At 46.9% G+C, this 143,735-nt stretch overlaps 3 protein-coding genes across 7 annotated transcripts; all 3 read left to right on the top strand.

Annotated features, from left to right (window-relative positions):
• Positions 1–71,475: 71,475 nt before the first annotated feature.
• On the top strand, positions 71,476–76,514 carry DUSP26 (dual specificity phosphatase 26). Its single transcript, XM_029603885.1, has 4 exons — positions 71,476–71,630; positions 73,307–73,544; positions 74,069–74,283; positions 75,837–76,514. The coding sequence occupies exons 2-4, from the start codon at positions 73,369–73,371 to the stop codon at positions 76,034–76,036; spliced, it is 591 nt and encodes a 196-aa protein (XP_029459745.1). The 5' UTR covers positions 71,476–71,630; positions 73,307–73,368; the 3' UTR covers positions 76,037–76,514.
• A 146-nt stretch (positions 76,515–76,660) lies between these two features.
• On the top strand, positions 76,661–103,766 carry LOC115092685 (gamma-glutamyl hydrolase-like). 2 transcript variants are annotated; one of them, XM_029603883.1, is made up of 11 exons: positions 76,661–76,825; positions 79,867–79,956; positions 80,060–80,204; positions 87,295–87,409; positions 88,812–88,862; positions 97,196–97,280; positions 100,584–100,722; positions 101,445–101,569; positions 101,848–101,941; positions 102,374–102,511; positions 103,222–103,766. In XM_029603883.1, the coding sequence occupies exons 3-11, from the start codon at positions 80,087–80,089 to the stop codon at positions 103,338–103,340; spliced, it is 984 nt and encodes a 327-aa protein (XP_029459743.1). In that variant the 5' UTR covers positions 76,661–76,825; positions 79,867–79,956; positions 80,060–80,086; the 3' UTR covers positions 103,341–103,766. The 2 variants fall into 2 exon arrangements, with proteins under 2 accessions (XP_029459743.1, XP_029459744.1); XM_029603884.1 differs by lacking the exon at positions 76,661–76,825 and having other exon boundaries at positions 78,415–79,956; positions 101,445–101,551.
• Positions 103,767–109,018: 5,252 nt separating this feature from the next.
• Positions 109,019–143,482, top strand: RNF122 (ring finger protein 122). Of its 4 annotated transcripts, XM_029603878.1 has the most exons (7): positions 109,019–109,334; positions 126,396–126,675; positions 131,671–131,827; positions 134,761–134,806; positions 136,054–136,095; positions 140,561–140,643; positions 141,343–143,482. In XM_029603878.1, the coding sequence occupies exons 2-7, from the start codon at positions 126,414–126,416 to the stop codon at positions 141,455–141,457; spliced, it is 705 nt and encodes a 234-aa protein (XP_029459738.1). In that variant the 5' UTR covers positions 109,019–109,334; positions 126,396–126,413; the 3' UTR covers positions 141,458–143,482. The 4 variants fall into 4 exon arrangements, with proteins under 4 accessions (XP_029459738.1, XP_029459741.1, XP_029459739.1 ...); XM_029603881.1 differs by lacking the exon at positions 126,396–126,675 and having other exon boundaries at positions 109,025–109,334; XM_029603879.1 differs by lacking the exon at positions 126,396–126,675 and having other exon boundaries at positions 109,025–109,527.
• Positions 143,483–143,735: the final 253 nt, after the last annotated feature.

Below are 143,735 nucleotides of genomic sequence, written 5' to 3'. Positions count from 1 at the left end.
ATGCAAGCACTTTTTATCCACAAAACCCCCTGATCCTCAAACTCACTCTGCAGATGCTTCTGTGCCTGAGGATCAAGTTGGTTTGTGCAAGCTGAAAAAGACATGCGTTCATTTCTAGTTAAGTACCATATTGAAAATGTGTTTCTGAGGACATTTTGCCCCAAACCACCACCAACAGAGCTGTAAAATGGTTAAACCTGGAAATGAGAGAGCAATAGAGAACACAAACTGCAGCTGTTATTCCAATTTTCCCAAGAAAAGCCTGACGGCAAGACCTTTGATGCCATGAGGTAAAACCAGGACTGATTTAGCTTGTCCCTGATGACTTGGAGCCAGCTGGTCTCCCACCCCCACCCCCCTCCAATTTTGCACACCAAAAATGAGCTTGACACCTGCTAGGAAAAATGAGCTGCCATTAGTGGAAATGTTCTTTGTGTTCCCTAAAGAAGAAGAAAAAAAATAAATGTTATGGATCGATGCAGACTGTTCAGAAAAGAGACTTTCACAATCACAGCAGATTTTACATGAAATAAATGCAAAGAATGATCTGTGACGTGTCTCTTTCACCTTTCTTTGTAGCTGTTCTATGAGAGATGACAGACGCACAGAAGCTGATTTGATTTATTGCCTCTGCTTTTCTGTCTCTCTTAGTTGAACTTCTGGTGGTCTGTCCTTTACAAGGTAGCTCAGCTGCCCCAACACAGTTAGACAGCTTTCTTACCTCCAAAGGAGTCATCCAGGATCACTGCGGACCTCTCAAAAAGTCAGTCAGGATCAGTGCAGGCTTCTCCTCCAATGCTCAGTGAGTCACGCAGAATCAAGGCAGACATCCCCTCACACTCCCTGAAAATCATGTAGAAGCACTGCAGACATTTCCTCCAACACCCAAGAATCATCCAGGATCACTGCAGAGTAGAGATGTGCATTCGTTTTTGCCGAATTGGAAAATTGCAACGAAATTGTCCAATTCGGCATGTTTCAGGGAGCCTGAAAAAAATCAGGATTTTCCCATTTTTTCGCAAAAATTCGTTTTTCCGATTAGTGCGCACTAACAAAAAGTAACAAAAAGTAACAAAATCTAACGGTTTTTGTTAGTGCGTGCTAACAGGAGTTAGCGCGCACTAACGGGGAGTTAGCGCGCACTAATGGGGAGTTAGCGCGCACTAACTAAAAATCGATTTTTCGCGAAAAAAAAGACCCGAACCGAAAAAAAACGACATTTTCCATGGCGGCCAAAAAACGAAGAATGACACGAACACAAAAAATGATGCACATCTCTACTGCAGAGTTCATCTCCAACACCCAACCCAGAGAGTCACTCCGGATCACTGTAGACCTTACCTCCAACACCCAGAGATTCATCCAGGATTATTGCAGGCCTCCACTCCAACACCCAGCCTGAGATAGCAGGATCCCTACAGACCTCCCCTCTAGCATCCAGTGCATCACACAAGATCACTGCATTTCTCCCTTCCAACACAAAAGCTGAATCAACCAGGATTATTACAGACCTCCATTCCAATACCCTCACCAATTCACCCAGTATTTCTCAAAGGCTTGACTTTGAGCTTGACCAAAATGATAAAGGGGATGTAACAGCTCCCCTATGAGGAAAGGCTGAAGAAGTTAGCACTGTTCAGCTTGGAGAAGAAACGGCTGAGGGGGGATATGACAGAGGCGTTTAAAATAATGAGAGGTCTAGAACAGGTAAATGTGAATCGGTTATTTACTCTTTCGGATAATAAAGTAACTAGGGGGCACTCCATGAAGTTAGCATGTGGCACATTTAAAACTAATCTGAGAACATTTTTTTCACTCAATGCACAATTAAGCTCTGGAATTTGTTGCTAGAGGATGTGGTTAGTGCAGTTAGTGTAGCTGGGTTTAAAAAAGGTTTAGATAATTTCTTGGAGGAGAAGTCCATTACCTGCTATTAACCAAGTTGACTTAGAAAATAGTCACTGCTATTATTTATTTATTTTATTTTATTTATATATTCTTCTATACCGAGGTACGTATAGTTATACATCACTTCGGTTTACAGGGAAACAATAAATTAGCAACAGGCTTTACAGATAACAGATATTATAGCATCAGTAGCATGGAATAGACTTAGGTTTTGGGTACTTGCCAGGTATTTGTAGCCTGGATTGGCCACTGTTGGAAACAGGATGCTGGGCTTGATGGACCCTTGGTCTGACCCAGTATGGCATGTTCTTATGTTCTAATCAGTAAAAGGAGCACTTAGGAATGACAAAGCCATAGCAGAGAGACTAAATGAATTCTTTGCTTCAGTATTCACTGAGGAAGATGTAAGAGATATACCCATGCCAGAAATGATATTCATAGGTGATTATTCAGAGGAACTGAAACAAATCTCAGAGAACCTGGAAGATGTACTAGGGCAAATCACCTGAACCAGATAGTATAAATATATCCCAGAGTGCTGAAACAACTGAGAAATGAAATTGCGAACCTGCTATTGGAAATTTGTAAACTATTAGCAACATAATCTATACTACCTGAAGACTGGAGAGTTGTCAATATAACGCCAGCTTTTAAAAAAGGATCAAGGGGTGATCCAGGAAATTACAGACCAGTAAGTCTTGCATCTGTGCCAGGCAAAATGGTAGAAACTATTATAAAGAAGAAAATTTCTGAACATATAGATAAGCATAATTTAATGGGACAAAGTCAACATAGATTTAGCCAAGGGAAGTCTTACCTCACAAATTTGCTACATTTTTTTGAAAGTGTAAATAAACATGTGGATAAAGGTGAGCCAGTTGATATAGTGCATTTGGATTTCCAGAAAACATTTGACAAAGTCCCTCATGAGAGACTTCTTAGGAAAATTAGAAAGTCATGGGTTAGGTGGCAGTGGCCTGTTGTGGATCTCCAACTGGTTAAAAGATAGAAAACAGAGAGTAGAGCTAAATGGTAAATTTTCCCAATGGAAAAAGGTGAATAGTGGAGTGCCCCAGGGACCTGTTCTGAGACAGATGCTTTTTATATATTTATAAATGACCTGGAAATGGGAACAAGAGAGGTGATCAAATTTGCCAATGACACAAAATTATTCAAAGTTGTCAAATCAGAAGAGGACTGTGAGAAACTGCAAGAGGACATTGCAAAACTGGGAGACTGGGCATGCAAATGGCAAATGAAATTTAATGTAGACAAGTGCAAAGTGATGCACTTAGGGAAGAGTAACCCAAATTATAGCTACAAAATGCAAGGTTCCACATTAGGAGTCACCACTCAGGAAAAGGATCTAAGTGTCATCATTGAAAATACGTTGAAATCTGCTCAGTGTGCAGCTCCAGCCAAGAAAGCAAATAGAATGCTAGGGATTATTAGGAAAGGAATAGAGAATAAAACAAAGAATATCACAATGCTTCTGTATCGCTCCATGTTGCGACCTTATCTTGAGTATTGTGTTCAGTTCTGGTCACCACATCTCAAAAAAGATATAGCAGAATTAGAAAAGGTACAGAGAAGGGCAACCAAAATGATAAAGGGGATGGAACAATTCCCCTATGGAGAAAGGCTAAAGAGGTTAGGACTCTTCAGCTTGGAGAAGAGATGGCTGAGGGGAGATATGATTAGAGGTCTATAAAATAATGAATGGAATGAACGTTAATCAGTTGTTTACTCTTTCAAAAAATACAAAGACCAGGGGACACACAATGAAGTTACTGGGTAATACATTTAAAACTAAAAAGAGAAAATATGTTTTTACTCAACATATAATTAATTAAGCTCTGGAATTCGTTGCCAGAGGATGTGATGAAAGATATTAGTAAGTATAGCTGTTTTTAAAAAAGGTTTGGACAAGTTCCTGCATGATAAGTCCATTAATAATTAAGGTAGAGATGCAGAAATCCACTGCTTATTCTTGGGATAAGCAACATGGAATCTATTTACTCCCTTGGGATCCTGCCAGGTACTTGTGACCTGGCTTGGCCACTGTTGGAAACAGGATACTGGGCTTGATGGATCCTTGGTATAACCCATTATGACAAGCCTTATGTATATATATTTGTTTAATTGTGCCACTCAGGTAGCAGGTCACAGCCTACTGACCATTACTGAGAGCCAGCTAGTGCTGTGCTAGCCATACAGAAACTGCTTTCTGCAGGGAGAAAAACCATCAGCTAAAGTAAAAGAAGTGATCAATCAGATTGCAGCTTGGAGAGTTGGTGTGTAGAACCATCTTGTAGTTTTTGCAACAAGAGCTGGCAGGAAGCACATTACAGGAATATAGGCAGACCTTCTCATAGCAGCTAAAGTGACACGGTAAACACAGTGCAATTTGTATTATATGATGGTATGCTGTAATCTAGTGCATCTGGATACTACTACAATAACATTTTTAAAAGATAAATAAAAACCAGCAAGAAAGAGAGTAACGGCTCAGTGGTCAGAAGGACGGCGCCAGTGAGGGTTCCGTGATGTCAGTAAAGATTCTGTGCTCACAGTGAAGGTTCCATGCCCACGGTGAAGGCTTTGTGATCTTGGTGAAGGCAATGTGTATGCATGAAGGCGAGGGCACATTTTAATTTCAGATCTATTTCTGTATGTTGCACTGTGTATAAAATCAGAGGCAAACAGGACTCTGTTGAGCGACATCTGAAACCCTTGATTAGGCCTCTTCATATCTGCATGGATTTGTTTACCTGCTGTCACTTCAAATTAAGAAGCAGATCTGACAGGCTGTTTCTGTTGCCAGGAGGTTGCAGGCTCTTTCCTTGCTGTTTGCTTAGGACAGAGGAGGGACTGGGGAGGGTTCCCCCAAGTTTTGCAGAGACCTTCTGCCCTTCCCTTGGTACCTGTGGAGATCCTGGACATGGGTTTGTGGCAGGTTTTTTTTAGCTGGGATTTCACACTTTTGTGCCATATAATGCTGCCCATACCTCACAGATACAGAGACTTGGGTAGACCCTTCCCAAACTCCCTAAAAGTATGAAAAATCCATGTTTAACAATTTTTTGCTTTCTATAAAATCTAGGGTCCTGTTCATGTAATTTAGGTTTCCAAACATATAAGAATAATGCAGTAAATCACTCCCAGCCCCCTCCCCCCCAATATTTCCTAGTAATCTTGCACTCGTGGGTACAGCCTTAAGCTGTATCAGCTCTCACCAGACTCTGCAATCTGCAGGAAGGGGTCGGGGAACCCAGGAAAAACAGGAATACCTGTTAGAGATTGTCAGCCAGTATCTCCCTGCTTCACCCTTCTCTTGGAGAGACTGCAAAGGGAGGGGGAAGCTTGGCAGCCCTGCTGCAGTTAGGGTTGCTAACTGGCTCCAGATTTGCAGGACAGGTTGATCCAGTCCTGCTTTTACACCATTGCATGCAGGGAGTTGTAGTCTTGTTTTTCTAAGGACCTGTAATAGGGAAGTCAGAACTACAAATCCTCGCATGTAATGAGGTAAAAGCAGGACTGGATCAACCTGTCCTGAAAATCTGGAGCCAGTTGGCAACCCTAGCTACAGTGTCAGTGGGGGAGTCAGACTCAGAAGGGACTGACAGTGGAAGGAGGGACATAAATGCCAGAGAAGACCCTATGTAAACCTGGTCTGATTAGCTCAGCAGCACTGATTCAGATTCAGATAATCTGATTGGCATGACAGTTTTACATGTGCTGCCAAAATAATATGAAAAGCTGGGGTTCTCAATCCAATTCTCAAGGCACACCCAGCCAGTCAGGTTTTCAGGCTATACATAGTGAATATGCATGAGATAGATTTGCATATAATGGAGACAGTGCGTGCAGATCTATCTCATGCATATTCATTGTGGATTTCCTGAAAACCCGACTGACTAGGCGCGTGCAGAGGAGGAGTAGGCTGAGAACTCCTGATATAAAGCGATATAAAATACAAAGGGAAAAATTTTACAAGATAGTAATAACAGTAAAAAAAAAATATATAAAATTTACAAGTGAAGAAAGGAGAATAAGAAGGACCAGGGTTTTGGTGCTGGTTTGTTCTATCATTGGTCGGATTCCATGTCTGACCTGGTGGCTGGATTGAGCATAATTTTGCTGCTGTAGCTGCCTGGCAGTCCATTAGAGGGAGGCACCCCCATGGCACTGCCTGGGGAACCAAATAAGAACCAGCCCCCGACAGTACCAAGTACAGGACAACGTGTCCCCTTAGAGACACCCGAGGACCCGAAAGACAGGCTCCACCGCAGCATGAACAGCCGGGTCTGTGGCAAGACGAGCCTCTGCCTCGCCCACTAGCACTCATTGTGCCTCCACAGGTACCCACCCACACTGCAAGCCGTCTAGGGCAGGGGCTCCTAGCACCGGGTGTAATTTGGGAGCAGCCTCAGGAACAACGTCAGGAAACACTTTTTCACAGAAAGGGGGTGGTGGTGGTGGAGATATGGAATGCCCTCCTGGAAGAGGTTAGGACAAGAACAGCAATGGAACTGAGAAAGGTGTGGGGATAAACACAGAGCATCCCTAGTGGCTAAAAGATGGAAATGAAGAAGAGGGGCTGACCCGAGTTACCGGGGTAACTTTCATGCAGAGGCAGTTACTACCCTTAGCAGAAGATCTGAGGGTAACCTAGACGGAGTGGCAGGTACTACCCTAAAAAATAAAAAAACAACTTGGCGAGTAGACTGGGTGGTGCACTTGGGTCTTTTTCTGCCATCCTTCACTATGTTACTGTGTTACAATGTACCCTGGGTTAGGGCTTTACTCTGATGGCCACGGGGGACAATGCCACTTGGCCAGGGGCAGAAGCAGGGAAAAGAAAACTAAAGGAAAGTGAAAGCCGAGAGCAGCAGAGAGAGAGAGAGAGAGAGAGAGCGGCGTTGGTCACGCTGGGCTGGGTTCTGAAAGGAGTCACCTTTTCAATGAATGAAGAAAAACGGTTCCCAGAGTGAGCATCAGGCCTGCTCCTTCCATGGCCTCTGTAAACAGCGACTTTCAGCAACAGCCAAGAAGGGTCATGAAGGGCGAGGGATGTGAAATGCCAGGCTGCATTGCGAGGGGGAGATGAGATTAGAAAAATACTATCAATTTTAAGGAATCGCTGGTTTAAAACAAAACAAAAACAATTAAAGGTTGGGATCTCATCCAAGAACCTCTCTTAAAAGAGCAATTTAGCAAAAACAAAACCATCTAATAATGTAACTGGCGGACAGATTAAGGGCCTATTCCATTAAGCTTTTGTTTCCCCATAGACAGAGAATGGGAGAAAAGGCTTAGCCCTAAATGCAAAAACTCCCTTTTTTTTTTTCCAGATATTTTGGATTCTGGTTTTTATGTTACAGTGAAGAAATGACTGAAGGGAGCAGATTTAAACTTCCTCATCCCAAGATGAGAGCTGACAACCAAGCTTTGGTCCTACGACTGGGTAGCAGCCAGCGTTTTACGAGGAGCAGCCGAGCATCTTGCACACATCTGTGCTGTGAGGCAAGCACAGCTCTGGCACGGATAGATCGGCGGCGTGGCAGGCATGGTCTTTAGATAGCCCGGGATTTGAACCCTTTCATTTCCTGGACGCATGCGTCCTCCTTGTGTGATTCTTATGAAAGCACCCTAGCTTTAGCCTAACCTCTTTCTGCGTTCCCTAATTCATACTATGATGCAAAGGGCCGAGAACAAATGATTGCTGAGTAATTTTCCACCTTGGAGGTGGGCAGCTGTATTCTCTGGCTCTCTTTGTCTGCAAAGTGCTTTTGGACCGTGTCTCCTTCTCTGGTGGCTGGGTCTGCAGGCAGGACAATGTCCTGAAAAGCTTTTCTCTCAGCAGTGGCTCCGTCCCTTTTGAAAAGAATATGCGCCTGGAGAAGGGACAGAGCGCCTGCCGCGAGAAGAGCTTTTCAGGACAGTCTCTCTGCTGGGCATGCGGTGAGTATTTGCACTGACATTTAAATCTCCTTCCATCCCCACGGCTCATATTTGCTGTGAAAAGCGAGGGATTTCATTATTGCAAATGTTATTACAAAGGAGGCCTTGCAGACACAGCATGTCACTAGAGAGAATAGGATGGATGTTACAGATTTATCCTTTTTGGAAAAAAGGGATTTCCATTACAGAGTTTCCCCTCCCAGCCTCCCAAACCCAGCCCTGCAAAAGTAAGAGCAGCCAACTAAAGAAACAGTGCTGGGTATTACCCTGCAAAGGGAAAGGCAAAGCACATAAGAACATAGCATGTACCATCAAAGGACCGTTAAGCCCAGCATCTTGTCTCGGACAGTGGCCAGTTCAGGTCACTAGAACGTCCCCAGCAGATCCATTCCTTGCTGCTCACTCCCAGAGACTTTCCTAAGTCTACCTGGCTAATAATTGTCCAAACTTCTTTTAACCCATCTATGATAATGCCTTGACCACATCCTCCAGCAACAAGTTCCACAGCTTAATGGTGCAGAGTGAAAACGTTATTTTTCTCTGATTTGTTTTAAAACTGCTACCAGTTACTTTCAAGGAGTAATATTTGAAAGGGTAAAGTAAGTTTCCCCTGCTTACCCATCCCACCTCACTCATGATTTTATAAACCTCTGTTATATCCCCTCTCAGTCGCCTCTGCTCCAAGCTGAAGAGCCCTTAATCCAGTGGGTTTTTTTGGGTTTTTTTTAAACTTTATTAAATTTCTCCTACATTTTACTATGAAAAAGAAATCAGTAAATGGATAACAATTCACAGCACAGAGTTAATAAAGAAAACATAAAAAGGAAAAATATACTGTTTGTTATTCCATCAACAAGTCCACATTAAATGGGAAGCCTTCACAAACAAGAAATATATATTTAGGAAATATTCATAACCCTGTATGAATAAACAGGGAGTTAATATTCTATTGACAGGCTATATATCCAATATGACTACCACAAATCTCTCAACCACCTTTATCAGAAAGGAATACTTCCAGATGAGAAGGTTCAAGAAAAACACGTTTCTTTTTCTGCAATGTAATAAGATACTTGCCAGGAAACTTGAGGAAGAATGTGGCCCCTAGTGCCAACACTCATCATAAGAAATTGTTTCCTTCTAAGCTGTGTATTCCTCGACACATCAGGGAAAACTTGGACTACTTTACCGCAAAAGGAAAAACTTTTATTTTTGAAATACTTTTGTAGGACAAGATTTTTATCCTGCTCCAATCCAAAAGCCACCATTAAAGTGGCTCTTGTAGAGATATCATCAGTTGAAGCCTCTAAAAAGGATGCTAAATTTGGGCTCTTATTATTTAACATATCTCTATCCCACCTTCAGGTGCTATGCATTCCCTCCTATAATTAGATATATAATACATCTTTGAAACTAATGAATCATTAGAAATGCATAATATTTCTTTTACATATTTTCTGAACAATTCCTGAGCTGATAGTAACCTTGTATATGGAAAGTTCAAAAAGCGTAAGTTTTTACTATGCAGATTATTTTCCAAATTCTCCAAGTTTTTATACATTATCAATGTATCTTTTATGAAGGTAGTCCCCGTCGCCTGTAGTGATGTTATCTGTGTGCCCAATGCTGTATTTGTGGCCTCAACTTGATCTATTCTTTTACCATAGACCTCCATTTTCCCCTTAATTTCACTAGAGAATACTGTGGATTGAGTTATGGATTGGGATATTCTCCTTTCCATCTTTGTAATAGCCTTCCAGACATCTACTAGAGAGATATTCTCAGGCACAGTCATTTCACCCTCCTCTACTCCCTTATCAGCTGCAGCCATCTCTAGAGACTTTTCTTCCTCTTGAGCTGTTAACTCCTCTCTTAAGTTAGGGATATTTAAGACACTTACCCCTTCACTTCCAGGAGTATTGTTGGATTTCTGGTCCTGGTCGGGACTAGCAATAGCCCCCGATGAAAAGGAGATATCTTGTACTACCTCTCTGTGTGTCTGGCTCACCCTTCGAACAATATGGGTGTCCGTTGGGCCTCTCAGTTCTTTAACCACGGGTATGGATGTTAAAACTTTCATTTTTCTTTTCTTCCCCATTGAAGAGCGCAGCCGACTTTGCTTTCAAATTTTTTGCCCAGGGGCGCGCCCCTTTGGCGCGCGGCTTTGGCTGCGTGCCAGCAGCTGCACACCATAGTGCAGCTCTTTAAATCAGCACAGCAATCATCTGATATTGATGACATCAATGGGGCGGGAGGCAAGCTTTTCCGCTCACCAGCTCTCTGTCCTGTCTGCCCTCGCTCCTTCCAAAGCGTCTCTCCCCAGGTAGGCTTCCGATACTTTCCCGCTGTGCAGCTCTTTAAATCAGCACAGCAATCGTCTGATATTGATGACGTCAATGGGGGTGGGAGGCAAGTTTTTCCGCTCACCAGCTCTCTGTCCCGGCTGCCCTCGCTCCTTCCGAAGCGTCTCGCTCCCCAGGTAGGCTTCCCAATCCAATGGTTTCTAACCTTTTTTTGTTTTGCAACACAGCTGGCACAGCATTCACTTCATTTGGCCCATCACCAGTTTCCCAATCATCACCTTCTTCCATCTTCCCCCACCCTGCTGGCACCTTCACTTTCTCTCTTCCTCCATCCCCTGGAATCATCATCACCTTCTCCTCCCTTTCCTCTTCTCCCATTCTCCCAGTATCATAATCACCCTCTGTTCCCTGGCATCATCATCTTCTTCCCTTCCCTCTCTCTCACATCCTGGCATCACCATCACTTTCTCTCTCCCACCACCTCTTCCCACCACACTCTGGCATTATCATTACCTTCTTCCATCTCCCTCCTCCCCCCATGACATCATCATGACTTTCTCTCTCTCCCACCACCTCTTCCCACCACACTCTGGCATTATCATCACCTTCTTCCATCTCCCTCCACTTCTACCCCTCCCCCCCCAACATCATCATGACATCATCATGTCTTTCTCTGTCTCACCACCTCTTCCCGCCACAGTTAAGCTCTGGAATTCATTGCCAGACAATGTGGTAGAAGCAGTTAGTGTAGTTGGTTTTAAAACATTTTGGACAAGTTCCTGGAGGGTAAGTCCATAAACTGTTATTAACCAAGCAGACTTGAGGAAAGCCACTTCTTATTCCTGGCCATTAGCAGCATGGAATCTGTCTACCATTTGGGATCCTGCCAGGTACTTGTGACCTGGATTGGCCACTGTTGGAAACAGGATACTGGGTTTGATGGACCCTTGGTCTGACCCAGTATAGGCAAGTCTTATGTTCTTATGAGAAAAATAGATCACAGTTGTCAGCACAGGGAGGAGATCTTAGGGGACAGCATCAAAGGGCCAGTGGGGAGAGGAGATGGAGGTGAATCAGGAATGGGCTGAGGAGTGGGTGAAAGGACTAAGCATGGGAGATGGGGAAAGTCAAGTAAGAGAGTGGGAGGAAAAGGAATCTGGGATGAAGGAAGAGGGAGGGAGGTTCCTGGGATTAAGGAACAGGAGGCGGGAAAAGGAAGGGGATTAGAAGAGGCAGGATCTGGGATCAGAATCTAAGGAGAAGAAAGGGAGTTTCCCAGGATGTGGGAGGTAAAATCTGAGATCAATGGAAGAGGAATCCATATTATGGGGTGGAAGGCGGTGTCTCTGTCCCTGCTTCAGTCCTGCTCCCCTTTGCATCCCCATCTTATTGTGCATGCACACACACGTACTGTATACACCTGGTATCAGTCACCTCTCTTTCATATACTCACACATGCCCCCGCCCCCCCCCCCCCCAGTTGATCTCCTCTTATACCCCCCAAATCCATCTGTGAGCCCCTCTTAATCTCCCCAAAATTAGCTCCCCCAGCCCCTCCTTATACCTTCCCCTCCCAGATGATCCCCTTCTTATCCCTCCCAATTTTCTCTCTCTCATCCTCTTGTCCCCCGTCCCCCTCCGGAATAATCTCTCACTTATCTAGGCCAGCAGGAGGAAAGGAAAGCAATGGTGCTGCCTCGGGCCACGATCTGCTCCTTTCTCACCTAGGGCCTAACTCCTGCTCTGAACCATGCAGCATCAGAGTGTCCCGCAGGCTTCTAGATAGTAGAGTCTGGCCCAAGCAGCAGAGGAGGAGGACATGGCCCGAGGCCCCACCACTGCTGGCTCAGATCAGCGGCAGTGAGAGGAATCACCAGGAGGAAAAGGGATTGAGGGAGGGTAGCCAGCAAGACTAAGGTCTTCTGCCCCCAGGGGCAGTGTGTGTGTGTGTGTGTGGGGGGGGGGGGGGGTGCAGGCCTCAGACTCCTATGGGACATATCTGGAGCGAGAGAGGCACTGCCAACAGTAAGAGGCACTGCTAGATAATTAACAGAGTTGGGGCACAGGCCGATAGGGGACTGCCCTAAGATTTTGTTAAGCAAATTCAATAATCATGATAAACCCCTCTTCCCCCCCATCCTGACAACAATCCTGCAAAAACACATAGCACAAGTGTAACTGGGAACCTTCTGTGCTTACAATGTACACCCACCAATCAGGCAAACACACTAGACTACACTGGAAGAGCCAGGGGACAGAGCATACTGGTTGATTCTTACAGCATCAGTGATATCTGCTACCAATTTCTTATCAAAGAGCTCTCACCAGCTTTGATCAACTTGCTCTGTCTGCTCCAGCTTTATCCCCTCCACTCCAGTTCCCTGTATGCTGCCTGGGAGGGGAGGGACCGGAGCAGAAAGCAGGAAACTGTTCTCTGGTGAGTCAGATCCAGCATAGCTAGGAGGCAACAAATCTCCAGCTCCTCTGCCTGCTCTCCCCCCTCCTCCTCTCAGATTTTTGCCACCATAGGCACAGACCTAGTATGTTTACTGCAAACCAAGGCCTCTTTCAATCAACTAAGAACCCCTCTCCCTAGGGCCCCTCCCCCTGCACAGTCAGAATAGGCAGGGAATTGGACGGCAGGAGCTGGGGCTGATCTGAATCAGCAGGCAATTAATAGTAAATGTAAAGGCAACCCTAGAAAAGAGAGAAAATGGTCACATATTTGTCTTTCTGGGATACATTGGAAGGAAGGAGCAAGGTCTTATCATGCTTTCACATTGCTATGAGAGGCTTGATAATTTCCAGAGGATGACAGAGGGAAAGCAGCTGCCAACTTTTCTGAGGCAGGGGCGGATTGGCCTATCGGGGCTTTGGGCATACCACGGTGGGCCGGTCAGGCCAGACACGTGGTTGCAGGACTAATTTGTGCAGGTTTCCTGTAGTCAGGACACCTTTCGCCTATCTATTTTTAAGGCCCAGTCATTGCTCTGAGGAAGTCTTTTCCTGCACTGGGTCCCTCCTCCCTGTGGACCGAAGAGAAGGTTGCGACATCTGCCGGGCCCGCGCAGCAGCTGAATTGCCTGGGGCTGTACAGCCGAAAAGAGAAGGCCACTGTCAGCTGGGCAGCGCGGTGGAAGAGAGGAGGTCCCTGTCAGATGAGCCGCACAGTGGAAAAAATGAGGTCCCTGTTAGCCAGGCCACGCGGCTGAAGAGAAGAGGCCGCCGTCAGCCGGGCTGCGCAGCCTTCTTTTTTCCACTTCTCTGCCCGGCTGACGGCGGCCTCTTCTCTTCAGCCGTGGGCCCAGCTGACGGCGGCCTCTTCTCTTCAGCTACACAAGCTGGCTTACAGCGGCCTCTTCTCTTCAGCTGTGTGGCTATAGCTGAGGCCCCTGTCAGCTGGGCTGTGAATTCAGAAAATAGAAGGCTGCTATTTGCGGGGGCTGCACAGCCAAAGAAAAGAGGTCCTGTCAGTTGGGCTGTGCCATGGAAAAGATGTTGCTGGGAGCTGTGCCACTTAAGAGACTCTTGCGGGTACCTATAGGGCTGAATGGCCGAAAGATGCTTTTGCACTCGCGAGCTATGTGGCAAGGAGGCTGTTGGGTTAGTGGGGCCACCGGTTGAAGAAAGAAGGCTGATGCTACTTGAACCCTGTATGTTCCTTGGAGAGAGAGAGAGTGAGTATGTGTGTGAGTAAATAGAATGTAAGACAGCATGTGTTTGTGTGTGTGAGAGACATTGCACAGGCTTCTGTTATTGGTATGTTTCAGGAGAGAAAGAGTGCAAGTGTTTGTGTGTGTGTGAGAGCATATATATGTGAGAGAGCATGTATGTATGTGTGAGAGAGCTTATGTGTGAGCAAATAGCATGTAAGAGAGCATGTGGGTAAACGTGTAGGAGCATGTGTGCATGTAAGACTGCAAGTGTGTGAGAATGAAGCTGTTCAGGCCAGAGGAAGCCTCTGTTTGTATATTCTGGGAAGAGAGTGTGTGGAATGAGCGAAAATATGTGTGTGGATGTATGTGTCTGAGAGAACATGAGAGCATATATGTATGTGAGAAAGAGAGTATATGTATGTATATGTGAGAGACCATATGAGAGAGAAAGAGAACATGTTTGTGAGGATGTGTGAGTAAGCAAGTGTGTGTGTTGGAGAATATGGATATGTGAGAGAGAGAGAGAGGTGAAAGTTGTACCACTCCCTCCCCGAACTAATCCATGACAATCTCAGGGTGACTAGGAATCAAATGTTCCCAGGTATGGAGAGCAGAGGATTTTTGTTATCCTTATTAGTTTTAATAATTTGGTGTTATTTGATGTCTTTGTTTTTAAATATTTTATTTGTTTATATTCTGCTTTTTCTTTTTTTTTAATTTTATGTTTAAACGTGTTTATTGATTTTCAACAAATCAGATACATAACACATGAAATTAGCCAGCAAGTAACAGAAACATAAATGGGGATGCACTGGTTGACTCTTCCCAATGCCCCCATAGGTGAATACATACCATGACACTCTTCACCATATAAGTTGCCCCCCCCCCCCCCACTCCACTCCCTTCAACCTTCCTGAATTTCCCAAACAATTATGCAGTCAAAGTGAATAACAAACTTAACCATCATTTAGGACAAGACTCCTTGCCTGATACGGCAACGACTGTAAATACGCATCCCATATAAGAAAGTTTGTTTCCTAGTCAAATCAGTCTTTTCAACATACTTCTCATTAATACACATAAGATGTATTTAATTTCTCCAATGTGTAAGATTCAGGGGGTCCTTACCGACCCAGTAGCACAGAATGGACTTTTTTGCAAGCAGTAATACCTTCCATATCCAGAGCCTGTTAAACCTCTGCCCCAAAGCTATTCCCCACAGATAATCAAAAAGCAGTACACTGGTATAAAAGGGCAGCAATATACCTGTAACCCGGCAGATGTATTGAATTAGCAACCTCCAGAAAGAAGCAATGTTAGAGCATCCCCAGAACTGATGTCCTAAAGTTCCAGTCATTTGATGGCATTTTGTACACTCTGCAGATGTCACGAGTTTCATGTGAAAAGCCCGCACTTGCGGATAGTAGTACCTCATAAGAAACATTACAAGTAAGTGATGCAATACGCTTAAAGCAAAGAGTGTACTGAGGTTCAGTCAGATCTATGGGAAGCTCAGTCTTCCAAGTGGATGATAATAGAGGCCCAAAATCAATGGGCGACTTTAAATCCAAGAGATATTTATAAAAATAAGAAATGGAATGTCTAGAGGGATCATCGACATCAAATATATTTGACAGTAATGTTCTCTTGTCTCCTTCCCAATCCTGCACTTGGAGAGACCTAATGTAACTTTTAACTTGCAGGTGAGCAAAGAAGTGTTTGTTGTCTAATCCAAATTCTTCCACTAAATTCGGGAATAGTTTAAAACCACCCTCCTCGTCCAGGAACTGGGCAATCAGGCATAGCCCCTTGGTCTCCCAAAGCTTAAAAGTCACATTAGAAACCCCCGGCAAAAATTGTGCATTGCCCACCAAAGGTAACAACTGGGAGACATTACTCTTTAGCTTTAAGGAAGCACAGAAATAGCGCCATGTTAAAATTAGAGGCGTAGCCAAGAGAGCATCTCTTAAATATCTTGGAATGTCCATCAAAGACGAGTGCAAAAGCTACCCCAAATTGTTACATGAGAGGAAATGTTCTTGTTCAAACTCAGGGGGGGGGGGTGAAAAACTGGTTCCCAACAACCAGACCGCCACATAGCCAAGACAACAGGCCACATTGTACAATTTCAAATCCGCGAAACCTAGTCCCCCTTGATCCCACTTGCGCCATAATTTAACCCAGGGGGTACAGAATTTCATTCTTTTTACTCCTTCTGGCATGTCCACTCTGTTGCAGTTCTTAGTTTCATCCGCAAATAGACAAACTTTACCTTCTATCCCTTCCGCAATGTGACTCACAAAGATATTGAACAGAACAAGTCCTAGCACGATCCATGTGTCACTCCGCTTAACACTGTTCTCTCTTCAGCGTAGGTTCCTGTTGCGATCCTGCCTGCGAGGAGCGTGGGCAGGCTCTTACCTCCACGCGGCCAGTCGGGCCGCTGACGCTGCTCCCCCCCGACGCAGCACAGGCGCCGCGTTTTTTTGCCCTGCATGGCAGGGCCGACAGCCGGGAGACCTCTCATGAGGCTGGGGACTGCCGCTGCCGCTCCTGCTTCTCTGCACCAGCTGGGGCTGTCCCCGCAGCTGTTCCACGATCCTGGGGTCTTCAGCCGGCAGGGAGGCCGTCCCTGCCGGTGCCTGCTTCAGCCCGGGTCCTCGCCCGGTAGGGAGGCCATCCCTGTCGGTGCCTGCAGCCTTTCACAGCTCCCTGCTCGTCCTGCAGCCAGCCCTTCTGCTTCCTGCTTCTGTCTTCGTGGCTGGAAGCCACTCCAGCAGCCTGCCCTTCGTCCAGCTTCACAGCAGGGCTGCTTCGCTGCTTGCCTTGCTTCCTGGGCCTTCCACGTGGCTGAGGACGCCACCAGCTTCCAGCTCTCTCTTCTCTCCAGCTTCCTAAGGTGCGGGCGTGTGCCTCTCACCTGTTCTTCAAGGGCCAGCCGGGTGTGGCCCCCTGCTGACCCCTCCCTGGGCGTTGTCCTCTTCAGCCCTACAAAAGGGCTCAGCGTCCATTCCAGCTTTGCCTTCGCAAGGAGTTGGTCACTCCTGGGATCCTGCTGTCCTTCGTTCCAGGAGTTGTCCCTGTTCCAGCACTTCTTCAAGGTCTTATGTTTCCTGTTCTTCGTTGGAGCTCCTCGTCTTGTCTTCTTGTCCAGTATCTACGTACCAGTCCTGATGTTCACCTGCTGTTCCTGATGTCCGTGTACCAGCCCTAAGGTCTGTCTCCTGATCCAGTATCCATGTTCCAGTCCAGATGTTTCTTCTCCATTCCTGATGTCCATGATCCAGCCCAGTTGTTGTCTCTCCTGATCCTGATGTCCGTGATCCTGTCCAGCTGCCCTAAACCCCTGGTTCCTCGTACCACACTTCCTGGTGTGCCATGTCGTGGTCCGCGACCAGCCCCAAGGGCGGGCTGTGTAGGGCGCCTCATGGTACGATGCCTGCCTCATTTCTGCAGCTCTAGCTTCCGGGAGACTTCCGCCTCAGTACTTGTCCCTGGTCTCTGGAGTCCCTAGTGCTAGCTCCGTCCGTGTGCCAAAGACACTGCCAGAACCTGTGCCGTCCCAGCGTGGGGACCAGCCACTGGAGGCTGAGTAGGGCACATCCTGGTGCAGGCCTCTACAGTTCCTGAGACATGCTTCTTTCATTGCTCCATATCTCGTCTTGAGGCTCCTCGAGTCCAGCGTGGTCTGCGACCAGTCCCACGGGTGGACTGTGTAGGGCGCGCTGCGTTGCAGCCTCACCCCAGTGCTTTACCTGAGTCTTCGGATTAACTCAAGCCTTGCCTGAATCCCTGGATTAACTCGAGCCTTGCCTGAATCTTCTGAAAGCCAAGTACCTTGTTCCTGAGTTTCGTCTGTGCATCCAAGTACCTTGTTCCTGAGTCTTGTCTGCATCCATGTTCCGGTCCTCGCTGCCCTGGCCTCCATCTGGCCTGCCACTTCTTGCCGTACCCTGCGGCAGGTCTGAAAGGGCTTAGAACGGTTGGAGGACTGTTCATAAAACCATCATTGTGTTGTTGGTTTTCCGAAGCATGCAGGTCCGGAGGAGGGTCAGTATCTCCAGTCTTCAGTCCAGCCTCGCTCCTGTCCAGCCGATGCTTGGGCATGCCTCGCCTACCGCTGCACCTCTTCGGAGTTCCTCTGGGGTCGAGCCGCGGCCCAAGGACACACTTCTCCCGGTAAGTGGACCGCTCTCCTAGCGCTCCCCAACAGTTCCATTTACCATTACATGTTGTCTTCTATCTGTCAACAGTTTGTATTCCACGCCACCATCTTGGTGCTCATTCCCAAGCTTCTCATTTTATTCACAAGCCTCCTATGTGGGACCGTATCAAAAGCTATTGGATGAATAGCTTTCCAGATGACATAAAAGGAGATCCTTTCAATGTGGTTCGGTGCAATGTGGCACTCCATCGGAACCGTGTGATGAGTTATCCTCCCCAGCAGGAGATCTCCGTGGATGGAAGATATAATTAATGGCTTTAGACACAAATGAGTAGGAATGTGCAGTTGTTCTACCACATCTTGCAGAATGAAATTTACTCCGGCTCCAGAATCGACTAAAGCCAGAGTAGAGAACTGGTGATCTCCGAGACACAGGATGACATGTAGAGATAGTGGGAGAGCTGGAGGAGTTATGCCTAGGGTTATTCCCCCAATGGAGCCTAGGCTTGGGAGTTTCCCGGACGTGTTGGGCAATGAGCAATGAGATGGCCTGATCCTCCACAGTATAGGCAGAGGCCTGCCTTACGGCATCTTTGCCGTTCCTCAGGAGAGAGAGGACCACGACCTAATTGCATCAGTTCTTCGACAGTCCCTTCTGTGGTAGATGCAGTTCGAGGGATGGAAGAAAAGGAGCGAGATGGAGTAGTAACCGCCATGTGCCTTCTTGTGCTTGATCCCTCATGAGCTCTTTCCTGTAGACGGCGGTCGATCCTGGTTACCAATCCAATAATAGAGTCCAAAGAGTGAGATAACTCACAGGCTGCCATTTCATCCTTAATTCTGGATGATAGACCCTCCAAAAATATGGACCGGAGACAGCTCTCCTCCCAGTGGAGTTCAGATGCAAGGGTTCTAAATTCAATGGTGTAATCAGCCAATGGCCGACTTCCTTGTCGAAGTTGTAGAAGCTTGGAGCCAGTGACTACTTGTTTTCCTGGATCGTCAAATACCGTTTGAAACAATTCCAAGAATTTAGGAAGGTTTTGCAGGACTGAGTCCGACCGTCGCCAGAATGGAGAAGCCCAGGCCAGGGCCTTACCCTCTAACAGAGACAGGATATATGTAGTTTTTGTGAGATCATCTGGAAAGAGGGAGGCTTGAAGATGGAAGTGCATGCTGCATTGGTCGAGGAATCCCTGGCACGAGCAAGGGTCGCCCGAGTAACTTGGAGGAATAGATAATGGAATCGTAGAATGGGTATTTCCCAGCATCACAGATGATAGTGATAATGGTGGAGAGGCTGCCTGAGCCGCAGCTATAGAATCAAGATGGGCATTGAGTCTCTACAAGGAAGACGTCATGGATTCTAATACCCATTGCTGCTCCATGACTTTCTGGGCCAGTCCAGGAATGGCCTGGCGAGCTGAATCCTCTGCCAGGTCCATGGCCTTGGTATTCTGTTACGAATCAGAAGATGGACCCTTGTTCCAAGGTAGATTTAGTGCTACCTAAGATAGAATCAATCCTCTTAGGTCCCTACCGTCGGAGGGCAAGGCCTGCTGAATCAGCCGTTGAACGAAGACTTCGCCCTGGAAGCTCGTGGTCCCCCCAGGAGGAGCCCATAGGGACCCAGGCTGCTGGGACGTAGGAGACTCACTGAAGACTGAAGATAGGTCTGGATGCAGGCGCTTCCTGCAGGTCGTGGATTCCAGACAGCTGGCGCCTCCAGCAGGTCATAGGCAGTCCAGGAGTGGAAGCCAAAGAATGGTCAAGAGCCGGTCCAAAGGTCTAATCCAGGAAAGGGGTCGTAAGCCGGTCCAGAAGCAAGTCAGGAGAGTGGTCCAAAGCCAGACCAGGAGCAAACCAGGAGAAGGGTCAGAAACCGGTCCAGGGTTGAGCCAAGAGAAGAACGGAAGCCGGTCCAAAGGTCCAACGCCAAGAATCAGTCCAATGAGGGAGGAGAGAAGAAGCAGGACGAAGAGCAAGAACAAGACCTGGAAACAGAGCCAGGAACGCTGAGCTCAGGAAACAACCAACAAGGAGCTTCAATACCAAGGCAAGGTCTGAGGAGCAGACCTTGCCTTAAATACCAAAGTCGAGGGAGGAGTCTCAGGAAGGAGCCACGACAACTTCCTGTCGTGGCCCTTTTAAATTAAATCTTCAGCCGCGAGTGCGGCTCTAACAACCTGGAGGGGGAGGAGTCAGCCCGGCCGAGCAGGAACCATGCGGCCGGGCTCAGCAGCGGCAGCGGCCGTGCAAGGAGCGTCGGAGATGGCTGCCTCCACCAGCAGGAGCCCCGGAAGTGGACCAATGTGGCATGCAGATACCTGGCCCCAGTCGTGGACCGCCGCAGCCGGCGGCCATGACAGTGGTTGTGTCGAAGGCGCTCCGCCGCCTTGGGCGAGAAGCCGGCCCCGGTCGCAGAATGCCACGACCGGTGGCCATAACAAATGATCCTTCTCCAGGGTTGTTTTTAGTGAACACCGAGCTGAAGTATTTGTTTAATATTTCCGCCATTTCTTCATCTCTCGCCACACAGTGCTCCTCATCACCTTTCAATTTCAATATATCACTTTGGTCCTCCCTTCTTTCTCTGTTTCTGAAAAATGTTTTGTCTCCTCTCGATACCTCTTTGGCAATTCTTTTTTCTGCTTGACCTTTTGCTTTCTTGATTTCTTTCTTTATCACCCTCAATTTTAACAAGTATTCTTCCTTCTGTTCCTTATTTTGGGATCCTTTATACTTCTTGAATGCTGTTCTTTTTGCCACTTGCTTTGAGTATCAGATGAGTTTCTTTTTTCTCTTACTCTTCTTTACTTTCCTAACATATAGATTTGTTGCCTTTGTAATAGCTCCTTTTAATTTGGCCCAAGGTTGTTCCACCTCACCCATTTTCTTCCAGTCTTCCATTTCTTCCTCCAAGTACATCCCCATTTTGTGAAATTCAAAACTTGAGTCTTTGTGTGATTTCTCTATATCCTATTTGCGATATCAAACCATACCAGCTGATGATCACTAGTGCTCAGATGAGCCCCTACCCGAACATCAGAGACATTACCCCCATTAGTGAGCACTAGATCGAGAATCATACTCTCCCTCATGGGTTCCATTACCATTTATTTGAACAGAGCACCTTGAAGGGCATCCACTAACTCTCTACTTTTTGTAGATTCTGCAGAAGTAATGCTCCAATCCACATATGGCAAATTAAAATCTCCAATGAGCAATATTTCTACCTTCTTTACCAACTTTTGGATGTTCTCGATTAGGTCTCTGGCCAGTTCATCCATTTGGGTTGGAGGCCTGGAGATCACACCAGTGAAAATGGAAGCACCATCTTCTCTTTTTAGGATGGTCTATAATGCTTCTTCATTACCCCAATTCCTTTGCAATTCAGTTGCTTGGATATTGTTTTGATATAAAGAGCTACTCCTCCACATGTTCTGTCCTCTCTGCCCTTCCTTAATAAGTTATAGCCTGGGATGGCCATACCCTGGGCTATTTTCAAATTAGCTGGGTTTTTTTCAGACAACATCCTCTACATTTAACTGACCCACAACCTTCTTTACAAGCACTGCTCGGTGAGGTAGAGGCATATGGTAAAGTAGCAGTGTTGAGACTGAATATAGATAATTGTGAGGCTCTACCAACAGATCATAAAATAAGACAAAATTGGAGGGGAGAGTTCCCAATGTGTTGGGTTTCAGATTCCTTCTTATATCTAGGAATCAGTAACATGGAATAGACTTAGTTTTTGGGTAATTGCCAGGTTCTTGTGGCCTGGTTTGGCCTCTGTTGGAAACAGGATGCTGGGCTTGATGGACCCTTGGTCTGACCTAGCATGGCAATTTCTTATGTTCTTATCATCCTAATAATGAGACTCAGTGAACTAGGTCTCCATAACAGCAACAATGTCCAATTCCACCTCTACCATTAGGGCCTGCAGGTCTAGGATTTTATTGCTCAAACTATGAGCATTTGTAGTCATAGGTTTCCAGCTGCTCTTCCTAGTTATATTTTCTGGGTTTTTTTGGAACTGATTGGTACTTTATTCCCACTCCTTGTATTGCTTGTGGGTGACATTCCAATTTCACTGGCCACGACTCAGACAGGATCAGATCTGAGTGTTAAAATAAAGTTTACTGATTAATAAAGTTAAATAAAGTCCATTTGTCCAAAATGATGAGTGTACATCTGACTGTAGTTACTGGATTTCTTTCTGTGTAGGTAGGTGTCCTTTTTACAGACCTCTGGGTAGAGCCCATGGTGATTTTAAATGCGCATAACTCTCCCAGTGGTTGTGTGGGAATTCTAGTGGAAGGGTCTCCACTACATTGCAAAAATCCTACTTTCTGACATCTTTCTAATGTCAGACACCCAGCCTGTCCTGGTTCCTTGTTGGGCAGAGATTTGGATGGGGGTCTCCTTTTCTTATTCTTCCTTCCTTTGGTTCAGCTGTTCCTTTATCCTTAGCTGTTATTTCAGCTGATTTCTCTTGTAGAAAAAATCTGTGGGATCAGGCTATTCCTCAGCACTGCAATCCCAGTGGGGATGGGGGATCCAAAAACCTCCCCCCTAACTCAAAGTCCAAAAATACTTCATACATCTTCCTAAATTGTTGTGCATGCTGTCACAGGTGCTTGTCACATTCAGGTTATGAATGGGCTACCTGGTCTTCAGCCCCTGTCTGTTGAGTATGGCTAGTAAGGATGACTTACTTTATCTTTATTTAAAATGTGTTTATCACCTATAAACTAGGTGATGTACAAAAGGAACCATAAGGAACCAAAAACATACATAAAATCATGTACAAATACAAATACAGAACATAAGAAATTGCCATACTGGGTCAGACCAAGGGTCCATCATGCCCAGCATCCTGTTTCCAACAGTGGCCAATCCAGGCCACAAGAACCTGGCAAGTACCCAAACACTAAGCAGATCCCATGCTACTGATGCTAGTAATAGCAGTGGCTATTTCCTAAGTCAACTTTATTAATAGCAGGTAATGGACTTCTCCTCCAAGAACTTATCCAAATCTTTTTTAAACCCAGCTACACTAACTGCACTAACCACATCCTCTGGCAACAAATTCCAGAGCTTAATTGTGCTCTGAGTGAAAAAGAATTTTCTCCAATTAGTTTTAAATGAGCTACTTGCTAACTTCATGGGGTGCCCCCAAGTCCTTCTATTATCCAAAAGAGTAAATAACCAATTCACATCTACCCATTCTAGACCTCTCATGATTTCAAAGACCTCTATCATATCCCCCCTCAGCCGTCTCTTCTCCAAGCTGAACAGCCCTAACCTCTTTAGCTTTTCCTCATAAAGGGGCTGTTCCATCCCCTTTATTATTTTGTTCGCCCTTCTCTGTACCTTCTGCAGTGCAACTATATCTTTTTTGAGATGCGGCAACCAGAATTGTACACAGTATTCAAGGTGCGGTCTCACCATGGAGCACTACAGAGGCATTATGACATTTTCCGTTTTATTCACCATTCACTTCCTAATAATTGCTACCATTCAGTTTGCTTTTTTGACTGCTGCAGCACACTGAGATGATGATTGCAATGTATTATCCACTATGATGCCTAGATCTTTTTCCTGGGTGCTGGTTCCTAATATGGAACCTAACATCGTGTAACTACAGCAAGGGTTATTTTTCCCTATATGCAACACCTTGCACTTATCCACATTAAACTTCATTAGCCATTTGGATGCCCAATCTGTTACGATTCCTTCCGTAGCTGTGCCATGGGAGGCCTCTCATCTTCTCTGGAAGCCGCTCCGAAGCCGGGGCCTCACCTGAGTATTCGTCCGGATCTTGCTCCACAGCCTGGGAGGCCTTCAGTGTCAGCAGGGCCTACCCGAGGCCTACTCCACTGCAGCTTGGATGCTCTGGTGTGGCCACTCCGCCCCCAGAAAAAGAAAAACAAAGAGGGAAAGCCAAACAAAAAAAGGGGGGAGGTATAATTTCTCAGGGGAGGGGGGCCTTGGTCCCTATCGGGACCAAGGCCCCCCTCCCCTCCTTGGTCCCGATAGGGATCCTGCCCCTCGTGGTGTTTTTTTGCGGGCCCCCTACCCTTGATGTCGTCGCCTCCCCCCCCCCCCCCCCCCCCCCTTTTACATAGGGTGAGCAGCTCCTTCGCCAACTGATGGCATTGGCGTAGGATGCCGCCCTGTGTTCCCCCCCCTCCAAGCGTGATAATGGAATGAGCAGGAGACGCCTGCTTGTTGGCCTTGCCAGTAGGTGCTCGAGTGGGCCCCGGGTGCAGGTAAGTAACAGTGCCCTGGAGTAATACGGAGGTAGGTGCGTGTGGTTTTTTTTAGGCCACAGGGTTTCCTGTGGCCTCTTTGTTGATGCTCTGGTGTGGGCCACGCCCTTCTCCTAAGGGGTGGGCCCGCGGCTCCTCTCCACTCTTGTAGAGCCAGAGAGGTGTGGCCCATCTGGACTCCGCCCAGGGAGTTGCCTGCTTCTGGGGTATAAAAGCTCTTTTCCAGCACTCATGCATTGCCTTGCATTGGATTACTTGTCTCTGGAGGTCTCCTCATCCAGCGCTCCGTCAGGCCTTCAATCTTTGTTCCAGCTTGGTGTCCGATATCTTGCACGTTCCTGATGTTTCCTGATGTTCCTTTATGTTGGTTCCTGTTGTTCCTGTCCCAGTCCTTGCTTCTGACAGCCGGTGTGCAGTACCTTTCTCCTGACTGCTGGTGTGCAGCACCTTGCTTTGGACTGCCGGTGTGCAGCATTTTGTTCCTGATTCCTTGTCTTTAGTACCTCGTTCCCTTCCTGCGCTGGTCCCGCTCCCGCGGATGTAGGACAGGGTGGTCCATGACCAGACCAGTGGCACTGGCTGTGTAGGGTGCCCTGAAGGACCGTGCTAATGTCTGAACCTTCCAAGTTCCTGAGTCTATGTCTACAGTCTATGGTTCCCGAGTCTTCGTCTTCTGTGCCTGAACCTCCGTCTGCCCACGCCCTGAGTCCGGCCTGCTGCCTTTTGCCATCCCAGCGGCAGGTCCGAAAGGGCCGGGAACGGTCGGAGGATTGTTCATTACCAACATTCCATAGTTGGTTCCAGAGGCATGCAGGTCCGGCCGGGGGTCGGGCCGTCTCTCGCCACCCACGCTGACACACGCTACACCTACCCTTGGCACGGTCCTGATCCACCTGGGATTGTGCCAGGGGCCCAAGGGCATTCTCTCTCTAAGGGGACCGCTCTTCCAGTGCTCCCCATAACAGAATGCAAGGCCTTCTGAAGGCCGTCCGAAACATAACACAATCTTCCAGTCTCGCAAGGTCCTCCTGAAATTTATCTCAGTCTGCTTGTGATTTAACTACTCTGAATAAATTTGTATCATCTGCAAATCTGATTACCTCACTCGTCGTATTCCTTTCCAGATCATTTATACATACATTAAAAAGCACCGGTCCAAGTACAGATCCCTGAGGCTCTCCACTGTTTACCTTTTTCCACTGAGAAAATTGACCATTTAATCCTACTCTCTGTTTCCTGTCTTTTAACCAGTTTGTAATACATGAAAGGACATCGCTTCCTATCCAATGACTTTTTAGTTTTCATAGAAGCCTCTCATGAGGGATTTTCTCAAACGCCTTCTGAGAATCCAAATACACTACATCTACTGGTTCACCTTTATCCACATGTTTATTAACCCCTTAAAAAAATGAAGCAGATTTGTGAGGCAAGACTTCCCTTGGGTAAATCCATGTTGACTGTGATCCATTAAACAATGTCTATCTATATGCTCTGTGATTTTAATCTTTAGAATAGTATCCACTATTTTTCTCGGCACTGAAGTCAGGCTCACTGGTCTATAGTTTCCCAGCTCACCCCTGGAGCCCTTTTTTTAGTGATAGGTTACAAATTTTAACTAAAAGATCTGAAATTTCATTTTTTAGTTCCTTCAGAACCCTGGGATGCACACTATCCGGTCCAGGTGGTTTCCTAGTCTTTAGTTTGTCCATCTGGCCTACTACATCTTCCAAGTTCACGGTGATTTGGTTCAGTTCATCTGACTCATCACCCTTGAAAACCATCTCTGGAACCGGTATCTCCGCAACATCCTCATTAGTAAACACAGAAGCAAAGAATTCATTTAGTCTTTCTGCTATGGCCTTATCTTCCCTAAGAGTCCCTTTAACCCCTCGGTCATCTAACGGTCCAACCTACTCCCTCACAGGTTTCTTGCTTCGGATATATTTTTTAAAGTTTTTATTATGAGTTTTTGCCTCTACAGCCAGATTCATTCTCTCTTAGCCTGCTTTATTAATGTTTTACACTTAACTTGACAATGCTTATGCTTTTTCCTATTTTCTTCAGATGGATCCTTCAAATTTTTGAAGGATGTTTTTTTTTGGCTAAAAAGCCTCTTTCACCTCACCTTTTAGCCATGCTGGTAAGCGTGGAATACATCTGGGCTGCACTTCTAAGACTGTATTTTTAAACAATGTCCACACCTGTTGTACACTTTTAACCTTTGCAGCTGCACCTTTATTTTTTTCTATTTTCCTCATTTTATCAAAGTTTCCCTTTTGAGAATTTAGTGTTAAAGCTATAGATTTATATATTGTCCCCCTTCCAGTCATTGGTTCAAATTTGATCATGTTATGATCACTATTGCCAAGTGGCCCCACCACAGTTACCTCTCTCACCAAATCCTGCATTTAAGAATTAAATCTAAAATAACTCCCTCTCTCATTGGTTCCTGAACTAATTGCTCCATTGTTATGTTTTGTAGGGATTGGGTGGACCCTTGGACACTGTGGCAGCTGACCGCGCCCACGGGGGACGTCCCGTGAGGGGCCACAGGTCAGGCTCAGCTCTGGCACACAAACACAGATTATATCTTTTATTAGACAGTTTGAGAAGCCACCAGAGGTGGCAGTAGTGAGTAGAAGATGGAGCCCGGCTGGGCTAGTATTCCTCAGGGCGCTGGAACAGTGGCTTCTCCAGTAGCAGTGCTGTAGGAAGAAGAACTGAGAAAATGAGTACATTGAGATATTCACAGAGTCCCCAGTATGGAGAAGCCCCGGGATAGGGAGAGCTGGCCCTCAAGGAGCGAGTACCAGATCCCTGGGCACAGAGACTCGTTGGCAAGCACTCACGCAGCAGTTCTCCATAGAAGATGGCACTGGTGCTGGAACGGAGGCAGGCCCTCGAGGAGCGAGTACCTGGTTCCAGGGAAACAGCTCTGAGGAGTAGATGGTAGTAGTACTCACAGATGGTGTCTGTAGCGAATTCTTCCAAGTAGAAGAGGAGATGGACACAGGCAGCGAGTAAGGGAACATGGGCCCTCGAGGAGCGAGTACCGGTTCCTGATAGAGACCTGAAAGAAGCAGAGAGGCCCCCGAGGTTCGCTTACCCCATTAACAGCAAAGAGTCCAAATAGAAGTTGGCGGCAGAGTAGCTGGGTACGAAGAGCGAATCCCATCCGTAGGAATTCCCTTGCTAACTCAGAGGCTAGCAATAAACAACAGGCTTAAATATCCGGGCAGCATGACGTCATCACAGGGGGACACCCCTGAGGTACACGCCATAGAGGAAATAAGAATGAGGGCAGCGAGGCACATGCACCCTAAGGTACCTGAGGAGCATGGCGGGAGGCAGCGCCCAAGCTGGTCCGGGGCTGCCGGAGAGGACAGCAGGCAGATGCCGCGGCAGCCAGAAGTCCACAGGACACAGGAGGAGTCACAGAAAAAGGTAGGCGGAGTGAAGCCGTCAGGCAGCGACGGTTGCAACAGTACCCCCCTTCAAAGGGCGGTCTCCTCTGCGGGTACCAGGTTTTGGTTTCCAAGGATACGAGAGATGGAACTGATGGAGCATCTCTTTGTCAAGGATATTTGCCAGAGGCTCACAAGAATTTTCTTCGGGGCAGAAACCTTCCCTTGAAAGAAGGTATTCCCAAGTCTTGCATCAACTTCTCCAACCTCCCTTTTGTTGCTAAAATCCTTGAAAAAACTGTCAACACCCAACTCTCAAACTACTTAGATCAACACCAAATACTCTATCCATCACAGCACGTTTTTAGAAAGCGTTTCAGTACTGAAACTCTACTTCTCTCCCTCTCCGACATAGTCATCAGAGGCTTTGACAAAGGTCACACATTCATCCTGGCCCTATTAGACATCTCAGCTGCCTTCGACACCATTAACTATTCTATTTTACTCGACAGGCTAGCTGACATTGGCATCTCTGGGACTCCACTTCGCTGGTTCAAATCATACATAAGTGACAGACACTTCAAGGTAAAAATTGAAAACCATGAATCCGAACCAATCAATATCACAAGGGGCGTACCCCAAGGCTCCTCCTTATCATCCACCCTCTTTAACATATACCTCCTCCCCCTATGCCAGCTTCTCTCAAGTCTCAGTCTCCCACACTTTGTCTACGCAGACAACGTGCAGGTTCTTATACCCATTACTGACTCCATACCCCATGCCCTAAAAAGATGGGATAGTGCCCTCTCATCCATCAACAGTCTACTCACTCAACTCCACCTGGCACTCAATCCTAATAAAACTGAACTTATGATCATCGCACCCCAAACCATCATTTCTCCTCCTACACCTTCAGCCAATTCACCTCTCTCTCTCCCTGTCCTCTCACAAACCGTAAGAGACTTGGGTGTCACACTTGACCCACAATTCAGCCTACAGAAATTTATATCTTCCACCATCAAAGACTGTTACTACAAACTACACACCCTTAAAAAACTAAAACCCATCCTGCATTTCAACGACTTTCGAACTGCCTACAAGCCCTAATATTATCCAAAATAGACTACTCTAACGCTTTACTCCTAGGTCTCCCGAAAAACAGCCTAGCCCCCCTTCAGCTGCTTCAAAATGCAGCTGCACATGTATTAACAGGCTCCCGTAGAAAAGAACACATCATACCTGTTCTTAAACAACTTTACTGGCTCCCCATCAAAGCCAGAATTCAATTTAAAACACTCACCCTTATTCATAAAGCCGTCCACAATCCGGACATGCTCTGGTTCTCAGACAGTTTACACATCCGTTTCCCCTCCCGACCTACCAGAACGCCCTACACAGCAAATATTCACACTCCATCTCCCAAACTCTTCCACCTAACAGCCACTAAACAACGTGCGCTATCCCTTGCTGGACCCTCTCTATGGAACTCGATGCCCACCCACCTACGCCTTGAGTCCTGCTCCAAAAAATTCAGACAAAATCTCAAGACCTGGCTCTTTACACGAGCCTACACATGAACCCCCTTTCTTTTCCCCTACTATTCTCCCACTTTCTCCCACACCCCTCCATTCACCCCCCCTAGCATAAGTCCGATTTCCCCCCCCTTTCTCCCTCCACCTTATATTTACTGTAAATAATACACTTGTATATAATTATTTTTATTGCATTTATACAACCATTTTATTGCATTTATCTTTGTTGTACAGCATTACCTTTTGTTTCCCCCCCCCCTCTCCCCCACCCAGTTCTATTATCAGTTCAATGTAAAGCCCCGTTGGCCATTTTTTGTTCCATGGAAACCGATGTGATGTATCTCCAAATGAATGTCGGTATACAAAAACTTTAAATAAATAAATAAATAAATAAATAAATAAATCAAGAATGGCTTCGACCTTGTATTCTAGGTCATCTTCTGCATTGATGGGAGATGGTTCCTGAGACTTGGAAGAGAACTCACTGAGAATGAGTGGTTTCAGAAGTGAAACATGAAATGCGTTGTGGATATTTAATCCAGGTGGTAGCTTCAGACTGTAAGTGATGTTGCCAAGACGTCGGAGGATTGGCCCAAGCAGACTTAGCCAGCTAAGTTATCTGACTGACTCTGAATATTGGGGTTAGCTGGCTAACTCAACTCCTCCCAGTTATGCCTCTGGAATGCCCCTAACTTAGCCAGATAAATTCTAACCAGTTATTAGCTGGCTAGAATTTAGCCAGATAAGTTCCCAAATATTCATTTAGCCAACTAACTTCTGAATTAGCTGGCTAAATGTTTTTAAATATGGGCCTCTTCATTTCCATCCTCCAGTCCAGGAGCAGCCATCTCTGCTCCTCGATGGAGGCAGTGCATGCAGATCTCATGCATATTCACTGTGGATATCCTGATAATTTGGGCCTGCTTGTGGATCTTGAGGACTGGGGTTGGCCAACCCTGCTCTAGCCATTAAGGATCCTCTGGGGTAGATTTTAAAAGGTTGCATGAGGGTGTACATGTGCGCGCGCTACCCAGCGCGCGCACATATACACCCGATTTTATAACTTGCACGCGCAGGTACGCGCAAGTTATAAAATCAGGGGTCGGCGCGGGCAAGGGGGTGCACAATTGTGCACCTTGGGGTAGATTTTCAAATAGCGCGATTTGGCGTACTTTTGTTGGCGCATCAGGCGCAAACAAAAGTACGCTGGATTTTAGTAGATACGCGCGTAGCCTCGCATATCCGCTAAAATCCGGGATCGGCGCGCGCAAGGCTATCGATTCCGTATAGCCGGCGCACGCTGAGCCGCGCAGCCTACCTCCGTTCCCTCCGAGGCCGCTCCGAAATCGGAGCGGCCTCGGAGGGAACTTTCTTTTGCCCTCCCCTCACCTTCCCCTCCCTTCCCCTACCTAACCCACCCGCCCGGCCCTGTCTAAACCCCACCCTTACCTTTGTCGGGGGATTTACGCCTCCCGGAGGGAGACGTAAATCCCCGCGCGCCAGCGGGCCGCTAGCACGCTGGGACGCAACCTGGGGGCGGGTCCGGAGGGCGCGGCCATGCCCCCGGACCGCCCCGGGCCGTAACCACGCCCCCGGGCCCGCCCCCGAAATGCTCCCGACACGCCCCGAAAACGCCACGCGGATCGGGCCCGCCCCCCGACATGCCCCCCTCTGAAAACCCCGGGACTTACACGAGTCCCGGGGCTCTGCGCGCGCCGGTAGGCCTATGTAAAATAGGCGCACCGGCGCGCAGGGCCCTGCTCACCTAAATCTGCCCGGATTTAGGCGGATTTAGGCGAGCAGGGCTCTTAAAATCCGCCCCCTTGTGTGCACCAAGCCGTGCTGCCTTCCCCCATTCCCTCCCAGGCCGCTCCAAAATCAGAGCGGCCTGGAAGGGAACTTCCCTTCCCCCTAGCCTGACCTTCCCACCCCTTCCCCTAACCTTTCCCTCCCTAGCCCTACTCTAAACCCCCCGTCCTTTGTCTTACCTTTTGTGCGCGCCGGCAGGCGATCCTCTGACAGAGCGGCAATGGCCACTGTCGGAGGCCTCTGGCCCCACCCCCGGACTGCCCAGCCCCGCCCCGCCCCGCCCCCGGACTGCCCAGCCCCGCCCCGCCCCCGGACTGCCCCTTTTGTAAAGCCCCGGGACTTACACACGTCCTGGGGCTTTACGCATGCCGAGGCCTTTTTAAAATAGGCCCGGCATGCGTAACCCTTTTAAAATCCGGCCCTCTGTGTTTATCCCACACCCTTTTGAATTCCATTACCATTCTTATCCTCACCGCCTCTTCCAGGAGGGTATTCCATGCATCCACCACCCTTTCCATGAAGAAATATTTCCTGATGTTGTTCCTGAGCCTGACCCCTTGGAGTTTCATATCACGACTTCCAGTTGCAGAGTTTTCTTTCCATCAGAAAAGGTTACATTCTTCTGCATACCTTTAAGGTATTTAAAAATGTATATCATATCGCTCATCTCCTCCAGAGTGTACAGCTTTAGGTCCGCTAGTCCCATCTCATAAGTATTTCAGTGCAGCCCCCACCCACACTTATCTGTAGAGCAGACAGGAAACTACCACTGCAGCAATCGCACAGGAGGTTGCTGTAGCAAGTGGTTTGCTCCACTCCTTACTCCCTATTTCAGGTCTTAAACCAAAGCCAACTAGTGGAGATCACAAGGGGGTCTCCACACAGACATACTCGTGTGTGTGTGTGTGTGTGTGTGTGCATATGCCTGTGTATATTTGTCTGTGAGTGTGTGCTTGTATTACTTTATCTATTTGGTATGTGTGTGTGTATGTTTATACAGGATCTATAGATAGATAGATAGATAGACCTTTGTATGCATGCCTCTGTGTGTGTGTGTGTGTACTTTTATCTCCTTGTATATTTGTGTATGTATGTGTGTACATGCGTGTGTGTCTGTGGATATCTGTGTGTGAGTGTGCAGGAATGAGATATTATCATGACAAGAGCCTGAATCAGCCTTCCCTGCAGCAATCAATACAGATAAGTGATGGTAGTAAGTTTCCTTGCCGCTGACACAGCTGAAACCTGAACACCCAGTAACTGATTGAGTTCGCTGCACAGTCTCTTCCTCTGTGCTCTTATTAGACTCTTTGTTGGATCTTCCAGGAGAGAGAATATTTAGTGGGCAAGCCATAAGCTTCTAATAAAGCATTTATGACTACCGGCAGCCCCAGGGTGACAGAGAGAAGGTACAAGTTGTGATTTATGGTGCCTGGATGGATGAGGTTGACCTTGGCACCTCTCTCTCTGTCTCTGCACCTTCATCCTTCTCAGGAGCACAAACTGTCCTGAAGTAAATCTGGGAGAGAATATAAGAGACTCTGTGTGTAGATTATTATTATTATCATCATTTACACATACCAGATGTACGCAGCACTATACTTAGACACATAGTGAACAATCTTTACACCTGGGAGCTTACAAGCTAGTCTAGTGTGTGTGTGTGTGTGTGTGCGTGTGCGTGTGCCTATAAATGCAAGTATATGTGTTTTTGCAAATATGTGTGATTCTGCGCATGTGTGCAAGACATGGGTTGGTGGATATTTTGCAGTGCTACTGCTTTCTCTCTCTAAGACTGACTCAAGAATGTTTTCTTGTGCCCGGGCATCGGCTCCTGATAGACTGAAGCCAGCACTGGCTCTCTCAGACATTTCTTTGTTGCACTGGGAGGCTGGGATGCAGCGGACGGAACACTTGACTAGACACGCCTGCACCTCACCTGCTTCGCTTCCATTTTGCCATTAAAGATGGTTGTGGAAGAAACCTGTATGAGGAACTCCCAAACCAAATCTGATCTTTCCCTTCTGTTTTGTTAGCATCTGAGGGTACGAGCTTCCTAGTCATACAGCGAAACTGGAAGAGCAGGATGCACTTCAATTAAAAAAAAAATAAAAATCTGGAATCCAAACCAGTATCAAATCAAACTTGATAACAAATGTTCTCTGGATACGTCACCATACTGAGACAAAACCTATTTATTTCTGTTCTGCTTTTCAGCACTTCAAAGTGGATTACATTCAGGTACTGTAGGCATTTCCCTGTCCCTGAGCACTCACAATCTAAGGCCTAGAACCATCAAGCCATAATTTGTTTTCTCGGGAGGGGGGTCCCACTATTGCGGGGGAGTGTTGCCACAATAGTGGGGTCCCTTCCCTGAAAAAGATTACAGCTCTATGGTGCCTTCTTTTGTCGTGTGGTCACAGGCCGCAGGACAAAAGAACATGGCAAGCGGCCCTTTAGGTGCGAGGGCGAGCCCCCATCACCTTAAAGGGCCACTACCTAAAAAAAAATCCAATGCCACAGCTAAAGAAAAGACTGAGTGGGGGTCATGGCTGACCCCTGGCTCAACCCAGGGCCGCCACTCGAGGCGGCCTCGACTCCTCCGTGAAAATAATTTGTGGCCAAATCATGCACGACAATGGCCCCTCCACCCCCACCAAAGTTTAAGTATTTGGGGGTTCAGGGGTCCCCACCCCAATAGGTCAATTTATTGGGATTATAGATTACCCCCTCCTCCTCCTCCCCAAAGGTGTAATGTGCAAAAGAAGGAGTTTAGGGAAGCCTCCCCACCTCCCGACTCCCCTCCCTGCACCCCCAAATCTTTAAATTTAGAGTTCAGTCCAGCGTTGGGGCCTGGACTCCCCCTAGCTCCCTGCCCGGTCAATGCCATTTTTTAAAATGGCGCCAACCTGACCTAGCTCCAGACACGTGACGGGGCAAAGTCAGGTCGGCGCCTTTTTTCATATTGGTGTAGGGTGCTAGGGGGAGCTCCGGCCCCCAACGCTGGACCATATTCTGAACTTTAAGATTTGGGGGGTGTGGGAAGGGGTTTGGGAGCTCTTGAACCCCTTCTCAAACCTTTGGAAGGATGCCAGGAAGGGGGGTACACTTTACTCCAACAAATTGACCTGCGCATTGGGGTGGGAACCCCTGAACCCTCAATTACTTTTTTTTAACTTTGGAGGGGGTGGGGATGAGGGGGGGGGGCTGTCGAATGTAATTTTTTGACACAATTTTTTTTTTTTCATGGAGGAGTCTAGGCTACCTCAAGTGGGGGCCCCAGGTTGAGCCGGTCAGCCCTGACCCCCACTCAACGTTATCTTTATCTGCAGTGTTGGATTTTGGGGGTTTTTTAGGTTCTGGGCAATTTAAATGTGATTCGGGAGCCTTGGGACCAGCATTAGGGTCCCAGGGCTCCTGCATCACATTTACTGCTTTTTAAAAAGCTGGGATAAAATATCAACATCAAATTGCCTATTAATGACCTTTGCATGCATTTGCATTATTCATGCATGCAAATCAGGTCATTGTAATAGGGGAGGCTACCTGGGCAGGGCCATACGTAATATCATATATTCTGCATAACCCAGTGAATCTGTACCTGAGGCAACAGAGGGTAAAGTGACTTGCCTGAGGTTACAAGGAATGGCAGTGGGATTTGAACTCTGATTTTTGTGCTTCATCACCCACTGTTTTTAACCACTAGGCTACTCCTCCACCATTGGCAGCTTGCCCTCTAGTGTGCCACATCCAGAGCATAGGAATACCCCACTTTGGGTCTCATTTACTAAGCATTTTGCCCACAGATACAGAATGGAAAAAAGGCCTTAGTAGATCAGGCCCTTTAGAATGCAAAATCCAAAACTATACCATGGGGCAAGAAAGGCTCAGATGTACCAATAGTGACTAAGTTTACAGACATTCAAGTGCATAATGTCCCGATGAAAAAGAGGAAATCTCATTAACCCAGACACCAGCCAACTTTTAACTCCACCGTTTTGTCAATATATGTGACCTCAACTTAAAAAAAAGTCTCTGGTGTGGAAAAAACTAGTCAATAATTATACAAAAAAAAAAAAAAAAGAATCACTACCTAGGCGCAGAACCCAGGCCAGAGGACTGGTGGAAGTACATTGTTCTCTGTAGAGCTGAAACAATGAAAAGAAGCTTAGGGAAGCTACAGAAGAAGGGATAGTGAGGGAGGCAGTGTGGAAGAGGAAGAGAGAGAGCAAGTCTGGAAGAAGGAGGGGGGCAGGGTAGAAGGGGAGGAAGGAAGGGAGCATTGAAGAAGCAGGAGTGTGAAAGGGAGAGTATATATGTCGAGTCTGATAGGATGTGGAAGCCGTAGAACCAGAAGAATCTTCATTGCACAAGGTCATGGAAATTCCATCTCGGCTAACACAGCGGGATGCCTTCCAGCCTAAAGGGTGAGGTGGGGAGGGGAAGAGAAACAGATGTTCAGGGCACATAATAAAAAGTCTGATTACAAATAAGAAGCAGGAGCACACAGCAGATCATGCCCCCAGCAGCAGGAAAATCCTCCCACTCCCTCACCCCCTACCTGTGTGCAGCATTTGGTGACTCCTAGCTCCCCTCCTTCAAGGATCTGAATTAGTCACACCTCTGATCTGATCCGGTCTACTCTAATAATGTTCAATGTGTCTGCACAGGTTAGTAACATACTCCCTGTTCCAAAGAGCTTACAGTTCAAGGAGGTATTATTGTCAGATAATTGCAGCTGGGCAAACAGAGGAGTGAAAGATAAAGTGTCTGTGGGAGGTCACACATACACAGTCAGGGGCAGAGGACTAAAACTGAGGCAGAGGAAGATAAAGTGGCTACCAAGAACAAACACACAAACCGACTGATGCAGAAAGGTGTGTTCTGCTGAACACACCTTTCTACCTGCACTGCTGATGCAGCAAGGAATTTTGTGCACAGAAATTGCATGTTTCCAAACAGGAGTACTGCTTAGCACCCTTGCATGGAAATCCCATGCAAATGAGCGCATTAAGCAGTACTCCCCGATGAAGAGAGATTGCATCTGGCCAGCTTGCCTTTTTTAGCACTGGATGTTAGGAATGCCAGCCGCAGCGCTCTGCGACCGGGTGTCATGGCCGCCAGTCGTTCACAAAAGTAGGTTACTCACCGGGAGCACTGGAGGCTCCCGCGGTGGAAGGCGGACCTGCTTCAGTTTCTTCGCGGCGGCTGCCACTGTCTCGCCCGCCCGCTTGGTTCTCGGCGATCCGGCTCCTCCCCCTCAGCCCCTAGGGGCCGCGTGCACGGCTGCAGTCAAGATTTAAAGGAGCCATGACCGGATATTGTCATGGCTCCTCCTGAGACTCCGCCTCCTGGCCCCTGACCAAGGCAAGGTCTGACACCCAGACCTTGCCTTGGTATTGAGGCTCTGTGCTTGGTTCCTGTTTTGGTGTTCTGGATCCTCTCCTTGCTCCGTTCCTGCTCTTCTCCTTGTTGGACTGATTCTCTGGCAACTGACCCTCGGACTGGTGGTGGCGTATTCTGGTATCGACTTGGACTGCTCTGGATCCTTCTCCTTCTCTGCTCCTGGATCGGCTTTGGACCAATCTCCCGTCTGCTCCTGGACCGGCTTTCGACCCTTCCCTGGACTTTGACCCTTGGACTGGATTGGGACTATTCTTCTACTATACTCCCGGACTTCTCAAGACCTGCTGGAGGCGCCAGCCATCTGGAACCCACGACCTGCAGGAGGCGCCTGCATCCAGACCATCTTCATTCTTCAAGGAGTCGCCTAAGTCCCAGTGGCCGTGCCCTACGGGCTCCTCCTGGGGGGATCATGAGCTTCCAGGGTGAAGTCGTCCTCTCAACATCTTCAACAGGCCTCGCCATCTGACGGTAGAGACCGACGAGGGTTTACTTCCTTCTCGGTGGTGCAAACTCTACCTCAGAACAAGGGTCCACTCTCCGTTTCATAACACTGGAAGCTTAACCCCTGAACAGAACTGGAGCTAAGGGGTAGATTTTCAAAAAACGCGAATAGGCGTACTTTTGCTGGCGCATCAGGTGTAAGCAAAAGTACGCTGGATTTTAGTGGATACGCGCGGAGCCGCGCGTATCCACTAAAATCCTGGATCGGCGAGCGCAAGGCTATGAATTCTGTATAGCCGGCGCGCGCCGAGCCGCGCTGCCTACCCCCGTTCCCTCCAAGGCCGCTCCGAAATCGGAGCGGCCTTGGAGGGAATCTTCTAACGCCCTCCCCTCATCTTCCCCTCCCTTCCTCTATCTAACGCACCCACCCGGCCCTGTCTACACCCCCCCCCCTTACCTTTCTCCGTGGATTTACGCCTCCCAGAGGGAGAAGTAAATCCCCGCGCGCCAGTGGGCCTCTTGCGCGCCGGGCCGCGACTTGGGGGCGGGTACGGAGGGCGTGGCCACGTCCCCGGACCGCCCCGGGCCGTAGCCACGCCCCCGTACCCGCCCCCAAAACGCTGCCGACACACCCCCGAAACGCCGCGACGACCGGGCCCGCCCCCCGACACGCCCCCCTCGGAGAACCCCGGGACTTACGCGAGTCCCGGGGCTCTGCGCACGCCGGTAGGCCTATTTAAAATAGGCTCACCGGCGCGCAGGGCCCTGCTCGCCTAAATCCGCCAGGTTTTGGGCGGATTTAGGCAAGCAGGGCTCTGAAAATCCGCCCCTGAGTGTCTAGCACCATGAAAAAATTAGTTTTAAAGTTTTTAAAAATTAGAAACTCTCCAGGTAAGTGCCCTCGGCTGCTTCCGGCTTCCTGCTGCCAGATAGATGGATAAATCAGAATTTATCTGGCTAGATGGTGGCAGCGGTAGCCTGTCAGGGATGCCTCCTCTCATCCTGAGTTAAAATGTTGGATAGGCTCAGGCTGAATGCAGATTTTAAAGGTTACGCACATTTTTAAACTCCCAATGCATTAATTTAGCATAGCATTAGTTTACTGCATCAGGGGATTAAAAAAAATAATAATCTGGGCATTAAAAATGTGTGCTGAAAACCAGCGCACATTTTATTAGCATTCATATTACTGCATCAACCTGAAAGTCAGAGACGAGCACGGTAGTATTAGTGAGGCACACAGGAATGAAAATCACATACAGAGACGGGGCAGAGTCAGGTTTAGAACTCAGGAGCTACTGACACCTGCTCCCAGGCTTTCACACTACATCACAGCTCCAATTTCAGGTCGGTGAGCTCTTCAGCACAGGTTTGTTAGGGAAAAATTGTGTACAAAATCAGATGTGTAGCCTGTGATCAGGTGGCAGAGAACCTGCAGAACTCGGATCACAGTGTGGGATGCAGGCAGCAGAGTCCCACGGGCCGATACAGTAAAAGTCACAGGAGAGCTCTCCCGGCGCGCGAACAGGCCACTCTCCTGTGTGCGCGATTCACTAAATTAATTTATTTAAATTAGGCCTAGTGGTAAAAATGAGCGGTAGGGACACTAGCGCATCCCTAGCGCCTCTTTTTAGACAGGAGCGGCGGCTGTCAGCGGGTTTGACAGCCGATGTTCAATTTTGCCGGCGTCGGTTCTCGAGCCCGTTGACAGCCATGGGCTCGGAAACTGGACGCCGGCAAAATTGAGCATCCGGTTTTCAACCCGTGAGCCGTAGCTGATTTCAATTTTTTTTTTAAAGTTTTTGTAACTTTCAGGACCTCCGACTTAATATCACCATGATATTAAGTCGGTGGGTGCACAGAAAAGCAGTTTTATTGCTTTTTTGTGCACTTTCCCAGTGCCCGGAGAAATTAACGCCTACCTTTGGGTAGGCGCTAATTTCTGAAAGTAAAATGTGCGGCTTGGCTGCACATTTTCCTTTCTGAATCGAGCGGGAATACCTAATAGGGCCATCAACATGCATTTGCATGTTGCGGGCGCTATGAGTTTTGGGGGGGGTTGGATGCGCATTTTGGACACGCTATTACCCCTTACTGAATAAGGGGTAAAGCTAGAACGTTGAAAACGCGCGTCCAAATGCCGGCTCGCTAGGGTAAAATGAAATAAAATATCTGTTGTTTACATTTATCAGTAAAGCTAGAACGTTGAAAACGCGCGTCCAAATGCCGATGTACTCAGCTAGGGCTGTTCCTCTGGCCCCGCTGCCTCGTTGCCGCCTTGAGCCTGCCGGCATTCTTCCATTACATTTCTTCTTTAAACATGTTGTGTGTTTACTGGAGCCTCTGCTCAGGAATCGATGGAATCCAAGTTTGCAAACAAGAAATTAAAGCTGTGCTGCGTACAACACCTGTTCCCACTGCAAAGGGATAAGATGTGCGGCCCCCTCCCCTTTTCATCCTCCTTCCCCCAGGCAACAGCTCCATCCCCCAGGCCTAGTATCGATCTCCCTCGCTAGGGTAAAATGAAATAAAATATCTGTTGTTTACATTTATCAGTCCACTTTGTCCTGATGTTTTTTTTCCCATGGAAACCAGCTTTTTATAGGCCTTGCCTTGTGCTAACGCGCCTGAGCAACCCTCAGTTTCAACATCTCACACGAAAAGCAGAATCCATCCACATCACTGGTGTTCAAATGCTGTCAGTCCCCCCTGGCTGGGTAAACTCGGAGCAGGGTCTGGTTCCCTGGCCCCCTCTTCCTCTGATGCCCTCATGCTCTTTTACCATATCCTTGTCACAAGTAAGTGGTGAGGTTTGCTGCAGAATTCAAAGCCTCTTAAGAATCGATAAGGACCGAAATTTGAATGCTCCTGCTGTGGCCCCTGGAACTGAGACCACCACCTCATTTCACAAAGGTCATCTCAGCCAAAGTTTGAACCAGTGACTTGCTGTGACCATTGCCCTGAGCCATTCAGTCCCCCATTGTCCCCAAGGTGACTGAAGGTCAGAGTGTTACTAGGTAGGATAGCGCTTGTGAGGGAGGTGCAAATCCCCAAGGTGACTCAAGGTCAGAGTGCAACTAGGTGAGGTAGTGCTATTAAAGGAAGTGCACAGCTCCAAGGTGAGTCAAGGTCAGAGTGCAACTAGGTGGCTTAGTACTGGTGAGAAAAGTGCAGAGCCCTAAGGTGATTCAAGGTCAGAGAGTGTCACTAGGTGGGATAGTGCTGATGAAGAAGTTGCACAGTCCCAAGGTGACTCAAGGTCAGAGTGTTACTAAGTGGGGTAGTGCTGGTGAGAGACGTGCAAACCCCCAAGGTGACTCAAGATCACAGTGCCACTAGGCAATATAGTGCTGGTGAGAAAGGTGCAGAGCCACAAGATGACTCAAGGTCAGAGTGTCACTAGGTGGGATAGTACTGGTGAGGGAGGTGCAGAGCCCCATGGTGACTCAAGGGACTGAGGTGCAGAGCCCCATGGTGACTCAAGGGACTGAGAGTGACTGTGTCACTTAGGTGGGGTAGTGCTCATGAGAAAGGTGCAAATCCACATGGTGACTCAAGATCATAGTGCCACTAGGTGGGATAGTACTGGTGAGGGAGGTGCAGAGCCCCATGGTGACTCAAGGGACTGAGGTGCAGAGCCCCATGGTGACTCAAGGGACTGAGAGTGACTGTGTCACTTAGGTGGGGTAGTGCTCATGAGAAAGGTGCAAATCCACATGGTGACTCAAGATCATAGTGCCACTAGGTGGGATAGTGCTGGTGAAGAAGGTGCACAGTCCCAAGATGACTCAAGGTGAGAGTGTCACTGGGTGGGGTAGTGCTGGTGAGAGAGGTGCACAGCGTCAAGGTGAGTCAAGGGCAAAGGACCCCTAGATGGGGGTGGTGTTGGTGAGGGAGGCTCAGAGCCCACCGTTCTCAAATAAAATTGCACACATTTCCTTCTGCCATAATAAAATTAAAATTCAATAGCTTCAAACCATTTCAGCCCACAAAGCCCATGTTGTAGCTTTCTTGGAGATGGGGCTCATTTGTTCCGTTAGGCACAGGTTTTGTTCACTTTGTCTTCCCCATTTTTATGCCAAAGTTATACAAGTGGGCCAGGGTGCTTCCTGGTTAGAAAAGATAGCCCTGCGCTTCCTAGGAGTGCCCAGCATTCTCCCTGGGCTGCAGCCAGAGATTTGCATCAGCCCTGCTGTGGGTTATTTTCTAGTAGTGCTTGTGGCATACCGTGTTCTTGTCTTATTTGCAGTGCCACAGCGGCCCTGTGTGGTCAAACTTGTCCATTCTGTCCTGGGAAGGATTCCAGGCTCAGCCTTCGGCACATTCCCTGTGTCACAGGGATAATGTCTGCAGACTTCTTTTAGCACATCTTTAACTCTGTGTGTTTTAACCAGGCCAAGGATCAGAGGATCAGTGCAAGTATTATTTGAAAGGGTATTTACCTGTTCCACCCCGAACATCATTTTATAAACTTCTATCACGGATGAGAGGGGACATAATAGAAGTTTATAAAATCATGAGTGGGGTGGAAAAGGTAAATAAAGGGTGGTTGTTTACCCTTTCACTCCATGAAACTAACACCCAGAAGATTTAAAACAAATCATATAAAGTATTTTTTTACTCACCCCACAATCCAGCTCTGGGCTCTTGTGCCAGAAGATGTGGTCAAGGTGAAAATCTTCAAAATGTGCAGTCTTTTACAGGTATAAAAATGTTTTATAGAAATATGGGATACATATTTGCAGTCACTCTCTCCCAGAGCTAATAGTACTGTGATCAATTATCCATAATGATAATCACCTTTTTATTTGTCCTTTATCTGTTGTTTTGCTTTTTGAGTTTCATGCATACTTAGACCCCTACAAACGTTATTCCTCTGTATTCTGGGGGTGGGGATGAGGAAGTGGATGGGTGATGATTAGTTTCAACTTTGTTGTATAAATGTTATTTCTAGTATTGGGGGGACACAAAATAATGGAAAACTTAAATTTGACCACTGCTTAAAGCCTGTTATTCTATTTGGTATTCATGAGACAAATGTACACCAGTTGTTGGTTTTGTATTTCATTGTATTTCATTAAAAAGTTTAAACATAAAAAAGGTTTGGACCAGTTCCTGGAGGAAATGTTTATGGACATTATTAGCCAGGTAGGCTAAAGAAACAGGAAAACCATTGCTATTGCAGGGAGTGGGTAACAGGAATTAGCTCTATTTCATGGGATCTGCTGGGTGCTTGCACCCTGAACGAGCCACTGTCGGAAACAGGATACTGGACTCGATGGACGGTACTTCTTATATTCTTATGTATAAGAAGTTTGGAGTTGGTTGTGAAACTACATTCCACACCAGAAATCACAGGAAACAGTATTTAAGAAAGTCAGATACAGTAAGAGCAAGCAGGTCCCACAGCAGTGGCAATGAGTAGGGGGAGAAACTCGAAGCATATGAAAGCTTGTCTCCCTCCCAGAGAGCTGAGAGGGACTGAGGCAAACTTGCGAGGGAGCTCCTGGAACCTGGAGGCAAGGAAGAGCTGGAGCAGCCGATGGCATCGTTCCCCGAGCAACCCTACCATCACATCTGTTCAGTAACTACTCAGCCAAGTGACTGTTGAAAAGAAGCAGCTGGACGTGTAGGAGTTTCCAGTACTGCAAAGCATTCTGGGTCATCGGCCTCCACCTTCCAGAGCAGAGTCCATCTAGAGGCCATGGAGTGTGCTCCTGCATCACCATAAATGAAGTGGATGTGGCCGGAGACCTGTAAAACATGAACTAAATAAAGGCAGGATTAGTAGTCTCCTACAGCCATACAGTGTGTAGTCGAGAGCGAGGCACAAAATACCAGCCGCTCAGCAGGTGTCCCCTTACAGTTGTCACTCTGGGACCCAGAGCACTCCTGCCTCTTTTGGTAATGCTGGCCCTTACATTAGCCATGGCTAAAGAGGTCACTTAAATATGACACAGCAGTCAGGAGCCTTGGACGGGGGGGGGGGGGGGGGGGGGGGAGGAAGGAATATTGAGTGTCTCAGAGATTTCTGGCAGGTGGTGTGGGTATCACAGGAAGCTACAGCCCTGAGAAGAATCAAGAAGCAGAACACAGCGCATGACCTGTGTGTAGGCCTAGCAGCTAAAACGTATCGAGGACATGCAGAGTCATAAGCAGACAGGGGCAGACTGCAGGAAAATATCAGCCCCTGGGATTTTTTCAAAATCGGCCCACGGGGTATCTGACTCCCCTGTGCACTTTCTCTGCAGCACAAGCATCAACATGCCAAGTCGACTCTGAAACCCGGCAGAATTAAGCCCAAATATCTTCAAAATAAATTTCACATTTTTCCTAAATAATTAAGAAATAGAACATACTCTAGACCAGTGGTTCTCAACCTTTTTTCAGCCAGGACACACCTGACAGATGGTTCTCACATGCGTGACACCCTGAACATGTGACCGTCACAGGGCTAAATGTAAATATACACTCTGCATCCACAGGATCCCCTCAACCCCCAACAATGGGTGCAGAGCAGAACTAGGGAATTACTCATACAACTCACCATACGTCCATTACCCATACAACTCACCAATGGTCCATCCAGTCTGCCCATGGTAGTATCTGCCGCACCGTGCAGGTTGCCCCCATCTATCAGTCAGTTTTGCTTGACGTGCTTTGCTTATGGACTTGGCCACAGAAGCAGTCCTGTGTTTTTTTCTTAATGTCTGGGCATCAGTACCTCAGACTGTAAAAAAGTCATGGTTCGTGCTAGTTGCCCCTGAATCCAAATTTCTTTTGCCTTTCAACCCCCAGCTCCCTCCTTCAAAGCAGAGAGCAATGTTGCAGTTGCATCCAAAGCATCAAGGCTTATTAGTTCTAGTAAGGGTAGTAACCGCTGCACTGTGCTGGTTACCCCCATGCTCATCACTTCCAAAGACCTTACAAGTTGGGGCCCTCAATGGCTGCAGTCTAAATCCAGTTTCCCTTTTCCCCTGCCATTGACGCAGAGAGCAATGTTGGACTTGCATCAAAAGTATCAAAGTTTATTTGGTTAAGGATAGTAAGTGTCGCACCAATAAGTTACCCCCATGCACGCTTTCTTCGTTTCATTTAAGACTTGGCCATAGAAGCAGTCCTGTGCTTTTCCCCTTATGTCCGCGTAACAGAATGCCAGATCTTGGATGTTGGCGCCCTTGGTTGTAGTTGGAATCAAATTCCTCTTTCCTCCTGCTGTCTATGTGGGGAGCAATGATACAGTTGTATTAAAAGCATCAAAGCATATTGATTAAAAGTAATAATTAATCTCCATGCCTTCTGCTAAGGATAGTAACTGCCATATCAGCAAGTTACCCCCTGCACGCTTATCTCATTTCTCTCTTCGAGCCTTTAGAGATCCACAGTGTTTATCCCATGCCCCTTTGAAATCTTTCATTGTTTTCTTCTTCACCACCTCCTCTGGAAGGGTATTCTAGGTCTCATCACCCTCCCCGTGAAGAAATATTTCCTGACGTTGGTTCCAAGTCATCCTCCCTGGAGTTTCATTTCATGATCCCTAGTTCTGTTTCCTTTCCAAAGAAAAAAGTTCAAAGTTTGCACATCATTAAATCCTTTTAGGTATCCAAAGGTCTGTATCATATCTCCCCTGCATCTCCCCTTTTCCAGGGTCCACATGTTCAGATCGTTCAGCATCTCCTCATAGGTCTTCCAATACAGACCCCACACCATTTTCGTCGCTCTTCTCTGGACCACCTCCATCCTGTCTCTGTCCCTTTTGAGATACGGTCTCCAGAACTGAACACAGTACTCCAGGTGAGGTCTTGTTCCAGGTTCAGACCATGCACACTGGCATTCTGCCCAGGGGCTCTGACCTGGGGGGTGGGGGGAGCTAATCTCACTGAGGTCTATACTGAGAGTTACCTGAGGAGCTTATCACCTGTATGCTCACAGGACTGCCTCTGGGGTTTACCCAATATAAACACACACAATTACTGAGATTATACCTGGGGGCTTGAACCCAGGAGCTTATTCCCCACACAAACTTTGATTCAGTACATCACGGTTCCAGGTACTTAGGAAAGTAAGTTTATTTGAGCAATAGGAGGATAGAACAAATAAAACCAGATCAAACAGAAGCAGATAATAACAATTGCTACATATATAGATATAAAAAGCTTACATGTTTCCAAGGATCAGCCTGTGCTATCACTTCTGGAATGCGTTCTCTCTCTCTCTCTCGCCCTAGACACTAAATGCTTGGGAAAGTAGTGATGTTCCCTCCCTCTGAGCTCTTATTTATTTCAGGCGCAGCTGTGTGGCCTTCATTCTCTCTCAGGCTTTAGTATAAGTTAATTGTGTTGCAGATCTTAGTATCATCCGCAAATAGACATATTTTACCTTCTATCCCTTCTGCAATGTTGCTCACAAAGATATTGAACAGAAGCGGTCCCAACAGAACTGGTCCAAACACCAATCTCTATGACACTCCACTTAACATGGCTCTCTCTCTTCAGCCAGTTTCCTATCAGCCAACCAGTTTGTAATCCATGCCACCACCTTGGAGCTCACTCCCAAGCTTCTCATTTTATTCACAAGCCTCCTATGCGGGAACGTATCAAAAGCTTTGCTGAAATCCAAGTGGATCACATCAAGCGCTCTTCCTCGATCCAATTCTATAGTCACTCAATCAAATAAATCAAACAGATTGTCTGATAGGACCTTCTCCATGCTGCCTCGGGTCCAGCAATCCTCCTGACTGTAGATAGTTCACTATCCTTTCCTTTAATTTTCCTACCACCGAGGTGAGGATAACTGGCCTGTAGTTTTCAGCCTCCTCTCTGATCCCACTCTTATGAAGTGGGACCACCACCGCTCTTCTCCAGGTCCTTCAGCAGACTCGTCAGCACTTCTCTGAGCTCCCTCAGTATCCTGGGATGTATCTCATCTCATCAATCAGGACAGAAACTCCCATTTTCCGTTCCAGAAATGGTTTCCAAATTTCATTCACATTGCAATATTTTTCTTTTACTGTGTCTTATACAGGGCCCAAGAGATGAGCAGAGATTTTTGTTTTCAGTTTCGGGGTTTGTTTTTTTTTTCTCTAGAATGCATCTGTGTTTACGACAGTGAACAAAAATGGGAGAAAATTCATGGAAAAAGAGTCTTTTTATCCCCACTAATTGTTGTCCATTATAAAAAACACTAATAAATTCCAGGAAAAAATGCAATTAAAACTGAAAACAAAAGTCCAAAGAAATGAACTACGAGTGACTTCCAACTCCTCATAGGTCATTTCTAGGGACTTTTCAGTTTTTATTTTATTTTTTCCTGGAATTTGTCTGACTCGGGTGCTGCAGAAGACAGACACTTTGCTAAAGTTTCCACAGGTGTCAGCCATGTCTGGATTGGGAACTGCTCTTTCCTTAGCACTGGGCTCCCTCTCGTGCACACACTGAGGAAATACACTCAGAGCCATCAAGCTCTGCAGTGAGTCTAGTCAATTTAACTGTGGTTGCTTGCTAACCTCAGAGCAAAGATGACTTTCAAGAATTATAAAATAATGAGTGGAGTGGAACAAGTAAATACAGATCAGTTGTTTACTCTTTCAAAAAGTACAAAGATTAGGGGATATGAAATGAAGTTACTAGGTAATACATTTAAGCGAAAATATTTCTTCACTCAATGCATAATTAAACTCGAATTCATTGCTGGAGGATATGGTAAAAGCTGTTAGTGTAGCTGGGTGTAAAAAAGGTTTGGACAAGTTCCTTGAAGAAAAATCCATAAACAGTTATTGAGATGCACTGAGAAAATGCACTGCTTATCCCTGGGATAAGCAGCATGGAATCTATCAATCTTTTGGGATCCTGCCACTGGATTGGCCACTGTTGGAAACAGGATACTGGGCTTGATTGACCTTTGACCTTACCCAGTATGTAAGGAAATTTCTGAGGATATAGAGCAGCACACGGTATGCATACAGCAGACACACATACAAACACACACAGACACAAATCTGGGACATTCCTATTCCCATCAACAGGAAATTTGATGCATGAAACCCAGATATTGTGGTGAAGGAGAACACAAAAACTGCAATGTTGATTGAGGTGTCAATACCCAGCAACTATTCTGTAGATCACATGGAGAAAGCAAAGATCCTTAAGTACTAAAAGATGCAAGCAGAGTCCAAGAACATGTGAGAGAAAGATACAGAAATAGTCCCAATCATATTGGGTACCCCTGGCCTGATTAAGAAGAATTTCCAAGGGCACCTTGATATGTTACCTATACAGATTACACCCTATGATCTCCATTAGGAGGCTCTCCTTGATACAATGCAAGTACTAAGAAGAGCATGTGCAGTAAACATGCCTGTCAAGGTATGTGCAAAACAAACCCATTTGGAGAAATTGCCCTGACACAATTATTTATTTTACCCATAGCTAGTGTAGCTGCAGTGCTTATGAAGAGCTAACATGCAGCAGCAGACCCATAAAAAGAGAGCCCCTAGATTACCAAGATGCAGTGCAGGGTCACTTTTACCTATGGACAAAAAGCGCAGCTGCCCTGGGCCCTGCATAGCAGAGCATACCTAGCAGACAGCACACCTAGCTCTGCCCCATTGACTTTAGTGGCCAATGCCCCCAATTTCAAGCAGCAGAAACCACCCGTCTCCTTCCTTTTTCTGCCTAGAGAGCATGCAGGGAACAGGAGAGGAGAGGAGAGAGGAGGGGGAGAGTCTGGAGCATAACTCAAATCAATTCTGGTTTTAATTTTTTCTTATACAAATAAAATCTACTTAGCTTAGATATGTACTTAATTCAACTTGGCATGAAACAGTGTTTGAAATGAATCTGCATCAGAAGAAGCTCAGTTTCTTTCAAACATTCAGTGGCTTAGGTGTCCATTTTATGCCTGAACAAACAAGTGCATTGAAAGATACAGCCCCCACCCCCTACCCTCCCATCCCCCGTGAGCGCATGTACTCAGGGGCCTTGTACTTGCTTTCTTTGTATCTGTGCAACTGAAAGATGTCTGCAGGTGACACAAATCTACATTTCGCCCAGGATGCGGCCTCCTGGGAGTGGCTTACCCTTCACTATATAGGCCGACGCTATTGCCTCCTCAATGCAATGGGCAATGGATGCCTTAGACACCGCTTCTCCCTTCTGGGCCCCACTAAACAAAATAAAAAGTGTGTCTGGCTTGCGAAATTAATTTGTCAACTTCAGGTAGCATAGTAATGCCCTATGGACATCCAGAAATTGTAGGCTCCTCTTGTCTCCAATGCATTCTGACTGTCTGATGCAGTGCAGAGAGATCCCCTGGTTTAGATGGAACTCTAATACTACTTTAGGCAAAAAGAATGGTATTGGCTGAATTGTGACTTTCTCCCTTGAAAACGTCAGATAGGGATCCCGGCAGAACAATGCCTGGAGCTCCAAGATCCTTCTTGTTGAACAGATGGCCACCAGAAAAACCATCTTCAGGGTAAAGTTCTTCAATGAGGCTCTCCTTAGAGGCTCAAACAGGGATTCTATCAAGGCCTTAAGTACTAGGTTTAGGCCCTATGGCAGGACTAATAGTTACTCTGGAGGGTTCACGTTTCACTCTGCTAAAGAAGCAACTACATCCGGCTGTGACACTAGGGAGCCACTCTAACCTGTCCCCATAGCAGGGTATGGCTGCTGCTTGCACCCTCACAGAGTATAGAACTAAACCTTTGTCTAACCCATCTTGAAGATATTGCAGAATTACTACTGCTACTACTACACTTCTATAATGCTACTCAACATACGAGTACTGAGTAAAAACATATAAGACGCAGTCCCTTTGCAGTAGAGCTTACATTCTAATCAAGAAAAACATACGGGACAAAAGAGACTTTGGGAATTTCATGTATTAAAACAATGGTTAAAAACTGAATCTGTAAGCAGGATAATTGGGGGTTAAGATTTAAAAGCAGCCTCAAAGAGATGGGATTTTAGATTACATTTAAATATGGCAAGAGAGGGAGCATGACGCACCATCTCAGGAAGTCTATTCCAAGCATATGGTTCAGTCAGATGGAAGCACGGAGTCGGGAATTGGTGGTAGAAGAGTAGGCGTGACTTGCCTGATGAGCTGCGTGCACAAGGAAGGGTGTAGAGAAAGAAGAGAGGAGAGGCAGTGAGGAGGTACAGAGCAAATGTTCTCACAGGTAAGAGGAAGTTGAACTTTATGTGGGAACGGATAGGGAGCCAATGTAGTGACTTCAGAAGAGGAGATATATGGGTGTAGTGACTGTGGCGAAAGATAAGCAGCTGAATTTTGGATAGACTGTAGTGGAGACAGATGACTTACTGGGGACCCTGTGAGAAGCAGGTTGCAATATTCTAAGTGGGAGGTGATGAGAGAGTGGATAAGAGTTCTGGTAGTGTGTTCAGAAAGAAGGAATGGATTTTGGTGATGTTATAGAGAAAGACATGGCTCATTTTAGCAGTGTTTTGGATATGTGTAGAGAAGGAGAGAGAGAGAAGTCAAAGATGACTCCAAGGTTACGGGCTGAGGAGACAGTGTTATCCATAGAAACAGAGAAAGGAAGAAAATGGGAAGTGGGCTTGGGGAAGGGGGGATGATGCTAAGGAGCTCTGTCTTGGTCATGTTGAGTTTAAGGTGGCAGTGGGACATCCAGGAAGCAACGTCAAAAAAGCAGGCTGAGATTCTGGACTGGATTCCTGATGAAATGTCTTTAGAGAGGTAAATCTGGGAAACATCAGCATAAAGATGATATTGAAAGCCAAGAGAGGAAATCAGAGCACCAGGGAATTAGTATACAAAGAGAAGAAGAGGGCTCAGGACAGAACCCTGAGGCACAATTGATAGTGGCATGGCAATAGAGGAAGTTTCACCAGAGAGAACACTAAAAGCATGATGGGAGAGGTAAAAAAAAGAGCCAAGACTGGACAGAGTCCTGAAATACAAGTGAGGGCAGAATATCAACAGTGACAAAAGCAACAGTTAGATCAAGGAGGATAAGGACTGAGTAATGGCCTTTGGTTTTAGCCATAAACAGGTCATTGGAGACTTTAGATAGAGCTGTTTCTGGGGAATGTAGAGGGTGAAAACCAGACTAGAATGGATCAAGAATGGAAAAAGGAGGAGAGAGATGAGATGGTAGTTGGCAGGATAGGTAATTGAAGCTAATTGAGCTTCAAATATTGACACATTTTTCTTCCTACACCATGCCTCAAAAATCCTCATACCCTGACATAAGCTAAGGATGTTGACTTCTTGCCTGTCTTAAGCAAGATGGATATCCCTTACCCTGAATATGCTTGCTTGCTTGTGTAATCTTGTCCGGTCAAGAATTAGGCCGTAAGACAGAATGGAGAGGGGTTCTGGTGTAACAACTCCATGATCTGGATGAACCTGAATGGTTCCCTTTCTCGTAGTCTGCCCAGATTTGCCTACCACAGTTGCTTCACCCAATCTGGGGCCACAAGAATGACACTTCTGGGATGATCTGTGATCCTCTAGAGAACTCTTCCTACCAAAGGCTAAAGCAGGAATACATATAAAAGGATGTCTCATGGACACAGCTGTGTCAACGCATCCAGCCCCATGGATTCTACTTCCTTACTCTGACTGTAAAACTTTTCCACTTTGGCATTTCTGCAAGTCGGCATTAGATCCCACTGAGGGTAGCTCCACCTATCCATGATTTGATCGAACTCCTCCTTGGCTCGTTCTCAATCTCCTGGATCCAGAGTTTGTCAGCTTAAAAAATCCAGCTGTATGTTGTCAGTTCCTGCTCTATGTGTGCTAACAAGTTCTGGAGATGTGTTTTTGCCCAGGCCATTAATGGTCCCACTTCTCTTGTGACCTGAAGGTTCCTGGCACCTCCTTATCTGTTCACATAGGCTACGGCTGTGGTATTGTCAGAAAATATCCTGAATACCTTCCCCTCTATCTGTGGAAGAAGACTGATTAGGGCAAGTCTGATAGCTCTGGTCTCCAGCCAGTTTATCAGCCATGTCGACTCCATCCTGGTTCTGTGCCATCTGTCCATCACAGTGAGTTCCTCAGTCTGTCATTACTGTGATCCAATCTGGTAGCTCTGGGCTGACCCTTACTTCCAAATTGACTCTGACTAAGCACCACTCCAAATGTCTCCTGACCTGTTTTGTGATGGGGAGAATAACTTCAAAGTCTTGTCTCTGTGGTGACCCCTTAATTGTAGTGCCTTCTGTGAGGGGGTGTCTATGGGCCCTTGCCCAGGATACCATCACTATGGCTGCCACAATACCGTGTTTCCCCGAAAATAAGACATCCCCCGAAAATAAGACCTAGTAGAGGTTTTGCCAAATTGCTAAATATAAGACCTCCCCAGAAAGTAAGACCTAGCACATATTACATGTAAACGATCGAATTAGCTACGGTATTCCCTCCCATACAGTAACGTGCGCCCCTGCCGTTTTGCCGCACGTTTAACCTGCTAACTTACTGCCTACCCTTACCCCTGCGTTAGAGGCAGGGGTAAGGGTAGGCGGCAAACTTTCCCCCAGCCCCCGCTCACTTGCCCTGGCCGTGTCCATGGGTGCTGGTCTCCGGGGCAGCCCCAGTCCTCTCCCCTCATCCCGAAGCATCGAAAGCGGAAAAAAAGCGAAAAAGCGAAAAAAAAAAAGTTGCAAGAGAGAGGGGGGAGAGAGGACGGGCAATCCTACGCTCGGGATTGCCAGTCCTCTCCCCTCCTCCCGAAGCAAGGCGCGAAAAGCAGCCTTGCTCCGGGAGGAGGGGAGAGGACTGGCAGTGTAAAGCAACGAAGTGTCTTACTTTTTTCACAGCCCTCCTCCGGAGACGGACATTGACGGACACGGATCGCGGCTCCCCTGCTTCCCGGAGGCGAAGATGGATGCCTGCACGGGCGAAAGCGACCCCTGTACGTGCGATTGGGCCGCTCAATGCGTGACGTCACATGCCGTGATGCCAAACGTCGTGACGTCACGCATTGAGCGGCCCAATCGCACGCACAGGGGCCGCTTTCGCCCGTGCAGGCATCCATCTTCACCTCCGGGAGGCAGGGGAGCCGCGATCCGTCTCCGGAGGAGGGCTGTTAAAAAAGTAAGTCACTTCGTTGCTTTACCGTACACTGCCAGTCCTCTCCCCTCCTCCCCGAGCAAGGCTGCTTTTCGCTCCTTGCTTCGGGAGGAGGAGAGAGGACTGGCAATCCCGAGCGTACCGTAGGATTGCCTGTCCTCTCTCCCCTCTCTCTCTTGCAACTTTTATTTTTTTCACTTTTTCGCTTTTTTTTTTTTTCCGCTTTCGTTGCTTGCTTCGGGAGGAGAGGAGAGAGGACTGGCAATCCCAAGTGTAGGAGAACCGTCCACTTCCTGGTACCTGTCATTTCAAATGTCATTTGAAATGACATTTGAAATGACAGATACCGGTACCAGCGTGTCCGTGAAGCGTTAGGCCAGCGCACCCAGGATACTGTATAGCGCTCTATACAGTAAAATGGGTTGCGCGGGCCTAACGCTTCACAGACGCTTCTTACCGTAGACGCAGCTTGCATTTTTTAAAATTACTGTATAAAGAGCGTCACTCTTCTTTTTCAGTCAATCTGTGATTCTGTGAGCACGCAAGCCCAAAAGGGAAGAGAATGCAAGCTTTGTTTTGTTTTGTTCAGCAACTGCCCTATATGTTGGTGATATAATTGGACATCAAGATTAATAAAATCTCATACAAATTGCTATAAGAAGGAAGGAATCAAATTAATCAGATTAGTCTGAGTTTCCTTTCTTCTGCATTCTCTCAAAGATCAACAAATGAATGGAGAAGAATGGATGGAAATGGACAATGTGCTCAACGCCCCGTTCTCTCAGGATTCAGTAACATCAGTGGTCATTTTCTAGGTTTATTTATTTTATTTATTTATTTATTTAACAGTTTTTTATACCGACCTTCATAGTAAATAACCATATCGGATCGGTTTACATTTAACAAGGGTATAACTGGAGTAACAATTCAAGTAAACGAAAGATAACAATAGGTAGGAATAGGTCAAAAAGTTACAATCGAGAACAGTGCCAGGAGCTGCCTTGTCCTGGAGACGTAGACCCTCCCTGTTCCCAGCTGGGCCTGCACTCTTATTCCTGCACAGCAGGGTCCCACCCACAGAGCTCTCTCTGTCTCATAGAAACATGGAAACATAGAAATGACGGCAGAAGAAGACCAACGGCCCATCCAGTCTGCCCAACAAGCTTTCACACTTTTTTTTTTCATACTTATCTGTTACTCTTGGCCCTTAGTAACCTTTAGGTTCTGTTTCCCTTCCCCCCTCCATTAATGTAGAGAGCAGTGTTGGAACTGCATCTAAGTGAAATATCTAGCTTACTTAGTTAGGGATAGTAACCACCGCAATAAGCAAGCTTCACCCATGCTTGTTTACCCCGACTATGTAATTCAGTCCTTGCTGGTTGTTGTCTGTATAAAGATCCATTTTTCTTCATTCCCCCTGCCATTGAAGCAGAGAGCTATGCTGGATATGCATTGAAAGTGAAGTATCAGGCTTATTTGGTTTGGAGTAGTATCCGCTGTAACAAGCAAGCTACTCCCTTCTTTTTTGGGAATGGAAATCCTTTTTTTTCCCCCCACATTACCTCTTGCCGTTGAAGCTTAGAGCAATGTTGGAGTCGCATTAACTGTGTATGTATATTGAATAAGGGTATTATCTCCAGTAGTAGCCATCATTCCCGTGAGCCACCTACTCTTCATACACATCCTCTAGACTTTATGGATCCACAGTGTTTATCCCATGCCCCTTTGAAGTCCTTCACAGTTCTGGTCTTCACCACTTCCTCCTGAAGGACATTCCAGGCATCCACCACCCTCTCCATGAAGAAATACTTCCTGATATTGGTTCTGAATCTTCCTCCCTGGAGTTTTAAATCGTGACCCCTGGTTCTGCTGATTTTTTTCTGACGGAAAAGGTTTGTCGTTATCTTTGGATCATTAAATCCTTTCAAGTATCTGAATGTCTGTATCATATCACCTCTGCTCCTCTTTTCCTCCAGGGTGTACATATTTAGATTCTTCAATCTCTCCTCACCAGACATTCGATAAAGACCCTCCACCTTTTTGGTCGCCCTTCTCTGGACTGCCTCCATCCTGTCTCTGACATTTAAGGTGGACCAGCCTAGGCCCTAGATGCCTGCTCCCACACAGGTTAAGAAGGGGTTTTAGGGCCACTCCTTTACAGGGACATGACAAAAGCAGCTGAAATTATCACGCTCAGCTCAAGGACGTACCCTCATTAAATGTTCTCTAGAAGCCTTTGGTCCTCATAGTATCATCGCAAACAACCCCCTCCTGGCAAGAGCAAGGATTGGCCCCCTGAACCATCATTCGGGCCGATTCAGTAAAGCACAGCCGTGGTTACCCGGTTTTTAACCAGCTTTGGACACACGTTTTGGACGCGTAAGGCGTACCCGAGATTCAGATTCGGCTTTTACGTGTCCTTACCTCTTGCCGAAAAGGACGCGTATCCCTTTCCGCCCGCCACATGTATATGACATGTTAATGATCGGATTAGCTATTCCCTCCAATACAGTAACGTGCACCCAAATTATCGCCCTGTTAACCAGCTTATTTACCGCATCTTTAACCTGAATATTTACCGCCTACCCTGTCCCTGGCGTTAGATGGGAGCTACGCCAGGCTAGGGTTAAATTGTACGTCTCTGAGGCTCTGAACATGGACGCCTCTACGGGCACCAGAGAGATGGGCGTCCGCTAGGCATCCTGAGGCTCCGGGGTCCAGCGGAGACATGGACGCCTCTACGGACGCCTCTACGGACGTCTCTATGGACGCCTATACGGAGCCTTCCTCCTGCGTCTAGAATAAGGCTGTAGTAGACACTGAAATAAGAACGCATAGCTGAGTTGAGAATACAAACTTGAGAATACAGTGTTGCAAATCCATGTATGTACTGTTAAATAATCTTTATGTGCTGCCAGTCAAACTGTACACCAGAGAATCCACAGTGGGGCATATCCATGTATGTACTGGGAAACTTTGACGTCCGGCAGGGCGCTCAAGGCAGCAGGGCCTACAGGCGGGAAGGTCCATGAACGGAAGCCGCGACCTCGGACGTCCAAGGTTGCGGTGTCCGTTCATGAACCTTCCCGCCTGTATCCGGGCGTCCATGATTGGAGGCACCGCTGCCTTGAGCGCACAGCCAGATGTCCAAGCCGCGACCTTGGGCGTCCGGCCGGGCGCTCAAGGCAACGGGGTCTGTAGAAAAGAACCATCCACTTACCTGGTGGAATGACATTTCAAATGACATTTGAAATGACAGTTGCCAGCGCACCCTGGATACTGTATAGGGGCTGCATACTGCTCTATACAGTAAAATGGATTGCGAATGCCTACCGCTTCATTGACGAGCTTTGGACGCCGCTTGGATTTGCGTCTAATTTGAATACTGAATCGAGCAGTTTGTGAAGCAAAATATGCGCGCGGCAAACGAGCGGGCGCCCGGCACTGCCGCACTGTTTCTTACGCGTCCTTACTGTATCGGCCTGATTGTGAGCCTCTGGATCCAGTAGGAATCTAGATCCTCCATACAATCACTTCTACAGTTTCCATGAAATGGCTGTAACTTGTTGGGAAGCCTTGTTTTCTGAATGATATAAGTCTGCCTGGCTTGTACTTCAATTGGCTTCTGGGGACGCTTCCGATAGAGGCCCTCTTGGCCCTGCCTTTGACTCCCCCAAATTCTTCAGCAGCTTTTCAAATTCTTCCCCTTAAATGGCCTCTTACTCAATTGAACTTTGGGTGCCAGGTCCGCCGAGCAGTTTCTTAGCCACACCAGATGTCTGATCATTACTGTGGTTGACACCTATTTGGACGAAGTCCTAATGAAATTGTATAGAGTATCTGCTAGGAAGACTGCCTCTGACTCCAGGCAGGCTATTGACTTGCAAATGGTCTGGCATCCCTCATTTTCAGTCTCCGGCTGAGGTCGCTGGATCCAGTGAATCATGGCTCCTGCCACATAGTCTCCACAGACAGCCACCTGCAGCAACTGGCTGGCCAGATCAAATGCCTTCTTTAACTTTTCTATCCTGAAGGTCTTTTAGAGTCAAGCCTCCCTCCAATGGGATGGTATTTTCTGCGTGACTGCGGCCAGTGAGGCATCTTACTTTACCTCTGACATCCAGAATACGCCGTCCTGTTTGGTCTGCTGCAATGGATACAGAACCTCAACTGATTTCTTGATTCTCAATGCTGAGGCTGGATTATCCCACTCAGCCCTACTCATTTTCTGGATAGCTGGGTGTAGCAGGAATGTCTTAACAGGCTTCCTTTATTCCTGTTAAGATTGGGTCCCCCCCAGGAGCTGCTTCCTTCACCTGCCCCTCTGCGAGTCTTGAGAACCGTGTGACCTTTTGAAATTGGGGTTCCTAATCACTCCTTCCTGAACAAACTGACAGTTGAGTCCTTCCCTGCAGATGAGGTCAGCTCCCCTTTCCTCTGCTTCCTCCCAGGAATCCAACTCCACTGACCCTTCCTCCATAGGGTTGTTGTGGGCAATCAGTAAGGCCACTGACCTAACTGGAGAAACCTCTCATCCCAACTGTAGATGGAGCTTCTTCTGAAGCAGATCCTATTCCTTGGAGGATAAAAGGGGAGAGAGCTCCACTCTCTGAACTCTCAGCTGCCTTCCGCCCCTACTACCCCTCTTTTCACAATAGGCCATTGTGCATGAGCAGCATAAACTCTGCATAAAACATCTGCTCCATATTCCCAAGGGGCACCATGGGCTCCTGCCCTGCCCACATTTCCTTCCTCTTTCAGCCATACCTGATCTGCTGTTGGTGGGGGTATTGGGTGGGAGGCACAGGCAGAGAAGTAGAGTCCCAAGTCACCTCCATGGGCTGATAGGCCTCTGCTCCATTTCACAGCTGCAACTGGCATTGCTGTAGACTTCTCTAGGAGCTGTCCTCTCACTGCTTAGGGAATCCCAGGCCCAGAGGGAACCCAATTTTCTAGGGTAAGGAAGATCAGCCTGGTAGACAGTTGTCCAGAATTCCTTTGACTCGTCCTGGTTACTACTAGGGAAATCAATCTGTAAATGGTTGTAACCCTAAGAGCCTAACTTCAATCTCCTGCTGGACCAGACTAGACTCCTACCATCTGTTGGAGACAGAAAACTACTGATTGCTTCCCCTACTGTATCAGACTATATAGAGTAGAAGAACATCAGTAAAAAATTTTGCTCTATGCTTGTATCTGCTGGTAGGCAATGCACATCCTACACATCTAGACTGGTTTGGCAGGATGATAAGGAAATGTCTAGTAATAATAGTAGTACCTTTTTTTTCAGTTACAGTTCTTGTTCTTCTCCAGAATTTTAATACAATACCTCACAATCCTTTTGTCTCCTTCAATAACGTCTGTATAGTCAAGACTATGAAGTATGTCTGCTTCAGCGCTCATTATAATAAGATTAGTGAGGCAATTTTAGATCATAGCTGTCCGTTGCACATTTTTGATCAGCTTCATTCTTTTAGAAGATTGTTCACTAGAGCAATTTATGATCATTAGTGCAAGATCAATCTTCAAAGCAGTTTCTGTGTTAGGAAAAAAATTCTTGATCATTATTATCATGTTATAGCTAAATTGTTCCACGTTTTCATCTTCTGGTTTTTTTCTGATCCATGAAAACAGAAAGGAATGACTGGAAGTGAAGTAACTCATCACCAAAGCCGATACCCAAATCAGATTTGTCGGATACAGAAGTGCAGTGTATATTAAATAAATACATAATAAAAAATAACTGGTGCACAGCAAATCTAATGCATTCAGGTTCCATCTTTTCAAAGATGATAAAGAATCCAAAAAGATCATGTACATTACTGTATAGCCAATATTTGAGTGATACCAAAAGCCTTTTAATACAGGGAAGAAGTGTTCTGGTTCGAAAAGCTTCCATCGGGGTCAGCTCACCTTCTTTTGCGTGACCACAATCAAGTAGTTGCAAACGCACATTGCAGTGACAAGCTCGACACTGTTCCCGAAAATACTCATCTGTTCCAGAACTATGCTGGACAAAATTTGAATAGCTTCAAAAGACCAATGGCAGCATTTAAACGGAGTTGCACTGCCTGAAAAGTGCTACTGCTCTTGTTAAGGTAGCTGCAAGCTAACATTCCAGACTTCTGCAAACATTGCTGTCTCAAGTTTACGCATTTGGTCATATAGCCCTCGTGCAGTATTGTGACATTCTGGCTTCTCAACAGTCTTCTGAAATCCCCTGCAAAATATCCACATTTACATACTCATCTACTAGAGCTTGACATGCATCTGCACAGCATGGCCACTGTGTGGCGCTGAGTTACTTTGGGACTGAAACGTTTCTTGTACCTCCCAGTCAAGTCAGCAAAGAAAATATACAGTGCTTGCACAACGGCAAACAAAAAAAAATTTAAAAAAAGTCGCAGCTCCAGTACATGAATTTGCAACATCCTTCCCCACAAGATTTCACGAATATCCAAAACAAGGGACATGCACAGCGAGTTCACTCAGGTTGCCTTTTCTAGCCTGCATGCCTTTGGAGCTACCAGGCTTATTACTCACATTGTTGCAGCTCTGCCACGGCACTCCTGTATGTTAAGCTCAGCACTTTGAAGCAATGTCACAAATGCATTCGTCATTTCTTCTCCTATGTGCTCTGTTGATTCAAGAAAAGTTACAAAGCGCGCTCCACAGGCTGATTTCTTTTGATGTATGGAAAAATGACAGTGAGTTGATTAATATGAGCATTGTCTCCAGATGAATCCATAGATATTGAATAGTGTTTTGATGTTTTAACTCGATTAATCACACTGTCTTTCTTCCCCATTATCTGAATCAGCTCTTTGCACGCAGTTGTTGACAAAAAGCTAGCATGTTTCTTGCCTTTTTAACTTTAGTTTGAATGTGTTGTACCAAGAAAGGGTCATACTGAGCAATTCATTCAGTTGGACTAAGATTTATGTATTATTTTTATATACTGACATTCAATCTGAGATATCACATTGGTTTACATTCAGGTACTGTAGGTATTTCTCTATCCCCAGAGGGCTTACAATCTAAGGTTGTACCTGAGGCAATGGAGGGTAAAGTGACTTGCCCAAGGTCACAAGGAGTGAAGGCAGGACTCAAACCCTGGTCTCCTGCCAACTGCTCTAACCACTAGGCTATTCTTCCTCCCCTTATGTCATATGCAGAACCAAGTGGGTTTTTTTTTAAACTTTGTACTCAAACCAATAACCACGACAGTCAACACAGAAAGCATACAAAAAGTCAGAGATGCATAAAGAAAAATAAGAGAATGTCACAAACAGTCCCTAGTTGTTCACAGTAACCTCCCATACATTACCAGTCTACCTAAAGAGTTAAATCAACCTCAGCAGTTTAACAGAAATACAGTCTGAAGAAAGACATTAAATGTTCCGCTGCACATACATAGTCCCAATATTTTGCTCAAAATGTGTGGTATTTATCAGCTTTACCCTCAAAGCACAGGTGAGCTTCTCTATCAGAGCTATATCATACAATTGCTTTCTACAATGTTATATATTAGGTTAATTTTCCAAAACAGTACAATTGTATGTCTAGCTGCATGAATATATTGTTTGATTAAAATTGTCTCTCCTGAGATGGAATATCAAGCCATTCATCTTTTCACAGGCCCAGTAAGCAAAGTGTTGGTGTGAGGGAGATTCTCTTATGAATAGCTTTAATTTTAGCTTCAACCTCACCCCAAAACTGATGTATCTTAGGGCATGACTATCACAGGTGAATACGCGTATCCTCCAGACCACAACCCCTATAGCACCTAGAAGAAACTGTCTGGGAGAACCGGGCAAAAAAAGTTGGACACTGGTACTTATGGTGGAGAGGCCACACCATCAGTTGTACACATTGCAAACAAATGGAGATTGGATGTGCTTCCTGCCAAACAGTGTCCCAGTCATCCTCATCCAATAATACTTGAAGCTCCTTATTCCACTTATCAATAAGAGAGTGAATCCTATGCAACATAAGCTCTGTGTCAATAAGGCAACTATAAAGTTGAAGATATTCTTCTCTAGTAACGTGAGATCACTAAGAAAATGTTCCACCAAAACCAATCGTTTGATCATGACCTCTGATAGCCAGCCTTCCCGCTGCAAGAAATACTTGATTTGTAGATTGCCTGCATGTCTTGAAATGCTATTATTGGCATGGTTCCAGTCACTGAAACCATTATTTGCAAATGAAGTACTGGCAGAACCAAAACAGTACACCTCTCCTGTTCTTGGTGAGTAACACAATCACTTACACTCAATCTTTTCATCATTGGCCCATTTATGATTAAACATGTCCACGGAGTAACCACGGCCATCTTTGACCGATGAGACAAATTTATCATTATGTAGTACTTCAAGTGTTTTATGACTTACTGCATTTCCTTTGTTGGCCCCAAACTCCACATCTGCACAATAGGCAAGCTGGCCCACATAATCAATATCTGACCAATACTTGTCTGCCCTATTTCCGTTTTCACATCTCCATTTTGTCCATCTTCTTGCACAATAACTGTGGAGGAAGACTCAACAGATACAGACACAGATACTCCAGTTGATTCATCTTGTATATTTTATCTATTTATTTATTTTACCAATTTCTATTCCGTCATTTCCAGCATCAGGAGAAGATGGACCATCAAAAAATCTAACTGTATCATGTTGTGCAGAAACAAACAAACTAATCTGGGGTAATTGAGACATTCTTTCCACCAGCTCCTATCTTTCACTTCACTTTTGTGCTCCACTCAAATGTTCTGACATGATGATAGGATGCAAATTGTTTAATTCCTGTTTTTTTCTGCTTCGGTCCTGACTGCCCAGTAAAAAAAATTAAATGAAAGATCTAGAAATAGAACACCAATAGAACTAGTCCCTCAAAAACTAAAAGGATTTAAAAAAAGAAAAACCCACACATAAGGAACAGAAAAATTCACAAAACTGATTTTAGTCTTGTGACTTATTTAATAAAACATTGAACTGCAGATTGCAAAATCTCTAATTAACTAGAAGGTCTTGTGGAAATGCAGGCACTCTTGTGGGCAGATCCATCTGACAGACTATGCAGGGGATCTAGAAGGCCAAATGTTTGGACAACAGCCATGCTAGCATTCTGGCCATCTGGATTATATGGAGAGCTCTATGGTTCGACATGGGGAAGGTGGGGTGCTGGAAGGAAATGGGTGAAGATTTTGTATGCTCTTCTAACCAAGATGGTGGAGTACAGAGGAAGACAAAACTGCCCCAGATAAGGAGTTATCTTGCAGGTGGTCATACTCTGTAGGTGGCAGCTGCGGGACATATCCACATTCACGCTTTTTGCAGTCCTAAAGGAAATGAAGAAAGCGTGTGGGGGAGGGAGGGGGATACTACCCTTAGCAGAAGGCATAGAGATTATTACCCTCAACCAATAAGTCTTGATGCTTTTAATGCAACTGCAACATTGCTCCCCACATTGACGGCAGGGGGAAAAGGGGAATTGGATTCAGACAATAACCAAGAGGGCCCCGACTTCTATAGGGGTACTGATACTCAGGCATAAGGGGAAAAAGCACAGGACTGCTTCTGCAGCAAAGTCCATAAGCAACGCACGTCAAGCAGCTCATCATTCAGTAAAAAATGTTGCTAGCAGATATTTTTAGGGATTATCATAAAGCTTGGGATAACTGCAGGGAGTGGCAGTTACTACCCTTAAGAGAAACATGGGGATAGCCTGCATGGAATGACAGCTGCTACCTAGGGAAGCTTGCTGGGCAGACTGGATGGAGCAACTGGTATTCTTCTGCCATCATTACTATGCTCCTATGTTACTTCAAACTACTTTTCATCCACAAGTATATTCATTCTGCAGCTCCACACTACCTCATGGCCTCTGTCAGCAAGCTCCTCCTATGTCTGTGCTTCTCTTCCATTGCTAACACCAGACTTTGCACTTTCTGTCCTGTGGTAGCATATGCGTTAACATAATTTGTTCCATTTCTGGCCATGTTCAAGTCCCACTTAAATGTTTGAGGTTGCTTTTAAATCTAAAAACACCAACTCTCCCTAATCTTGACACTCTCACGTTAAACATGTTTTACAGTAAGCTCCATGGAACAGGAAATGTCTTACCCATCTGTACAGCACTACATATGCCTAGAACTGCTAGAGAAATGTTTAGTATTAATAATCGCATCCTTAGCAGAGTGGACAGGATATCAGGGCAGACAGGATGGGCCGGATGATCTTTTTCTGCCATCATTGGCTATGTGATGATACAGTACAATGTTCAGAAATATTGCATAAAAAAACATAAGTTTATCTCACATTAGTCAGAAAGGGTTCTATGTTCATATGGATTTTTCCACAAACACAGAAACGGAGAAACCCATTTGAAAATAGAGCCCTAGCTAAGATCAAAGTGATTTTGAACTCCTAAACAAAGCAAATGAAATATGCCAAGAGCTGGCACAGTAATATAAGTGACATACAAAGATATATTTTTTTGCACAAAGTAAGGAGCACCAACTTCTACACGTCACTTCAGGGGCAGCGGAATGCCTTGTTGGTTGGAGGTGGGGCAACGAAGCTCCGCCCCCAGCTCCCACTGCCAATCGCATTCTAAGACCAACCAATGGAAAGCCTGATGCTGGGAAACCCTCCTGGTAAAGGAGAAATCACAAAAGCAGCATGACTAATAGACGTGCCAGTAGTAAGCGACAACTATGCTGTCCTATGAATGGAGAGAGGGAAGACCAGCAAATACCGAGAGATGAAAGTGGAGACCAAGAAAATGTGGCCTAAAGATACAGAAACAGTCCTCATTGTTTAGGTATTGCTCGCCTGATTAAAAAAAACTTCCTTGGTATGCTAACTATATATATATATATATTACACCGTGCAAGCTTCACAAAGAAGCTGTTTGGCACAATGCAAGTGTAGCCCCTCTTCTGGTAATAAGCCTGGAAGGCAGGGGTCCCGGGGCTTAACTTCTCTCTCTCTCTCTGTCCCACAGCCCTGAGCGGGGGAGCACTACTCCTCCAAGGTCCAAGGTGTGGGCGTGATTCTCTTTTTCTCTCCTGGGGAGGCCTCTGGTCACTTTACCAAACATTCTGGACACTCAGGTTGAGTATCCAAACAGAAATTTTACTGCAAAAAATTCTTCAAGCAATGACGCGGCACAATACACATCAGCTCTTGACATAGGTCTGGGATGAACAGTTCTCCAACTTTTCTTTATTTTGTTCAAATGTCCCTCGGCAGGAGGCATGGGGGAAAAAAAACCCTCATCCTCCAGGGCTCGGAAAAGCAAGGCTTCCCAGATGGGTAAGGGTTTCCTAAGTTGGATGGAAAAAATTCCCCTTCCTAAATACCGGCAAACAAAACAGGGCTTCCACGCTGCACAGTTCCCACCTGTTCCTCTTCTCCCCACGGTAATCGGTAAAGACTCTGGATGGGGATCTCCCAAATTCATCGAAAGATCTTTTGGGTGAAAGCTCCAGGCAGCAGGGATCACTCAGCTGATCCAGCTTTTCTCCCGCTTTAGGGCAAAAAGGTCATCCTCTCACATCCACAAAGCAAAATCTCCGGTCAAAAAGCCCAGACACTGGCATTCTCTTGCTGTGGGCCACCAGCGCCAGCCACCAACCTCAGATTGTGGGGTGGAGTGGGCCTTATCCTGGCCACCCCAAAAAGGAACTGCCCGAAATTCCTTCCCGGGCCAAGAACCAGGGGGTGTTGCCAAAAACTCAGCAAAATCTCAAAAACAACACTGGAGAGGATCCACTGAGGGCCTCTACGCTGCTGGTACAAGAAGCGGCTGGACTGTTATCTCTTCAAGGTACAGGGTTGAGCGGGGGAACTGTTGGAGATGAGGGAATAAGGAAGCTTAGAGCGATTTCAGAATGCTCTCTAACTTTAAGACCTGATGTAATATCTTTGGAAAGGATCTGGACTATGCTGAGTGCAATTGAAAATTCCATTAAAACTTTATCTAAAGTAACAGTGGACATTCAGAATCAAACAGTTAAGAATAATAATTTAATAGTAAATTTTACAAATAAAACAGAAGAGTTGGAAAAAAAGAATTAGAGCACTGGAAATTAAGCAAGATAAATTAATTGTTTCTGAGAGTGTAACTTCAAAAAGATTGGAATCCGTTGAAAATGCTCTGAGAGCCCATAACTTGCATATACTTAATTTTCCAGTAATAGAATCTATTTCACCGCTGGAACTATTTAAGGTTTATATGAAGAAAAATCTGAAAATTTTGGAGCCAGCTCTACCAGTGGTAGTTAAAGCATTCTACCTTCAACAATCTATACAATTGGAAGAATCAAATTTGTCTTTGAATTTAACCGACATATTGGAAATGTCTTCAGAACAGGAGGGCAATCAGAGGAAACCTATGCTAGTGTCATTTGCATTTCTTTCTGAGCGAAATCATGTTATGCGAATATTCTTTAGAAATCGTCAAATTCCCTTTTATGGATCTCCTATCTGGATTTTTCCAGATGTGATAAAAACTACACAGACACGCAGAAAGGAATTCCTATTGATGCGGCCTGAGGTACTGAAGCTGGGAGCAAGGTTCACTTTGAAATATCCCTGCAAAGCTTGCATCAGGTACCTTAATATGAATTATATTTTTCATGAACCAGAAGACCTGAAAAGGTTTCTAGCTGGAAGATCCCCCACTGAGGTCTCAACAGAACCGGTTTGAAAAGAGAAGAAAAGATGCAGTAGCTAGGTGTGTCTATCATGTTAAGTTTGTGATATATATATATTGTTTTCCTTGACGAAATTTTGCTCCTTCTGCCTCCTAATTGCTACTATATTTACTTATAATTAAAATGTCTGTAATTACACATATGATATGAAAAAATTGTATATCTGAATATTTTTATTTTTCTTTAAAAGACATTGAATTTTCTGTAAGATTTTTTTCCTGGTAAATTTCAAAAAATTTGAAAATAAAGAATTGAAAAAAAAAACAACCCAACACTGGAGGCAACCCGAGCAGACAAGTTGTATACTGCAACAAGTTAATCCTCCTCTCCTTTCCTGGATCACCTACCGTGAGGCCTGATCCCTGGAGTAGGAAAATCTTCAAAGAATGAAAAGCTCCTTCTTCCACTCCACTCCAAACCAAATCTGCACTCCCACTCTGATCTCCAATGCAACACTGCTTTTATACAGGCTGGGGGCTAGCCATTCCAGCAGCCTCCCTACAGTGCCTAACTCTAACTCCCATCCTAAAGGCTTTTTTAAGAATTGGGACCATTTAGTGGTGATCCCCGAGGGTCACCACACAAGTATTAAGAAGAGTGCTAGCAATAAAGCCGAGAGGCTGAGATTGTGCCCCAACATACTGTATCACGGTTTACGAGTGAAGTTCATTCTTGTCATTGCATGTGCAAGACAAATGCAATATAAATCCCATACCTCCGCTTCTGTAAATGTATACTCTGTATGCACAGAACCCCTTCCCCTCCCTTCAACACACACACACACACATACACATATTCACACACTCACACACACACGTCCAATGACAGAGGCATTTTACCCTACACCTTGTCAAGCAAACAAAAATTGTCATCATCAAAGTAACAGGCACACTGTGAAATAATATAAAATCCTGCAAAAAAAAAAACCAAAAAAAACTCAGCACATACGTAGCAAACCTTCCATTTCACAGCAGCGCTGACAGGACTCCAAAAGCAACAACCCTACCTATGAAAAGTCAGCATTGCAAATATTACACCAGGCCCTAGAACACCAATACACCTCCAGTTGGGAAAACAGGTGCCTACACACTAGCAGAATACCTGGTGAGCCAGATCTTCACCATATACAGAATAATTGACAGCAGATTATAAATGTGCAGACAGAAAACTGAAATGAAAACACCAAGAAGCCAGAACAGTATGCACTGCAAAACTGGAAAGCTGACTCCCTCTCTTTCTACTGTGCAAAGCGGCTGCTCCCTAGTCTCTCTCTCTCTCTCTCTCTCTCTGTTTTTCCCCCACACCTACCTCACCAGAAGACCAGAGATGGGGCGAGAACCATGGGAGGAGAGGGGGAGAGGTTTGTGAGTGGGGAGGGTAAAGAAAAGTAGAGGAAGGGCAGATGAGAGAAGAGGGAGAATCTGGTATGGAGAAAAAGAGAGAGGTGTCTTTTACCCTTACTCTGGTCCTGCTCCTTTTCACATCCACACCTGCTCTCTAGCCTTTCTCACCCCTAATTGCAGCATGCTCTCTCTCACACACACACACACATTCCTCTCCCCTATATCCACCAGCTTGCAAGCCTGCCTCCCATCAGTCATTCCTCCCAACCAGCTTGCAGCCCCCAGTCAGCCTATCCCAGCCTGCAAGCTAATTCTCTATTTCCATCCTGCTTTCCAGCACTCTGCAACTAACAGGCAACCTCCAGCCCTGACCCCCACCCCCAGCCAGTCTCCAGCCTCAGACCTCCAGTCTCTAGCTTCAGACCCCTCCCCTCTCCAGCCAGTCTCAGACCCCTCCCCTCCCCAGCCAGTCTCCAGTCTCAGACCCTCCTCTCCCCAGCCAGTCTCCAGTCTCAGACCCCTCCCCTCTCCAGCCAGTCTCAGACCCCTCCTCTCCCCAGCCAGTCTCCAGTCTCAGACCCCTCCCCTCCCCAGACCCCTCCCCTCTCCAGCCAGTCTCCAGTCTCAGACCCCTCCTCTCCCCAGACCCCTCCCCTCTCCAGCCAGTCTCCAGTCTCAGACCCCTCCCCTCTCCAGCCAGTCTCAGACCCCTCCTCTCCCCAGCCAGTCTCCAGTCTCAGACCCCTCCCCTCCCCAGACCCCTCCCCTCTCCAGCCAGTCTCCAGTCTCAGACCCCTCCTCTCCCCAGCCAGTTTCCAGTCTCAGGCCTCTTCCCTCCTCAGACCCCTCCCCTCTTTCCAACCAGTCTTCAGTCTTAGACTGCCCGCCCACTGCCTAGCAAGAATCTGACTCCCCCTGTCAAAAGCCTCAGAACCCCTTGCCCCTTCAGCTTGCAGTCTCTCCTACTGTCCTTGGTTGGCCCAGGTGGCCCACCCCAGTCCAATGCCTACCCGTCACTTTAATTCTCTGTATGAATGAAACTGGAGCTCTGATGTACAATTAAAGATTTCTCTTGTTTCAAGTCTGCTCCATGGCTTCTGACATATATGTTCTCATTTGTGCAAAGTCTGCTGAAGTGAAAGTGGACATTAAAGCTCAAGAAATATCCTTTTAAAGTCAATATCACCCAGCAATTACCATCCTATTGTGTAATGACACCGTGTGCAGGGAGAAAGCACTTAAGGAGGTTCATCAAGTCCCTGTCTCTTTCTCCTGCCCTTTCACACTGCATCCAGTAAATGCTGAATCATCTCCCAAAGCACTTTCAACTTTACCTTGGTTTTTTTTCTCTTTTGCTTTGTTGTATCAGGCATCTCCAGAAACAGAAGCACCCAATCTAAAGGTGATGAAATAACTATGAAGCATTAAGGGTTTTCTTTACACTTACATGGGAGTGAAGTCTGGGCTTTACCCGGAAAGGGACAGAGCTCTAACAGAAACCCCTCCGCTTCTGAAACATAGAAATTCCCTCAAGAGTCAGTGCAGAGCAAAAGAAGTAATAAAAAGATATTCAGATTCTGGTTTTACCTCAGTAACAACGCTAACTCCACTACCAAGCACTTTGGGAAGTAATATTGTAATATTGTTTATTGTAAGACATTCTCATGTCATGGTTATTGTTGGAATGTAAACCGACTTGATTGGTAACTCTGTTACTTGAATATCGGTATATAAAAGTGCTAAATAAATAAATAAATAAATAAATAAAACAAAACCCTGCAAAAAAAAAAAAAAAAGACACTGGGCACCTATATAGCAAAACAGTCACACCAAAATATCATTAACTGCCAGGACTCAAACAACAACCCAGACTGTGAAAAGTATTACAACAGGCACCAGAACATCACCGGAAAATAGGACAAGCTGGACTGCTACTGATTCCTACACCCAGGGCCTGTGCTAGCTTTTTTACTGCCCTGTGAAAACAATTACTGTGCTGCGCCCCCTCCCCCCCTCCCCCCCCCCCCCGCCCCATCATTCTCTGTCCTGGGCCCACCAAAAATAATGCCCCACTCCCTTCAGTGATATAAACTTTATAAACTGACACCATCCTAATCCCCACCCCCCAAACCCATGCCTGATGCAAGGTATTAGGTGCCCCAGGCGAACCTTATAGCCTTGCACAACGCCCCCCCCCTCACCCCATTCCACAAACACAGTTAAGAGTTATGCATTTATATTTTACATGAAAAATATCAAAGTACCGTATTCTGAGGTAAAAATATCACTTACATTATATTTACATGCACTGCTGTGATGCCAACCAGAAATCCCTGCAAAAAAGATACTTGAAACCCAAATGGTATTAGGCCTATTGTGATGTATGTTGTGTTGGGTGTGAGCTTGACCCTCTGAAAGCCCTAAAACACTAATACACTTCCTATTAGGAAAATGCCTCACCTCAGTCGCACATGCAGAACATAAACAGACCCTCACCAAATCCAGAACAGAGCAACCATAAAGTTGAAATACAAACGCACAGACAAAAACTGAACTGGAAACTGCAAAAAAAACAGACATTCTATGCAGTGCAACAATGATAAAACAGAACCATCTCCATTCCTCAAACATCAAACAATACAATCAAGAAATAAAATAAATACATAATCACAATACTAAAACATACTAATAATATTATTTTTTAAAAAGCTGATGAATAAAAGATCAAATAATTGAAAAATCGTATAGAAGTGGTTTTTTAAACACCAATAAACTATTTCAAAACAGCAGACACATCAAATAACACCTGAAAAATAAAACTTAAAAGGATTTTAAAAATTCACGCTCTCCATACCTGGGAACTTTGATTTCCAGTCACCCTGAGACTGTTGTGAATTAAAAGGAGTGGGATGCACAAACTTTTTCCTCTCTTTCTTATATATACATGCACACAACCCAGGCAGCTCCCATTCTCTCTCTCTCACACACACACACACACACACACACACCCCAGACAAACTCCCATTTACACCCACACACCCCAGGCAGGCTCCCATTCATATTCACCCAAATCCCAAGCTCCCATTCTCTCACACATATTCCCTGCCCATCCTAGGAAGGCTCCCTTGCTTGCATGTGCATGCAACACATGCACATCTCCACCCATCCGAGGCAGGCTCCCATTCACACACCCATCCCAGGCAGGCTCCCATTCACACACACATCCCAGGCAGCCTCCTATTCACACACCCATTCATCCGAGGCAGACTCCCCTTCACTCACACACACATGCTGACCAGGCAGTCAGGGTCCATGGGTCATTCCTCCTCCGCTGCAGCTGCCAGCCTGTACCTTCTTCAGTGGGGAAAGCACCTGTTCTGTAGCTCCTCTTCATGTGCTGGCCCCAAAGTAATTCAGCACTCTAGCACTTCCTGTGTTCCCATCTCACGGGGCCAGCACATGAGGAGGAGTTGTCAGAAGGGCTTCCTCTTCTGCTGTGGCCTCCTGCTTTTCCGCCGCTGGTGGGATCAGGTCCAGCAGCAGCAAGACGGGCCTCTCCCTGCTCCCGACACCGCCCCACCGGGTGTGCCACCCTCTGCAATTGCACGGTTTGCACACCCAGTGGCATAGGACTGGCCTACACAGACACTACACTAGCAGAGGGGTCCCCAAACAATGGCTTTATCACTCAAGAGCTGCATTTCTGCCATTTTGGTATACTGTCTATAAATTGAGTGTATTTTCTTGATTTATTCTAAACCGTTTCCCAATCTTTACTGTTTCAGTACCTAAAAGGAAATGAAAATAAGATGTAAAGACTGGGAAATAGTTTAGCATAAATCAAGTATTGCATAAATGAAATGTAGAAGCATTTACCATTAAAGTATTAAGCTGTAAATAAAAAAAGATAAATATTTCAATAATGGTTAGAGTAGTGGGCTACGAACCAGGAGACCAGGGTTCGAGTCCTGCTGTCGCTTCTTGTGACCTTGGGCAAGTCACTTTACCCTCCATTGCCTCAGGTACAAACTTACAGGCCGATACAGTACAGTGCGCTCCGTCGGGGGGGACGCACTAGCTTTACCCCTTATTCAGTAAGGGGGTAATAGCGCGTCGACAACACGCATCCAACCCCCCCGAAACTAATAGCGCCCGCAACATGCAAATGCATGTTGATGGCTCTATTAGTTATTCCCGTGCGATACAGAAAGTAAAATGTGCAGTAAAAACTGCTTTTCTTACACCCTCCGACTTAATATCATGGCGATATTGTCGGATGTCCCAAACGTTAAAAATAAAAAAAATAAAATGTTAAATCGGCCCGCGGCTCAAAAACCGGTCGCTCAATTTTGCCGGCGTCCGGTTTCTGAACCCGTGGCTGTCAGTGGGTTTGAGAACCGACGCCAGCAAAATTGAGCATCAGCTGTCAAACCCGCTGACAGCCACCGTGGGCCCTAATTTGAATAATTTTTTTTTCTGAATCACGCGCGCAGGAGAGTGGGCGCTCGCCCGCTCTCCCGCGATTTTTACTGTATCGGCCTGTTAGATTGTAAGCACTCTGGGGATAGGAAAATACCTACAGTACCTGAATGTAATCCACTTTGAAGCGCTGAAAAAAGTGCAAAAAGCGGAATATAAATCTAAATAAATAAATAGGAGATAAATCCACACTCTGCGTGTGTTATAGAAAAATAGAGGAGTGTGGCAAAAGTATAAGTCCTTATATCTTCATGGGATGAGGGCGGGGGTGCTCATAGTCGGGCTCTCCCCTAAGGTGTCCACCTTAACATATTTAATAAGAACTTTTAAAGATTCAGGAGGTCTGTTGAATAAAGATGTAAAGCTTTATGAAGATATAAGGACATATTTTTGCCAAGAAAAAAAGCTAAACCATATTACCCCTTTAAGTGCTGGCAACATTACTGAATGTTATTTTTGACATTTGCTTGACCTTAATTAAATTATTCAAACTTCTTGAAACGCCTTCCTGCTGCCAGCCGAATATCCATCCATTTTAGTAAACTGGCAAGAGAATGCAAAGTCTAAATCTTCAAGTGATCGTTCATTCTCTCCATTGACCACATTCGTTTTATTCTTTTCATGGGAACTTTTATCCCTGCTCCCCCTTCAGATTTCGGGGAGGACCACAGACTAGGAGGTGTGTAACCATCACCTTTAACAGACCTGGTACGGGAGAGCCCAACTATGGGCACATCCCCTCCCGGGGCAACACTGGAGATCTCCGTTACACACCGTCTGCTTTATACCTTGGCCACCCGCCGTAGCGGGAAGAGAGGTCCCACCCCATACATTAACATGCGGGAAAAAGCGGTTCCTGTTAGCGAGTGCTACACCAGAGCCGAGATTACAATACTAAACTAGCCTGGTACAAAAGGGGCGTGTGCGCCGGGCCAGCCTGCTCCGCTCGGCATCCGAGGGCTTTCTCCGTCCGTCCGCCCCTCCCCCCCGTCACACACACGCACATACGTACACACGCCACATTTTGATATAAACAGATCTGCCTGCCAGCCCTGCCATGCCTTAAAATAACCTTTCAGGGCTGGCGTTCTTGAAAGCCCTGCGAGCCGCAGGACGGCTCCCTGGATTTGCCCTCGCGCAGACCCCACCCTGAAGAAGGTAAGCGATGGGGGGAGGGGAGGGGCGGGGGCAGGGGCAGCCGCCTGCACTGCAGAATCTCTGAACTCTGCCAGGGCTCACCTACCCAGTCCTCTGAACATGTCCTCTGCTGACAGCATGCCACGAGCTGCTGGCTAGAGAGCGTGTACGCAGAGCACAAAACACAGACACACACACACACACTCACTACGAACTCTTGGCTAGAGGGCATGTTTACAGAGCACAAAGCACACACATAACACAAGCTCCTAGCTGGAGGTCATGTACATAGCACAACACAACACATACACTACGAGCCCACAGCTAGAGAGCACGTACGCAGAGCACAACAAACACGTACATACTACAAGCACAGCACGAACTCTCCTGCCTAGAGGGCATGTGTATAGAGCTCAAAATACACACCTGCCACAAGCTTCTAACTAGAGGGCATGTGTACAGAGCTCAAAACACACATGTACCACAAGCTCCCGGCTGGAGGTCATGTACACATACCATGTGCTCCCAGCTAGAGGGCATGTATACAGAACACAACACCCACACCCACATCATGAACTTCCAGCTAGAGGGCATGTACATGTAGCACAAAACACACACCACAAATTCTTGGCAAGAGGGCATGTAGACAGTACACAATATGCACACCATGAGGTGCTGGATAGATGATGTGTGCACAGAACACAACACACACCACAAGTTTCAAGCAGGAGAGGATGTGAACAGAGTATAACCAGCAGAACACACAAATTCACATCACAAGCTTACAGGCAAGGGGGAGTGTGCACAGAGCACAACACACATACACTATGAGCTGCTGTTTAGAGGGTATGTATGCAAAACACAATACATAGACACACCAAGAGCTCCTGGTTAGAGAGCATGTACACAGAACAAAGCAAATTCACTTATTGTGCTGCTGGCTGGATTGAGTTTGCGCAGAACACAATACACAAACCCCATGAGATGCTAGCTAGAGGACAACAAACACACACACATGAACTATAAACACATAAGGAGTGTGCACAGAACACAAAACACAAGTTGCTGGCAAACAAGGGAGAGTGTGCAGAGCACAATGCACACACACACACACATACACACACACACACACAAAACAAGCTGTTAGTGAGATGACATGCACAGAGTACAACGCACACACATACTACAAGTTGCAGGCAGGCTGGCAAGGGGGTGTGTGTGCAGTGCACAGCAGACGTGCACACATTCCACGAGCTGCAGGCAAGGAGGAGTATGTGCAAAGCACAACACATACCATCAAAAGCATTCACCGGGGTAAGAAGAATCTGGATGTCTACAGACAAACCTCTCATACTGCTCTAGGGATTGGTGTGGGGTGTGTTTTGTATCTGGGCATTAGGTGGTTGCGGGGGAAGCGGAGGTCTTTGTATGTGTTTGTTAGTGTAAAGCATGCGTGTGTATAGCTGTGTATGGGGGGGGGGGGGGTTGTGTATGTCTGGGTGTGGTGGACAGTGTGTTTCTTGATGTGTGATTATGACTGGGACATCTGAAAAGGCGATGCTTCCAGCCTATAGGGATGAGGGAAAAAGGATCCAGACACAGTATGGGGGGAAAGGGAGGATTCAGACACAGTATGGGGGGAAAGGGAGGATTCAGACACAGTAGGGAAAGAGTGTTAATTTATTTTCTCTCCTCAGGATCTGTGGCTGCTAGAGAGGCTTCCTGCTTCCCAGCGGGATGAGTTTTGGGACCTGGCTCCATGGCTTTTATATCCAGGTTGTCCCGAAGAAACTCCCAGTCCCCCAGCCGCAGGTCCCCAGAGAGCTCTTCTCCCCCTGTCCTCAGCATCTTTGAGTTGGAACGGCTGCTGTACACGGGGAAGACTGCCTGTAACCACGCTGACGAAGTATGGCCAGGGCTGTACCTGGGTGATCAGTATGTACTCAGTTTTGTGAACATCAGGGAAGGGGCATGGGAAGGGAAAAGGTGGGAGAAGTGCACTGCCTGTGTCAGGGGAAAGATGGGGGGTGGCAGGGTCATATCATGAGAGAAATGGTAGGGGGCATATGTCAGAGGAAGAGATGCAGGGCAGTCTGAGGCTTCCATAGCTATCACCCTATGCTCATATCAGCAAGAAATTTTGGCCCAGCCTTGGGTTTATAAATTCTGCCCAAGTGGTTGCTGATTCTTGTCCTGCCATGCCCAGGGTGCACTGCCCTCCCTTCTTGGGCAGCCCTCAGAGAGCACTGTGCAAGCCCACACAACACAAAATGTCAGCATAATTCAAGCTCTAGGGACTTTGGAAGCAGGTTTATTCTGTACCTGCTGTGGCTCAAATGGGAAGAGTGAAACTTGTAAGTACAATGCAAACGAGATGCTAAACATCAAGCTGGAGGGAGACAGGTGCCCTGGCAGTGAGCAGACGCCTCACCCCCACCTACCTCCCTTCTCCTTCACAGGGACATTGCCGCAGACCGTCGGGAGTTATCCCGGCTGGGAATCACCCACATCCTGAATGCTTCCCACAGCAAGTGGAGAGGAGGGGCCGAGCACTACGAGGGCATGCGGGTCACCTACCAGGGCATCGAGGCTCAGGATTCGCCCACCTTCGACATGAGCGTCCACTTCTACCCAGCAGCTGACTTCATTCACAAGGCCCTGAGAGAGCGCCACGGTAAGAGCGGGACACGGCGACGGGGATGGGGACGACTCTTCAGCCAGGGCAGAGTCTCCCACCCTCCCTTCTGACTCAGATGAATCCAGATCCGGGCCTGAATATTTCACATCCGGTTTTAGTGCTGTGGAGGAGAGGTGCTCAGGTTTGGGATTCCCATGAGATGCAACGCTTCGAGCAATTTTTAATCAGTGAAACGATACATAAATATCATTAAATAAAAAAAATATTTTCATGTCCTGAGTCGCTGACCCAGGAGTCACAGGTACAGGCACAGAGAACCCTTAGTTGCAGAGAAGTGAAGGGAAAAGCAGAGATCGACTGAGGAAGTAAATGGGGCAGACGAGGTGGGCCTTATCTGCCATCAGCTTCTTTGGAAATTGCATTAATCTGGAGCAGATGGGAGTCACATCCTGGAAAGAAACGGGAGCTTTCTGACTCCCTCTCAGGGAGCTGCAGGCTGGAAGGGTCAACCCGAAGCATCATAGAAAGGGTCTCTGGGCAGCACTGGTGGTTTCTGGTGGTTTCTGCAGAACTCTCAAAGTGATGAAGGAGCATTGGTGGAGGACAAAGAGACAACATTAAAAGCCACTGGATTAGATTCACATTGAGGAGGAAGAGAAGGGGGATATCTGCTTATTTACATTTATTCGATATCCTACCAGCCACTGTTGGTCAGTGTGACTTACATATAAAACACAAAAACAATATGAAATTATGCAAAATCACACCAGTCCAATCCAGTACACCAGAATGAGCTAATGGGGTTAGCCAAGTCATGTGACCACACACTAGCCTGGCAGTAGATGCTTCAGCTCATGTGATCTTTAACCTGTGGCAAAGTGGAGTGCCTACATTACATAGAAATGATGGCAGAAGAAGACCAAACGGCCCATCCAGTCTACCCAGCAAGCTTTCACACTTTTTTTTTTCTCATATTTATCTGTTACTCTTGGCCCTTATTAGTATCTTTTTGGTTCTAGTTCCTTCCACCCCCGCCATTGATGTAGAGAGCAGTACTGGAGCTGCATCTAAGTGAAGTATCAGGCTTAATTGGTTAGGGGTAGTAACCACCGTAACAAGCAAGCTACACCCTCGCTTATTTGTTTACCCAGACTATGCAATTCAGTTCTTGTTGGTAGTTGTCTGAATGAAAATCCTCTTATCTTCATTCCCCCCTGCCATTGAAGCAGAGAGCTATTCTGGATATGCATTGAAAGTGAAGTATCAGGCTTTTTTGGTTTGGGGTAGTAACCGCCGCAACAAGCAAGCTACTCCCCCGCTTTTTTTGTGGATGCAAATCCTTTTTCCACATTTCCTCTTGCCGTTGAAGCATAGAGCAATGTTGGAGTCGCATTAACCGTGTGTATGTTTATTGAATAAGGGTATTAATCACCAGGTAGTAGTTGTCATTCCTGCAAGCCACCCCCATGCCTCTTCTCTTCATTCACATCCTCTCTAGACTTGATGGATCCACAATGTTTATCCCACGCCCCTTTGAAATCCTTCACAGTTTTGGTCATGTGTGTCTCATGTTTTTTTTTCTCCTTCAGGGAAGATCCTGGTACACTGTGCCGTGGGGGTCAGCAGGTCAGCGACTCTGGTGCTAGCCTACCTCATGATCCACCATCACATGGCCCTGGTGGAGGCCATCAAGACTGTGAAAGACCATCGGGGCATCATCCCCAACCGGGGATTTCTGCGCCAGCTGGTGGCCCTGGATAATTCCCTGCGGCTGAAAAGGAAGATGTAACCTTGGTGGACTTTGGGAGAGCTTTTCCCTGCCCCAAGTGGAATGTTACAGCAGCACAGTTAATAATAATAATAATAATAATATATCCATCCCAGATGTAATAATTTAATCATATCCTACACAGAAGGAAGACGGTTGCAGAACTTTTATTAGGAAGTTTCCTGAAGACCCAGTTCTTGCAGGGCTGGACAAATATCCGTAGCACTGAACCATTTCTGGTCTGGTTTGTTACCATGCGTTGGGTCCTGCACGGGATAATGGTCAGCAGATGGTTGGTTTTGAGGGCAATAAACAGGAAGCAAAAATGAAACAGCAACGAGGAGAAGTGCAGTTTCTTTTGTAGCCAAAGTTTCATGAGGGAAGGAGGAAAAGATGGCCACGGTGCAAATGCAGACTGCGTTTTCTCCTCTGCTCAGGTCTCAATCCCTTCTCTGGAAGCCAGGAGTCTGTGCAATAAAGACGGTGTCTATGGATGGCACAGGGGACTAATCTGGGTCTGTTTATTTGTAGTCTGCTGTGCATCACCACCTGTGTCCAGTCCGAGAACATACTGGTCCCTACTGTAAAGCTCATCTGAGATAAGTGTGCCTCTCTCTAGCCCCAGTGAACTCCCATTATATTTCCCCTCATTAAACCACCACCTTATTCTAACACATTCATTGCCTTCCCCCCTCCAGAAAAAGCTGAGTGAGGTGACCCAGCACAGTCCTTACACTGAGGAGGAGCAGGCACCAACAGAAACAGCTCATAAATGAGCCCCAAATCCAACATCACTGAGGGTACTCTGAGGTACTTCTACCTTAATCCTATGTGATCTGGGACTCATGGCCTTTGCATTTATATGTGTGGGGCTAGCATCTTAAAAACCAGGACTGGCAGAAGGTGCCCCCTGACATGGAATTAGCTGACAGCTCATACTCTCTGAATGTAGAACAATCCAGCAGCTGTGGCACACACCACCTCCAGCCCAAATGAATGATGTGCACCTACCATCAACTGTTCCTTCCCCTGACAGCTGCACCCACACCACCAGAATGTGCAACTGGGTGAGGCAATAGTAGAGTTTCTGTCCAGTGTTGAGTGCAGTTCCTCAGAAGCACAGCTGTTCAGAAGAGGAGGGGGAGAGTAGGGAGACTCCAGCAGAGTAGGAGGGCCACCACTGTCCAGAAGCAGCAGGGGGCATCCAGCTTGACAGGAGGAAAAGAGGGAGACCTTCATGACACCATGTGGATGCTCTCGCATCTGTCTCCTGTATTTCCATGTCTGTCATGCCTTGTCTCCTGTATTTCTATGTCTCTGTCATGCCCCAGCGCTTAATCCCATTTCTTTATGCATTTTTTAGGGCTCTTCCAATTGTCATAGACCCCTGGATATTTCTTGTATGCCTTTTCTTTGTTTCTTGTTTGTATTTCAGGTCCCCTGTAGAGGTGAACATTTAGGATAAGGAAGTTGTTCTGAGTGAAATACAATATACAAATGATCTTCAGTGCTTCCGTCCAGTGAGCTGCCTGACAGCGCTGGTGGCTAGGGATGCACTGGGGAAAAATGTGTTTTTTAATTTCGTTATTGGGGGGGGGGGTTCCCCACAAATTTAGTTGCGTTTAATGTTTATTTGGTTTTCTTAAGTTTATAAAAATGAAATAAATATTTAAAAACAAAACCGGCCTTAAAAAAATAAACAGGGCCTCCCTGCAACCCATCCCTCCCACTCGGAAAAAATACCTGGGCCTGGATCCTCATCAGCCCCCCTTAACCTGGTCCGGAGGGGATCCAATGACGAGGCCTAGACCCAAGCTAAAGCCTTGCATAGGCCGAGGCCTTGGGAGGATGCTGTGACCACTGCCTAGGCCCCACGATAAGACCCAGCTTGGAGGCCTGGTTGCACTACCAGGGCCTAGGCTGGATGCCGGGCCTCAGGCTAAAACCAGGGCCGATGCTGGGGCCTGGCAGAGAAGCTGGGTCCTGATGTCTGGGCCTTAATGTAGGCCAATGCCCAACACCAGGGCAAGGCCTGACCCGAAAGTCCAGTCCCAACGCCAGGGCCTCAGCCAAAGCACTAGCTGGAGGCTGAGTCCTGACACCGGGGCCCAAGCCCAGAGAACAGGCCCCAGTGCTGCTCCTGGTCTCTTAAAAATGACACTATCTGCTTGAGGACGCACTGGAGTAACAATGGGGACTTCCTCCTCAGCAGAGGGTGCCATTTTGATTTGCAGCAGTTTAAATGAACTACTGTACAACAAAATGGCATCCTCCACTGAGGAGGAAGGCGTTAGAGTTAAATTACTCCAGCATGTCTCCAACAGATGGCATCTTTTTAAGAAGAGAAGAAAAAAAGAGTATCTCCGTGGTCTGGCCGAGGCTGAGGCCCTGGCATCAGGACCAGATCTCTGGGAGTGACCTGGGCTTAGGCCAAGGCTTCAGCGTCGGGATTGGGCCTCTGGGCTGGGTCCTGGAGTTGGGCCCAGGCGTCAGGACCCGGCCTCTGGCATTGTGTCTGGTCCTGGGCTTAGGTCAACACCTCGGCATTAGGACCGGACCCTGCAATTGGGCCTAGGTGTTGGAACCATGACGGATGCAGTAAGTGGGGACCAGGAATTTTCCTGACTGGCAAACTGTTTCCAGGTCCGGGCAAGATTCCGCATCGCAGCTGGGCATAGGTTGTGGTCTCTGCATTGGGTCTGGGCCTATGCCTATTCAAGGCCCTGGTCTCGGACTCAGGCCTAGGCTGAACGTGCCGGTGTCACGTTTGGGGGTATGCTGCGGCCTGTGCTTTGGGCGAGGCCTAACCTTAGGCGAGGCCCAGCCTCTTCCCGAGGCCCAACAGATGACTTTCTTTTTTCTTCAGAACAAAACATGAAAACCAATGAAATTTCATCAGTTTCATCTTTTCACTTTGAAAACAACATGAAACAATAGGGATTGTCGTTATTTCCTATTTTGTTTCCCACATCTGTACTGGCTGACTGATATCTACAAGACTGCGGCACGAGAGTTATAAGCACATCAGTTCAGAAATTTGCAGTTGAGCATCTGAGGGGTGTGTCTGATCCAGCTCCCGCTGATAAGTTAATTCTATCCCTCCTTTGCATTTCTCATTGAGATGACCCCCCACCTCTGGCTCTGCATGGGAGGCCACAGCTAAGTAGAAGTTCTGGGCAAGACAAAAACAACAGGTCAGCTGCAGCCCCATTTTCTTCCTAGCACCAGGGCCTTGCTGCTGGGAATCCCAACACCATCAGATTCAGATAACTTTATTGAGATGACAATTTTACATGTGTTGCCAAATTAATATACAGAGTGATTAAAATAAAAAAAGGTAGGAAAAGAAAGGCAAAAATTACAGCATGGTAATAAATCAAGTTACAGGTTACAAAAGCACAGCTTCAGACATGTCACAGATTTTGGTGCTGGTCTCTGTTGTCCCTGTTCAATTACAGCCACTATACAGAACTTAGGCTTTTATCACTAGACACCACTGGGACACCAGGAACTGGCTGAGTAGCCCTGTTTGTCCCATTATATTGTGGATCTGTAGTCCAAGCTAAGAAGAATTAAAGATTCCTGGCATACAATGACAGAAATATTATAAAACCATTACCAGTGAAGGAAGAGCTGTCGAGGGGTGTCACCCAGGTTACAAGGAACAGGCTGAGCCAGTCCTGGTTTTATCCCACTATAGTAAAGGTGGTGCCAAAGTGCAGGAGTACAGTACCAGGCATGTACCCCACAGAGTCTGCAGAGCATCTGCCCAGACCTACTTTCAGATTCTTAAACGCAACCCAGCCCTGGCCTCACTGCACTGACTCATTCTTCTGTTACTTCCTCATCAGCTGATGGGACTGATCTCTACAAGCCACTAATAATCACTGGGCTGGAAGCCCAAAGGAAGAATTCAGCACTGCAAACAAAAGGCGTTTGATGTAGGTGCAGCAAAATAATTTTCCTGCTCCTGGTCTGATCCCTGTTTCTGCCTCCTGTGCAAGATCTCTCTTCATGCCTCTGATTCCTGCTCTTGCCTCCTAGGTGTGGCCCCTATCTCAGGAGGTGTGAATGAAGATGGCAGAGATGCACCTCTGGGTAGCTGCTCCACTGCTCCTGGCGCTCCTTTATGCCTTGACAGCACTGCCAAAACCAGACAAAGAGGGGATCAACGAGAGACCCATTGTTGGTGAGCTGGGATCACACAACTCTAGGTCAGAAAGGGTAGTTAATCCAGTCCTGCTTTTCCAATTCCTGTTTGAAAGATTTTCAGATTGAGAAACTCTCTGGCAGCTTTCAGCAGGGAAGTGAAAAAAAAAACAGGACCAGGACCAGGATCAGCACTTGTGAGGGTCATGGATCAGGGCTTTTTGTACTTTACTCCTAGAACCAGGGATACATGGGATCAGTGTTTGGGGAGCTAGTTTGCATGTAAAGGCTTCTGAATGACTGATGGCATTTAGTTAAATATTAGTCTGCTGAAGATATCTTTTAAGTGCAGAGAAGCTGGGCCTGTGCCCTTGGTTTATGCCAGAGATAGGGGGAGGGGACAGGGAAGGGACTTGCAAGAATAATCCTTGTGCAAGAAGTACTCAGATTTAAGACACAATTGGTTCCTGAAAAACCATCTCTTAAATTGAAACTGATTGTCCCATAAGAAAACAATATTATACATGGGGATTTGTTCCAGTACCAGGTTCCAATACCCTATTTTCACCAAAATAACCTGGAATTTAATAATATAGTACCATAAAAAGCAGTGACACATTTTATAACATTACCTTTTTTTGTCTCAAGGCATAGTTTTGTTTATAGGACATTGCACTGACACTGTTTTGAGGAGAGGAAATCCCTGGTATTCGTCATGCCCACGTCACCTTGCTGGGCCCCATGGGGTTATCAGCACCCCAATGTTTGCCTGCTGGGAGACACTGGTGTTATCTTAAAGTTGAAAAAAAGTGGTATAAGGTGGATAATAGGTTTCAATTTAGAAACACTTAACTCAAAACATCTTGTGTTGAGGACTTCCTGTACAGAAATACTCAAAAGCAGGGACGGATTGCCCTATCGGGGGATCGGGGTTCCCCCAATGGGCCAGTCGCTCCCATCACATGTTTTTTTTTTAACTTCTTGGCCAAAGAGAAGAAGAGGGGCTGCTCCGGCCTGAAAAGGAACCTGCGGGGCGACAGCAGAGCCATCCTACCGCAGCCGTGAGCGAGGCCTGCGAGGCTGCGGCAGAGCCCATCCTGCCACGGCTGAAACATAGTCCTGCAAGGCCGCATAATCCTACCTCCCCCAACTTTGCAGGAGCCACGCAGTAGCAGTGGCCTCCTTCCACCTCCATTCCAGCAGTGAGGAGCAGCGCTGCCATCCAACAGCAGCAAAGACAGATGAAAGGGGGAGGCCTGAAAGCTGTAGGGGTGTGAGAGAGAGAGAGAGAGAGCACCTGCATGTATGTATGAGACAGCCTGCATGAGTTTGAAAGTCTGTATGTGTGCATGAGAGAGCAAGAGAGCTTGCATATGTGTGAGAGACTGCATATGTACGTGAGAATGAGAGAGACTGTGTGGGTGTGAGAGCAAGAGAGCCTGTGCATGTCACAGCTTATTTGTGAGTGAGAGATAGTGTGTGTGTGTGAGGGGGGGGGGGAGATAAAGGACAAAGATTGTGAGGCCCTCTTCCCCAATACACAACAATCTGTGGGTGACTGGAAATCAAAAGATTCCAAGTATGGAAAGCTAGAGATTTTTAATCCTATTATTTTAAATTTTTGGAATTATTTTGTGTGTCTTATGTTTGAAATATTTGGTGTTTGGGAAATATTAGAAAAAAATGTGAGTCATTTTAATTACTGGATGTTTGTTGGTTGTTGCCTTATTGACATATTTATTTTTTTTATTAGTATGGTTTTAATATTAAGAATAATGTTTTATATTTCTTGACTTTATTGCCTAATGTTTTATGAGGAATGATGATGTTTCTGTTTTTCCATTGTTGCACTGCATAATTCAGTCAGTCTTGCTTTGGTTTCCAGAGCATGTGTGTGAGCGAGAGTGGTGAGCCAGTGAGCATGTGTGTGAGTGAGAGAGATCGAGTGAGTCAATGAGCATATGTATGAGCAAGAAGACTTTAAAGCAGTGAGCATGTGTGTGAGCAAGAGTAAGTCAATGAATGTGTGTGAGCCAGAGTCTGTGAGCCAGTCAGCATGTGTGTGACAGAATATAAGGGACTTTGTGTAAAAATGAACATTTATTTTAAAGAGTGTTTGTGTATATAGATGAGAGCGAGGAGAAAGTTTGTGCAAACCTCCTATCCCTGAATAATCCATGACAATCTCAGGGTGACTGGAGTCTAAAGTTCTCAGGTATGGAGAGCAGGGAATGATATTTAACCTTAGTTTTAATTATTGGGTGTTATTTGATGTGTATGCTGTTTTGAAATATTTTATTGATGTTTGCAAAATTTAAAAAAACGGTGTTATATGGATGTTCTATTCATCAGCTGCTTTGAAATATTTATTCTTTTTCTGAGTATGGTTTTACTATTATGATTGATGGTTTATATATCTTGATTTTATTGTTTGATGTTTAATAAGGAATGGTGATATTTCTGTTTTTCCATTGTTGCACTGCATACAGAGTCTGTCTTGTTACGGTTTCCAATTTAGTGTTTGCATGTTTCTAGTTATACTTTATTGTCTCTTTAATCTGTATTTGGTGAGGGTCTGTCTGGGTTCTGCATGTGTGACTGAGGTGAGGTATTCTGCAAGCATGTAGTTTCTGTGTCAGGCTCTTAAGCTTGGCTTGTTCTGTTTTCCTAATATTAGGTGTATTGGTGTTTTTAGGGCCTGGTGTAATATTTGCAGTGTTGCCTTTTCATAGATAGGGTTGTTACTGTTTGAGTACTGACAGTGCAGTTTTTGTATGGTAGGTTTACTATAGTATAATTCAGTCTACTTAAAGCTTTCTGACAGCTGAATTTCTTTACAATAGTCCCAATAACATATAGCTGCAAGTGTCTTTTTTTTTTTTTGCAGACTTTTCTGTTTAGTACCACAGCAGTGCATGTAAATAGTATGCATATTATAAGTGATATTTTTACATGAGAACACTGAATATTCTTTTTCATGTAAAATATGTTACTATAAATGCATTTTTTAAATTATTTGTGGAAAAGGTGGGGCTAGGAGTGAGTGCAAGGCTGTAAGGTTCATCTATGATACCTAATACCCTTGCACCAGCCCTGGCTGTACTGGCTCCACAAGAGAAAGCATGATCCATTTGGAGCTCTGCTACTTTGGGATTAGTAGTCCTCTCCATTCTCAGCCAGGGCTTTAATTTTCTCTTTTTATAAGCCCAGGGAACAGTATGGAGCACTTCTGGTTCCCCCTCCCCTGGAGTCGGTAGATAGAACACAGCCTGGGAGACTGTGTAGCCTGCAGTCAATGGGAATGCATAGAGCAGCAGTTCTGAACCGGTGTGTCGCAACACACCAGTGTGTCGCCAAGCACACGCAGGTATGTCACCACACTTTCTGGTCCCCAGCTGGCCCAGGTGCTCCCCCTGCCCCAGCGAAATAGAAACTCATCCTCCAACCGGGCTTAAAATGTTGATAGCCTGGGTGGAATGTGTCAGGAGAGCTTGAATCAGCGGCACCAGCATGGTCTCTTCTTCCCGCTCCCCATGGCCTGGAAGAGGAAGTGGTATGCAGCGGCCACACGTGCAGGAAGATGAGACTATGCTAGTGCAGGCAGCATCGGCCCGAAGAAGAGAGTTGCGGCCTGAAGAAGAGTAGCGAGGCTCGGAGCAAAAGAGGAGCAACATCAGCCCCCGTGGCCAATGGGAGTCCTTTCTCAAGGCCGCGAGAGCTGGAAGTGGAGGAGGCTGCTGCTGCCACTAGTTCGGTGGGGGGAGAGAAAGGGAGTGAGTGAGTGAGCGAGCAAGCATATGTGTTTGAGATCCTGTGTGTGTGTGTGTGTGTGTGTGTGTGTGTGTGAGAGAGAGAGAGAGAGAGAGACAGCGTGTTATTGAGAGCCTGTATGTGTAAGCGTGTGATTGAAAACCGGTTTGTGTGAAAGAGAGTATGTGTGTGTGATTGAGAGCCTGTGTGTGATTGAGATCCTTTGTGTGTGAGAGAGATAGCATGAATGTAAGTGTATGATTGAGAACCTGTACTTGTGAGAGAGATCATGTGTATGTATGATTAAGAGCCTGTATGTATAAGTAAGAGAGAGAGCATGTGTGTCTGTGTATACTGAGAGCCAGTGTAGGTGAGAGACCATGTGAGTATGTTTTGAGAGCCTGTGTATAAGTGAGAGAAAGAGAGAGAGAGCATGTGTGTAAGTGTGTGAATGATTGTGTGTGAGAGAAAGAGACAGCATGTATGTAAGTGTGTGATTGAAAGCCTGTGTGTGTATGTGTGAAAAGACAGACAGCATGTGTGTAAATGTGTGATTAAGAGCCTATATGTGAGAGAGACAGCATGTGTATGTGTGTGTGATTGAGAGCCAATGTGGAGTGGTAGTTAGCAATCTGTTGGTGTTCATGGTAGTTGTAGGTGGATCCTTGGGCCGGTGGCAGATGACCACGTCCCCGGGGGAAAGATCCCGAGAGGGACCACCGGTCAGGCTCAGAGTATGGAGACAGACACACACTAGTTCTTTTATTAGACAGTATACTGAGCCACCAGAGGTGGCAGTAGTGAGTTGAATTGCCCGGCTGGGCTGTAGTCCCTCAGGTACTGGAACAGCGATCCCGGATAACTGAGCTGTAGAGAAACTGAATGTAGTGAGTAGGCAGGGTATGCAGAGTTCAGGAACAGAACCTTGATGGTAACACTCACACAATAGTCTCTTAGAAGCAGCCCAGGAGCTGGAATGAAGTAGGCCCTCGAGAAGCGAGTACCTGGTTCCAGGGAACGCTCTGAGAGAGAGATGGTAACTCACTGGTGTTGTAGGCAGCAATGACTTCCTGGCAGAAGTGATATTCAGGAACAAGTCAGGGAACGAGGGCTCTCGAGGAGCGAGAACCGGTTCCAGACTGCGAGCTGAAAAGCAAAGAGAAAACGAGGCCCCCGAGGAGCGGGTACCCCTGGTAAGTCCGAGGAGGCAGAGTAGCTAGGAGAGAAACCTGTCCTTGCTAACTCGATTCGTTAGCGATTTCAGAGACCTTAAATATCCGGTGAAGATGACGTCTCCTCAGGGGGATGCCCCTGAGGTTCGCGCCATTGCTGGTACTTGAGTCGGGGCTGCGCCGCACGCGCACCCTTAAGCTGCTGGGAAACATGGCGGATTGCAGCTCTAGCCAGTCCGGGGACGCCGGAGGGGAACAGCATGATGACACTGCGGCAGCCAAACTTCCAACAGGCAAAGAGGGAGTCACCAAAGAGGTGGGCGTAGTGGAGACGTCGGGCAGCGACGGTCGCAACACAGTGTGAGAGAGAGCGCTGGTATGTGACTGAGAGAGGAGAAAGTTCCAAGCAAACCACCCCTCCTCCTGCTAATTCAAAACAATCTCAGGGCACCTGGATATCAAACGTTCCCAGGTATGCAGAGCAAAGCATTTTTGTATCCTTATTATTTTTCATTATTGGCTATTTGTGTCTGCTATTTTGAAACATTTTATTGGTATCTAGAAATTTTTAATATGAGTTTTTAATTATTGGATATTCCATTCATCAGCTGTTTTAAAATAATTTGTGCTTTTCATTAGTATAGTTTTACTGCTATTGATTTTATATCTCTTAATTTGTTTTGAGGACTGGTGACGTTTCTCTTTTTCCTTTGTTACACGGCTTACAGTCTCTCTGGCTTGTGGTTTCCAGTTCAGTTTTGGTCTGCATGTTTCTAGTTATGCTTTTTGGTCTCTTTATTCTTTGTTAGGTAAGGGTCAGCACATGTGATTCGGGTGAGGTATTCTGCTGGCGTGTATTTCTATGTATAGCAGCCTGGCTTGGTCCATTTTCCTAATAGGAGGTGTATTTGGTTTCTTAAGGCCTGGTGAAATATTTTTAGTGTTCCCTTTTCTTAGGTAAGGTGGTTACTGTTTGAGTTCTGGAAATTGGTGCCATTTTGGTATGGGATGTTTACTGTTTATGCTATTTCTGTTCAGAAAGAGTTCTTACCTTTCCCTTCTGACATTCTTAACAATAAAAATAATACTGGGCCTTTATTTTTTATTTCCCCATTAAATTGTAATGAGCAGTGTGTCACACATGTGAGCGTGGTCTGTCAGGTGTGTCATGATGGGAAAAAGGTTGAGAACCACTGCACTAGAGTGGTGGGAGGGTTGCAGAGAAGTGGAGGCAAGCTATAGGCACAGGAAGGAAGGGGGCAAGCCAGGAGGAAGTGCCTGTGCAGGTTGAGGAGGCTTCTGTCTGAGGTGACTGTACTGAGCTCTGAGAGAAGCAGCTGGCTGTGGAACCAGCGAGTCTCCTAGAGAATGAGATTGGGAAAGGGAGGGTCTGCTTAGAATGGGGAAGGGCTGGCAGCAAGCAAGAACTTTACACCATGATGCAGCAGTGCTGGACTGGGGGCACTCACTGTGTGAGCCCATAAGCAGCAGCACAACAGGAGCATGTCAGAGAGAGTGTGTGTGTGTGTCTGTGTCAGAGAAAGTGAGAGAGAGACACAGACCCATACACACTTTGTGAGAGTGTGTGTGTATCTTTCTCTCTGACGCACACACACACACACACACTCTCTCTCTCTCTCTCTCAGTGTGTGGGTGCGTCTTTGTGTCTGAGAAAGAGTATGGGGTCTTTGTGGGTTATCAATGTGTTCATGCCAATAAAGTTTTTGCAGTCTAAAAATCTGTTTGTGATTGAGCGTGTGTGTGTCTGACATTGGCTGGCAGTGTCATCACTTGCAAGTGGTTCAAGAACCAGACTGGAATCCAACCTGGGGGGCTGATGTAGGGGGCTCAACCAATGGATGGAACAGGGTCTGCAGCTCTGCTCACCCCTGATGTAGAATGTGCTAACTTCTTAGTTATTTAGGAAAGATGAAGTTTATTTTGGAGATATTTTGGCTCAAATCTTTCAGGTTCCAGGGCTGACTTGGCAGGCTTTGGGGAGCTGTTGACACATGTGCTGCAGGGAACGTGCATGAGGACGTCAGATACCTCATGGGCCAGTTTTGAAAAAATCCCCCAGGCCGATATTTTCCTGCAATCCGCCGCTACTCAAAAATCAATGGACACATGCTCCTCGCAATTCCATTTATGATTCAGCAACTCCCGGCTCCCCTCTCACCAGAGCCATCTGTGTTTCTTCTCCCACAGGGATCCTGACCCAGGAAACCACAGATGAAACACTGAAGCCGTTTGGGAAGATCTACATCCCAGCCTCCTATGTCAAATACCTGGAGTCTGCTGGATGCAGAGTAGCCCCCATCAGGTGAGGGAAGGACTGCAGCCCCCATTTTACTCAGTTCCTTTAGCTGAGCCCAGATCCAGGGACAGATTGGCCTATCAGGGGATCGGGGCATCCCCCTGGTGGGCCGATCGCTCCGGTCACGTGGTCTGCCGTGCGCGGCCGTGACAGAGCCGCGCTCGGCAGGTCACGTGGCGTGTCCTGGGCCGGCCTGGGTGACGAAAAGCCAGGCCGGTCCGACATCGTGAGTCCGCCACTGCCCAGATCCTTCCCAACAGCTAAAGAAATCACTATAGCCACTATCTCACCAGTCCCTGTAGCTAGGCCCAGACTCAGCCTGGAAAGGGAGTGACCCTCATCAGATATATAAAGTCCTGCAGCCTCTCCTCAGTCCTTGCAGCTGGGCATTGACTCAGCTTTGGGCGTGAGTGACCGTCAGAGGAAGAAATGGCTGCAGCCCTTACCTCGCTCAGTTCCTGCAGCTGGGCCCAGACATCCTGCCAGTGAAACAAGTTTCATTAAAGTAGGACTGTCAGGTGACCTCATATTTTTAGCACAAGTCAGTGCCATCCTGCTTTAGGGAATCAAATCAACCAATCTATGCAATGGAGTAAAACCAAGACTGGATCATCTTATTGGGAACTTAATGGTGAACTTTCACACTATGAGTAATGCTCTATCTCAGTGATTCCCAAACCAGTGCAGGAGGACCACCAGCAGCCAGGCAGGTTTACAATGTTTACAATGAAAAAGCATGAGATAAGTTGGCATACTCTGTCTCCATTGCATGCAAATTTATCACATGCATATTTATTGTGTATATCCTGAAAACCCAACTGGCTTAGAACCACTACTCTAGTTTATTATTCCTGTTTTTTAAAATGGTGCCACACTCAGTCTGGGAATGGTCGCTATGTTGCTTTAGCATTGGCTGGGCCTGTGAGGATGATCTGAGTCAGCGAATCATTCATTAGAATCCTACAGAAGAAGATGTCATGGGGTTAATGACATCATAGGCCCCCCTAAAGGATGTAATTAATTGGTTTCTCAGTTTATTTAGATCATACTAAAATAAATACCTCTTATTGTGGTAAGGGCAAAATAAAACAAATATATTTATTTATTTATAGAATATGAAATCCAGAATACATATGCTTCGTAATATATAATTTTCCCCACCTCAGGGAACTGGGAGGTTTGCTACTACTCTTTCCTTAGAATGTTCAGTAGAAGAAGTTTGATTTTACAATTCTGTGGGGCATATATTGCAATATATTGGGATACTATTATCCTAAATAATAGTGCTGTACCATCCTATAATATGCAAGCTCTCCGCTGTCTCTAACATACACATGGATGGATCCCTAATCTTGTGTAGCATAAGAGATCTCTTTCTTACTGTTCTATGTTCCTTCGACTCTCTTAGGCTGAATCTTCCAGAGGCAGAGTATGAGAAGCTCTTCCAGTCTATCAATGGGTGAGTGAGCATCAGGCTGGGAAACCTCTTCCTGTTTCAGTAGGTGAGTGACTGAGTCCTGGGCTTCTCTTTAGGGTTCTCAGGGGACTCCATGTATCATAGGGCAGTTTGATCCAGTTATAAGAACATAAGTACATAAGATATGCCATACTGGGTCAGACCAAGGATCCATCAAGCCCAGCATCCTGTTTCCAACAGTGGCCAATCCAAGTCACAAGTATCTGGCAAGTACCTAAACATTAAATAAATCACAAGCTACTAATGCTTATTAATTAATAGCAGTTTATGGATTTTTCCTCTAGAAACTTATCCAAACCTTTTTTAAACCCAGTTACTGTGCTGTAACCACGTCCTCTGGCAATGAATTCCAGAGCTTAACTATGCACTGAGTGAAAAAAAATGTTCTTCGATTTGTTTTAAATGAGCTACTTGCTAACTTCATGGAATGCCCCCTGATCTTTTATTATCTGAGAGAGTAAATAACAGACTTATATTAACTTGTTCAAGTCTTTTCATGATTTTGTAGACTTCTGTCATATCCCTCTTCAGCTGCCTCTTCTCCAAGCTGAACAGCCCTAACTTATTTAGCTTTTCCCCATGCCCCTTATCATTTTGGTCGCCCTTCTCTGCACTTTCTCCAGTTCAGCTATATTCTTTCTGAGATGCGGTGATCAGAATTGTACAAGGTGCAGTCTCACCATGGAGCAATACAGAGGCATTATAAGAACATAAGAAATTTCCATGCTGGGTCAGACCAAGGGTCCATCAAGCCCAGCATCCTGTTTCCAACAGAGGCCAAACCAGACCACAAGAACCTGGCAATTACCCAAACACTAAGAAGATCCCATGCTACTGATGCAATTAATAGCAGTGGCTATTCCCTAAAGGGCGGATTTTAAATGCCCTGCTCGCGTAAATCCGGCCGGATTTACGCGAGCAGGGCCCTCGTGCGCCGGCGTGCCTATTTTGCATAGGCCGCCGGCGCGCGCAGAGCCCCGGGACGCGCGTAAGTCCCGGGGCTTTTTAAGGGGGCGTGTCGGGGGCGTCGCCAAATGACGCGGCGTTTTGGGGCGTGACACGGCGTTTTGGGGGCGGGCCCGGGGGCGTGGTTTCGGCCCAGGGGTGTTCCGGGGGCATGACCGCGCCCTCTGGAACAGCCCCTGGGTCGGGTCTTGGCGTGCCAGCAGCCAGCTGGCGCGCACGGATTTACGTCTGCCTCCAGCAGGCGTAAATCCATAGATAAAGGTAGGGGAGGGTTTTAGATAGGGCCGGGGGGTGGGTTAGGTAGGGGAAGGGAGGGGAAGGTGAGGGGAGGGCGAAAGAAAGTTCCCTCTGAGGCCGCTCTGATTTCGGAGCGGCCTCGGAGGGAACGGAGGCAGGCTGCGTGGCTCGGCGCGCGCAGGCTGCCCAAAATCGGCAGCCTTGCGCGCGCCGATCCTGGATTTTATAAGATACGCGCGGCTACGCGCGTATCTTATAAAATCCAGCGTACTTTTGTTTGCGCCTGGTTCGCCAACAAAAGTACGCGATCGCGTTATTTTTTAAAATCTACCCCTAAGTAAACTTGATTAATAGCCGTTAATGGACTTCTCCTCCAAGAACTTATCCAAACCTTTTTTGAACCCAGCTACACTAACTGCACTAACCACATCCTCTGGCAACAAATTCCAGAGCTTTATTGTGCATTGAGTGAAAAAGAATTTTCTCCGATTAGTCTTAAATGTGCTACTTGCTAACTTCATGGAATGCCCCCTAGTCCTTCTATTATTCAAAAGTGTAAATAACCGATTCACATCTACTCGTTCAAGACCTCTCATGAACTTAAAGACCTCTACCATATCCCCCCTCAGCCATTCTTCTCCAAGCTGAACAGCCCTAACCTCTTCAGCCTTTCTTCATAGGGGAGCTGTTCCATCCCCTTTATCATTTGGGTTGCCCTTCTCTGTACCTTCTCCATCGCAACTATATCTTTTTTGAGATGCTCGACCAGAATTGTACACAGTATTCAAGGTGCGATCTCACCATGGAGCGATATAGAGGCATTACGACATTTTCCGTTTTATTAACCATTCCCTTCCTAATAATTCCTAACATTCTGTTTGCTTTTTTAACTGCTGCAGCACACTGAGCCGACAATTTTAAAGTATTATCCACTATGAAACCTAGATCTTTTTCCTGGGTGGTAGCTCCTAATATGGAACCTAACATCGTGTAACTACAGCAAGGGTTATTTTTCCCTATATGCAACACCTTGCACTTGCCCACATTAAATTTCATCTGCCATTTGGATGCCCAATCTTCCAGTCTTGCAAGGTCCTCCTGTAATGTATCACAATCCGCTTGTTATTTAACTACTCTGAATAATTTTGTATCATCCGCAAATTTGATAACCTCACTTGTCGTATTCCTTTCCAGATCATTTAAATATATATTGAAAAGCAAGGGTTGCCCTGGCTCCAGGCCCACGAACCCCAGTTCAATTGGCATTCCCTGCAGTTGGTATAGTGGGGCTCCAAAGCCAGAAAACTCGTTTGCATTCCGTATCTCCAGTAGTTCCTGTTCTGAAGTCTGTTACTTTACCTGGTTTGCCTCCGCAGTAATCTGACTTCAACGATGTCTTCTCGAAGCAGAAATCGGATACCCTGCCTCCGTTACGCAAGTTCAATTGTCCTATTGAACTCCTGCCGGACACTACGCCTCCCAAAGGCAGAACTTACCCATTGTTTCAATCTGAGACTCAAGCTATGTCTGAGTATACTAAAGAGAACCTAGAAAAAGGATTCATCCGTCCATCTGACTCCCCTGCAGGTGCGGGGTTCTGTTGCGTCCGTCGGCTTCGACCTCTGTGCCTCACCTTTCTTCCTTCTCTTTCCTCAAGCCTTGGGAAGATGGCTGCTGCCGCGTTTTCATGCCGCTCTATCCGGTGTCCCCGGATCGGCAACGGCTACAGCGTTCGCCATGATTTTCCTGAGGGCCTCCTAGGGTGCGTGCGTGCACGCTGCCCACATCTTTATCCACGTCATGTCGGAAACCTCGGGGGCATCCCATCTGAGTGACATCATCACATCCTGGTATTTAGCCTGCCCTTCGTTTGCTAACAAACTGAGTTAGCAAGGATCGAGATTGGATTGGACTACCTCCGGTCTAAGCTGCTCTGCCGCTTCCCAGCTGCCGCAGGAAGCTCTCTCTGCCCTTCGGGGTATTTCTTCACTAACCTGGGTACCTGCTCCTCGGGGGCCCTTCTGCTCTATTTCAGGTACCTATCCTGGGATACCGGGTACTCGCTCCTCAAGGGCCTGCTCTCCCTAATCTGGTGCCTGCCACTGAACAATTTCTGCCTTCCAGGACCTTCAACAATTCAGCTTTCTGCTTCAGTGAGTACTAACCCTTTCAATCTGTCTCACCTTCAGCTTCAGCGCTCTGTGTCTACATCCGGGACCTGTCCCTGCTACGCCGTGCTGTCTATCACCTACTCGAGTGTGAGACTGGCCTCCTCTGCTGAGGACCCCGGGACTACTTCACTGGGTTACGTTCACTGCTGCCTGCTCCCCGGGCAGTGCCATCAAGCTGTACAATAAATACTACTTCTCTGTGTCTGCATGTATAGAGTCTAGCCTAGTACTGCGGTTCCTCATGGGGCTCCTCCCCGTGGGAGTGGCCATCACCGCAGTACTCAAGAATCCACTCCAATATCTCATAACCGTAACAGAACAGGTTCTTCTTCGTTAAGAAAAAAGACGGCAGTCTACGCCCTTGTATTGATTACAGGGGGCTCAATGCCATAACCCGCAAAAGACTGATACCCGCTGCCCCTCATTAGTGAACTGTTCGAGTGCCTTGAAGAGGCACGGATCTTCTCCAAGTTGGATCTGAGAGGTGCGTACAACTTGGTACGCATTCAACCTGTTGATATTTGGAAAACCACATTTAATTCAAGGGACGGGCACTACGAATACACTGTGATGCCCTTTGATCTATGCAATGCCCCAGCGGTCTTTCAACGCCTTATGAACGAAATCTTCCGAGATCTTCTGTATTCCTTCGTAGTCGTATATCTTGAATACATCCTGATCTTTTCTAAAGACCTTGAATCTCATCAAAATCATGTTCGGATCGTCCTCCAATGCCTGAGAGAGAACCATTTGTATGCCAAGCTGGAAAAATGCCTGTTTGAGCGTAATTGCTTACCCTTCCTAGGGTATATCATTTCTGACTGAGGATCTTCAGTGGACCCAGAGAAAGTCCAGGGGATCCGTGACTGGCCCCAGCCAGTAGGCTTACGAGCCTTACAATGTTTTCTTGGCTTTACCAATTATTACCGAAGCTTCATTGCTAATTATTCTTCCCTAGTTGCCCCGCTCACCGCTATGATTAGGAAAGGGGCCAACACTTGGGTGTGGACACCTAAAGCATTAGCTGCCTTTCAGACAATCAAGGAGGCTTTCTGTTCTGGCCCTTGCCTGCAACACCTGGACCCTAAACGTCCATTCATCGTGGAGGTCGACACCTCTGCAATCGGCGCAGGAGCCGTCTTGAGCCAGTTTTCCCCTCAGGGTAAACTGATTCCCTGCTCTTTCTACTCTCACAAGTTCTCCCCTACGGAACAGCGTTATACCGTTGGTGACCATGAACTCCTCGCAGTCAAGTTGGTGCTCCAAGAATGGCGCCCCTGGTTGGAAGGGGCGCAACACAAGTTTACCATCTTCACTGACAATAAGAATCTTGAGCACCTTAAAGAGGCTCAACTCCTGAACCCTCGTCAAGCTCGATGGGCACTTTTCTTCGAATGATTTAACTTCGTCCTCTGTTTCCACCCAGGTTCCAAGAACCTCCTCGCTGATGCGCTATCCAGATCATTTGAACCTGAAGACGTTATTGAAGTTCCTAGCTTAATTAATTATCCTACCTGTATATCCCTTGCTGTGACCACTACAGTTCCTACTGGGAAAACCGTCGTTCCGCGTAGACTACGTGAACGAGTTCTGAAATGGGTTCATGAGTCCAAGTTGACAGGCCATCTGGGTCATGCCAGAACCTTAGAGATGTTGCGAAGACACTATTGGTGGCCCAATATGGTGCAAGACTCCCGAAACTATGTGGACTATGTCCCATCTGTGCCCAACAGAAACTGCCTACTGGAAAGCCTTGGGGCTTACTTCAACCACTCCTAGCACCTACCGAGCCATGGTCTAGCATCTCGACAGACTTTATTACGGACCTGCCTCCTTCCCAGAACAATACCGTGATTTGGGTCATCATCGACCATTTTTCGAAAATGGATCACTTCATTCCTCTGCCAGGCCTTCCTTCGGCCCCAGAATTGGCGAAGCTGTTTCTGAAGAACATTTTTCGCCTTCATGGACTCCCCAAGGAGATTATTTCCGATCGGGGTCCACAGTTTGCTTCCAAGTATTGGCGTTCCCTATGTAAGAAGTTTAACATTTCCTTAAGCTATATAACGGCCTATCATCCACAGGCCAATGGTCAAGCTGAAAGGACCAATTGGACTCTGAAGACATTCCTCCGCTCCTATTTAAATGATCAGCAGGATAACTGGTCTGATCTTCTGCCTTGGGCTGAGCTATCGCACAATGCTCATGTTCTGCAGCCACCGACGTATCCCCGTTCTCCGTGGTATTCGGACGACAGCCTCGACTGCCTCTTCCAGTTCCTCTGACAGTTCCTTCTCCAGTGGCACAATCTATGGCTCACACCATTTGTCAAGTATGGAACCAAGTAAAAGAGCGTCTTTCCCAAGCCGCTGAATGCTCCAAGCATAACTCTGACACCCATAGACGTCCTGCTCCACTCTTCCGTCCTGGCCAGAAAGTGTGGCTAAGCACTCGACACATACGACTGAGACAACCCTCTCATCGCTTGACTCCGAAATACATTGGACCATTCCCTGTAATCTGAAGAGTGGGAGCTGTATCGTTTCAACTCCAGCTACCTCGTGCCATGGGCATCCATAACACGTTCCATGTGTCCTTATTGAAGCCTTTGGTCCTCTCCTGGCCCTCACGTAGAGTTCCTTCTCCTCCGCGGGTCTCTACAGAACCTGATTCTTCTCTCCAGGTAAGAGAGGTCCTTGACGTTCAGCGGCATCGAGGAAAATGGGAATACCTCTTAGCCTGGGAGGGTTATGGGGCCGAGGAGAATTCGTGGGAACCTTCCCACAATATCCTGGATAAGGATCTCCTGAAAACCTTTCATAGGACTCACCCTGACAAACCACGGTCGTGTAGGGGGAGGCCTAGAAGGGGGGTTACTGTTATGCACCCCATCCACGCCCAGCCTGCGCACAGGCCTGCTCACCTCCATGGTTCCACGGCAGGTCCCGGGTCGGCCTCCCTAGCGGCAGCTGCAAGCGCTTCCAGGCCTCGGCATCCCAGGGCGGCGGTCGCCAGGCCTTCCACTGTGCACCAGGCCTCACGCCGGAGCTCGGCGTCCTCGGCTGTGTTGGCCACACCCCTACGCACGCGCGTGCGGTCTGCCCATCCTCTTGTAGGGCCAAGGGCGGTTCCTAGCTCTGCGGCGCGCCCTGATTGATTCCCTGTTATAAGGAAGTCCCTGCTTGTACTTCCTTGCCTTGGCAATCAGGTCAGCTTATGCTAGATTGTCACTGCATTTGTATCTTGCTCCAGTCTTGTTCCAAGTTTCGTTCCAGGATCCTTCTGTTCCAGTTCTGTTCCTGCCTTGTTCCTGCATCCTAGTATCCAGCGTCCTTCTATTCCTGTTCGTTTGTCCGTCTCCCCAGGAAGTACCTCCGGACTGTCTTATTGGTACTGACCTCAGCTTGTTCCTTGACCTGATTGTGTGCTGCCTGCCTTCTGATTCCAGTCTGTTCCTCGACCTGCCTGCCTGCCTCCTGATCTCTGCTTTTTCCTAGACTTGTCTGCCTGCTGCCTGCCTTCTGACCTCGGCCTGCCTTGACCTCATCTTTCCTCCGAAACCTGACCTGCTTTGCTGACTACTCCTCGGACTGATCCCCGGCTCTGACATCTGCCTGCTTGACCACATCTCTAGATTCTGGCTCTCTTCCTAGCCTTGTCATCACCTACACTCTTCTGGTCCTCCTTGTTCCATCTGACCTCCAGTCTCGAACCTGACCGCACTCCCCTTTTGCCTGTGGGCACGCCGGACTTCCATCCTTCCAGGAGGCCCTGCGAGGCCTACCTAAGTCCAAGTGGCCCTAGTCCCTGTGGGCTCCTCCCGGGGGGACCTCGTGCTTCCAGTGGTGAAGCTCATCCTAGCCTCTGTCTCCTCCAGTGCTCCGCCCCCTGAGGGCAGGTGCTTCCTGGTCCCTACCAGAGAGCCATTCTCCACTGCTCCAGGACAAGAGTCCACCCCCAAGCACAACAGTCTGTGCTTCTGGGATGGTATTTTTTAACAATGTCCACGCCTGTTGCACACTTTTTACCTTTGTAGTTGCACCTTTCAGTTTTTTTCTAACTATTTTTCTCATTTTATCAACGTTTCCCTTTGGAAAGTTTAGTGCTAGAGCCGTGGATTTACTTATTGTCCCCCTTCCAGTCATTAATTCAAATGTGATCAAATTATGATCACTAATGCCAAACGCCCCACCATCGTTACCTCTCTCACCAAATCCTGCACTCCACTAAGAACTAGATCTAAAATTTCTCCCTCTCTCATTGGTTCCTGTCCTGGTTTTGCTTTTTTCCGCTTAACCAGAACTACTTCTCCATTTATTTATTTATTTTATTTATTTTTAACTTTTATATACCGACGTTCCTGTATAGAATACACATCACACCGGTTTACATAGAAACTGAACAGTCGCCTGAGAGCGATACAAGGAACATGTGATACAAGAAAATTAATAACTTCACAACAAATCAACTTTGGATACGTTCAATTAATATTCTGACTTGCCTGCAATGTGATAAAACTAGGACTGGACCAGTCTCTTAGGGGACATGAGGTTATATGCTAACCCTCGTATTCCTGGGTCCTTGGAAGAGCTCTTTTATTTGGCACTTCTCTTTCTTCTTGGACCCCTGGAGGTAGCAGTGGGGAAGTGGGCATAACAGAACCTGGCAGACCCAGAAATGGAGCAGGAAAGTGAACCCCCTCATGTCCACACACACAGCTGCTGTTTTTCCTCAGCGAGCTCTCAGCCCCTGCTCTTGGCATGAAAGGGAGGAGGCAGGAGAATCTAAATGAAAGGTGTCATGGGGGAGCTGTGATCCTGACCAGGCCTCAGGGCTGTGTTTCACTTTCTCCCAGGCAGGAAGGAGGAGCTTGGGGTGCACAGCTGGTTATCTCAGGAAAGGACCTGAACTCACCTTCCACCTTCTCCCTTCTACTCTCAGGATTCTTTTCCCTGGGGGAGCTGTGGATTTGCAGACATCAGACTTCGCCAAAGCAGCTGGGATTTTCTACCGCCTGGCACTGCAGGTGAGACTCATTCACATGCACTGGGCATTTCCAAAGCACCTGGAGCAGGGCAAAGTCCAGTAGTGACATCCACTAGAGCCGGAACAGCTGCGCATGGTGGTGTCTCCCCACTGCATACTCCTTCCCTCCTCATCCCTGTTCTGTGCTGTCCTCTCTCTCTCCCTCTCTCTCTGTCTTCCTTTTGTCCTTCAGACTTGGTCCAGTTCAGTTCATAGAATTTCTGCAGAAACTGTAAACGTGAAAGGAGAAATGAACCAACATTGCCGGTCACCTGGTTTCTTATAATGGGGGCTGTTTGTTGCTATCCCGAATGATCTCCGCTTAAGTTACATTTCTGGCCTGCTGACTGGCGATGATGTGTTTTGCTGCTATCCCTCTTCTTTCTGCAAGAATTATACAGAGTTTATTTCTGCTCATTCTTTCACGTAAAGTCTGATTTTATCTGTCAGGATGGAGAGCTGCACCACTTCCAGTTTTGTATTTGGTGCAGGAAGAGGGCCAGGTTTCAACGTACCTGCTGACCCTGGACCTAATTTTCAAAGCATGCATGACCCTTCCCTTTGAAAATTGTCTACGGGTGCAAAGTGCCTGTGGATGTTTGTTCCTTGCTCTGGCTAGAAGTGGACATGCACTTTCAGCCAGACTAACAGGATAAGGTACACTCGGCGGGGCACACGTGGCACGCCACATTTCTTCCGATTTAGCAAGGAGTTTAGTGCACAGAAAAATGATCTCATTAGAGTAAACGTGTGCACACGAATTAGTGCCCTCACGTTAATGAAGGCATTAGCTATTAACCCCACCCCCCTCAATGCTTATAGATGCACAGGCTTAACTCATGTTTTCTTAATGTTGAAAATGTAATACCTGGTCATAGTCGGAGTAAAGTTTCTGGGGCTGAACCTGGAGTTCATGGCTCAAGGCTTCTGTTTTCGGGATTAATGCACACAAATCATGTTATATGTGTGCTAAACTTATTTTGTGTTCATGAAAGACTTTTATGCACACAAGACATGCTTGTTTTGTGTGATTCACCTGAACAGATTGTTTTTTGGGAGTGTGCAGAATATATAAGATTGTGAAATAAAATAAATAAAATATGATTTAGAAGCACAAAAATTCTTTCAGCCCAGAAAGCATTATTTTGTGCACACAAATCATATTTATGCACAGAAAACGTCCTTTTTGTGTGCAAACAGTGGCATACTAAGGGGGAGGCGAGGGGGACAGTCCACCCTGGGTGATAACAGGGGGAAGGGGTGCCATTGCCGCCAGCATATACGAAGGTCCTGCGGCAGCGCAGAGAAGTAACGTGCTGGCGGGGTTCCTACTTCCCGCCAGCAAAAGCAAGGTCCTGCGGCAGAAGAAGAGCCCTACGGTGCCACCAGCATTTCCTCCAAGCCGGCGGCAGATGAAGAAAACCTGCCTGCTGCCGGAGTTTCCCTGGAGCGGGCAGCAGAAGAAGAGGTCCAAAATGTGCGTGAGAGAGAGACTGGCCCTGTGAGAGTGAATGCATGTGTATGTGTGTATGAGAGGGTGTATGTGTGTGTGTGTGTATATGAGAAGGTGTCTCTGTGTGTGAGTAACGGGTTGTGTGTGTTTGTATGAGAGGTTGTGTGTTTGTATGAGAGGTTGTGTGTGTGTATGAGAGGGTGTGTATGTATGCATGAGTGTATGAGAGGGTGTGTGTGTGTGTGTGTGTGTATGTACGAGAGGGTGCATGTGTATGTGTATGAGTAGGTGTCTCTGAGTATAACAGGTTTTGTGTGTTTGTATGAGAGGTTGTGTGTGTGTGTGTGTATGAGAGGGTATGCGTGTGTGTGTGTGTGTGTGTATATAAGATGGTGTGTGTATGTGTGAGGTGCCTCTGTGTGTGTGTATGTGAATATGTTTGTGTATGTTTGTGAATATCTGTGTGGGTTTCTGTGAAAGAGCGTGCCTGTGTCTGCGTGGGTATGTCTGAGACAGTGCCTGTGTTATGTGTGCCTGTATATAGGTGTGTGAGAGGGGTTACAATTTGTGCGCTCTCCTCCAATCCTTGACAATCTCAGGACGACTAGAAATCTAAAGTTTCTAGGTATGGAGAGCGAGAGATTTGTTTTATCCTTGCTAGTTTTAATTATTAGATGTGATGTGAGATTTATTTTGAGATATTTTATTAGTGTTTGGTAATTCTGTTCATCAGCTGTTTTGATATGTATATTTTTTTACTATGGTTTTACTATTCTGATTGATTTATATTTCTTGATTGTATTGTTTTGAGGAATAGTGATGTTCTGCTTTTCCATTATTGCACTGCATACAGAATCTGGCTTGTTGAGGTCTCCAGTTCAGTTTTTGTTTGCATGTGTGCGTTTGTTAAGTGTGTGCGTGTATTAGTGTGTGTGTGAGAGAGACATGTTTGTGTGGGTGAGAGACAGAGGAAGTGTGTCTGTGTTGTGACTCTCAACCACACACACGCTTTCTTTATCTCTCTCACACACACCCTACCTCTTTCTCTTATCAAGCGTGTATGTGTATGTGTGAGAGAGAGAGGGTGCATATTGTGTGTGTGCATGCGTGCCCCCAGTCTACGACAATTTTAAGATGACAGATATGGAGAGCGGGACATTTTTAAAATCCTTATTAGTTTTAATTATTGGGTGTTATTTGATGTGTCTGCTGTTTTGAAATGTTTTATCGATGTTTAGGAAATTTTAAAATTATATATTGGGGGGGTACCAAATGAAGTATCCGCCCTAGGTACCAAATACTTTAGGTACGCCACTGTGCGCAAAGCGTGTATTTTGCATGTAAATCCCGAGTACAGGTCCCAGCACTAGAACTACAGCTTCTGTCCATGGACTAACATTAGCCCTGGTAACTTTACTCCACCTCTGATCAGAATTAACATTTTCAGCTCTAAGACAACACAAGTTAATCCAGGGCATTTCTCTGTATTGGGAGTAATAGCTAATGACTTCATGTGCATGGGATTTGCATGTGAGAGTGCTAAGCAGCATGCACAGTTTTTTGTGCACAAAACTCCGTGCTGCATTGGGAGTAAAGTGTGCAAAAAAAATGTGTACACAGTGGCATACGAACTTCGGTATATAAAAGCTTTAATTAAATAAATAAATAAATAAATAAATAAATAAAGTAAAATTGCGTGCTCTGCCCAGTGCATCTTATTACATTGAGTCCTTACTAACCATCAGTCCTTATCTTCCCGGCTCTCACCCTTTCTCTCTCACCCTCTTCCTGACTCTTGCCCTCTTTCTCTCTCGCCCTCTTCCTGACTCTCACCATATCTCTCTCTCCCAGGCTTTTCACTCCGGAGATTATTTTCCTATCTGGGGAACGTGTTTGGGTCTCCAGCTTCTCACGGTCCTGACAGCGGGGGAGAACCTGCTATCAGACGCTCTGGCAGAAAACATCTCGCTTCCTCTCAATCTGACAGAAGGTGAGTGCTCGTAGCCTGTGCCAGATCTGGGCTCTTGCAAGCGCATTAAGGAGGGAGTTTCCTGACAATTTATTTATTTTATTTATTTTTAGATTTTTATATACCGGTGTTCCTGTATTAAAATACAGATCACATCGGTTTACATTGAAACATAAAAATTACGCCAAGATGACATAAAACATAAAAATTACGCCAAAAATTACAATCAATACCTCAATAGGGTATAAGAATCCTGGATGTTGACCTGATGGTATTGGTTAGTGAGTTGAGAACAGTGGACCTGTGGGAACAAAATCTTTTTTAAATCGGGCCCCTGCGTACCGGTGTCAGTCTGCTGCCTCTGTTGTGACATGAACTGCATTAACAGATTAAACAAGCAGGGGGCGATCTTCAAGCAGCAATTGGAAAACTGCCCAGGGGTATAGAGGTCCTGCTTTATCTATCATCAGATTTTTACTGGAAAACTTTGAGCGTAGATTTTGAAAGCCCAACTATGTGTGTTGCCTTCCAACCCCACTCTGAACTCTTCCCCCAAGACCATCTCCTCTCTCAGTCCAGCTAAAGGTTTGTGAGCTATGGAAGCCTGCGCAATCTTTTAACCAGGCTGAGGGGGGCAGTGTACCCAGGTGAATAGCTTTGCAGATTGTCCTCCCAATGCCACTGGCAGGCAAGACTTTGTTAAGCCGTGTCTGGTAAGAGTGATTTTGGAATTCTCCTTCCAGATGCCGCTTCCAGCCGGATGTTCAGGGATTTCCCCCCAGACCTGCTGAAAGCTGTGTCCCAGGAGAAGCTGACGGCCAATTTCCACCATTATGGAATCGGCACCCAGGAGAGTGGGAAAGGATGGGTATATGGCTGCTGGGACTCTGGGGATGCATCTGTGCAAATCTGTAGGACATCACAGCTTTGGGGGGGGGGGGTGCTGACACTGAGGTTCACACACCTCCCTCTGGGCATTCGTCTGCTCAGACCTCGGGGGTGGGGGGGAGGCCTTCTGTCTTATCTCAGGGGTTGCTGAGAGGCAGAGCCGCAGGAATAGAATAAATGCGTGAATAGAAGAATTACTGAGGTGACCCTCCCTCAGCTGAGTTACCCATGTCCCTTCTTCTCTGTTTTTCACTGCAGGTGTTTCAGGCCAATGCTAGGCTGCGGGAGTTTTACACCGTGCTGTCTACAAACAGAGACGACCTGGGGAAGGAGTTTGTCTCCACCATGGAAGGTCAGGCTGGGAGCTTCTAACTTTCACCCCCCCCCCCATCATAAAAGTCAAGAGAGGAGACGGGAGTAAAAAGAAAGGAGTAGAGAGAAGGGAGGGGACAAGTTAGGGGTCCCTTTAAACACAGAAATCACTAACTGTGCACCCATAAAGCTTTGTAGATGCATGCTCTAGCTGCACAGCTGTGTGTATGATCTCACACACGAATAACTGGAGCCTGGACCTTTCACTATACTTCACTCACACACACACACACACACACTCTCTCTCTCTCACACACACACACTCACACACACACACACACCCATCTCCAGTGTGAACACAGTGACTCACGTCTGCTCTTCTATCAGCACAAGGAGATCCTGTTTGAGAAGAGAGGCTGCAGCTCTCTCTCTGGCTTCTTCTCTCAGCCTGGTGCCTGTTCTTTTGCTGCAGGGAAGGTATATCCCATGTATGGTGTACAGTGGCACCCTGAGGTGAATCGCTTTGAGTGGAAGAAAGATTTTGCCTACCCACACTCCATAAATGCTGTGAATCTGGCTTCTTTCATGGCGGACTTTTTTGTAAATGAAGGTAAGCGCCTAGGCGGTTGTCAGTGGTCTGGAACTTTCTCTTGTCAGGTAGCGGGTAGGCCTGCCATGTGCAAAGTGCATGTGAGCAATACCAGGCGGATCTGCCAAATCACAAGTTCCAGGCAGGAGGCTTCACCTGAGGAAAGACTTTTTTCCAGAACTGGTTGCTTCCCAGACTTCAGGAGAATGTGGATGGTGCTGTCCCCAGGAGGATTAGTGGCCATGAATGGGCTTTTTCTTCACAGAGAAGCCCATAAGACTCCACTAGGGATGTGCATTTGACAGTTCATTTTTGTTTTTTAGTGCACATTAAAAAAAAAAATGGATGCCCACCAAATAAAAATGGCGCACACTAAATGGATTTAGCATGCACTATTTTGATTTAGTACAGACTAAATGGAAACAAAAATTTTAACAAAACAAATTAAAAAATCCTAAACAAAGAAGAAAACAAAAACAAAAATGTTCCAACTGCACATCCCTAGAGTGCTCCATCTTCTTGTCAGACAGCAGCAGGATAGACAGGGGTGACAGCCTGTGAAGATGGATTATGAGGTTTTTCAAAATGCACTTCTGCCTTCTGAGGGCTAGAATCCCACCGAGGGGGGCCCTTATCCCATGGTAGGCTCCAGCTCCTGCTTCTTCCTCCGTGGGCCCCCCAGCGGTGGCAGGAATCTTACTGATGCTCACTTTCTACTATTGTCTCCGCAGCCAGGAAGAGTGCCCACCGCTTTGCCAGCACGGAAGAGGAGGAGATGGCTCTCATTTACCACCACTGCCCCATCTATGTAGGAAATTTCTCTAGCTACGAGCAGGTCTATTTCTTTTAGAAGTCCTATGATCCTCTGGCAGCAGGAGCTCTGCCCCCCCCCCCCCCCCAATCAATAGCAGGAGCTCTGTCCATGGGGACTCTCCAGCAGCAAGACGTCTGCCTAGAGAGGGCCCGCCCCACCCCTTTCCCCCAGCAATCAAGATCCCTGCTCGAAGAATCTTCCCCCTACCGGACAGCTGGAGCCCAGCCCCGAGGGGACCCTCAGATGCAGGAGCCCTGACGAAAGGGCTCCATCCAGCAGCAAAGATTCTTCCAGTTACAGGTGCAGCCTCCCATCTTGCCCCGAGCAGCTGTAGTAGCCTGGGGTTTGCTCGGAAGATCTTGGAAAGACTGTACTGAGGACAGCAAACGTCACTGTAACACGCTGAGAAACGTCCGGGCTCTGATACCACCCACTTCTGGAATAAACATATGGAATTCACCGCATAAACATCTGTATCTGAATCTCTGTGTTCTTAACGTGTGCTGAATATCTGAGGGTCCTATTTCCTTCTGCGTTTGCAGCCCTGACGGCTGGTTTGAATTGAAAGCTGCTGTCTATGGGGTATTAAGAGAATGTTACAGAGGCCTGCCCAGAAAATCAGAGGCAGACTTTGAAGATAAAAGAAGGGGGGGGGGCCTCTTGTGACCCCCCTCATCCCTCCCTCAGACTTTCCGGGAAAGACGAAAGGTTCTTATTAATGCTCTTCAAACCAGTTCTGGCGCTCTGCTGACACCTAGTCCAGCTCCCCCAAATCCACACCAGTTAGAAACCATTCCTTCCAGCTCATCTAATCTGAAAGCATCTTGGTAATAATTCTCTGTGCAATTATTTTTACCCTGTTCATCCCAAGTGGTTTCCCAGGGTAGATGGATGGTTGGGGGGGGGGGCCTGGAGTGTGAAAAGGAACGCAAGAGGAGACTGGCTGGAGGGTGCGAGAGAGGACTGACTCTCTGCATGTGTGGGGATGTGTGTGAGAGATTGCTGCCAAGGGTTGGGTGTGCATTTGGGAGGATACCAGGGATGGAAGACACAAGGGAGATAAAGAGGACTAGTTGGGGAGAGGGTGAGCATGTGATGGGGAACAGAACTGGAGGGACACCTCCCTTCTGCCCCCCACCACCCTATCTTGATCCTTCCCTGAAATCTGGCATCTGCTAAAATATTCAGTGAAAGAATAACTTAAAATCCTCTATTTACTCAGTATTGTTGCAACAAAATAAGAGATGAATTATATCGCAATCATTTGTGGGGTCTCTACCAGTTTAGATTACTATAAAGCTTTGAGATGAGATATGGAACCGTAGGAGTGCAAGGGGTGAGCTAAATTGGGAATTGTGCATTCTCAGCTGCTGAAGAGGGTGCAGCACAAAGGAGTAAGATGAGAGAAAACTCTCCTGGATATGATGTGATATCCTGCAAATGGCCATGCTCTGTGACTGGCAGCTGGGATATATCCTTACAGTGTGGACAGGAATAACTGGGCAGCCTGGATGGGCCATTTAGTCTTTTCCATCATCATCTACTAATGATCCATCCAGTGTGCCCAGCAAGTTGACCATGGTGATAATTGTCACTCTGCAGTTACCCCCATGCCTTCTGTTAGATATTTACATCCTTGAGTCTCATCTCATATGGCTTTTGGTGTAGACCCTGCAAGATTTGGTTGCCTTTCTTTGGACCCCCTCTAGCCTGTTTGTCCTTTTAGAGTTGCTCACAGACCCAGCACTACCAGGTGTGCAAGCTGTCGATGGTTGGCTTATGCAAGTGAAGAACTAGAAAATGCCCTGATGAAAAAAAAAAACAGCTCCGGTGATCCAAAATTTAAAAATTGATCCATATGCCTCAGGTCTACACCCACCAGCCCAAACTCACCTCACATTTACATTTAATTAGATTTATGGATCACCTAACTCACAGGTGGTCTAGGCAATTAACAATAATTACACACATAAGTAAAACATAAGTAAAAATAATAATTAAAAAAAACCAATATAAAATCATATTAAACATCAAATAATTACCGGTATACATAAAACTGAAATCCAAATAATAGTTAACAAAAGTCTACAGATCCAAGATGTTGACATTGGGTAAAAACGATCCCCAGGCACTCCTGCCCTACAAACTGGTACCTCTGTACAACAAAATGGCATCAACCAGAGGCCAGCCAGCACCATTTTTAAATACTAGCAGCAGGGCAGGAGCACCTGGGGATTGCTCCTGCCTCATTTGGACATTTTGGATCCACAGATAGGGTACAGTGTGTTTGTGGGGGGGAAGGCCTAGGAGGTGTGAATTTTTAAATTTTGGATCATAAACTGGACTCTTTTTGGTGAGGGAGGGGGGTCATGTGTAGAGAGAGAGGAGGGTTGGGGGCACAGAGAGAGGAGGGTGAGGGACGGAAGAGAGAGAGAGCTCCTACTGCTGAGCCCAGGATGGTTGAAAGTGGAAGAAGCTGCTGCGAGGGGGAGGGGTGCTGAGTGAGCACTAGGGGATGGGGGCAGCATGGCAAGAGAGGGGGATTTGGTAACACAGGGAGAGAGGAGGGTGGGGAAGGGGAGGAGAGGGGAACATATCGGCAAAATGTTGCATCCTGCCACCAGGCCAAAAATGTTACCTGGTCTGGGACAAAACAGAATGACAACAAAACCTATAATTGTCCTTTTCTGTTCCCTGTAATTTTAATTAGTCTAACTAGCACTATTTTGCATTTTTTCTCCCTTTTTATTTTATTCAAATATTTTCATTGTTTTTCAAAAAGGCATATAATATGCAATTTAAACAGAGCATGAAATGAACAAGATCAGGTTCACTGGTGTACACTGTCCAGTGCCTGTACATGAATTTCCCACAAAACATTCCCCTCCCCTCCCTCTTCCATCTTCCCATTTATCTAACCTAGCCCAGAGCAGAAATGGGGTTTTGTTCTTCACGGAAATAAATTATTACTTATTCAATATTTGGCTTCTTGCTCTATGTGGCAGCAATTGTAAATAAGTGTCCCAAATAGGAAGAAAAATTCTCTGTTTTCTAACCAAGTCAACCATATCAACATATTTCTCATTGACGCACATAGTATGTATTTGATTTCTCCAATGTGTTAAGGTCGGATGAGTTTCTCCCACCCAATGTTGTAAAATAGTTTTTTTCCCCATCAACAAAACTTTCCTGATCCAAAGTTTAATAAATCTGTTTCCCAAAGCCACTCCCCGCAGAATATCAAACAATATCACATCCGCCTGCAGAGGCATCTTTATGCCAGTAACTTGGAAAATGTATGTTACTACTGATTTCCAAAAAGAGGCCACTGTGGGACACCTCCAGAACCTGGTACTTGCTTACATTTGTCACAGATGTCCGACTGGGCAATATTCATTTGAAAAGCCTTTCTTTGGGAACAATAGTATCACATTAAAAATTTATACTGGACTTCTCATAGGTCCACTTGACAAATGATAGATTTTATCATTTAAAACAATGTGCATATTGCTGCTCTGTAATATCTAAACCAAGTTCAGCTTTCCAGTCCCAGAACACTGGGCCGAAAACAATAATAGTTTCAACTTGAGTAAATAGCCATAAAAAAAGGATATTAAATGTCCAGTGAGGTCGTCTACGTCAAACATTTCAGAAAGCATCAATCTATTCTCTTCCCCCCAATCTATTTTTAATGAACGAATGTAGCTGCTAGTTTGCAAATAAGAAAAATGATGCCTGTTGTCCTAATCAAACTGCTCTGCTGCATCTGAAAATTCTTTGATAGTTCCGTCTTCAGTCAAAAACTGCACTATTACTTTCAATCCTTGATCTGCCCACCATTTAAAAGGTCCCCCTCCAAGACCTGGAATAAAAGCCTCATTTCCAACTAAGGGCAGGAATTAAGATCTATTACGTTTCAGTTATATGAAAGAACAAAAATAGCACCAAGACAGGACCAAGAGAACAACCAAGGAACTCTCTCTAAGCTTTTCCAGTATCTTCATCACTGATCCATGTAGAAGACACCCCAAGGTACTCTAGAAAAAAGTTCTCGTTCCATCCTAATAAGAGTATAAAAATCTGTTCCAAACAGCCAATTTGCAACTTGGTGCAGATTACATGCCACATTGGATAGTTTTTAAATCTGCCAGCCCTAACCCCCCTTGTCCCACTTTTGCATCAACTTGGACCATGCCACTCTCGGCTTTCTACGTTTCCACAGGTGATCTCATATTAAATGCTCTATCTGGGTCAAACTGTGTTGTGTTAACTAACATGGAATGGTTTGAAATAAGTACAGAATGAAACAATGAATTCAAACACCTCTCTGCCATCAAATCAAAGGATGACATTATTTTTTCTTATCGACTGTATATGAATTTTGTATATTTGAAAAATGCCGTATCCTAAGTGCAAGATTTTCTGCGCGAGGCTACCTACAACGTTGTATAAAGCACGCATATACCAGAGCAAAATTCTCACACAGAGAATGGTTATTTTTACCACATTCAATAGATATCAACGATGTTATCACTTGTGTATTACCTTTTTCTTCAATAAGCCAGAAAACAAAAAATATTATTTGTCATAGTTGGCACATTTTACAATTACATCCAGAATTTCATGATATTCCGAGATTCACATACACTAGAGAAACCAATTTACAAGACCAGTTGGTCCATTCAGATTCATCCACTTGCCATCAAACCAATTCTATAGGCTCACATCAAGCATGTGGATCTTGTTCAGTTTGTCATACAATGATTGAGACATCAGCTTTATTTTTCTCGAGATTGAATTTTACCTGGATATTGAAACATCACACAGATTGTTCATTGACAGGCATTATTTATTTGATACAATTTCCATGTAATCTTTGGTATGTAGGCAAGACAAAACGTTCTTTTAAAACGCGCCTCATAGAGCATCACTCTTGTCTTAATAATTATTTCTCTATCCGCAGAGGGCTCACAATCTAAGGGGGTCATTTTCTATCCCTATCGCAAGCGAAAAGGGACTTTTCTAGCGATAGCTAGATAGGGGCAGAGTCGGGGCGGTGTCGGGACCAGAAGAGGAGGAGTCGGGGTGGCGTCAGGGCGGACGCCACGGAAACTTTGCTGACAACAAAAAGGTAAGACCCCTTATCGCCGCTAGTAGCGTGCCCAATAGCGCCACCTTTCACGGTGGCGCTATTGGGTGCGAAAGCCGGCAGCGATCACACCACAGTGGTGTGATCGCTGCCGGCTTTCGCAGGCCCGCCCGTTACCACGTGATTCACAAAGCCCTGCGATTTTAGAAAATCCAGGCCTAAGTTTTTTGCACCTGAGGCAATGGAGGGTAAAATGACTTAGCCAAGTTAACAAGGAGCAATAATGAGACTTGAATCGTGGTTTCCCTCGTTCAAAGCCTGCTGCTTTTACCACTAAGCAACTGCGACCATTATTGTAGAAAAAACAACAATAAGGATGATACGAGTGAGTGTATGTGTGTGTGTGTGTGTGTAGGGTGGAGGTGTACGGACTTTAAAGGGCTATTTATTTTACCGGCAAACCGTCCCCAAAAAGAGCAGAGCCTTCGGGACCTCAGCCCCTCCCCCCCCCAAAAAAAAACCCTCCTAAGGTGCGCTCTTGTCCTTGAATACACAAGAGCACCGGCAGTCTGAGCTTTGATTGGCTGTGGTAAGCCTAACGAAGGGAAGGGGGGCGGGGACTTTCTGTCACATTAAACGACATACAATGCAGGCGAGCAGGAAGGCAGGAATCCTGTGTGAGGAGGAGGAGGAGGAGGGAGGGAGACAGCCGGAGCCTCCCAGGGCCTTGCCACCAAAAGCCGGCCCACCCCCACACTCCAGTGCGCTCTGATCTCAGCACACAGATAACAAGGCAACATCTCTCACACACACACACACAGACAGGAGACAAAGAGAAAGCGCAGACGCTCGTAACACGCGGCGACAGACAGGCACGCGACACAACACAAAGAGACACGTCACAGACAGAAAGCGATGCCCACAGAATACGGACAGAGGAGGTAACACAGACACACCCACTCTCTGCTCCTCGCTCCTGCATGTTGCCTTGGCTTGGCTGACGGGACTGCAGGCAGCTGCGCCCTGCTGTCGCTCCTGCTGCTCTGGTGGACTTTTGTTTTATCTGCTGCTGCCGGTTCCCTTCAGGGAGATTCCTTCGGGGCTTATTGATGCACCCATTCCAGTGGTGTAACGGTGAGTGGCACGGGCTGATGCTGGCTTTCGATCAGAGGTGGAGAGGGGTTGTTTTGGGCTGCTGATGGGGGTTATTGGGTCTTCCATGGCGAATGCATGGGGTTAGCCGTGATGCAAACTGGGGTGGTTGGCTCTGTGGAGGATGCAAGGGGTTATGCCAGCTGCCTCTAGCCTTCTTTGGGACGCAGAGGATGCAAGGGCTTGCTTTTGGCATTGCTGGCTGTGTAGAGGATGCAGGGGACGGTTTCTGCTCCTTGGGGGGTTCTTAGGCCCCTGGAGGATGCAGGGGGGTTGTTTCTGCTGTTGGGATTCTTCGGTTCATGGCGGGTGGAGGAGGTATGAAATGGAGTTGTCTAATCCCCTTCTCCAGGTTCCTTGTACTATAAATAGCATTTCAGCAGTTTACAGATCTCAGTCTATAATGACGTCAGGCTGGCTGCATTCGCTACTGTACCACAGGTCCTCACAGTCCTCGACAGTGTCCATCTCCACCATGTCTCCTTATTTGTGCTTCTTTATTTCAGTAACATCCACATAAAACATGGTCAATAAAGGGAGTATATGAACTGCCAATGAGGTTTTCTTTTTTTTTTTGGGGGGGGGGGGGGGGGGAAGCAGTTCTGTGGGGAAGCGAGTAGGATAAGTCAGCAGGGGTACTTGTCCTTGCTCCTTACTTGAGGATAGTGATTCTCTGCTGATTTGGAAAATGCATAGGAACAAAATGCAGAACTCAGCTCTGGCCTGGCCATGGTGGGTTGATTTCTTAGTAGTGTACAGAAATATTATTATCCCACTTTTAGGGCAATTTTCAAAACTGTGCAGGCAGGTGCAAAGCCTGTGGGTACATTTTAACCTGCAGATTTTGCACCAGTTCTTAAAGGGAAAGTTTAAGCATATTTTCCCCTTGAAAATTGCCCAAGGAGAAAAGTTCCTGTACAGCTTTTCACTGGCTTTTTCTTCCAGTACTTTTTCCAGGAAAAAAAATGTGCCTGGTATTGATAATGCAAAACTTCGCATGTGGCAGAAGGTAAAAGTACACACATTCTGGAGCAATGCATATAGCTTTATCCACACAACAGGCTGGACAGTTAAAAAAAAAACCCTATACCTGTGTACATCACTTTTTGAAAATAAATCTCATCGTCTACTGCCTGCCATACATTAAGAAAATCCTATTCCATCCTAAGAAGAGTAAAACCCTTATCCCCTAACACCAAAGGTTTAGCTTGTGTAACACTCCTTTTTAATGTCTCACCTGTAAGATGACACTCTCAGGAGGAACACAGTGCCCCTAACACCGTGCTGGGATGTTGGGTCAGTGCTCGCGCAGAGGGAGGCGTGTCCCTCACACCGTGCTGGGATGTTGGGTCAGTGCTGGCGCAAAGGGAGGCGTGTCCCTCACACCGTGCTGGGATAGTGGGTCAGTACTGGCGCAGAGGGAGGCGTGTCCCTCACACCGTGCTGGGATGTTGGGTCAGTGCTGGGTTAGAGGGAGGCGTGTCCCTCACACCGTGCTGGGATGTTGGGTCAGTGCTGGCGCAGAGCGAGGTGTGTCCCTCACACCGTGCTGGGATAGTGGGTCAGTGCTGGCGCAGAGGGAGGCGTGTCCCTCACACCGTGCTGGGATACTGGGTCGGTGCTGGCGCAGAGGGAGGCGTGTCCCTCACACCGTGCTGGGATGTTGGGTCAGTGCTGGGTTAGAGGGAGGCGTGTCCCTCACACCGTGCTGGGATGTTGGGTCAGTGCTGGCGCAGAGGGAGGCGTGTCCCTCACACCGTGCTGGGATGTTGGGTCAGTGCTGGGTTAGAGGGAGGTGTGTCCCTCACACCGTGCTGGGATACTGGGTCAGTGCTGGCGCAGAGGGAGGCGTGTCCCTCACACCGTGCTGGGATGTTGGGTCAGTGCTGGCGCAGAGGGAGGCGTATCCCTCACACTGTGCTGGGATACTGGGTCAGTGCTGGCGCAGAGGGAGGCGTGTCCCTCACACCGTGCTGGGATACTGGGTCAGTGCTGGCGCAGAGGGAGGCGTGTCCCTCACACCGTGCTGGGATGTTGGGTCAGTGCTGGCGCAGAGGGAGGTGTGTCCCTCACACCGTGCTGGGATAGTGGGTCAGTGCTGGCGCAGAGGGAGGCGTGTCCCTCACACCGTGCTGGGATACTGGGTCGGTGCTGGCGCAGAGGGAGGCATGTCCCTCACACCGTGCTGGGATAGTGGGTCAGTGCTGGCGCAGAGGGAGGCGTGTCCCTCACACCGTGCTGGGATACTGGGTTAGTGCTGGCGCAGAGGGAGGCGTGTCCCTCACACCGTGCTGGGATGTTGGGTCAGTGCTGGCGCAGAGGGAGGCGTGTCCCTCACACCGTGCTGGGATACTGGGTCAGTGCTGGCGCAGAGGGAGGCGTGTCCCTCACACCGTGCTGGGATGTTGGGTCAGTGCTGGCGCAGAGGGAGGCGTGTCCCTCACACCGTGCTGGGATACTGGGTCAGTGCTGGCGCAGAGGGAGGCGTGTCCCTCACACCGTGCTGGGATGTTGGGTCAGTGCTGGGTTAGAGGGAGGCGTGTCCCTCACACCGTGCTGGGATACTGGGTCAGTGCTGGGTTAGAGGGAGGCGTGTCCCTCACACCGTGCTGGGATACTGGGTCAGTGCTGGGTTAGAGGGAGGCGTGTCCCTCACACCGTGCTGGGATGTTGGGTCAGTGCTGGCGCAGAGGGAGGCGTGTCCCTCACACCGTGCTGGGATGTTGGGTCAGTGCTGGCGCAGAGGGAGGCGTGTCCCTCACACCGTGCTGGGATACTGGGTCAGTGCTGGCGCAGAGGGAGGCGTGTCCCTCACACCGTGCTGGGATACTGGGTCAGTGCTGGGTTAGAGGGAGGCGTGTCCCTCACACCGTGCTGGGATACTGGGTCAGTGCTGGGTTAGAGGGAGGCGTGTCCCTCACACCGTGCTGGGATACAGGGTCGGTGCTGGGTTAGAGGGAGGCGTGTCCCTCACACCGTGCTGGGATACAGGGTCGGTGCTGGGTTAGAGGGAGGCGTGTCCCTCACACCGTGCTGGGATGTTGGGTCAGTGCTGGGTTAGAGGGAGGCGTGTCCCTCACACCGTGCTGGGATACTGGGTCGGTGCTGGGTTAGAGGGAGGCGTGTCCCTCACACCGTGCTGGGATACTGGGTCAGTGCTGGGTTAGAGGGAGGCGTGTCCCTCACACCGTGCTGGGATGTTGGGTCAGTGCTGGGTTAGAGGGAGGCGTGTCCCTCACACCGTGCTGGGATACAGGGTCGGTGCTGGGTTAGAGGGAGGCGTGTCCCTCACACCGTGCTGGGATGTTGGGTCAGTGCTGGGTTAGAGGGAGGCGTGTCCCTCACACCGTGCTGGGATACAGGGTCGGTGCTGGGTTAGAGGGAGGCGTGTCCCTCACACCGTGCTGGGATGTTGGGTCAGTGCTGGCGCAGAGGGAGGCGTGTCCCTCACACCGTGCTGGATACTGGGTCGGTGCTGGCGCAGAGGGAGGCGTGTCCCTCACACCGTGCTAGGATAGTGGGTCAGTGCTGGGTTAGAGGGAGGCGTGTCCCTCACACCGTGCTGGGATGTTGGGTCGGTGCTGGCGCAGAGGGAGGCGTGTCCCTCACACCGTGCTGGGATACTGGGTCAGTGCTGGCGCAGAGGGAGGCGTGTCCCTCACACCGTGCTGGGATGTTGGGTCAGTGCTGGCGCAGAGGGAGGCGTGTCCCTCACACCGTGCTGGGATGTTGGGTCGGTGCTGGCGCAGAGGGAGGCGTGTCCCTCACACCGTGCTGGGATGTTGGGTCAGTGCTGGGTTAGAGGGAGGCGTGTCCCTCACACCGTGCTGGGATGTTGGGTCAGTGCTGGGTTAGAGGGAGGCGTGTCCCTCACACCGTGCTGGGATGTTGGGTCAGTGCTGGGTTAGAGGGAGGCGTGTCCCTCACACCGTGCTGGGATGTTGGGTCAGTGCTGGGTTAGAGGGAGGCGAGTCCCTCACACCGTGCTGGGATGTTGGGTCGGTGCTGGCGCAGAGGGAGGCGAGTCCCTCACACCGTGCTGGGATACAGGGTCGGTGCTGGGTTAGAGGGAGGCGTGTCCCTCACACCGTGCTGGGATGTTGGGTCAGTGCTGGGTTAGAGGGAGGCGTGTCCCTCACACCGTGCTGGGATGTTGGGTCAGTGCTGGGTTAGAGGGAGGCGAGTCCCTCACACCGTGCTGGGATGTTGGGTCGGTGCTGGCGCAGAGGGAGGCGTGTCCCTCACACCGTGCTGGGATACTGGGTCAGTGCTGGGTTAGAGGGAGGCGTGTCCCTCACACCGTGCTGGGATACTGGGTCAGTGCTGGGTTAGAGGGAGGCGTGTCCCTCACACCGTGCTGGGATAGTGGGTCAGTGCTGGCGCAGAGGGAGGCGTGTCCCTCACACCGTGCTGGGATGTTGGGTCAGTGCTGGGTTAGAGGGAGGCGTGTCCCTCACACCGTGCTGGGATACTGGGTCAGTGCTGGGTTAGAGGGAGGCGTGTCCCTCACACCGTGCTGGGATGTTGGGTCGGTGCTGGCGCAGAGGGAGGCGTGTCCCTCACACCGTGCTGGGATGTTGGGTCAGTGCTGGGTTAGAGGGAGGCGTGTCCCTCACACCGTGCTGGGATACTGGGTCGGTGCTGGCGCAGAGGGAGGCGTGTCCCTCACACCGTGCTGGGATACTGGGTTGGTGCTGGCGCAGAGGGAGGCGTGTCCCTCACACCGTGCTGGGATGTTGGGTCAGTGCTGGGTTAGAGGGGAGCACAAGCAGGTGCCTTGGACTCTCAGGCCTGATCAGACCGGTAGTGGACAAAGATCCCCTGATTATGGTGATTTGGATCTTTCAAATTTGTTATCACATTTATTAGGCATTCCAGAGCATGCTATGTCCCAGTTGAGTTTTGCATGTGCCGTATTTTCCGATGTATAAGTCGCACCCCCTAGAAACTGCCATTTTGATGAAAAAGTTGGTAGATAAGTCGCACCTTGATATAAGTTGCACCTGTTTGTACAGCGAGATTAACAGCACAGGCTGAGAGAGAGAGATTGTGACAGTATATAAGTCGCAGTCACTGAAATAAACCATGACTTATACACCAGAAAATACGGTACTTGAAATGGTTCCACTTTATGGGGTAGATTTTTAAAAACTGCGCGATCGCGTACTTTTGTTTGCGCAGCAGGCGCAAACAAAAGTACGCTGGATTTTATAAGATACGCGCATAGCCGTATCTTATAAAATTCCCTCCGAGGCCGCTCCAAAATCGGAGCGGCCTCGGAGGGAACTCTCTTTCGCCCTCCCCTCACCTTCCCCTCCCTTCCTCTACCTAACCCACCCCCCCGGCCCTATCTAAACCCCCCCCCCCCCCACCTTTATCCATGGATTTACGCCTCCCGGAGGGAGACGTAAATCCACGCGCGCCAGCAGGCTGCTGGCGCGCCAAGACTCGACCCAGGGGTGGTTCCGGAGGGCGAGACCACGCCCACGGAACGCCCCGGGCCGAAACCACGCCCCCGGGCCCGCCCCAAAACGACACATCCTGCCCCCAAAACGCCGCGTCGTTCGGCCCCGCCCCCGACACGCCCCTTCAGAAAACCCCGGGACCTACGCGCGTCCCGGGGCTCTGCGCGCGCCGGCGGCCTATGCAAAATAGGCGCGCCGGCGCGCAAGGCCCTGCTCGCATAAATCCGGGTGGATTTACGCAAGCAGGGCTTTTAAAATCCGCCCGTATATGAACACTTACAAATATGAAACTTTCAGACTTGGTGTGAATCTTTGAACACGCGTTGAGCGTGAGTGGCCTTCTGAACCTGTTTACTGTAGACCACTTTGGCACACTGTGGATGGGAAAATGCACAGCATTTTCCCATCCACAGTGGGCTGTAGATGTGGATGGGATGTGCTGTAGATGTAGATGTGCTGTAGATGTGGATGGGAAAATGCACAGCATTTTCCCATCCACATCTACAGCAGAGGCGTAGCGAGGGTCTCCGGCATTGGGGGGGGAGGGGCAATTTATATTTATTTCTTAAAATCTTATATTTGCGACTTCCTTGCAAAAAGCGTTCAGTGTTGTCTCCCCTGCAGGGCCCCCCTTTTCTCCTCCCCCCCCCCCCCCATCATCCGCCAGCGCATCACCGCACGGCACCACCGCGCAGAGTCTTTCACTGGGGAGGGATGGGAACCCTGCCAGCACATCACCACAGCACCTTGCCATGCAGGGCCATTGCGAACTTTTTCTGCAGCCCTGTGCAAACAATTTCTGGGCTGGCCCCCTCCTCATCTTGGTTTTTGTTTTGTTTTTTTACATTTAATTTGTATTCTTTTACTAATCAGGGTCAGTTCAAGAGTATTGGGCACCCTAAGTAAATCTTATAGTTTTGTGCCCAGCCTTCCACTACCAAGGTCCTCTCCACACTCAAATTAATCATTTATAATAAAAGATTTTACATGAAAAAACCACACTCAAAGTAAAGTCTTATGAAGTAAAAGTATCGCAACAGCATGTATATTATATTTACATGTACTGCTGTGGTGTCAGCCAGAAAACACACTTGTAACGCATATTTATTTATTTATTTATTTATTCAGCTTTATATACCGACTTTCAATTTAATATCAAGGCGGTTAACAATCATAGAATTTGCAGTAGCAAGATTAAAAAAAAACATACCCATAAAACAAACTTCTCACTATAGATTTTACATTGTTTTCAGCTAAAAATAATAAACTAAAAATACATATTACTTCCACATTGAAGTTTAAAACATTTAAAATAAAAGTATTAATAAGACAATTCTAAAAATTAAAAACCCTTCTAACTTCATCACCCTTTCTCTCCCATGCCTATACCTCCCTTGTTCCTATCCTTCTTTGTACCCTTGTTCCCCTCTGAACCCTTACTGTTTTCATTTCTCCTTCTAGTTCCCCATTAAATATACTGCACAAGAAGAGAAGAGTCAGTTGGCCTGATTAAAAGCCTCTTCAAATAGGCAGGTCTTTATCTGTTTCTTAAAACTGTTAATGTTTTCCTCCAGGCGAATTTCAACCGGTAGGGAATTCCACATCCTAGGTCCTGCCACGGACAATGCCCTCTCTCTCACAGAACCCAAATGAGCCAATTTGGGTGATGGAATTGATAGTAAAGCTTGCCCAAGCGATCTTAGATTTCGGGCTGGGACGTGAATACGCAATGAAGCGTTGAGCCATTCAGTGTTGCTTCCATATATGGCTTTATGAATTAAGGTAAGACACTTATATTGAATACGAGACTGGACCGGCAACCAATGTAGCTTCATCAAAACAGGAGAAACATGATCATACCTATTTATATTGGACAGCAATCGTGCCGCCGCATTCTGCAACAATTGTAGCGGACGAATGGTTGATGTCGGAACCCCTAGCAGTAGCGCATTGCAGTAGTCTAATTTTGGCAGTATCCGGGCCTGCAAGACAATTCTAAAATCATTTAAGTGCAACAGAGGCTTCAGTTTTCTTAGTACTCTTAATTTATAGAAGCCATCTTTTATAATTGTCTTTACTGTAGCTTTCATGGTCAACTCGGAATCAAGAATATAGCCCAAGTCTCTGACTTCACGTAAGATCTTATGTGACGGGGAATAAGCTAAAAAATCTGCCTCCATTTTCTCAGTAACCTTGTTGCAAATGAACAGTATTTCCATTTTGGAATCATTCAGTGAAAGTGACATGTGTGTGAGAAGCTATTTTATTGACTCGAAATACATGTCCCATAATTTCAATGTGGCTGATAAAGAATCTCTAATAGGTATCAAAATCTGTATGTCGTCGGCAAACAAAAAATGTACCAAACCCAAACCTGCCAAGAATCTACAGAGTGGTGCCATGTAAATATTAAACAGGGTTGGTGAAAGGGATATGGTATTAAGAGTATTGTAACGCATGTTGGGTGTGGGCTTGTCTTCAGAAAGCCATGAGCAAACCAAATTACAATTACAATATAATAAACCTCCCATTCCAAAACAGCATTAACCTCCAGCACTCAAACAATTTTTAACACTATGAAAAGATAACCCTGCAAACCTTACACTAGGCCCTAAAACACCAATATACCTCCTATTAGGAAAACAGAACAAACCAAACTTCCATAGATCCTTGCATAGAAACGACACATAAACAGATTAACTAACCTCAATCATACATGAGGAACACAGACAGACCCTCACCAAATACAGAATAAAATGATGATAAAGTAGTAATCCAAACATGCAGACAAAAACTGAACTGTAAACCATTACAGGCCAGACTGTGTATGCAGTGCAACAATGGAAAAACAGAAACATTACAATTCTTCATAAAACATCAAACAATAAAATCAGGAAATAAAAATCATCAATAGAAGTAAAATCATACTAATAAAAATAATATTTCAAAAAAGCTAACAAAAAGAATAACATCCAATAATATAAAACTCATATAAATTTTCCAAAAACCAATAAAATATTTCAAAACAGCATTCATATATATCACCCAATACTTAAAACTTAAAAAAAATAAAATAAAATCCTTGCTGTCCGTATCTGGGATCTTTTGATTTCCAGATGCCCTGAGATTGTTGTGGATTAGCAGGGGAGAGAGAGGAGAGTAATTGTTGCCCCCAGTTTTATCCTCTCTCTCATATATGTAATATATATAATGTAATGTTGTGACGGTCACCACCAAACGACGGTATAGAAAAGACTTTAAATAAATAAATAAATAAATATATACACACATGCTGAATCATAGAACATATTCTCACCCTTGCACAGATATGCTCTCACAAACACACACAGACAGACATGCTCTAACACACACACACACTCACATACCCTCACACATAGACATGATCTCACATACATACATACACACACAGACAAGCTCTCTCTAACACACAGAAATACTCACTCTCTCACACACACAGACATGTTCTCACACACATACATACATTCATACACACACAGACAAGCTCTCTCTAACACAGACACAGAAATACTCTCTCTCTCACACACACAGACATACTCTCACACACAGACATACTCTCACACACAGACATACATATACATACAGACAAGCTCTCTCTAACACAGACACAGAAATTCTCTCTCTCTCTCTCTCTCTCTCTATCTCTCACACACACACACTCACACACACATACACAGATATGCTCAGTTCCTCCCCCTTCCACATCAGACACATTCACTTCCATCAGAAGCAGAATACTCAAACAACAATAACCCAACCTGTGAAAAAGCAGCAATGTAAATATTTCACTGGGTCCCAGAACACCAATACATCACCTACTGGGGAAACAAAACAAACCCGATTGTTATAGATCCCTACACAGACACTACATGCTAGCAGAATCTCTCACCTTAGTCACACAGAGACAGGCTCTCACCAAATACAGAATAAAGGATCACAAATTAGACAAAAACTGAAATGGAAATCCCTAGAAGCCAGACTGTGTGTGTAACAATAGAAAAACAGAACCACCATTCCTCATAAAACAATAAAATCAAGAAACAAAGCATCAATTATAACTAATAAAATAATATTTTTAAAACTACTGACAAATAGGATAACTTCTATTAATTAAAATCATATACATTTTTTTTAAATTTCCCAAGTACCAATAAAATATTTCAAAACAGCACACATACCAGATAACACCCAGTAATTAAAACTAATAAGGATTTAAAAAAAGCCCCTGCTGGCCATACCTGGGAACTCTTGATTTCCAGTCACTCTGAGATTGTCCAGGGTTAGGGGAGCTCGCAAACTTTATCCTCTCTCTCTCTCACATATACTGTCACATCCACACACATACATGCATGCTCTCATACACATCCACACAATATCAAACGAGGCTCTAAGACTCTCTTCCCCCCACCCCCACAAAAGCTCTTTCTCTCCCAGATTCCCACATACACACACAGGCTCACCCCCATACAGACCCCCATTCATTCTCACACACACAGAAAGACTCCTAGGCAGGCACCATTCATTCTCTCACACACAGAAAGACTCCTAGGCAGGCACCCATTCATTCTCATACATATATACATAGACAGATCCCCTGTCAGGCATCCATTCTTAATCATACACACACCCAGGCAGGCACCAATTCATTCAAATACACACACACACTGAGTCAGGCCCCCTCTTTTTGTTTTGCTGGCAGCTTCAGAGCCTCTCTCTCCTCTGCTGCTGCCGCCGCTACGTCACTGTTGGGGAGGAGCCGATCACTCGTCACTGCTTCTGCCTCCTCTGCGCAGGCCCCGCGATATTGAAAATTTGCGGGGCTAGCACTTGCTCCATGTTGATCTCGTGCATTGTGAGATCAGCAGAGAGAGAACGTGCTGCTCTCGCGAATTCTAATACAGTGGGCCAGCACAGACGAGGGGAAGGGTGACCTCAGCTGCCTTTGGATGAGGTCCGCTGGTGGGCTGCATGGCCTTTCTCCCTGCTTTTCGGCCGCTAGTGGGATCCGGTCCACCGGTGGCCGTAGGCACCTTCCCCGGAACGTCCCTGCTCACTGCTGCTGGTACCGGCCTCCCCGCCCCCCCGGCGCCCGCGGGCCTCCTCCTCTTCTGCACCCGGGCGCCCCCTACAGCCTGGCGTCCGGGGGCCTTGACCCTCCCTGGCCCCCCCCTCTCCTCGCTACGCCACCGGTGCAGAGGTGGGCATTTGGGGGTGCAGAAATCCAGTGGAGTAGTATCCGTTGGGGGTGAGGACCTGTCCAACAGAGCAGAGACCTGGGGGTGAATCCCAGCTGATGATCTCATGGTGACCAAAGGGTAGGGTAAAGTGCCAAGCTGCTCTGGTGCCCAGTAGCTGTCTCCCTCCCTGGCTCTCTTCCCATCCTTCACACTGATCTCTTTGTTATAGTAATTTCTCTCTGTATCTCTCTTGTCTCTCTCACAGCCCCCTCCCTCTCCCTTAGTTAATTAGTTGAAGATTGTTTTCTTAGCTGGGGATTAGTTATGCTGAGAGGCTTTTGTTCCTGGCTAGATGTCCCTCCCAGATGGATCCCTTCCATAAAATGTAACTGGGCTGCAAGACAATGAAGCAGAGTTACTCATTGCACACATTAATGAACACCCGGGCCTTCGGGTACTCCGCAGCTGCTTCTCTATCTCTTCCGCCCTCCCCCCCAGCCATCTCCCCTGCCTTTATTTGTCTCTGGGGAACAGAACATGCATAGCACCCAGGGGAGATTTAGGATCTAGCCCCTCATCCCACCCAAGAGTCTTGTATTGGGCTTAGTCAAATGAAATATTTATTTACAGGGAGGGAGTTGGGTACAAGGAATGGCCTTCCCCAGGAGAGGGTGGAGTCCCAAAACAGAGGGTTAAAGGAAGCCTGGCATAAGCACCGAGGATCCTTAGCAATGGTGAATCAAAGGGGTAAAACTGGCGGTCAGGTCAGGTCAAGTTTATGGTATTGCAACAAGAGGGGAGAAAAGAGCTTGCAATCTTTCAGGGAAGGTGGTATAAAAGTATAGCATCATAACAATTATATGATGTCATATTCTTTTTTTTTTTGTTTTGGTTTTGGATCCAGCAATTTCCTCCTGCTCCTTTGGTCTAGCAGCTGAATGGGAACCAGGGCTGGGATCTGGTGTTGGAAGCCTTCATTGCATCTGCAGCCCCAGCTGGCCTGGGGAGCAGAAGATGCGACCCTGAAATCAAAGCCAGGCCCCTCCACATGGCACTGTGCAGTGGTGCCGTCGAGCCACCGGGCTGAGCCCTCCCCACCCACTGCCATAATCTATGTTTCTATGTGTCAGATTCCTTCTCAAAGCAGGACTAGGTTGTCAAAATAAAATGTGTGTAGTTTAGTTGGTGGTTAATTAACATACAAACATTAGGAGCTCCTTTTCATATTTCTTGCTGAGGTAATCAGGGTGCTGCTGTGCTGATTGTCATCAGAACCTTTTACAGGGATCACACTGAGGCAGGTAATGCAGGAATATATTGTCTTGCACTGAACCCATCTGTATGGGAACACACGAGGTGATTTGTGTTCTGAAGCAGAGAAACTTCTAGAAGAGCCTCGGTGAACATGATTGTCTCTCATTTCCCGTGTCACTGGGCAGTGAACAGCACTTTCTCCCCCCCCCACTAATTGCAGGCCAAGTAGCTGAGGTGAATGCTGCAGCCACAGCTGCTGAGTTAATGAACCCGGGCCAAAGATCATGGGGAAAATTCCTGCCCTAGGACATGGCAGTGGGTTGTTGGGTCTCAGCCTATCCAGCATTGGGCAAGGCCGGCATCGTTGGTGCCGTTGATGAATGGGTATGAGGGGTAGGGGGCACTGCATGGGAGGTGCTCTTACATGGTCCGGAACTTGGTCCTTTGCACCGATGGCGGCAGATACTCGCACCTGGTTCATACCGTCATTCCCAGGGCTGGAGGCTGCCCTGTTGGAAAGAGATCCAGCCCATAGTGCAGCGTCTGGTGTGCAGCACTGCTCAGGCAAGATGGCAGGACCAGTTTCCAGCCCATTTTTCTCCAAGGGTAGGGGAGGGACAGCAGGCAACATGGATGTTCTGCTTAGAAATTTTCCCAGTGTTACTGCAGAGTCCAGAAGGAGTGCCCAAGCCTTGATGCCAGCTGCTGCAGAAACAGTGTCTCCCCCGCCTGCCCTTGCTCTGACCTCCTGTTGAGTTAATTAGGGTGGTGGTGGGCTGCTTCCTGATCACTATTTCACCAGAGCCAGGAGGAGGAGAGGATGACCACCCAGCTGCTGCTGTTAACTGTGCCTTCCGCTTTCAGCTCCCTGCAGCTTTCTAATATTCATTTCTGCCATTCATTCTTAGAGGGGAGCTCTCATTTCTCAAGCCCCCTGCCTTCTGTGCAATTGGAAAATCCCAGCCTGAATTTTGCAAATCAAAGTCAGATGTGCACCACTCAGGTCCTGCCCCCAAATCTAGGGTTTACTCTGTGCTAATGACATCACTATTGGACTGCAGGAGAGCTACCTGTGATGTCATAAGCACACAGCACTTTGGTCCTTTCTGACAGTGAGGGGGCTTGGCTGTAATTGTTGGCCCCATGCCCTGGACTGGGTAGATGGGCAATGCTTGATGACTGCAGGGTGCAGATCTATGTCAGCAGCCGATTAACCAGGCACTGAATTGGATCTCTGTGCTGAACTCTGATAATAGTTACTTGTGATAAGAACCACAGCATCCTTTCTTAGCGATGGCTAATGCATGGCTGTGTGTCAGGTTGGACTGAGCTCGTCCATATGGCAGCCCACTATGGCAAGTCATGGGCACCTACAGAGACAGAAAGGAGGCACCCTGAAAATCCAGCTGTAATATTTCGATCTCAGCTCAGACCTTCCCCAGGGACTTTGGTTTCACAGAGTTGAATTTTGTATCTTTGAAGTGTATCTCACGCTTCTCTGTAAAGTATTGTCTGGCCTACAGAGCAACCGTAGGAACAATACAGTAAGGCCTTGCGCTTCTCCAAATGTCCGCCCTTTCCAGCCTCGGTGTTTGGCATTTTTCCATGTCCCTGAAACATGTCCAAGTCTCCAGCAGGACTTTTGACCCATCTCTAGCAAACCGAGGCACCCAGCTTCAGCCTTGGGTTTGGAGCTCTTGGCAGATGTAATCTGTTCACTGCCAGATGCTGAAGGTGATTATTATGGGCCCAGTGATTAAGGAACTATTCATTCCTGGAAGTTGTCACCAGAAAAGAGCTCCCATTCACAGAGGGAGTGAATTAGTGAAGGGAGCAGCCCACTTCTGTAATCAGCAGGGCAGGAAAGCACCTCCGGGCTGTGAGATTAAAGAGGTAAAATTACAGGTTTTCTCTGGTGGGAAATAAGTCACGCCGCTGGCTGGCTGCTTGATTAGAGCACGAGGAGCTGAGGGTGAAGTTATTGAGGCCTACAGCAGAATGGGCATTGAGATCCTGTGAATTCTGCTGGAAAGTTACTGAACTGCACCCCGGGCAGGGAGAGCAGCAGAGTGCAGGGGCTGCAGTGGGCTGGGCCAGCTCTGCAGGGACCCAGCCACGAGATAACCCCCAGTCTGGTAATGGATTGAAACCTGGGGCTGGGCAGCTGTGCTGCTCTCACTGCCCACAGTGTGGACCTTCCTTTCCCTTCACCTCTGCTTTCTTCCCTCAGGCAGAGCAGGTGAGAGCAAAGAATGGGAGCCTGGGAAACGCAGGGTGTGAAACGCAGGGTGTGAACTGTGCACCGCCGTGCACATAAGCAATGTTGGCGCTGCTGTCCCTTCTCGCATAAGTCAGTGGGTGAAAGTGAGACCTGGGTGAGTCAGCGTGACTCTTACACATGTCTGCATGCCGATTCTCTGTGCGACAAGCGAGAACCTTTGTGTCTAATGATAACTGTGTGCAGAGAGATCCTCCTGTGCCTGAATTCTGTGTCACCTAGTTGAGATCCTTGGGTTGTAACCCAGTCATTCACCTCTGCTGCAGCAGAACCTTGTCATGCCAGCTGTGTTGTTCCTGCTCCGTTGCCAATGTGGGTGGTGTCCTCAGCCCCACTTAACCTTGCAGTAACCTCTTGGGCAAACCATCAGGCCGATGCAGAAAAACGCGTGGGAGAGCCGGCGAGGAGGCCACTCTCCTGGGCGCGCGATTCAGGAGGGTGGCCTATGCAAATTAGGGTACCTGAATGTAAACCTGAATGTAAACCGATGTGATATCCCGATGTGATATCCCGATGTGATATCCCGATTGAGATCGAATGTCAGTATAGAAAAATAATAAATAAAAAATAAATAAAAGGAGGTGCTAGGGACACCCCTAGCGCCTCCTTTTTGACAGGAGTGGCGGCTGTCAGCAGGTTTGACAGCCGACGCTCAATTTTTCCGGTGTCGGTTCTCAAACCCGCTGACAGCTGCGGGTTCAGAAAATGGACGCTGGAATAATTGAGCGTCTGTCTTCCGACCTGCGGGCCGTGGGCACATTTTTAATTTTTTTTTTTAAATTTTTACTTTTTTTTTTACTTTTGGGGCCTCTGACTTAATATCGCTATGATATTCAGTCGGAGGGTGTACAGAAAAGCAGTTTTTTCTGCTTTTCTGTACACTTTCCCATGCTGGCAGAAATTAATGCCAGCCTTTGGGTAGGCACTAATTTCTGAAAGTAAAATGTGCGGCTTGGCTGCACATTTTGCTTTCTGTATCGGGAATAACTAATAGGGCCATCAATATGCATTTGCATGTTGTGGGCGTTATTAGTTTCGGGGGGGGGGGGTTGGCTGTGCGTTTTTGACGTGCTATATTACCCCTTACTGTATAAGGGGTAAAGCTAGCGCGTCGAAAACACACGGCCAAACGCGGGCTAACAGTGCGCTCCACCGGAGCGCACTGTATTGTATCGGCCCGCATGAGTTGTACCTTGTGAATGTTGAAGAGATGAGTGGAAATCACCGGCATGGAGCGATCCCTCTAGTGTGGTTGCACGGTTATCATCAGAGGTAAGCGGAAGACAGTGCCGTACTTATTGCTTTCCAAGAGCACAGAAGAATCCATCACCAGTACTGTGCCATTTACGCCAGGAACTTTGCCACAAAAAATTTTAACAAAACCTAAAAACCTGGTTATTCAAAAAAGCCTACTATTAATGAACTGAGTCCTATTCTATTCTTTCTAGTTTATTTCCACAGACACTCATATATTGATATTTATTCTCTTAATACAAAGTTATACATGGTTTTGTACTCTTTCAGTTATTATGTTATATTGTAAAGCACTATGCTGAATTAATGTTTGAATGTAAACCGAGGTGATGTTACTTACGTGCCCCGGTATATAAAAAAATCCATAAATAAATAAATAAAACACAGAAAAGAGCAGCTTTAGTTGCCTTCATGTGACACAGGCTGTGGAAAAACCAGGGCTGTGTTTGAGCCTCCCCCCCCCGCTGCCTTTCGGTGCCCATGAAGTGTCGCAGGGGCTGCGCCTTTCCCCCTGCTCGACCGTGGCTTGCCTGCTTCCTGCCCTTGGAGGCTGAGCTGCCCCTTTCGGAGAGGGAGCAGGGGCCCTATTAGTCCCGGACTCTTTGTAAATCATGACATCCTTCATTGAGTCAACGTAAGCGCCACCTAACAGTGGATGATGTACATGAGCTTTGGCGACCAGATGGTTCTTTCTTCTGCTGACGTGTGCCCCCCCCCCTGTCCTTCTCCCTAAGCACCATTCCCGGTGACCTCCCTCCTTTTTTGCTGGGGGGGTTCACTTTCTCATTACACTGCTCTGGTAGGGGGCAGAATTCCCCAGGGTAGCCCTCAATCTAATAATAGTAATTATAATTGGATGTCAGAAACTCTGTTTTTATTCTGGCTTTGTTTTAAAATTCTCCACTTGAATAGAATGGAGACAGCTTTCTCTTATCCAGTGCTTTGGGGGACTTTTCGGCAACCTCAGTCCAGCGGTTGCACTTGGAATGTCCTTGCACCTTGACGTAGGGCAGGAAGATTGCTAAAACTCGGCCTGTGCCGGCACTCTTCAGATAAGGGTTCCTTAGGATGTGGTGCGCTTGGAAAGAAAGGTTGCATGTCATTACATTGTTTCATTTTGGATTCATGGTGTTGCTATGCTTTTGTTTTCCCGCCAATATCATTTCAGTGGTTCACTTCATTTTAGCATGCGCTATAGTTTTACGTGTGTGTGTGCTTTTTCTTTTACATTATGACTACTTTAACTCTTGCCCTAACCTCTTGTCTATGGCAGGAGCTTTTTTTTTAGTGGGGGGGGGGGGGAGCAGGGGCCAAATTGTGGTCCATGCTCCCGGGGATTTTTACTGGCATGGAGAAAAGAGACTTTTTTTTTTTTTTTTTTAGGATCCTTAGGCTTGTGGCATGTCCTTTGGTACCTCCCAGAAGCACCACACCACACTGTTTTGCTGGACTACTCATGTGTCCCGTTTTTTCCTATTCGTTTCAAATGAACGCACATCTCTGCTGGGCAATCCTCCCAAAGAGTTACAGATGAACTCCTGCCGATGCTTTCGTAAGCAGCAACTCTGCAGCAGGCTCGCACTCCTGGCAGTCCTTACTGTGACACCAGAATGTAACTCCGCTGATTACAACACGTCAGGTGGTCCTTCAACGCAAACAAGAAGTACGGCACTAACTCTCTCCTCTCACCAGTTCACCTTCCGGGACCCTAAGAATTCTCCCAAATCCTGGAGGCCTGGGAATTCTGTCTTGGGTCCCAGCCACCTTCCTAGGCAGACTGAGTGTGGGCAGATTAGATAGGCTGTATGGTCTTTTTTTTTCTGCTATCATGTTTCTAGGAGAAAGAACAGAAGAAAGATCAGTAGCATGGGATCTACATACTGTTTTTGGGTACTTGCCAGGTTCTTATGGCCTGGATTGGCCACTGTTGGAAACAGGATGCAGGGCTTGATGGACCCTTGGTCTGACCCAGCATGGCAATTTCTTATCTTTCTTTTCTGTGTCATTGTGGATGTAAAACACAGAAAACGATGTAGCAGATATTTGGCCGCCGTATTCATGTTGCTTTTAAAATGACAGTGCATCCTAGCGGAAAGACCTTCTGGCATGTGTGGTTGGTACTGGGTAGCAATTGAGTTGGGGTTTATAGCAAAGCTTTTTCCCCTCAATAGGGAGACCCATGCTGTTTACAAATGTAAAGATTTTAGATAGTGCCCTATTTCTAGCTTTACCGGACTTATGATTAGACATGCCTGGCTCTTGAGATCATCTAGGAAAAGACCTTGCGTGATGCACAATCAACCTTCCTAATACTCTGTGCAGCCCTGGATTTATCAGTAGGCACCTGTGGTATCTTGGGTTGGTAGCGGCTTGGGAAACAAAGAAGGGCAGGCTGGCTGTTTCTTACCTGCACTTTATTTACAGTGAAAGCAAAACAGAAACACAGATGCAGCTCACAGGGCTGTTCTGATATTTATTTATATGTTGCTTTTCAGCACTTCAAAGTGGGTGACATTTAGGTACTTCCCTGTCCCCACACAGGGTTTATAATCTAGTTTTGTGCCTGAGGCTATGGAGGGTAAAGTGATCTGAACCCTGGTTTTCCTGGCTCCTAGCCCACTGCTGTAACCACTAGGCCAGTGGTTCTCAACCTTTTCTTGGCCAGGACACACCTGACAGATGGTTCTCACATGCGTGACACACTGAACATGTGACCGTCAAGGGGTTAAATGTAAACATGTACTCTGCAACCACAGGAACCCCCCCAACCCCCAGCAATGACTGCAAAACTGAACTAGGACATTCCCCGTACAACTCACCATAGAAAAAATATGTTCTGGTTCTGGTGTCATTTCAGTAACAGCAACACTAACTCCCTTTACTATCAGGCACAATAGCCTTCCTTATGAAAAGACAGTAATTTACCACTAATGCATATCCTATTGAGAAAACACAACAAATAAGATGGATACAAAGGCCTACATGCTAGTAAAATACCTCACCTCAGTCACACACCCTTCACCAAGTACAGGAAAACCACAAATTATAAATATGGAGACAGAAACTGGAATGGAAAACCAAAAAAAGCCACTCTGCATGCAGTGCAGACCTGGAGAAATGGAAAGAGAAATACAGCACCTAACACAGACCCAGGATCTGCAATAATGCACACAAACTAACCCGCACAAAGTTACACCTGTATTATGGACACACTCAAACAGTAACAACCCTTTCTAAGAAATACAGCTATTAAACCAGGCCCTAAACACTAATAAGTTCTTGGAGGAGAAGTCCATTACCTGCTATTAAGTTCACTTAGAGAATAGCCACTGCCATTAGCAATGGTTACATGGAATAGACTTAGTTTTTGGGTACTTGCCAGGTTCTTATGGCCTGGATTGGCCACTGTTGGAAACAGGATGCTGGGCTTGATGGACCCTTGGTCTGACCCAGTATGGCATTTTCTTATGTTCTTACATTTCCTATTGGGAAAACAGAATAAGCCAAAGGCCAACAATTAAAAACTCATAAAAATTATGAAAACATGTCCAGATATCAATAAAATATTTCAAAACAGCAGACATCGCATAATACCCTATAATTAAAATGGCAGTCAATCAAGAAAAATAAATGTAAAAAGCCACCTTTACTTACCCTCTCCAGCAATTCTCCTACTCCTTTCCCTTCCAGGCCAATAGCACTCACTAGAAGCAGCAAGGACTGCCGAAGCTCTGTCCTCACAGTCCTCTTCCTCTTTCCCTTGGGTGTGTGAGTGTGTGTGAGTCACTCTCTCTCTCACACACACACACACACACACATACACACACACACAATTAGACCCCACGACCAGACTCGGTCTCTCTCTCTCACACCAGTCATCTTCCTGACCAGTCTCTCTTTCTCACACAGAAACACATCACCTCCCTGACCAATCTCTCTCTCAATCATACTCATGGTCTCTTATATACAAACTCTCAATCACACACAAATGCTCTCGCACCATTCACACCAGCTCTCACCGATGCATTCATTGACACCCACAGACACAAGCTGACACCCATGCATCCATTCACACCCACAGACACAAGCTCTCATCCTGGCACCCACACCCACAAGCTCTCACCCAGGCTTCCATTCACACCCACACACACAAGCTCTCACCCAGGCTTCCATTCACACCCACACACACAAGCTCTCACCCTGGCACCCATTCACACCAGCTCTCAGCCAGGCACTCATTCACACACAGACACACCAGCTCTCACCAAAAACTTCTTCTTCCTTCACTGTAGGGATGGGCTCCAGTTCCACCGCGGCTTTACTCCAGCGGGCCTTCTTTTTTTGCCACCACGGGAATGGGCTCCCGTGGTGGCCTCGGTCGGGTTTCCTCTTCACCGCCACAGCCTGTGGCGGCTTTGCTTGGTCGGGATTGGGTTTCCTCTTCGCCACCACGGGCTGTGGTGGCCTTGCTTGGTCGGGGTCGGGTTTCCTCTTTGCCACCATGGGAATGGGCTCCCATGGCGGCCTTGCTTCGACGGGGTTGGGTTTCTTCTTTGCCGCCACGGTCCCGTGGCAGCCTTGCTTCATCGGAGTTCAACACTTGTATTCCTCCCACCCCACCCCCGGGCATTCTGATACCTGCCTCACCGGCCAATCAAAGGCTTTCTCCCTTCTTTCTACTCCCACTGGTAGGTAGAAGGGAGGAGGCTTCCGATTGGCCTGCGCGGGGGCAGGCAGAATAAAGGAGGCTTTCCATTGGGCAATGGCGGTAGGAAGAAAGGAGGCTTCCAATTGGCCCGCAGGGGCTGGAAAAAAGAAGGAAAGTAGAACGCGGTAGTGGGACACTGGGAGATGCGACACACCTGCCGGTGTTTGGCGACACACTAGTGTGTCGCGACACACCAGTTGCGGAAGCGCTGCACTAGGCTACTCCTCCACATGATGGAAATGTGTCCTCTCATAGGAAGGCTGCCTCTTTGCTCCCCGGGGCCTCTCCCAACCCTCTGGACCCTGGTTTCTTAATTCCCTGCTCTGCAGTGATCCACCCTAGCCTAGAATCCCTTGCTGGGTTGGGACTTAAGGAGGACCAGTACAGATAGCTGTGGCAGTCCTTTAAGGCGTCCTGCGCGAGTTTCTGTGTACTCCCTCACAGCACCCATTATGCCTGTGCCCAGGATAGTTAGCATTTAGGGGCAGGAGGCTGGCTAGGTTGGCTGCCTCCCTTCAGCAGAGAAGAGTCCTCTGCTACCCTGACAGGAGGTGGGAGGGTGAAAGCAGCAAACGTGCCTAGGGAGCACAAAATCCTAACTCTGTCCCTGACTCCATGGTGTAATTGCCATTATTAAACACAGCTGTTTGCTTTCTTGGGCAATAGGTCTAGTGGTTTTGCAGCTTTTTACAGTGCTTTTGACTGTATATGTGAAAACTTTATCCAGATTTCTGCTTCCCAGTTGCAAAAGTTACTTCCAGGATCTTTTAAAATAAATGTCCTTAGTAAGACCAATACAATTCACAATTGGGCAGCAAAGCCTGCAATAGGGAAGTCGTGAAATAGCAGTAACACACAACATCTTCTCTGAATGAATCTATTTATTGTCCTCTTCTGCAGTGACAGAAACCCAGCAGAGCATCCAGGGGGTTAGGGGTTGCCCTGCACTGATTCACTCCTCCCTCCACCCGCTTCCAGTTTTTCTTGTTGGAGAGGGCAGCGCTTGTGGGTTAAGGCTCCGAGGAAGCATGGCTGGAGGAATAGTCATGGCTCTATTTTTAGGTCCGATTGCAATCTGAAATTAGAAGGAAATGCAGTTGAAAGAAGCAGCTATAAATGTGCAGCTCCAAGAGCTCATGCAAAGTGTAGAGCATGTGTTTTATACAGCCATGTGCCAATGTTGCTGTTGACATTGCTATTTAGCCCTCCATTGGCATACAGCATATATCAAAACCAAAGAAACGATTACTGGACATCCTTGTGTCATTAGCAGTAAAGATGATTATCAGAAACTGGAAACAAGGTGTTCTTATGACTGAACAAGCTGGAATTTGGTGTGTGTAATATTTAAATAGGAGGCGGTGGTGGCTGGGAAATGGGACAGAGTTACTCACTGTCAGTGTATGGAGAGAGATGAATGAGTTCATGTCAGTTAATAGTTTGAATTCAGATTGCAGTGTCTTTAGGTTTAGAATGGTTAGCTGTTGGTCGATTGTTTAACTCTGAAGTCATCTTTTAGGTTTCTTTTTGCACTTGAATTGTCATTAGTTTCTTTTTGTTTTTTCTGATGATGATTTTTGTTTTTCTTCAAGATTTATTTTAAAAATTTTAGTACATGAGGGGTTTCTGCCCTGCTCCCTAGATCGCCCTGAGGAGAGTTGTCAGAAGAGGTCGTGTGCCGTTTCTGGAGGGCACCCCCCGACTGAGGATTGCTGCTGCCATGTCTGGGTGGCTGTGAATGAAGGTGCACGGTGCCGTAGCCCATTGGGGCCGGTTCAGACTGAGGTGAAGCCCAGACAGGCAGGATGAAAACTGACGAGGTTGAGGAGGGGGGGGGGGGGGGTCGAGCAAATCACGAGCTTCAGACTAAACAAAGAGGCCGTGATCCGTCGTCTCTTCTGGTTCCCCTGTTTTTACAGTGTGTGTGGTTTTTTTTTCTCCTTCTTGCAGGATGCTTCTGTGGTTTGGGGCTCATTTATACCAATAAATCGTGTACGATGCCTCCAATCACCTTCCAGGACCTTCCCCTGAATATCTACATGGTCATATTCGGCACCGGCATTTTTGTGTTTGTCCTCAGTCTGATCTTCTGCTGCTACTTCATCAGGTAGGTGGGCACCGCGGAGCCCTTCAGCTCCGATGCATGAGGAGAGCTGGATGACTCCTGGATTCATCATGGGGGAGGAGGCGGGTTGCTTTGGAGTTTGGGCATATTCTGTAGCTGATGTCAGTCTTCTCATGAGTGTGTAACTGTTTTGAGTAGGCAGTCAATAAAATTTTAATTACCAAAAAAAAATAAAACCCCCACAAAACAGTTCCTGCTTCTGGGCTTGCCAAAACTATTTATAGACTACTAAAACTTTAGTTTCCCCAGAACGAGGTGAGCGGTGACATCAGTAGTTTCCTCCAGATGTTGCTCTGAACCGGGTTTTTTGTTTTTTTTTTGTTCATCACATCTGCCGGCAGAGGCATTCTTTTCCTACCAGGCCTTGCTCTCCAGGATGGGTTTTATGGATCAGGATCTCTGCAAGAGCAGCAGACAGGTTCTCTCCTTGGAGAGCAGGAGCAGGCTGGGGTCTGTATGCACAAAAGGAAAGGGAGACACCCACATTCACGGACAGGCACACAAGGACTTGGACACCCAGACACAGAGAGGGCGACACAGGCAGGCATAGATGCACAGGACACGGAGCGAAAGAGAGAGAAACACAGACACAGACACAGTCCCACACATGCGTATCAGCCATGGACACAGAGGCTGTTCAAAGCAGCAGGACCTGTGAAGGAAGAAAAAAAAAAAGAGGGAAGGTGACACTAACAGGTGGGTGGGTGGGAGGGGGGGGTCCACAGTCCGAGAAATCTGGGCCTTATTAAGTGGTTTCCCTTCCCCTTTTTGAAAAGTTTTCAATATATTTCCAGTTTTTATTTTTTGAAAGCCGGGTTGGGTTGACTTGCATGGGCAGCGTCTCCTGTTCTAAAATGGGAACCGAATGGGGGCCCTGCGTTTAATTACCACACCAGGGCCACTTTTATACCTGCAAATCGGTCTCCTAAGCCCACGTCCTACAGTGTCTGTTTTAGTTGGTCCTTTAAAAGGTAGCAAAACGTACGTGGGATGCACAAATGCACGTGCGTGCACCGCAGACTGAGGCCCAGCGTGTGCACCCTTACAGCAGTGTCTTAACACACACATGCACGCACAGACACACAGACGTAACGGGGATGCTAGGAACAAATGGCCATGATGATCTCACATCCTCCTCTCCAAGGTCAGAGCCAAGTGGCACTAGTGGGGGAGGGGGAGGGGGGCATTTCCTACAACTCAAAACTATTTCCGAATCAAAACAATTGGAGCCATATCTCCCAGATGTTATCTGCCCTCCTCCAAGTCCTGCTGGGAGCGTTGGCCAGGGCAGTGAATCTGGGATATCGGGCGTACGCTTCACAGGCGCACCGGAGACGGCCGCCTGCTTCCCCCCTCCTCGCGGGAGCCACCCTGTCTCTTCTCTACTTTCTTTTTCAAGAAGGAGGGTTTGGAACAGCCCCCCTGTTCCCCCCCCCCCCCCGTTGAATCATGAATACCCGGGGAAAGGGAGAACTTCTAAATTATCATTTACTGAGTGAGAGGAAGAGTAGGAGGAATGAATGGAGCTCATCAGTGCTGTGTGCTCCCCAGCGCCACTGAACAATGTGAAAAAGAAGAAGAGGAGGGGGTTTTAATGGAAAGGGCTGAGTACTGTGAGAGTGGTGGGGGTACCTGCGGAAGACTGCTTTGCCCTTTAAAATTTGCAGAAGCTCTGAGAATCCTCTTCCCAGTTAATCATTCCTTTAGCTGCTGTGCAGAGCAGCTAAAGAATACCTCCCACCCCCTCCAGTCCTCATAGGAAGAGTTCCTCCCCATCCTGAGCCAGATAAATAGGCCTGGCTGAAAGCTAAACGTGTGTGTGTGTGTGTGTGTGTGTGTGTGTGGAAGGGGGGGGGGGCTTCTGTGCTGTGCCCGGCAGGGGGTGTTAGAATAGGAAAGCAAAGAGCGGGGGTGCATATTTACATTTTCCAGTGTGAAGGTACTCTTATGCCCCTGATCAGCTGCTCGCACTAGCAGGAGGGGCCAGGGATGTGGGCCACATGTACCTGCTTACTTTAAAGTGACTCTTTGTCTTCAAAACTGGCAGCCTGGTCTGTGCATATTTTGCAACAAGTTGACCTAATCAAATCTACCTCCCTCTCCCACCAAAGGTTCAAACCATGCAGAAGGTCCCTCCAGGACCCCCTCCCTGGAGGGACCCCCTCTCTCTGTCACTAAATTATTCGTATGAGGAAACGAGATCAAGAGAAGGGATTCCTTGAAGTAATTCTAGTCTGGAGGGAATTTGGCACTCTGTGAAGCGCTCATTTCAAAAGTGTTTGCTGCTCTGCTTTCTGCTGAGCAATGGGGACTGGATCACTACCAGCCCCGCTCTCTGTGACACCGTCACAGGGCCTGGGCACTCTTTCTACCCCTTGCCAACACCTGCTGGGTGAAATGATAGAATAGGAGCAGACCTTGTAGAGGTGATAAAAGCGGGGGGGGGGGGGGGAGGAGGGAAGACTCTGTGTGTGTGTGTGTGTGTGTGTGTGCGCGTCTGCATGTGTGTGTGTGTGCGTCTGTGTGTGTGAGTGTGCGCATCTGTATGTATGTGTGTGTGAGTCTACATCTGTGTGTGTGTGTGTGTCTGCATCTGTGTGTGTGTCTGCGACTGTGTGTGTGAGTCTGCGTCTGTGTGCGCATCTGTATGTATGTGTGTGTGTGTGTGAGTCTGAATCTGTGTGTGAGTCTGCATCTGTGTGTGTGTCTGCATCTGTGTGTGTGTGTCTGCGTCTGTGTGTGTGAGTCTGCGTCTGTGTGTGTGTGTGTGCGCATCTGTATGTATGTGTGTGTGTGCATCTGTGTGTGTGTGTGTGTGTGTGTTCACCTAAGCCAGTGCCCTGATTTGCTGGAATCCAAGTGTATTTTCTGTGATGTCTTTTTCAAATGTTTTTCCTTTTATCTTCCTTCCCTAGCAAACTGCGGCACCAAGCACAAAGCGAAAGATTTGGATATAAAGAGGTAAAACTGGGCTCTGTTTTCCTGAAGAACTGGCAGATTTCTCTATCTTTATACCTGGAGACTTCTTACCTCCCCTTTAGGAAAAAAGCCGAGATCTGGTTACTTAACCAGGCCTTCCTCTAAATTCCATCTGTAAAACTGGGACACAGTAGTCTGGTTGCTGTGTTAATCGACTTGAATGCACATAAAGAAATATTAATCAATGAAACAAGAAATATATACTTACAGTACCTGAATGTAATCTGCTTTGAAGTGCTGAAAAAAGTGCAAAAAGCGGAATCTAAAAATCTAAATAAAATATATATCCAATAATAAAAGGTGATATCTTTTTTATTAGAGTAACTTAATGAATTTCTTGATGAGTTCACTTATGACAGTCACCCTTTTATGTTTCCTGGTAATGTCATCTTTTGCTCATTTGAATTTTGACCTGTAGAAGAGAGTATTAGCTCTTGAAAGCTGGTCAAGAAACACATTAGGTTAATCCAATATAAAGGTATCGCTTGCTCTATATATTTTATTCATTAACGTTTATTCCTGTGCAGACTGTGAACAAAGTAGAGAAAACCACCTTTATCCCTTGACTGCTGGTCCTGGATCATGAGACCGTATCATCATCCTCTTATGTATTGACTCTCTCCTCCATTGCACTGAGCTCCTTCCCTCCCTGTACACCTACACAAGGTTTCTTTCTTCCGCTACTATTCCTGCTGCCCTAACTGATCATTCTGTCACCCCTTATACCTCTAATCTTACTTTATATGCCCCTCCTTCATGATTCCCTATGCTGATTGTAACCTATTGCACAGTTGCAGTAGGATTTTAACTGTAAATCTGATTGTAATCTATTTTAAGACTAGTTTGGAAAAGGTGGAATATCAAAGTTTACGAATAAATATGAGAGGGGGGGAGTCAATGAAGAGACTCTGGAGCCTCGTCTGTAGATGGTTTTCCAGGTGCCTCACTCCTGTCCCACAGCACCCCTCTCCCACAGCTCTGCCAGTGCACCTCACTCTTGCCCTGCAGCACTTCCTGCTGTTCCAGTCCTGAGCCCCCCCCACACAAGCCTGCCAATAAACCTCAGTTTCGCCCTGCAGCCCCTCCCTCTCCTTGCCATTCCAGTACTGAGACCTGCATGCACCTCAGTCTATCTCTGCAGCATTCAAGGATTATAAATGCAAAGACATCATAACCTACCCATTTCTGCCTTGGATATGTTCTTTTTGAATTGTTTTCTCTTTCCTCAGGTGGTGTTGAAAGGTGATGCCAGGAAACTAAACTTGCATGGAGTAAGTAAACTTTACATTCATAACCCACTTTTACAGGAAGAAAGAAAGAAAGAAAGCTTAGATGTGGTCTCCTTTTCTAACTATCAGGCCGATACAGTACAGTGCATTCCAATGGAGCGCACTGTTAGCCTGCTATTGGACGCGCGTTTTCCCTTACCCCTTATTCAGTAAGAGGAGGAAAACGCACGTCCAACCTGCGGCACCTAATAGCGCCCTCAACATGCAAATGCATGTTGATGGCCCTATTAGGTATGCGCACGGGATACAGAAAGTAAAATGTGCAGCGAAGCCGCACATTTTACTTTCAGAAATTAATGCCAACCCAAAGGTCGGCGCTAATTTCTTCCGGCACCAGGAAAGTGCACAGAAAAGCAGTAAAAACTGCTTTTTTGTGCACCCTCCAACTTAATATCATGGCGATATTAAGTTGGAGGTCCCAAAGAGTAAAAAAAAGTAAAAAAAATAAAAAAAATTTGAATTCGGCCTGTGGCTGTCGGGCCGAAAACCGGACGCTCAATTTACCCGGATCTACCACCAGACCTAATTTAAATACTGAATTGCCTACTCGCCTGCAGACTTTACTGTATTGGCCCGATTAGTGGGCTGGGAAAGGGCAGCATAACTGCTCACTCTGAGAACCTACCTACCACCTATAAATCTGTTAGTGATTGATTGTGTATTTAGCTCACACCTTTTCATTGGTAGCTCAGGATGAGTTACTTTTAGATGCCAGATATATTTTCCTTGGGTCGTTTACCAAGTTGTGTTAGGCGTATACTGCATGGTAAATGCCTTGTGATAGTGATATTGAGTGTTATTTTAAATACTGTGCTTTATTTTCCCCTCAGTAATGCCAAAATGGAAATAAGCATGCAAATGCATGCAAAGCAGCTCATTACTAGGCACTTTCATGCTAATGAAATAATGTGGCTTGCCTGAAAAATCACAAGCCACGTTATTTTTATGAAAGTTAGCTAAAAGTCTGGAGTTGTCTTTCATTTTCCCAGTGCTCCTGGGGCAGTGTAAAAAAAAAAAAATATATAGCAACAAAAAAACCCCCAGGGGGTCTTGTAAGACACCCCCCCTTGTTGTCATTAGAGGTGACCCCAATGCAATAAAATAAATAAATTCTAACGATGCAGCACAAGCCTCTCCCCTCTCTTCGCAATCCTGTCCCTTTGTACAAATTCCCCCCAAGCGTCTGTCCCCCACCCCCCACCCATACCTATTATTCCTGGGGGCTGAGTGGGCCTCAGCACACCCCGTGGGCTCCAGACCTGGCACCGGCCAGCCTGTTTTATCCTAGGGCGTAAGTATAAAACTGGCTGGCCAGTACCATTTTTTTTCAGGGAGCACTCCGGGCTCCACTAGTCCACCAGGATTTAACAGGTATGACTAGAAAGGGGAAAGGGTCTGGAGGTGTGGGAGGGATTTGGACAAAGGGGCAGAGTTGGGAGGGGCGTGCAGCACGTGTTTATAAACTTTTATTTTTTCTTTTATTTTTGTTGTCATGGTACAAAATAGGACAAAGATCCCCATACACATAGGACTAAGTGACAGCAAACAACAGTAACGGTACAAATTCCAGCATCTGTGTTTCTGGCAAAATAGAGTATACCCAGATTCATGAACAATAGCAATTTTGACAAGTATACGTATAAGAACACAAGCGTTCACATAGAAGACAGGGCACGCACACATCCCACACACCACCTCATCAGAAAGGAAAAAAAAATCATTGTCATAAAAGACACAAAGTTATACAATATCTGATTACCTATGAGCAGCAAATCCCATCAATTTTAAGTGATACTTAGTTGTATCAGATAATAAATCATAAAAAGATAACCAAACTTGCTTATAATCTTTGGGTAAAGAGTGATGCATAAATAACACATCTAACCTCTCTATAAGCATCCAGTCTGCCATAAGGTGCATCCATAACCAGATAGTAGGCAGTTCTGGATGAATCCAAAATTTTAAAATACAGAAAAAAAGCTACCAGCATAGCTACAAAAATAAATGTCAAATATCCTTTTGATACTGGCAAGGAGAATAAAGATGAACCCATAAAAATAAATTGATCATGAAATGAGGGCCTAGTCCCAGTAATTCTGTGAATTAAAGAAAAAAATATTGTCCCGAAAGGAAAAGATTTTATGGCAGAAAGGAATTTGTGTAATAGTGAACCACATTCAAAATTGCATCTAGGTCAGAGATGCAAGGAAGAAATTCCAAATGTAAATGCCTTAACATTATCTATATAACCGTGATGGAGGAGTTTAAAAAATAACTCTTGATAATTTAGCATCTACTGATATTTTAGTGCTTTGTTGAAAGCAAAACTCTATGTCCTTATCAGACACATGCAGGCCAGTAGCTTGTGACCACCAGGAGGAGAGATCAGCCAGTGAAGAAGACGTCAAATTGAACAAACACGGTTTATACCACCAAGACAGCTTGTTCCCTTTCTTTCCCAAAATAAGACAATGACTCCACCAAAGAACCTGAAGAGAACAATCTGGGAAAATCTCTTTGTAATTTCTGTATATAACGTGCTTGGAATATGCATAAAACTGTGTATCAGGCAAATAATATTTATCACAAATTTGTTCGAAAGAATAAATACTTTGCTCTTTAAAGCTGTAAAGGGAGTATATGTTTATTATACCTTTTATGTACCATTTTTTAAATATTCCTCCAGAATTACCAGGGGGAGGCTGAGAATTTCCCATTAAAGGTTGAAATTCTGATATTCCATCTGGTTCTCTTCAGTATTTACATAGATACCCCCTGGCCAATTGAACTGGCTTAAAAAAAACATTGCTTCAATATTCGTGGTAGCATGTCATCAGACACATGAATCCATGCCAAAAGAGATAACGGGGCCACCGTAGCAGCCACCAGATTGGGAGTTCAAAAATGATATTTTGATGTAATCCAAACAAAGCTGACAGGCTGCATTATAGAATCTCACATCTGGAAGATTAAGACCACCCAAATGTTTAGGACGCAGTAATTTTACATAACCAACCCGAGCTCTCTTCCCCCTCCACAAAAAGTGTACTATCATGGACTTCAGATATGCGAGATCTTTATTTGATAGCCAACAGGAAACCATTTGCATTCTACATAACGGTTTTGGAAATAGTACCATTTTATGCAAGGCACATCTACCCAATAATGAAAGTGGTAATTCGGTCCAGGCTTGCAACTGCAAATGTATTTCATTAAGTAAAAAATGTAAAATTAAGCTGGTACAGCAAAGATTTGTCCCGAGGAACCTTGATCCCTTAAGAATTTAATTTGGTTTGGAGCCCAACTCAGAGGGAAATTCCCCTTGCCAGCTAAGCCAAAGAGATTCATTAATAGCAATAGCCTTGGATTTGTGAAAATGTATCTTTAGGCCGGCCAATGCACCAAAAACTTAAACAAGTCTAACCCTTGCACTAAAGACGTTTGCGAGTTGCCCAAAAACAGTAGCATATCATCTGCAAACAGACAGGTACGGACTTCAGAAGATCCCAGTTTTAAGCCCCGGACTATCCTTAATTTTAAGTGCAAGCTGTTGCACTGTCAGTAAATATATAGTAAAGGGCAGAGAGGACAGCCCTGTCTGCTGCCACAATACAAGGAGAAGGATTGAGAAACGGAACCATTTACCCTCAGTCTAGCTTTATTGCATGGGGGCCACCTTCTATCAGTGGGAGGGGGGCTCCCAAGATTCCCCTCCCCAGTGTTTTTTACACTTTAGAATGGGGCTGTGGGGGTCACCCTTGTGCAGAATTTGAGGGGCAACTAATTTACAGTTTTTTACCGCCGGGGAAAATAGCATGGGGTATCCTAGCTGCAGTAATGAGCCCTGCGGCTTAGGCAACCCTGCCGTATTTCCTTCTTCCAAGGGAAAAGGCTGCAGCTTAGTAAACAGACCCCCCCCCCCCTAAGTTTCTACCTGAGGCAGTGGAGAGTAAAGTGACTTGTCCGAGGTCACAAGGAGCATCAGAAATGTCTGTGTCGCTGCAGCTGTAAGTGTGAACCTTTCCCTTGACTTTATGGTGGAAACCTAGGTGTCCTGCTTTTGGGGATACGTATAGCCTTTGGAACCCTTCACGGAATGACTTTATACGGTAAGAGACGCTGTACAAGCGTATGGCTTAATTAGAATAGTGTTTGCAGTATCTTCTAAACGGCAGAAATCCCGCGGCAGCCTGGGGGCTGTGGGCTCTCCCGCTTGTAGCCAAGCCACCGTTGACTTTGGTGATCTGACAGTCTTTGCCTTTTGAGGGTCGGCAGTGCAGTTCACCGATGTTACCTAGGCAAGTGCTGCCATAGTGCGGGCACAGAGAGGTGCCAGGTGCTCGTGAGATGCACCTGACAGAGTCAGGAATAGGAGGTCCTTACCAATGGGCTGGGGGAGGGTGCACAGTTTATCCCCTCTCACTCTTCCTGCCTTCTCTTCCTACAGCAGACCTGTGCAGTGTGTCTGGAAGACTTCAAGGTGAAGGATGAGCTAGGGGTGTTGCCGTGCCAGCATGCCTTCCATAGGAAGTGAGTATGCTAGGGTGCTGGTGTTTATGGGATTACAGCTCAGTCTCTTTCCCGCCTGGAACCAGCAGCTAGCCAAAGCGCAGAAGGAGTAGATGGAAGATGGTGCAGAATATATAGTGTACAAAGTGTGCATCGTGTGTGTCACGACTGTAGTTCTCTGGATCTGGGAACTGACCGCCGTGGGCAGAAAGTACTGACGTGGGGTCATGACCTGCTGATCTAGGACATTCCAACACATTATTTCAGTTTAGTTCCTATAAGAAAGTTCTGCCTCACAGCGCCACCCAGATCTTTGTCAGTGTCCATGGTGGGATGGGGCTGCAGCAGGCAGCGTGTACTCAGCTTGGCTGTTTACTATTCAAGCTTTGGTGATCTGGAATCTTATCTACCCCTTGGGATCCTGCTAGGTACTTGTTGGAGACAGGATACTGAGCTTGATGGACCCTTGGTCTGACCCAGAATGGGCAAGCCTTATGTTCTGACTCTGAGGCTGCTGCTCACCTGGGATCACAGATGAGTGAGACAGAAAGAATGACAGGGCGGGTTTAGTCAGGAGTGAAGGTCTGTGAGTGCCACTAATGTAGACACAGAGTCGCAGACCCGCTGCAGCAGAGGCAGATATAAGGAGAGAACACGTTGGCTCTGTTACTGCATGCTAGGCTGGATGCATAAACCTTTCTTCCCTCTCACCCCCTGCAGGTGTCTAGTGAAGTGGCTGGAGGTGCGCTGTGTCTGTCCCATGTGCAACAAACACTTTGTGGGTCCTGCAGAGCAACGTCAGGGGGTTGGCACTTTGCTAGACGAGCTGGTGTGACGAGACTCCTGGCAAGCCAGAACACAAAAATCTCACCGTCATTAAGGGAGGCTCGCTGTCCCCTCTCCACCCCTGGATGGGAAACTCCTGGGACAGAAGGGCTTATGCAGTGGCAGGGAGAACTCTGGTGGGGGGTTATTCCTTCACATCCCTCCTCCCCTAAGCGGAGACCTGCCAGTGATCCCATCACGCAGCACTGTTGCCGCAGGAAGAAGCCAGAGCAATGGACTAGTGAAAGGCCATCTGCTGGATTGGGAGGAGGCCAGAGGTCACCAGGAAATCTTTCTGCTGCCTCTCACGCAGATTCAGTCAACATTACAGTCAGGGCACTGCACCCCCTGAATGGACAGAAACCTAAACAAGCAAAGCAGCCTTGGGTGAAACACAGCTGAAATCCACTAAGCAGGGAGAATGCCTCTATCCTAAATTCCATGCTGGGACAAATTCTGTCGCTGGCCTTTCATTTTATCATTTACCTATGAACTCTCTCAGTCCTGTTGCCAGGACTCACCTTAGAGCGCTAGCTCAGGAGCCGCACAAAGACTGATTCTAAGAAATTACATTGCAGTCATGAAAAAAAACACCTTGAATACGTTGCTGTGCCCTAAATCTGCCTCCTCCTCTGCCTAGCTGCAGGAGGGGAGGAAGGAGCTCTCCTGCCTCGCTCTGCCCTTCCTTCTAATGATACTCAGGAATGCAGACTATTAGCGTAACATTTAATATCAACATTTCAGTTTACACTTCTAGCATCTTTCATCCAAACTGGATACCGATCTGCAGCTGTCCTATGTCAGGAACATAGGTGCAGCCACCGGATGGGAAGAGCAGGTAAAGTGTCTGGTTTGCGGGGTGAGGGATTTCATTCCATTCATCTCCTTCTCCAGCCCTGGCTCCTTCTGATTTATTGAGAGTTGATTGATTGATTAGATATGTGTAGTTGGGTAGCAAGTGAGCCTTCAGCAGGTCCTGCAGCTTGTAAGTATTTGGACACTCCCGAAGCCTGCCCTGCTCTGCCTCCCATCCACCATATATTCTGCATTTGCTGCAGTGTTTTCAACTCCTGCATTCTGCAGTATGCTGCTGGATCGTACTGTGTTCCCTTTCAGATGTGCACTCACATGCTTTGGGCACAGCATTTTCTAGAGACTGGTTCTCTTGCACCCAGTAATCAGGATATTAGAGGCGCAGTTAGAGATGTAGCCTGATGGGACTATAGGCACACCAGCCAGTAAACTGATTTTGTATTAATTCTGGCATTGACCTATTTGACCCTTGATGGCCAAGCTCCAAATTCTGAAGCTGCAGGTCAGCCAGTGTTTTATCCCAGTGGTCATTTATAAAATGTGTTCTAATAGATTTTGACACTTTTTGGTGTTTGCACCAGCATGATCTCCCTCTCCTAGTAGCAGATGTTCTTATAGAAGAGTGATTCCTGTGAATTTTAGGCTGGAATCCAGCCTGGAGAAACCATGAACCCACAGAGCATCTCTGCTCCAGCCACCCCCGCCACAAGTTTTACTGTCCTTGTCTCTGATGCATTTCCAGCAGACTGGCACAAATCCTTCCAAAGCTTGTGACCTGTGTGACCCTACCCTTTCTAAGGGCTGACCAGTCAAACTGAGGCAGAAAGCTTTCTACATCTTGATACCTATATGTGTGGCCTCCTTGATAGCTCAACTTTGGCCATCTGATTTTTGACATCCTGCTACTTGTTTGGAAGAGCCCGGTTTCCAAGCTCCCATACCTACTCTTATCTGTTAAAACAGTATGAATAAAGAAAAGGAATGCAAATGAAAGCTTTTTCTTTTTTTTTATCTGAGAAGATGCTCTAGGACTTCAGCTGTGCCAGGCCCTTCTCCCATTTCTAGGAATCTTGAGAACAGCTGGACAGGATTTCAGGCCATTGTAAATAGGAATGGTTTTGTATATAATTTCATGGGTTTCTAGCGCTTTGTATACCAGGCAGTGCCCCATGGGCTGCTCTACATTTTTATGTAAAAATAAAAAAAGAATAATTTAAAAACATTCTCATCCCAAATGTCCACGCAGTGCAATTTCTCCACACTTTCTGATTGGGCAGCTTGGGTTGAATTTCAGTTTTCGAGCTGATTTTGTAAAATGGAAGGGCATGGGGTCAACAGGAGCGAGAACAGCATGTTCTGGACATGAGGTGGTAGTAGTGGTGGGTGGGGAGAAGGACTCATCCATTCACAGACCGATACACCTCCAGCCTGAACGATAATCGTTTTCCCAGCCTACGGTGTGCACAACTGTCCTC

This window comes from Rhinatrema bivittatum, chromosome 5 (genome assembly GCF_901001135.1).
Source record: "Rhinatrema bivittatum chromosome 5, aRhiBiv1.1, whole genome shotgun sequence".
Classification (NCBI taxonomy): Eukaryota; Metazoa; Chordata; class Amphibia; order Gymnophiona; family Rhinatrematidae; genus Rhinatrema; species Rhinatrema bivittatum.
This window is presented reverse-complemented; position numbering and strand designations above follow the sequence as displayed.

Coding starts and splice junctions, on each gene's coding strand:
- LOC115092685 (XM_029603883.1), top strand. CDS start 80,087: ATGAAGATGGCAGAGATGCACCTCTGGGTAGCTGCTCCACTGCTCCTG. Junction 88,863..97,195: donor CTCTTCCAGTCTATCAATGG/GTGAGTGAGCAT, acceptor TTCTACTCTCAG/GATTCTTTTCCCTGGGGGAG. Junction 97,281..100,583: donor TCTACCGCCTGGCACTGCAG/GTGAGACTCATT, acceptor TCTCTCTCCCAG/GCTTTTCACTCCGGAGATTA.
- DUSP26 (XM_029603885.1), top strand. CDS start 73,369: ATGGCTTTTATATCCAGGTTGTCCCGAAGAAACTCCCAGTCCCCCAGC. Junction 73,545..74,068: donor GGGCTGTACCTGGGTGATCA/GTATGTACTCAG, acceptor TCTCCTTCACAG/GGACATTGCCGCAGACCGTC. Junction 74,284..75,836: donor GGCCCTGAGAGAGCGCCACG/GTAAGAGCGGGA, acceptor TTTCTCCTTCAG/GGAAGATCCTGGTACACTGT.
- RNF122 (XM_029603878.1), top strand. CDS start 126,414: ATGTCCTTTGGTACCTCCCAGAAGCACCACACCACACTGTTTTGCTGG. Junction 126,676..131,670: donor TCCTTCAACGCAAACAAGAA/GTACGGCACTAA, acceptor TCCTTCTTGCAG/GATGCTTCTGTGGTTTGGGG. Junction 134,807..136,053: donor AAAGATTTGGATATAAAGAG/GTAAAACTGGGC, acceptor CTCTTTCCTCAG/GTGGTGTTGAAAGGTGATGC.